Source organism: Malaclemys terrapin, chromosome 1 (genome assembly GCF_027887155.1).
Source record: "Malaclemys terrapin pileata isolate rMalTer1 chromosome 1, rMalTer1.hap1, whole genome shotgun sequence".
Lineage (NCBI taxonomy): Eukaryota > Metazoa > Chordata > Testudines > Emydidae > Malaclemys > Malaclemys terrapin.
Genome location: NC_071505.1, coordinates 212,554,014 through 212,698,192, shown reverse-complemented (window position 1 = coordinate 212,698,192; position 144,179 = coordinate 212,554,014). Strand labels below are relative to the sequence as shown.

Sequence of the window (144,179 nt, the reverse complement as noted above, 5' to 3'; positions counted from 1 at the left end):
TGGCATCTGACCTAAAGGACCAATAAGGGGACAAGATACTTTCAAATCTTGGGGGGGGAAAGGCTGTTGTTTGTGTTCTTTGTTTGGGAGAGTGTTCGTTCTCAGGACTGAGAGGGACCAGACATCAATCCAGGTTCTCCACATCTTTCTAAACAAGTCTCTCCTATTTCAAACTTGTAAGTAAATAGCCAGGCAAGGTGTGTTAGTTTTCCTTTGTTTTTCTCAACTTGTAAATGTACCTTTTACTAGAGTGTCTATCTTTGTTTGCTGTACTTTGAACCTAAGACTAGAGGGGAGTCCTCTGAGCTCTTTAAGTTTGATTACCCTGTAAGGTTAATTTCCATACTGATTTTACAGAGATGATTTTTACCTTTTTCTTTAATTAAAAGCCTTCTTTTTAAGAACCTGATTGATTTTTCCTTGTTTTAAGATCCAAGGGTTTTGGATCTTGATTTACCAGGAGTTGGTGGGAGGAAGGAGGGGGAATGGTTAATTTCTCCTTGTTTTAAGATCCAAGGGGTTTGGATTTGTTTTCACCAGGGATTTGGTGAAGGTTTTTCAAGGCTTCCCAGGAAGGGAATCCATTGAAATGGTGGCAGCCGAACCAGAGCTAAGCTGGTAGTTAAGCTTAGAAGTTTTTCATGCAGGCCCCTACATTTGTACCCTAAAGTTCAAAGTGGGGATCCAGCCTTGACAGCTGGCTACAACAGTGCCACAGGAACTCCTGTTCTAACTTTCAGGTGACATTGTAAACAGGAAGCGAGCAGCATTATCACCTGCAAATTGTAACCAAACTTATTTATCTGAGCGACTGGCTGAACAAAAAGTAGGACTGAGTTGACTTGTAGGCTCTAAAGTTTTACAGTGTTTTATTTTTTAATGTAGTTTTTTTGTATAATTCTATATTTGTAAGTTCAACTTTCATGATAAAGAGATTGCACTACAGTACTTGTAATGGAGGAATTGAAAAATACTATTTCTTTTGGTTTTTTAGAGTGCAAATATTTGTAATCAAAAATAAATATAAAGTGAGCACAGTACATTTTGTATTCTGTGTTGTAATTGAAATAAATATATTTGAAAATGTAGAAAACATCCAAAATATTTAAATAAATGGTATTCTATTATTGTTTAACAGCACGATTAATCGTGATTAATTTTTTTAATCGCTTGACAGCCCTACTTTTAATATGTGTGCCATTAATATAACTACAGCTGCATCATTGCTCTGTGTCTTCAAATGAGCACACACAAGAATTGAATAGACGGTGAACAACTACAGAATAGCCATAGCCAGCCCTTGTGGAATTATTTTTGTATTGACTCCAGCACTTCTGCAACAGGCTTTCTGCAGAAATTGATGAAAAAAATGATAAAAGGGCTGAATTTTGGAATTAAACTTTTTTAGAAATATTGATAAAAAAGAAAAGTAAACACAATCGTTTTTTCCCCAAAGGGAGTCTAATAAAAAACAATATTAGTTCATGTAGGTAGAATTGTAAATCTTTCACTTCCTTGTACTTTCTAAAATCGATTCTGACCTTCCTACAAGTTCCAATAAAATTGCACTTCCTCAGCCAGATACAAAGTGGTGTATTTGTATAGTAGTGCATAGAAGACAAGAAAACTGGGGGAGGAAAGGGGAAATGTGTTAATCTTTATAACTAGAGAGTACGGAAGAGTTAATGAGGAAACACCCAAATGATTTGGATACATTATTTGTGCTGCAAATTTTTTTCTTTAATACTGTATTTTAAAAACTCAGTTGATAATGCTAGCACATTTGTAAAATTATTTATATTATTATTTATGCCAAAATACTATGCCAGCAGTGGGGGGAAATTACTCAAATAGCTTCTCTGGGTCCCTAAATCAGTCCTGGCATTATTCTAGGACTGAATTTTGCTACTACTTGATATGAAATCAGACTAAATGAAAACACTCCCACATTCTGCAACCTGATTTCTATTCTAATGCTGCAAGTAGCTTTTGGAAGTTGTGATCGTTTCTTTCAGATGGGGACCTCACCACAAGGATTTATGTTTTTGTGATCACCTCCTATATGCATGTTCTTCTCCAATCCATGGAGATGGTTAAAACAGTCAGATCCTGTCCACAATATGAGCCCCCAGTTCTGTGTTCAGATCTGCTCAGGTGGATCCCTAGAGCTGTGCAAAGCCTCAGTGATTTCTGTGGGGCTCCACACGGCCTGAGGGCTCTGCCTGTACAAATCTGCAGGCTTGAGGCCAAATCTGCAGGCGTGAGGCCAATTCTGCACACTAGCAGAATACAACTGCGATCCTGTCAACACTGGGGGTGGTGTGTGGGAAGGTGTAGCTACGTACCCTAGTGAAAGGCAAGCTGAGTCCATGCTATGGTGTGTAGCTACACATTGCAGTAAAAAGCTCTGGCAAGAGGGTGGCAAGTGGGGAAAAACTTTGGCAGCTTCCAAGTACCACAGTCTTTCACTGCGGCAGGGAAAAGCTCCCTTCCAGAGCCTTTCCTCACTGCAGTGAAAGGCTCGAGCAGCCGGAGCCTTTCCCAGATGCCAAAGTCTTTCCCTATGTACTCTACTCGCCTAAGCAGTGCATCACTGTCTACGCTGCTATTTATACACATGCTGGGGGAGTGTGTAGTGTGTATGCACTCTACACACTTCCTTAAGTGCAGGCAGGCATACCCTATGTTGTAAGTAGGGTCTCAGACATAATTGAATTTGTACTGCAGAGAGGACATCTCTCTTCCCACTCAGAAAGGCAGTATTGTAACAGTTCACAATGGAAAGCTTTTCTTTACACCAGCTAAGTATCAGAGGGGTAGCTGTGTTAGTCTGAATCTGTAAAAAGCAACAGAGGGTCCTGTGGCACCTTTAAGACTAACAGAGGTATTGGAGCACAAGCTTTCGTGGGTGAATACCCACTTCATCAGACGCAAGACGCTATCTATCACTAGCTTTACACTAGCTAGTGATAGAAACTTAATTTACTTTTAAATGAAAGGGTAAGTTGGGCAGCAAGGAGAAGGCCGAGCAGGCAGGAGCTGGGATATGACACTTGGACTCAGGCTAGCGTTTGAAATTCTGAGTCTTCAAACATGGGCCAGGTTAACTCAAGCCAGGCAGCTAAAGCAGGGCCCTGGCCATTGGGCCAAGCACCTCTGCTGCATGGCACTATTATAGTCAACTGTGGTGCTCGCTGGCCATAGACTGGGGCCGCGCCCTCCTCCTCGCTGCTGTGCAGGGCGCTGGAGGGAGGCACGTGCCTGGTTTTTCCCCCCACCACCACGCCAGAGGGGGCTGCAGGTGCCAGGCGCACAGCAGGTGAGGTCCGGAGCAAAGTCACTGTGCAGCAAGGTCATTGCAGGCTCCTCCTTCACTGAGAGCCCCCCCACCGAGCATGCGCAGCTCGAACCCCACGCACAGCCCAAGCTGAGCTATTATTACGTGAGAAGCCTGGAAAGATCACTTCACTGCGCCTGCGCACAATCGCTCCTCTCACAGCACCCTCCCTAGTACTCGCCGGGGTACCTCAGGAAGCTCAGCGCGCATGCGCAAACTCAAAGGCCCAACCCGCAGAAGGCAGTAGCAAGCGCATGCGCACCAGCAACCATTCGCTGCTATGGATTTTCATGGGGAGGGGGAGACAAGGGAGGTTAGATACATCATGACGTGATCCAATCTCCCCGCCACCGGTTGTGCCGTCTCTCCCGTGTCCCTTTCCCGGAAGTGTCCGACCAGAAAATGGGGCTGCCGCAGGAAGGTTCCGACACACGTTTAGTTCCGGGGGCATCTCTGTATGCGGGAACCAACGCTGCTGCTGCCGCCTCCTCCTCGGTGCCGCAATGATCCCGATCCCGGTGGTGGTCTGCGTGCTGGGGGGCTGGTGCGTCATTTACCTGGCGGACACGCTGCTGAGGGTGAGGTCGCCGGGGCTGCGGGCCGAAGGGACCGGGGAGCGCTGGACTCCCGGCTGCATCCCGAGGGGGAGGGGTCACTGCGGGCCGGCGGCCCCTGCAGCAGCGAGGGGGGAGGGGCGGGGCTGGCTGGGTGCGTGCGTCCCCCCCACCCAGTCTGTCGGGGGCGCCAGGCACCCCTGCCCGGGCCCGGTTTGCTGCGTCCCGAGGCAGCCCCGTGTATCTGTCTTAGTGTCTTTAATACATGATCACAGCCATAACAAGTAAAACAAAACTTCATAACCCACTTGTGAATGAAATAGTCCTAAAATAACCTTCGGGGAGTGTTACAAGGCTCCTTTTTCCCTCCAGGCGTTTGAAAATGGGAGCCTGCCTAAGGGAGCCTGCCTTAGCCCCGCGGCGCCATGGAGATGGCAATCCCACAGGCTGCAGTTTGCCCACCCCTGTCCTAGCAGATATGAAAGGTGCCTTAGATACACACAACTAAGGTTAGGCTTTAACTTCTAAGATCAAGAGGCTGAAATTCTTGACGAGTCTTGAGTGGGCTTTGTCAGTTACAAAAGGATGTTAAGGACCCTTGGGTGCTAAAAGGTATTCGTATGGCTCCCCAGTATTTAGCAGGCATTCATAATTTTGAGGGCCTGTAAAAATGATAAGGTATATCAAGTTTATAATAAAATTAATAAGGCAAGGATCAGGTAGACCTGAACCATGAGAAGTTAAAGTGAAGCTAGTGTGAAGGGTTTAGGAAACTCAAGCAATTAGAGTTAGTAAGTATCTGTTAGATTCACTATTATGTATTAAAGCTGCATGGTGTGATCTGATGTTACGGTCAGTACTAGAAAAGACATGCTATTTGGAAAAATCTGTGGGGAAAAAGGTTTGTATTAACTTTTTGATCTGTTTTTCAGTGGGATACTGTCATTTATTCTTATAGCGGATGGAGTGCCGCCCCTTTGTATTGGCCGCACCAAGCACTTCTTCCTTAGCTGGTGCCTGGAGCCGGCCCTGGCCACACATTAGACTCCTGTTATAAGGTTTTATAGTTCCTACAAAGTATGTGTTGTGCACAATTTATAATTTCATTATTTTTGGGTAGTTTACGTAAGTGTTGCTATATGCACACATATATACTCCCATATACTACTCTTCTCTTTGTTCTACTGGATGTCATTACATGAAATCTTCCTGAAAGCTGTGTGTCAGACTAACTTTCCGTTGTTTCTTATAGTCATCTAGCTCTCTGAAAGCATCTTATGAAGATTGGCTGATGTCATATGGACTGAGTATCTCTCCTTTTCATATGCGATGGCAAACTGCTCTCTTCAACCGTCTATTCTACAGTTGGGGACGATGGAAACCCAGATTTCTTTATCTATGGTATAGTTTCAGAATTCTAGTTTGGCCTTGTATTGGACAAACACTAGAAAACTTTCTTCTTATTAATCAGAGTAACAATAATTATTACCACACTGCTAGTTTTAAAATGATCAGGTTATAATACAGCCATACAAGGCTGCTGGAAGCAAGGTTCTCGCTACTAAATGACCTTCATTAATCATGGCTTGGTGATATTCTTGCTTAAGTCATCTGGCAATCTGTCAATGAATCTAGCCATATTGTCTCAAACGGAAAAAACATATCTGGCTAAGAGAGCCGGTAGTTTGCAATTCGAAAATGTAACCCTGAGGTCATATAAATTCTTCGAAGAAAAAGAAAGGTTTTTTTAATCTTTATCCTTAGGTGTGGATTTGGAGCATCCTTGACATGATTTCTCATTGACTGCAGTCATCACCAAAGAACCTTCGGTTCAGTGTGTGACTAGAAAAATTCTTGATCCTGGGATGACATTTGGTATCTCCTCTGTTCTCTTAGCAATGGGTGGAAGAGATGCTGGGGTTTTCCACAACATTTTTAGGGAACTAGCCACTCTTTTTAATAATTCTTGATATGTCTTATAATCATCCTGAATCAGGGACAATGATTAAGACACTGTTGCCTCAACGGGGGGGGGATGAAGATGTATTCAGAGGGCTGTCAGGATGTTTGCAAGGAGGCTATATCAACTGGGTCTGGGTCTGGTTTTAAAACCTGTGGTACTTGTAGTTGCAGTACCAATCTTCTTTTCTTTCTCTTTTTATAAATCTGTATTTGGCAAAATATTGGCTGAAAAAATGGGGTGCTGTAAACATTGTAAATTTGTAGGTTATATATTTATTAGGAGAGCTTTTCATGTCTTGCAGGGTGTATCCAGCCCTGTACACTAAGCTCTACCCTGGTCACTGGAATGTAGAAATTAATGGCAGTTAGGCATTTTCATAATCTAATTTCCCTGAAAATTGTCAGTGCACCATTGATACTTACAGTTTTAGGGATTATGAAATACCCAATAAAGAAATAAAAATTAATTTTTTCCTGGTCTGCTCTGCTGAAGACTTAACATACTTTTTATTGTATATATAGAAGATCCTCTTCTACTTTGTACTCTTTCAAAAACATTTATTAGAAATCAAGTTTTTGTTTATAAAGTAACTGTTTTCATTAAGGAGATAAAGAAGAAGCTGAGCTGTAATAATTCTGCAGCATTGCTTAAAATGCCTGTTGGTAGTTTGCAGCAGACAAAAGTCGTGCTATTATTACAATATTGGTATACTGCCTGCAGCTTTTTCCTGCAAGCATCTGAGTAGTCCCTTTAAAGTCAGACTGTATGCAAATAGTCCCATTTCAGAATTACACCTTTTGGTGGGGAGGGCAATCTGAGAAATCAGCGGAACCAAATTCAGTACTCTGGCTGGCCAGAGGCACATGCTTAGAAAGTTTCTTGCTTTGAGCCCTGACAGAAATCAGGCCACAAGTTTGGCTCTGTTGGCAATGCCATTTACTGGACATTCTAAAGCTATGTGAAGAGTTAGGGTGCATTGCTCACATTTTAGCCTATATCGATTCTACACTTTCCTCTGTTGGAATTTTTTATGCTCCTGGCGTGAGTGATATGCACAGTGGCTGTGTGGGTACTTTTGGGGTGGCCAGAAAATGCATGCAAAACTGCGTTTCCATCATTATTTTGCACTAACTCTGAGAATAACAGCTGAGAAGTCTTGAATTTGTCCCATTGTGTGTATTAATCTTTCTGTTCAGTACTGAACTTATTTTGCTGTTACTCTCAGTGGGATAGAAGTGAATAAAAGAGGAAAGATCTGCTGAGTTGATACTTTTCGTTACTGTTTCCTCTTATGTAAGATAACTTTGGGTTAAAATGGGTTTACATCAGTCATAAATAGCCTTTTTATAATATGTATAATATCTTATAGCAAAAGAGAACATACTGGCTTCCACTTGTTCCTTTTATTTTAATTATAAATGCAAGCAGCTTAAAATAAATGTGCTAACTGACTAACTCTTGATGAGGTTCAATTAAAGGTGATAGTGGAACAATGAAACTGTTGGGGGGGGAGAGGCTGACAGAGACTTGCAATATTTTAGCTAGAAAATAAGCTTTATCTAATGCATTAAATACTGTGCAGTACCAATTTTCCCTCCCACTGGTTAAGAAACATTAATAAAATTTTGCAAGCTATGATAATCTGAAAATAAGTATTTCCTGTTCTAGTGGCATGGAAACAATGTGAATCACTGCCTAATCCTGACCCTCAACTGGATGCAGTTTTGTATAGCATTATGACATTAATGTCTTCATTGGAGAAAAATGCAGTTCTACTCCTGTAGGCTTAAGCCTTCTACTGGATTGCTGATACTTTTGTGGTGCTATACCAGATAGACAGAATAGCACTGGGGAAGTTTTGACCCATTGTTTAGTATGTTAGGCTGCACTGATGCATTTAAGTGTCTTCATGATATGCAGTTGCTCATTTAATGTGCGCAAGACCATTTGTTTCTCTTCGTTTCAGGTTCAGTATAGGAATGGTGTTTGGCATAGTTGCCATGTTTGGTTCTGTTGTTCTCCTTGGAAAGACACTGATGCAGACACTGACACTGATGATAACTGAGGCCCCCGCAGTCCAGAATGATCGTATGTTGCAAGTCGTGGTAAGTGTTCCCTCTCTGTTTTTCAGCTTAAGAACTGTAACCTATTCTAAACAGATGTCTTCATAGAAGATGTTAGCCTTTCTAATCTTTAAATCTTCCTACGCAAGATTAGAAGTCTCACCAATTATACCCAAAATTGCCATGTTCATATTCAGTCTTTTAAAAAAGAGGTAGCAACACATGAAAGAGTTTATATAAAAAAAGCACAGAGGAATTTGGAGTAGATAGTATGCATGTTGAATACCCAGAAAGTGTGATAGTTACTAAGAATACCAATCAGCTATAAGGATTTGCCTCCACTCAACTATTTAGAATCCCTACTTTTTGCAAGTAGGGGGTGATGGGTTTGAAATTAGCAAAACAAGCCATGTCTGTAATCAGCAAAAAGATGAGTGTTTCAGTTTGTTTTGGTTCAGGATGTCGGTAGAAGAGGAAAGAAAGGATGAACAACTGTTCAGGATAGTGGGTGGCAAAGATTATATTGTGAAGCTGATTATACACGTGAATCATGCAAGGATCATTTGTCGAGTTGGTGATCTGAGACAGGGATTTTTGTTATCTCTGTTGGCAATGTCTGGTTACAGAGTTAATAACATTGTATTCGTTTGTTGCATGGGTTTCTGATACCAGACACTAAATCATACAGTGCCAGAAGAAAACTATTTTGCAAAATGGAAGAGTTTGCATTTAAAATGTCTTATCTCTTATTTTGGAATATCTGTGGCAGTGAAGAAGGAATGACATCACCTTTATAAATAATTTTAGTTTACAAGAAGGATTATCTAGCTAATTTTATTTCCTCTCGTATAATAATCTGACCAGAGTGCATTTGGCGTCCCCCGCACTCATATAAAGTCATGTAAGGTTGTTCTGCACAGTTTACATCACTTTTATTGAATGTTTCCAACTGAATATTCTTATATTCTCTTTCTGTCGATGTAACAATTCTGAAAGAAGTTAAGGTTCACTCTGTCTACACATTTATATTATATTCTTGTACAGGAACACCACCCTAGCTCCCTCATTTTGTGATCATAACATGGAATTGATCATGTCATGACTTACACAAAATGGAAGGTCTTTGTGACATACCTCTGTTAAGCGGGGGTTGGGGGTGGGGAGGGGGGAGAAGGGAAAATTAAAACTGAACCCTTGGGATATAACCTATCCATGTGAATTGGATCCATGAAAGTAGAGACTTAAGTTTAATATCCAAAATTGGAATGGACTCCCCAATGATATGAGGGCTGCTAATATCAATACATTTAAAGCAAGGATAGAGAAGTATTTAGAGACACCTAATTCAGAAATATGGGTGAAAAACAAGATTTTCCTAGGCAGGTTTGTGATTCTTTTTATATTCCCTATTCTACTCTTTTACCTTGAATTGTCACAACATACTTTTTAACCCTACCTTTCAAAGAGTTGCTGTATATTGTGCTATTGCCAGTAGTTTAGAGGGAAAATGGGATATACTTTTAAAAATAAAACAGATATAGTTTGTGACTTTTTAAAACTAGTTGTCCCATCACTTCAACATTCCAAAAGAGAGGAGGTGCTATATGTCTGCCGTTTTGTTTTTGCACCCCTCTTCATTGCCTACTTTTTCCCTCAAAGACCATCATGATCTTAGAGCTTTATATGAAGCAGAAGTCTTCAGAGTGGAGTGCCATTGACTTACTCACATAAATCCAATTAGCGGTAATAAAGCGATTCAATACCTGGTGGCAGAAGCGTAGTCCCAGTGACAGGAACAGTTGTGTAGGACCGTCTCCAACTATAGCTGTAGATCAGCCATCTGTCTGTTGCATACCAATTTGATTATCTTTTTATAATTATTATAAGGTAAGTAAAGGAGAGGTGCATAGACACTGTACAAAAGAATAGCTGCTGAGCTCCAAAACCACAAAACTAGTTAGTCCCCGTACTGTAGCTGTTGGCTTAATAAACTTTATATAATATTTTCTGCTTCTGTTCTCTGCCTCTACTCTTATGAGTATTTGCATGAAAATAGAATGTTTGTCTCTTTAGTGGTCTTCCTCTTCTGCTGATTATTCTCTACCAGTGGCTTACTCTGGGAATTACAGCAACTGTCAGAGGTGTGAAAGAAGCATCATAACAAAGAGTCCTCTTCTCATACAAATGCCTTTAGTAGAATTTAGAAAATCAAGACCTCTAGAGATGACATTGTTTCCTAACAGAATGCTATTTTCAATTTCAGTATATTTCATGAAGGATTAGATTCCTTTTAAATACCATCCTTCCCTGGCCCTCCCCAGATAAGATGGGAAGGGATGGGATGGCGAGGGGGGGGTCCCGGGCTAGGGGTGGGGTCATGTGGGGGTGGTCACAGAGGTTACTCCCCTGACCCCCAGCTTTCCCCCCCCCCCCCCCCAAAAAAAATTTCCCCACCAGTTGCTGTCCCGGCCCGCCAGGGTAAGCAGCTGGCACGCCGGGACGCTTTGTTTACTTAGGTTTACCTCCGTGTCTGCGGACGCGAGGTAAACAAACCATCTCGGCCCGCCAGCTGCTTATCCTGATGGCCCGGGAGCCAAAGTTTGCTGACCCCTGAATTATAGGGTCGGCTTATGAATGGGTCATAAAAATTTTCCATTTTTACTTATCCATTTGGGGGGGGGGGGAGGAGGTCGGCTTATAAACGAACCAGCTTATGATCGAGTGGTATATCTTAAAATAGGTTTTCAGACATTGAGTCTAAAAACCGTTCGATTCCGGGAAGCATCCTATATTCATGGTAGACTCATGATGCCAGCTTTCAGTGCTAATAGCACTTTGTCCTTGTATGTGTCTGAGACATCTCTGCTCTTCTCCACAGCTCTAACTTTAAATTAACACCACCAGTTGATGCAGAAAATACAGAAGGTGCTTAATGTGGGGGAGCATGGCTGGCTTCAAATTGGTAGGGTGCTATAGTCAAAATTCTAACTCTGCTTCCCTCAGGAGTTCTCTCTCAGGTGTGGACACTATAGGACTGTGGTGCCTATTGCTGAGATTGGCATCATGGTCCTACTCTGCTGATAGTGACAGGCCTAGTCATAAATATTCTCTCTCTATTCTACTCTGTTTTCCTTCACCCTTCTTTTAAAAAGGATTTTTAGTTTTATTTTAGTTGCTTAATTTTTTATAACTTTAGGTTAAGTTAGCGGTTCTGTGGGTCAGGACCCCAAAGTGGGTCTCGGGACCCCATTTTAATGGGGTCGCCAGAGCTGGTGTTAGACTTGCTGGGCCCGAAGCCCAAGCCTCACCGCCCGGGCCAAAGACCGGGGGTTTCAGCCCTGGGTGGCGGAGCTCGGATCAGGGGCTGGAAGCCCTTGGGCTTGGGCTTTGGCCCACCTGCATGGGATGGTGGGACTTGGGCTTTGGCTTAGTCGTGTGTCTCTTCCCCCCACCATCCCCTGGCTGGGGTGGCGGGGCTCAGGCAGGCTCAGGCTTCGGTCCCCCCTCCTGGGGTCATGTAGCAATTTTTGTTGTCAGAAGGGGGTTGTGGTGCAATGAAGTTTGAGGAACCCTGGGTTAAGTGAAGTACGCCTCTCTTATTGATTCCCACCTCCGGAACCAGTTTTTTCAGAGGCAAGTCTTTCTTTTTTTGTCACTTCCTTTTTCTGTACAACTCCTCTTTTTCTTTTATTCAGTTTTCTCCCTATCTGTTCTTTCCCACTCTCTTTACTGCATTGTCCTGCAGTCTGTCTGTACTAATATGGTTGATTTCTGCCTCTCCCCATCCTTATGTCTATCTTCATTTTTTGCTTCCTTTGTCTCCTGTCTTCTGTCTCTTTGTCTGGCTTTTCCCTGTAGCTTGTTCTTGTGTTGTTGATTTCCTCCTTGGATTCTTCAAGGTAGGAGCTTCTCTAAAATGAGAGAATATGCTTGGAATTCTCTGATTGCATCAAAATATTGCTGGTGGTGTTTTGGTAGTTTAGTATATCTTACACTGCAGCTTAAAAGCTAAGGAAAACCACAAAATGGCTGTCTTACTAATTGCTAACATCAGCTTATTGCAGTGTTGCCAACACGCATGATATTATTGTGTGTCACAATTTCAGGCCAATTTTGGAAGGCTCTGGTGATAAAACACAGGCAGTTCAGTCATCTTGCCTGCACTGTTTGCAGTTCTCCCTTTTTAATATTAGAGGTCACTATTTCAGTTTGTGCTGCTGGTGGTAGCCAGAGCAGCTGCCTCAGCTGCCTTCATTACTGGGGTGCAACCTCTGTGCTCTGAGGGGTCAGAGCCCAGGTGCAGGTGCTGCAGAACTGGGCATTCTCCAAGCTCAGCAGCAGCAGTGACCTCATGCTTCCACTGCAGTGCGGACAGCAGGGGGTTAATAAAGGTAGGAACTCAGGGCCGCCTTTTCCCCTGCTGGCTTGGAACTGGGAGCAGCTCTTGGAGCCAGCCGAGGGACTAGGGAAGTCAGTTTCAGCATGTGTAGGACAGCAGCCTGTCAGTGGTAATGGGGAGCAGAGGGAGTCTGAGGCAGTGGGATCTGTCAGGAGAGGAGTCAGGGAGGGCTCAGAGCGGTGGGGAGAGGGGGGCCTGCATTGTTTGTGTGCACACGTTTTGTTTGCATTTAAGGTTGAATTTTCAACCTGTATTTGTCACAGTCACAGTGGGAGTGATCAGAAGGAGTCCACAAACAAGAGGAGAGACCAAAAACCATGATTTAAAAAAAAAAAAAAATCTCATGATTTTTAGGCCAATCTCATTTTTAGGCATAGTGACTTATGATTTTTGGACTGTTACTGTTGTTCCAATACAAAAGCGGTTGTGATGGATGAGCAGCGATTCCTACAAGAGTTGCTGCAGAAAGTTGTAAACTGATGTTTGCAATTTCCATGACTGATTTATTTGTATACCATTTCTGTGTAAATCTGTATACACTTCAGAAGCTTAATTAGAGTTAGGGCAGTTTCTCCCATGATTTGTCATGTGTATTTAGTTTGTTTTTGTTTCGTTTTTTTTTAATTGGAGTGTTTTTAATCTTCAATAAAAGGTAATGAAAGGCTTAAACAATTTTTTAAAATATATACAGTAGAAAGGGCAGAAGGGTCATTTGATAGTTCTGTTCGTAAAGGGCCCTTGTCTTGCTTCTGGTCTTTTAACATCTATGTTGCAGTAGCATGTTTAAAGGCAAAATGATCTGTCTTTGTATCTCTTAGTATCCGAGTTTGTTTTGTTTTGTTGTCATGCCTACATGAACAGGTGCCTGGTGTAAATCTGCCCATCAGCCAACTGACGTATTTCTTCACTGCAATCCTCATCAGTGGTGTTATACATGAAGTCGGCCATGGGGTGGCAGCTATTCGGTAATGCAAACTATTTTTCTCTTACTACGTGCCAACAAAGCTTTATATTCCTGAGTATTTAATTACAGATGAATATGATTAGAGTTTATATATACAATTCATTTGTTCTCTTTTTTTAATTGTATTTCATGGTTTGTGTAGATTGTAAGTTTTCGAAGTGCCTAGAGTCATGGCTGGGTGCATAGAGTTTTAAATAAATGTCTACTGCACAGATCATCAGTATGGACTTTCACTTCTTTAATGTAGTGCATTGTTTCAGATTTAAGGTTAGCCTTCCATTAATTTACTTTACTGTTAACAAAGGACCTACATTTTGTGTGATTCTGTAGCTGTGGAATTTGCAAAGACGCTGTGCATTGTTACAGAATGGTGTTCCAGAATCTAATATTTTATTCTCAAAAAAGTTTCCAGCTCTTTATGGGTGTTATGGAAACCTTCATGATTGTGACTTAAATGTAAAGTGATGAAGGGCTGTAGCAAGAGGCTGAAACTGTAGTTCTGAGAGATGTGACTTTCTGCAGTTAATCTCAGTGGATGCATAATGATATTTTAAATGTCAATGTTAACTCTTTTACTGGTGATCATTTCAGCAGAAACCGTTCTCTGATGTGCTTAGCCATTAGTGCTAAATGCTGTGGAAGATATCAGGGCAGGGTTCCTAGGTGGTTTGGAGGTCACCTCTGCCTTTGCCCACAATGGGCGGGGAAGGAGAAGAATCTCCCGAACCTCAAAATCAGCAGCTTCCCCCAGGGTGCCAAAATCCTAAACAGCTTCCCTCATTTTCGTGCGTCAGAATCCCCAGCTTTGTCTTGTCCAGCTGCCAAAACCAGCTGTGCATTTCAGTAGAAAGGTTGGTGGCATGTTAATAGTTTGACAGAAATATAAAGTGAACCAAATGCATATTGAAAGATATTTTTTACATGACTATGAAAACAAACAATATAACCAGTACGATATTTCTTGTGTAACACAAGAAATATCGTACTGGTTTTATTGTTTGTTTTCATAGTCATGTAAAAAATCCTCAAAGTTGAGATTTACCTGCCAAATTTCTGGTTTGCCATACAGGAATACTACAGAAACCAGAGACCCATAGAGCAGTGGCTTGCAAACTTTCCCAATTGCATCCCCCTTACCAGTCAAAGAATTTGTTGCGCCCTGCCTCCATTACTTGAAATCTGAAACTGGTTTTCATGCTTGAAGGTGACGGGGAAACACAGAGATGAGACTGTTCATTCATTCGCTTCAGTATTAGTGTGTCTGAGTCACTCAAGAAGTCCCAGGCTCTCAACTATTATTATATATGTTGCCAGTTTATGTCTAAATTTTATTAAAGTGAATGTTTAAAATTAAATATACACAAGTTAAGAGGGAAGGTACTGTGCATCTGGGGTCAGGCTTGAGTTATGAGGGATTACAGGCATCGGTTGCAAGGGTGAAGAGATACATACATATCACATATGTATAGACCCAGATTGGGGTGCAAGGGTTTTTAAAGTGTCAGTGGATAAGTGGGCTCGGGCACACCAAGTCAATATTGGTGTAGCCAATGAGTACGTGGCTGGGGGTGGGTCCCTTGGCTCGTCAGGGAAGGAAGTGGGTTGTTTCCCTGCTCAGCGGTCTCGAGTACTCAATGTGGTTTTGACAGTGTCCTGTGATGTGGTCCGTATAAATATTAAAAATCTTATTAAGATTATGTTAAAAGGGAAAAAAAAGTGAACAGAGTTTGAGCATAGAAGTTTCTGGTTATCAGGGAATAACATACAGATTATTGAGGGTGCAAAGTTTGGTTTAAGATCAGGTGGCATAAGGAATACATAATCTTCAATATCCCCAATTGGGGGTAAAAGGTTGGATCAAAGTACAGGCATTGAGATATGAGGGTATGAAGTTCATACAGTGGCTATGTTCGGGTGTGGAGTATAATGAGTGGATATGATGATGAGGATGGATTGAAAAGCTAACTGGTTCTGTAGTATGTTACTCGAAAGATACTATTTTGTGTTGTCTTTAGCCCAATGTTATGTAGAGAACTGTTTCTTTTAGACAATAATTGTGACTGACAAAACTTCAAAATTAAGGATCTTTACATTCCTTGAGCCTTTATTTTTTTGAGCTGCACAGGAAAGAATAGAGAGATGCCAGCCTTGAGTTAGGTACAGAAACCATCCTGTTGGCTCAGCACAGAATAATTCAGGATGGCCATGGGGGAATATGCTGTGGGTTTCACTTCGGTATGTGAGTTCCAAAAGGGGCCATTGTGTGGCTATGCCTAGCTTATGTGCAGGGGTCTAACCTCATACCTGTGAACCACTAGCAGGTATAGTAGCAGAGCCTCCTGCCTCATGTTCTCTAGATAAGAATCCTCTCCTGTTGGTGTGCTGAATGATGGAGAGAAGTGATGTTCTGTGCTTTCTTCCAGTACGTTTAGTCTTTAATTTCTACATGCATTAATCAAGTTCTTTTATTAGAATCTGTTTCTTTGGCTATCTGTTGTTGTTGTCTGTAGGTCTTATGCCTGTAACCATATTTCCTTGAGAGCTGCTGAGATCACAATTCACAAACTAAGAATGGCAATGGTTTGGTCAATATTTGAAAGGGAGATATCAAAAGAAAACCACTCTTTTCAGTTGATACCTTTTAGGCTTTCCCCTTCAGCATAAATTTGTTGTAATACAACACTGTGATGCTTGTGTCACAACATATCACTTTATTAAATCAACCCCAAAGACATTTTTGTCCAATTAATGCAAGATGTGGGATAGCCGTGTCATAATCAGGACTGTTCCTTGTAAATGGGAACATGTGGCATTCCTTCCTTTATGTACTGAACTAGAAAGCCCCACCATTCTTTTAAGAACATATGACCGGTCATACTGGTCAGACCAGTGGTCTATCTAGCCCAGTATCCTGTCTTCTGAGAGTGGCCAATGCCAGGTGATTCAGAGGGAATGAACAGAACAGGTAATCATCAAGTGATCCATCCCCTGTTGTCCATTCCCAGCTTCTGGCAAACAGGCTAGGGACACTTCAGAGCTTGGTTTTGCATCCCTGCCCATCCTGGCTAATAGCTATTGATGGACATATCCTCCATGAACTTATCCAGTTCTTTTTTGAACCCTGTTATAGTCTTGGCCTTCACAACACCCTCTGGCAAAGAGTTCCACAGGTTGACTGTGCTTTGTGTGAGGAAATACTTTCTCTTGTTTGTTTTAAACCTGCTGCCTATTAATTTCATTTGGTGCCCCCTAGCTCTTGTGTTATTAGAAGGAGTAAATAACACTTCCTTATTTACTTCCACCACACCTGTCATGATTTTATAGACCTGTATTATGTCCCCCATTAGTCGTCTCCTTTTTCAAGTTGAAAAGTCCCAGTCTTATTAAGGGGCTTATTGTATTGTAAGAGACGTCGGAAGTATGTGAATGGGTGCTCCTTGCTATATGTCTTCTAATCATCCTGAATCAGGGACAACAATCCTGACACCAACGTGTCTTCAGGAGCAAGTCTAGGGGTAGGGATGGGGTACTTACAGCTGGGGTCTGACGCTTTATGAATGGGTGTTCTAGAACCCCTGAGGCATGCTTCACGGGCTTCTCTGGTACCTCGCCCATCTAAGTCACCCTCAAGGCAGTGACACATTTCCATTACTATTCTCAGTACCGATCAAGTACCACAGGTTTTAAAACCAGACCCAGACCCAGTTGATATAGCCTCCTTGCAAACATCCTGACAGCCCTCTGAATACATCTTCATCCCCTCCCGTTGAGGCAACAGTGTCTTAATCATTGTCCCTGATTCAGGATGATTATAAGACATATCAAGAATTATTAAAAAGAGTGGCTAGTTCCCTAAAAATGTTGTGGAAAACCCCAGCATCTCTTCCACCCACTGCTAAGAGAACAGAGAGGAGATACCAAATGTCATCCCAGGATCAAGAATTTTTCTAATCACACACTGAACCGAAGGTTCTTTGGTGATGACTGCAGTCAATGAGAAATCATGTCAAGGATGCTCCAAATCCACACCTAAGGATAAAGATTAAAAAAACCTTTCTTTTTCTTCGAAGAATTTATATGACCTCAGGGTTACAGTTTCGAATTGCAAACTACCCGGCTCTCTTAGCCAGATATGTTTTTTCCGTTTGAGACAATATGGCTAGATTCATTGACAGATTGCCAGATGACTTAAGCAAGAATATCATCAAGCCATGATTAATGAAGGTCATTTAGTAGCGAGAACCTTGCTTCCAGCAGCCTTGTATGGTGCAGACTCTGGCTAGTGTCATGGCACGAAGCAACACTCCACTAGGTTGCAATCATCTGGGATTCCAGCATTGGTCCGCTGGACAATCAAGGATCTCCAGTTTGAGGATCCTAATTTGTTTTCATGGAGAATAGACAAAGCACTGTATTTCCTAAAAGATTCTAGGGCAACTTTTAGGTATCTGGGGACTTACACTCCAGTCCCTAAGGGGAAGTAGTTTCATCCTCAGACTTTCCAAAAGTATCCATTGTACCCTCTAAAGCAACCTGAACAATTGAAGAGATGGAGATCCCAGAGTTGGAGATCATCAACTCCTCCTTGTGCTTCAACTTAATCGAGGCAATCTACAACATCTGAACAGTCTACTTAACTTCTTAGTTGAGATCAGCATACCACTGTGTGAAGATCTAATCTCTCCCGTCCCTCCCTTTGGCAACAAATTATCCACCTCCTAGGTGCTCGGACCCATATTACAACCAGTCACTGGATGTGAAACACTGTGAAACTGAAGTTTACCTCTGAAGTTTATCTCTCTCCCTCCTCTACATCCGTCTTCCCTGTCCCTTTTCATCTCACAGGACTGCTCTCGTTCAAAAAGTCCAGCCTCTTTTACAATTGGGTACTATAGAATATAATCTTCCTCACCATTGAGAAGGGGATTCTATTCCCGATAGTCCTGGTCTGGATCTGCGAAACCTAAATGTTTCACATGGTTATCCTACCCTCTGTTATTATCCTGTCCCTAGATCCAGGCGATTGGTACACTGTCCTCAACGTGAAGGACACTTACTTTCTGGCCGTTCAGCAGAGCCACAGGCGGTTTTTAAGTTTTGTCATGGTGAATGTACATTATCAGTTCACAGTTCTCCAATTTGGTCTCTCTTCAGTTCCTTGAGTCTTTACAAAGTGCATGTAGCAGTATACCTCAGAAAGACAGGTGTTCACGTATTCCCTTGTCTGGATAACTAGCTGATTTGGGGTTGATCCAAATGTCAGGTGGAGGTCAGCATTGATAAGATCCAGTTCTTCTTTCGTTCCTTGGACCTGTTGATGAACAAGGATAAGTCAATGCTGTTTCTTGTACAAGGATAGATTTTTATAGGAATAGTTCTTGACTCCAATTCAGTGAGAGCATACTTGCCTCTGGCCAGATTTTGGGCAGCATTGAACTGTGCAAACACTTTAAGGCCCATCCTTGTACAAGAGTAAGGAATTGTCTGACACTTCTAGAACACATGGCAGTTTGCATGTTTGTGACTCAACATGCCCAATTTCATCTCCAGGGCGTGCAGGAGAGATTGAAGTTCATCTACCGTCCATCCCACCTTTTGCTGGGCATGCTGACTCATGTGCCTGCAAATGTCTTGTCATCCCTGGATTGGATGGACCGTGCCAGTATATGCAAAGGGGTTCTTTTTCCTCCAGCCCTATCTTCCAGGACTGGTCATGGATTCCTCCTCCCTGGGAAGTGGGGAGCTCATGTGGGGACCTCCGATTCGAATACTTTGGTCAGATCAAGATATCACTCTCCACATAAATGTTTGAGAACTACAAAGGATTCACCTGGTATGTCAGGAATTCCTTCCGCACTTCGAGGAATGCACTATACAGGCTCTCATGGACAACACTGCTGCTGTGTTCTGTTAGTACAGGGGGAAAGGTGGCAGTTCAAATAGCCTTTGCTAGGAGGCTATAAATCTTAGGGGGCTTTGTATCAACAGTGCTATTGCACTCAAAGCTTTGGACCTACCAGATGTTCACAGCTATCTGATGGATCATCTCAGCAGAACGTTCAGCAAGAGTCATGAATGGTCCCTCACAATGGACATAGCAGGATCCATTTTTCACATGTGGAGAATGCCAGAGATAGATCTCTTTGCTACTTGATCGAACAGGAATTGTCACCTTTCTTGTTCTAGAGCAGGTCACAACTTGGGAACTGTCAGATGCTTTCTGTGGTTAGTTCCTTAGAGGTTCAGAACAATCTCTTGATGCCAGATACACTTACTTGATGAAATGGAAATGTTTTTCCATATGGTTCCAACAGGGAGGTATTCCTCCCATGTGGTCTTCCCTATAGCTTATTCTGGAATATTTACTCCACCTAAAGGGAAAAGGGCTCTCTATCAGTTCCATGAGAGTTCACTTGGCAGTTGTTTACACGTTTTATCTTCCTATAGGAGGAAGGTCTGTTTTTTTCCAACCCAATGACTGTGATTTTTGAAAGGACTGGACAAACTCTTTCCAACTATGACGGACCCCATGTATCCATGGGATCTAAATCTAGTTTTGTTGACTCTAATGGATCCACCTTTGGAGCCTATGGCTGTGTGTTCCTTTTTACATCTCTCCATGAAAGTAGCATTCTTGGAGATTATTACCTTAGGTAGGAGCATAGCAGAACTACATGCTTTAGTTGCTGGCTCCCCATCCCTCCCATACAAGCTTTATATAAAGACAAAGTCTATTTGCAACCTCATCTTACATTTCTGAGTAAGGTAGTGTGGACTTCCATCTTAATCAGAGGGTCCCATCACAAGAAGGGCCAAGACATATTCTTCCTTTCCCTCACCTTTACTGTGACTGTGCATGCGGCTAGCCAGTAGGTATGTGCAGCTGCAGAGATTCTGGCAGTAGAGATTTTTTTAGCCAGATTATATCACATAATTACTTAACTATTTGTTATACTGTTGCACTTTATTTTAACTCATGTTCTGTGACAAAGGTTCTGAGCATTTGAGTTTGGATTGGATTTTAAGATGCATCTTTGGAAGAAATGAGGCTTTCTCTTTCCTCCCACTTTCACCCCTTCCTTCTCCTTGTCTCAATTTTTCTCTTCTAGTTCAAGTCTTGTACTGTAATGTCACATACAGACAGACGCTTCCCTGCATTTAGATTTTATTGAAGAGATGTGCTGGGAGCAGTTTGTCAAAGTAGTGCTGCATGGGAGCCCATCATACCTGTGCTCTGAGACCTCCAATTCATTTCCAGGACCATTTCAAGATGATGATGGTTTTGACTGATGAAGTCCTGAATGGTTTGAGTCCTAGTGTCTTTGCAAATATGGCATCTGTCCTCATGTGGTACTGCAGCAGTTGAGATCAGTGCTTTAATTAACTGTCACTTGCTGTAAACTGGAGGCAGCTGGTGGCAAGATGATTTCAGTGTGGGACCTTTGGTTCTGGAACTCTTTATTGCCCAGGGTTTGATACATGAATCTGTTGGCCATCAGGACATGTTGCGAAGCCTATTTCCTCCCACTTTCTTTCCCACTTCCCCGAGCTTATGAGTATAAGTGGAGGGAGTGTATATGAGCATTGGGGTCATTGTTGATCATCCTGTTTTATAGATAGATGTGATGGGTTAACTGCTTTGGAAGGATTTATCATTGTTTATTGATTCATTCAATAAGCTTTGTACCAGCTTTTATTGTACATGTACCTCAGTCATATGATAAGAAACATTTGAAATATGAGTAAATAAATAAATAAAATGTTAAGCCATGTATAGCATGACAGCGTGGATACAGGACTGGTCCATAATATTCACATCGGAACAGACAGGAGCTATAAAGCCTGTATCAAACCCTGTGAAAATCCTAAGGTTCACTTTAACTTTATCTAATCTTTCCAAAAATATAACTCCCATTTTAAAAAATACTAATTCGAAACTCTGATGTGGATATAAACCCCACGCATCCTGTCAGTTACTAATGCCCTTTAACTTCATTCATCCTCTTTTTTTTTTTTTCTTCTCTGTGTTATGTGAATATTTGAAACTTATTTTTCTCTTTTCAAGTGGCACTGCCCTTCTTTTAGCTTGCAAATTGCTTTTAAGTGCATTTAGGGAAAAGAGTGATAAATTCAGGAAAATACAGGTGTTGCGAGAAAAGCATTTCTGTTGTTATTTCTAAGTCGTTCTTGAGCAAGATCAGTTCTGGTCCATTTCATAATTGACTCCTAACTGTAATTATTTTTTACTTAACCCCCTCCCCCCCAAAAAAATTTAAACATAAAAATCTTTTTAAAAGATGGTTTTTAAAATAATCATTTATTTTCCGTCTTTCGTTTACAAATTTTGGTTATCCTTTCCTTCTGTTTAGAATTGGGTACTTACACGAGAAACAAAGTTTAGCTTAATTAGCTTTTAAGCTAGTATTTTGTGCTAAACTGAATTTCATACAGATACTCTAAGATTCTATTATGCTCTAAAATGTAAGAATCATTATTTTATATTATAGAGTCATTGGTTTTTGGTTTGCAGTAACATTTTTCTTTTTTCTTTAGAGAACAAGTACGGTTTAATGGATTTGGGATTTTTATCTTTATTGTATATCCTGGAGCATTTGTCGATCTTTTTACCACCCACTTGCAACTTATATCTCCAGTTCAGCAGTTGAGAATATTTTGTGCAGGTAACAGAGTCTGTGTTATGTTAAATATTAATCTGTCCAACAAGTTGTTGTTTTGCATATGTTAGTATTGGTTAACACTGAAAACACCTTTCATGTTTTTTTTCAATTCTTGATGGTTTTAGTCGAGTTACTGGTTGGTAAATGTCCTTATACAGAATAACATCTCTAAAATTGATATCACGTGGCACCCTATTTGGCAATCTTGATGGAGAGTCCAGGAAATGAATGGGCAAGCAGACTAAAATCTTCTCTTCCCCCTAAAGGTGGTCCCTCTGTTTTGAGACTGAGATACATTGTTGGGTGATGGGGAGAAAATTTATAGTACCACTGCCCATACTGATCTAGTTTGGGTTTTTGGGTGTTGTTGTTTTTTTTAAAACAAGACTTTAGTCTCCAGGAAGTGGAACAAGCTTAAAAAAAAGAAAGTTGCTGTATGCTAGATTCAATTTGGGAATAAAAGGTGTGGCAGAATATCTGTAGGAAACATTTTGGAAGTACATCTTGAGTTTCCTGGGAGGTCATTTTAAAAATGAATAATTATAAATAATAAAAGTTAGGGTATCCGTTCCTACTGTCTTTATAAATATATAAATAAGTACAGCATAGCTTACAATAAAGGCAACAAGACCTGGTAAGTTCCAGCAAAGGGGCTGTGATTCTCCCCAACCTGAGAAATCTTACTGGCTTTCTTTCAGGGGGAGGAGAGGTATGGGAGGGGAGAATGGAATAAAATCAGGTAAAAAATGGGTGTTTACATGAAATAAACTACAAAATACATACTGTGTGACCCACTATTTCTGGCACCCTTATCCACATTGAATAATACTTAATTCCACAAGTACTCCTACTGAATTAAATGGAAGCACTCTTGCAGGTGTCTCTTAAATTCCCTTTTCCCTTTTAAAAAATGATACTGTATGCTTTGGAATGGTCAGCAGCACCAAACTTTCTAACTTCAACTTCAGTGCATTGATCTAGAGCAATAGAAAGCATCTTTTAAGTGGACATGGCCTATAGTCTTTATTTTGTATATTTCTAAATACTAATAGTAAAGCCTTGAAGCACACTAGCTGCATAATGAATAGCCAGTACAGTACGGTTGAGAACTGCTGATCTATTCTATGATTTTAAGGTTGCCCTCGGGAAGGAAAGGAGGCTGAAACACACACAAAAGGAAACACAAAATTCTTTATTCAGCTTGTAGTTCAAAATGATCCTGGAGTTATAAACTCTATCACCTGTCTGGTGCTTCTTGGATCAGAGAGACCTGCAGCCACCACACAGTGGAGCTCCTCCACCAATGCTGTAGGAATTTGGAGACAACAGGGGTTCTATTACTACTCTTGAAAGTGGTATGTTGGTCTGCCTAGTGTACTGCTGCTTTATAAAGACTCTGGAAATCTGTTGTTTCACTGAGTACTGTAGCTGTAATTTGTTGCAAAAGAGCTTTTAAGAAGAGCACACCAAAGCAAATCAAATAATTCTATATCCCAAACATATCAATAAACCAAAAACTTTCAGTGTAGATATGACCTTTTTTTTTTTTTCTTTTTCTTTTAAGCTGACCATTTCTTTAAAAATCAAACACAGTCCAGGTCAAACCCAGCTAGCCTAGACAGAATTGAAAAAGAGGAAGCTAGTGTGCTTCATTGCAACTGCTCCCCACCATTGCATTCTGTATGGGAGCAAATAACATTTGTAAGCTATGATTAAAAATGAATTCTGTTTTTTGTTGACTAATAAATGCCAAGAACATAGGGTTACCATATTGGAGCCCCTGAAAAAGAGGACACTCCGAGGGGCCCAGGCCCCGGCCCAACTCCGCCCCTTCCCCGCCCCCGGCCCTGCCCCAACTGCGCCCTTCCCCAAAGTCTCCGCCTCCTTCCCTGAACGCTCCGCCCCCCGCTCCTCCCTCTCCCCTGCTTCCCGCGAATCAAATGTTTTTGGGAAGCCTGAAACAGGCAGGCAGCAGGTAAGCTGGGGTTGGGGTGGGGAGGGGCACGCGGCGAGGCGGCCCAGTCTGGCCCCCGCGGCCGAGCGGCTCCTGCCGGCGGCCGGCCAAGAGGCTCTGGCCCCGGCGGCTCCAGCCCGGCACGGGCTCTAGGGCACCGGCCGAGCACCCCCAGCCCCTGTCGCTCCGGCTCGGCTTGGGCCCTGGTTCCGGCCAGCGGCCGAGCACCCTCAGCCCCGGTCGCTCCGGCTCGGGCCCCGGTTCTGGCCGCCGGCCAGCGGCCGAGCATCCCCGGCCCTGGCCGAGCGGCGCTGGCCAGCGGCCGAGCACCCCCAGTCCCGGTCGCTCCGGCTCGGCTCGGGCCCCGGTTCCGGCCACTGGTCAAGCACTCCTGGCCCCACCAGCCCCGGCCGAGCAGCTCTGGCCCGGCCCCGGCCCCGGCCCTGGCCGAGCGGCGCCGGTCAAGCGGCGCCAGCCCTGGTCGCTCCAGCCCAGCTTGGCTCGGGCCCCGGTTCCAGCCAGCGGCCGAGCCGCTCTGGCCCCACCGGCCCGGCCGAACAGCTCCGGCCCAGCCCTGGCCGAGCGGCGCTGGCCGAGCAGCCCCGGCCCCAGCGGCTCCAGCTCGGCTCAGGCCCCGATTCCGGCCAAGCACCCCCGGCCCCACCGGCCCCGGCCAAGCGGCTCCGGCCTGGCCGAGTGGCGCCGGCCAGCGGCATCCCAGCTCGCAGCCGCCTCCTTCCAGGCTCCGGCTGCTGCTGTGCTGGGGAGAGCGGCGGGAGCCGGGAAAGTTGAACCCCGGGGAGGAGGCGATCCCCTTACCATGCCTTTTGGAAATTCCTCCCGGACGGGGATTTGAGGACCAGAAAGCCGGACATGCCCGGGAAAATCCGGACGTGTGGTAACCCTAAAGAACAACTCTTGCCAAACTTGAAACAGGAAAATGAAATGTATGTAGTGATGACGGGTAACAGTAGAGGCAGATTGCCATGGCCATACTTGAGTAAACAGTTATCAGTTAATTGTATCAAATAAGTGCATTTTGATACAGCTAATAATGCATTTTAAAAGATGATTGGAGTATTTAATGAGGATTAAGCATATTGTGCATTAAATTTTACTAAAAGCTTCATTGTTTGGCATTGTTTATTTGAGGAACTGAATGAGCTTACTCCAATTTTTGAAGACCTAAAATCTAAGTTTAAATAACAGAAATCAGATTTTATTATGATTGCTGAAGAAGTAGGGAATATACATTGAAAGTTTCTTTTGTAGGCCTTTCAAACTTTTGAGATTAAAAAGTATATTTGTTGTGCAACAGATGGCATCATAAATTCAATAATATTGAATGAGTGTTAAAATAAAGGTTGAGATTTAGATAAAAGCAAAGGAATTCCATGTTATCCATTTATTTCCCCAAGTAAAAAAATATTTTCTCAGAGGCGGGTACATATCTTGTAGCATCTTTGAAACGTCACTGGAATGTATGTACTTTTAAATGAGAATTAAGTAGATTTTAAGAAATTGTTTGAGTGCTCAGGTTGGTTTTGTTTTTTGTTGTTGCTTTCTGAAGTCTTTGTCTTTTTAAACATATCAAAGACATCATCAAGTGATAAAAATTAAACCACCCCAGTTCCTCTCTCTTCCATTTGAATTATGTGGCGATGTGAATTCTATGTGGCAGATATCAGCATGATGCTTGCTATGGGTTTTTTTTTTAAAGAAACTCTGAAGCTGCACAACCAAAAGAGTACTTGCTTTGGCTCTAATACTATAAAGACTTAAGCACTTGAATAACTTTATGAATGTGAATAGTCTCATTGACATCAAGGGGGCTACTCATGTTTGTAAAGTAATTCATGTGCTCAAGTCTTTGTAGGATCGGGGCCTTTATCCATTAATCAGTAGGCTACTCGTGTTCATAGCTACTTGCAGTCATTTCAGGAAAGTTAGTTGGAAAGACACTGATATTTTACAGTTCAGAAACACTTTTTTGTTAGTTACGTGTGCCAGTGTTTCCTTAAAAGGTTAATATTTTTTATTCTCTTTGTAGGTGTCTGGCATAATTTTGTTCTTGGTGTTGCGAGTCTCATAGTTCTGTTCCTGCTGCCAGCAATTCTTTTCCCATTTTACTACACAGGTGTTGGGGCACTTGTCACTGAGGTCACAGAGGTATGAACAGGTCTTGAATAATTTATTATATGCTAAGTGACCTGAAACATTTCATTGGCTAAAATTTGATCACTGCATGAACAGTGTAAAAATCCTTCTTCCAGCATTTGAAAAGAATGTTGCTTCAGTTAAGGTTGCATAGAGAAATTATATAGACAAACATACTTCATTAAATCACAGAACTAGCATTTATAAAAAATTTCAGTATTGGACCATAAAATATTTTGGATAGGGTATCCAAAGTGAGTTAGAAACACAAATCCCAGTGACTGTCAACTGGACTTAGAAGCATAAGTCCCTTTGGCACTTTTGGAAATCCTACCCTCCTTCTGATAACTCAAACAACAAAAAGAAATGGTCTATAAAGACTATTCTTTAACTACCAAGTTAATATAATTTACTATGTGTATTTTATTAACATTTCAAATTATTAGTGTTTTTACTTAAAACAACACAAAGTACACATGAATAAGAAGTATTATACGTCAATTAATTAAAAATTGTAGTGGTGAATTTTACAGGTTGATTTGCCTGTTTTTCATTTGTTTTATTTTAATCTTAAACTTATTTTATTTAATGAATAAAGATGTATTTTTATCTATTTACCTTAACTGAATATTTCCTTTCTTTCTGATGTTAGATTAGTAGACTTTTGGATTATTCAGCCTTAACACTTAGTTAATGAAGTTTTTCCATTTGTTTAATTTTCTGTGTAGATAGATAATTTTATATTATATTTCACTGTCACAGGACAATCTTGCATATAATACAGTCTGATTATGGTGGTTAACATGCTAGAAAAAAGTACAGTTTTTAAAAAATGATGGAGAATTTTGTGCATTCTCACATGACCTTGACTGGGTTTATTTACACTTGAAGTAGAACAGGCAGTTGAGTTTGTTCCTCTCCCTTGCTCCCGTATGTAGTCCAAGCTTGGGCCCCAATCCTGCAAACACATACACTAGAGTGAACTTCAGTTAAGTTTTGTGATGATTCCAGGATCTATTTGTATGGATCCAGTGGCAGAATTGGGGCTTTTGTGTAGTATAGGCTGCCACTAGGTGAACTGAAAAACATTTTTAAAAAATCCTGCAGTACTCCACAGGATCCAGTATACTCTGTTCTTTGAGAAACACACACTGTTTAGATGACAATGCCCTGATTTTCAATGATAGTAAAAATCTATAATGAACTTGCAGCCTTAGTTTTGTTAAATTAAACTGAAGTCAATCCCAGCTAATGAGAGAGAATAACGACCACACTGGTTCAGTGACCCAGTGTCAGTGTAACGTGAGAGATCAGAGTTAAGACTGTGAGGTTGATCCTTCGCTCTCTGGGTCAGTAGGACCTGGGAGCACAATGGAGGCAGCTTGCTGAGCTTCATATCTCTTGAATAATCAGCTACTCAGAGCATGATTGATAGACTTGATGCCTGTCACTTTTACCTTTCTGGGATAAAAAAGGAGCCGACATAACTGAGGACCTATGTGGGAAGAGAAAGGGAAGATTCCCTGGTGTTCTCCAACATTATGGCTTCACTCCCCCAGAAGTATAGGTGAGCCCTGCTTGTCCGAAACTCCGAGGCGTCAGCTTCTGTTTCTTGAATCTGAAATGAGTTTTTTAAAAAACAAACAAAACATTCATTTGAATGAAACTGATTGCTTGAGGATTTCAGATGTCCCTTGAGAGATTTGGATAATTGAGGTTTACTTGTATATGAAATGAGAGGCTCTTTGTGGAGGAGTTTGTTTTCCTAATGCCCTGCCTAAGATTAAAATAATCAGGTCTAATAAATTCTGAGGTTTTCTCTTTCTTCAAAAAATAGTTTATTTGCTTAAGTGTCAGTTGGACATTCAGAAGAACTATAAACTAATCCCAGCATTATTAAGAATGGTAGTGTGTCTGACTTCCTTTTTCCTTCGCAGGATTCTCCGGCCAATGGACCCAGAGGTCTTTTTGTAGGGGACCTTGTAACTAATCTGCAAGACTGCTCAGTTCGTGGTGTGGAAGACTGGAATTCCTGCCTAGGAGAGATCTCGCGGAAGACACAAATTGGGTACTGCATAAATGCAGCAACCCTACAGCAGTTAAGCTTCCCAGCCAGGGGTATGATTATTTGTATACTCCTTATAAATGCACCTTATAAGTACTGTCTATTATAATTTCATCATCTCTTAAAGATTAAGTTTGATTTAGGATTTGTTAATGGGTCAGACTTTTGGTTCATCAAGTCTGTTATCCTGTCTTTGGCATTGACCAATATGCAATTCCTTTTTGAGGAGGTGGAAGAAGAATTAATTTATCTTATCTTCTGGTCATTTTAGTTTGTGGAATGACAAATGAGCTTTGATTACCTCTTTGTAAGATTGCATATACAGTTGTTGCCAGTAATAATCCAGCTACAGTGTTCATCTCGGGGACCTTCTGCAGTAGTGAATTCCTAGGTTGGCTTATGGCTTTGACTGATTTGGTAGGAAAACATGAATGCTGTGAAGGTGTGTATGGTATAAGGTAACAGTGCTCTGTATTATGATTGCTATTGCAGATCATCCCACTATGATAAGGGCTGTTTTTTTTTTTTTTTTTTTTTTACAAAATCTTTGTGAATTGGGAATTCTTTCTATTTCTTGATTCTGGGTGTTCCATCTAGAGCAGTGGTCTCCAACCGTTTTACGCACAAGATCACTTTTTGAATTTATGTGCAACCCAGGATCCACTCCGCCCCACTCACTCTGTTCTCCCCTCCCCCCTCACTCTACCCCACGATCACTCTCTTTCACCAAGCTGGGGTAGGGTGTTGGGGTTCAGGAGGGGGTGTGGGCTCTGGGCTGGGGCCAAGGGGTTCAGAGTGTGGGAGGGGGCTCCGGGCTGAGACTGGGGCAGGAGCTTGGGGTGCAGGAGTGGGTTCAGGGTCCAAGCTCTGGGAGGGAGTTTGGGTGCAGGAGGGGACTCCAGGCTGGGGCAGAGTGTTGGGGTGCAGGAGGGAGTATGGGGTGCTGGCTCTGGAAGGGGGCTCAGCGCTGGGGCAGGGACTTGGGGTGCAGTAGGGGGTTCATAGTGCAGGAGGGGGTTTGGGATGCAGGCTCCTGGAGGGGGCTCAGGGCTGAGGGTTGGCCTCAAGCAGCTCTCGGTCGGCAGCGCAGCAAAGCTAAGTGCCCCAGCCTCGCGCCGCTCCTGGAAGGGGCCAACGTGCCCTGCGGGGCAGCACGTGGCTCTGCGCACTGCCCCTCTCTGCAGGCACCGCCCCTGCAGTTCCATTGGCCATAGTTCCCCATTCCCAGCCAATGGAAGCTGCGGGGGCGGTGCTTGTAGGCAGGAGCAGTGTGTGGATACTCCTGCCACTCCCCAGCCGCGGGGTCATGCTGGCCGCTTCCGGGAGCGGCATGGGGCCAGGGCAGGCAGGGATCTTGCCTTAGCAGCCACCCTGCTACACCACCATCAGCCAGAGATCACAATCAACTGGGAGAGTCATCAGGATGACCAGTTGATCGCGATTGACTGGTTGGTGACCACTGATCTAGAGATTAGTCTTCTATCCCTTTCTGGTTTTGTTCATACATTACAGTGCCTTTTACTATAAGAGCTTGGCCCTTAATGAAGAATATAGATTAAGTAAAACTAGGACAACAAGCAAAATCTAAGTAAAACAAAATATTAAAAATCAAGCTAAACTAAACTAAACACAGACTAAGCCATGTCTTGCATGATGCCCAGGAACTTTTTAGGGTTTGGTTCAAGCAAACTGTGATGGGGACTGAATTCCAGAGAGTGTCCTCAGCTGAACAAATCCTCCCACACTAACCTTGGGAAGTTTGTTGTAACTTTGACTGGACAGCAGTCACTTTGCAGTCATTCTTAACTGCCCTAACTCAGTAGAGAGAGGTTGGCAGTCTGTCGGATAACCAGGTTCTAGACCATTTGAGCTTCAAAGATTGTTCCCAACCTTTTGCATTATACTTGGAAGTAAACAGGACGCCAGGCCAGCTCAAATGTTTGTGCACATGTGTTTTTGATGTGTACTGCTCTTCATGTGACATTCAGAGTGCTAATTCTGGTCCCAGTGGTCCCTTCTGTCTTTATAATCTATTAATCTCTTTTCCTATTATGTAAATCTGAAACTGATATCTCCAAATGATGCCAGGGGTCAGATCCCAAGCATTTAGACAAACTAATCGTTTGAGTCAGGGCAGCTTTGCCACATGCCCTTAGTTGGATTGGGAGGGTAAGGGAGAAGCAATGCTGCGGTGTTTCCAGATCCCAGCCTACCAAATGTAAATACAAGAAGATCCCTGCTGTCCACAGGAGTGTAATTTCAGAGGCAAAGGTAATAAAACTGCATATTTTGTAACCCTCGTATTCTCATTTGGACTGAAGTCCTAGAGTTGATTCTAAACCCAGTGGTGTATTGTGTTAACCGCCCACGGTCCTTGCCACCACCCCATCAGACGAGTCTGTCTGCATTTCTTAGTGGTGAGCCTCCAGCAGTGATAGTCATTCCTTTGAAATGAAATGAACTCAGTTATTCAAACTGCAGTAGCTGTCGTTCGTCAAAATCTCAACAGTTCACATCTCAGCATCCTTTCTGTTAATATGTTGCATTTATAGTGAGCCTATATTGCAAATGGACGCTAGGCACTTTACAATAAGACAAATACAGAATAAACAACTAAAACAGGTATAAAAACATAAAGAAATCAGTGTGCCAAAGGCCTTCTGAAATAAAAACAATGTAAAATGTATTTTGTAAAGGAGCTAATTCTACGATCATCCACACATCAAAAGTATGTCATTGCCTAGTCCTAAGGCTACAGTGAAGAAAAACACTTCTGCACCTGCAAGCCCCAAGCTCCAAAACTCTGTGCTGTTGGACCTCAGAGGGTACAATCGTATATAGGATGCAGGCAGCTCAAGCCTTGTCTGCATATAGAAGTTGCACTGGTTTAAAAACCTAATTTAGTTAAACTGGTGCAACTCTTTACATGGGCACTGTTGCGTTGGTTAAAACTGGCTGGTATCCATTTAGGGCATGTCTTCATTACCCGCCGGATCGGTGGGTAGCAATCGATCTATTGGGGATCGACTTATTGTGTCTAGTGAAGACGCGATAAAATCAATCCCCGATGGCTCTGCCGTCGACTCCGGAAATCTACCGCGGCAAGAGGCGGAAGTGGAGTCGACGGCGGCGCGGCAGCGGTCGACTCGCCGCCGTCCTCACAGCCAGGTAAGTCGACCTAAAATACGCAACTTCAGCTACGCTATTCATGTAGCAGAAGTTGTGTATCTTAGGTCGACCCCCCTTCTCTTCCCCGTAGTGTAGACCTAGCCTTAGTTTGCATCACTAAGTCCATTTGAAATCAAATTACGATTGTCCACACAGGATTTGCACTAGTTTAACTAAATCAGTTTAAAAACACACTTTTAGCTGAACAGGGGCCTCAGAGAGCTGTCAGGGCCCCAGTCCATTAAAAGCTTTTAATGTTTTAAAAACTATACTTCGAAGTTGGGTCATTCCCACAGCCAGTGAAGGGAATGCAACAGCAGGCAGCAGAATCCCTCTGCCCACCGTTGGTGCCAGCTGCAGGCAACAAATCAAACTATTTTGTAACAGTGTTCAAAAAATTGCAGTAGTCTCTGTATTCAGGTGATGAGATCAGCCTGTTGGGGAGATGGCTGCAGTCTGGTGATGTTCTTAGGATGAAGAAACTAATTTACAACTATCGCTGACATCCAAATCAGGATCTCTGAATTAAACTAATTCATTATAATTCAGCAGGCGACAGAAAGGATTGTTTGATTTTGTTCAGAGATGTATGTATTTTTGTGATTTATTATGAATCTGTCATTCTGTGCTTGTCTAAAATTTAGTTGGTTGTTTTCCTCTGTAGTCTACAGAAGACTTGATGGCACTGTTGAATGTTGTAGTAACAGCAGCCTCACCGATGTTTGCTTTTCATACAGCAATAACTTGGACAGCCACCTGGTAAGTTACTTTAGCTGATATTCAGATAGGTATCACAAATGTGCACATAATTATACAGTGCAGTGTGTAGCACCTTCTATCTGAGCATCTCAAAGCACTTGACAAATATTAATTAGCTAAGTTTCACAACATCCCTAGGAGGTAGGCAAACATTCATATCCCTATTTTCCAGCTGAGGAAACTGAGAGACTGTATGGTTGTGTGATTTGCCTAAGGCAGTGGTTCTCAGCCTAATTGCCATTGTGGGTCACATAAGCAGCTCTCTGTGTGTTATGTGGGCCACATCCACACAATATATATGCTTACCTGTATGACCCTCAGGATATCACATGGGCTGCAGCTGTGTGCTGATTGGGCTGCAAGCGGGCTGTGGGTTGAGAACCACTTGTCTAAGGTCACACAAGGAATGTGTGGTAGAGATAGAATCAGATCCCAATCCTCCTGGTCACATGTCTTTAGCCAGGAGACCATTCTTTCTTACTTCGCTTATACACATCCACATTTTATACTTTGAAGGCACAACAGTTGTGAGTAAATACATGTGAACAAGAGACCAACAGCAGCTCTCGAGAGCAAGGGGGAATTGTTCAACGTGAGCTCGATGCTGCCAGGTCTGAGCACTTTAGGCCCTGAAGCAGCAAAGCATTGGAATACATGCTCAGCATTAAACAGCTGAAGTCAGCGGTCTGCACACATGCCTAAAGTTAAGCAAGGGCTGTACTGGATCAAAACCCAGAGTGTTCAGCACCTGGCACCCTGTACTGCTAGTGGCAGTTGGCTGAAACCCCCGTTTTCCTCCTCCTCCTCTGACTTAATCATCTTGTAGAATATGGGAAAATGTTAAGTGCCGCTGGGGGATTTTACACGTCTCTCTATTAAAATATAGGAGCCCTGTTGAAAAAGTAAGTGTTTTGAAAGTTGCCACATTGAGAGTGGTGGAGCAAATTCAGCAGTTCATTCAGGATCCACAGGAAAGCGCAGGTAACAACAGTGCTCTGCCAGTGTTCCCCAGACCTGACCTGGAGTCACCACCTCAAGAAACAGAGAGGAGCTCATTCCCCAGATCCATTTGATCCCCGTGACGTGAAGCTTCCAGTTCCAGTGATATTTTTTGTGCGGATACCTGTCCACTACGAATTGGACATAACCCATCAGTTCATTTCGTCTTGGACACCAAATAGCCATCCGCTGTAACAGCCCCGACCTGCACTGGGTTCAGATAAGTCCTTCACTTCTAGCACTTGGAGGTTCTTGGCTGCTGTTAAGGGGGACACTTTTTCAGGCTTTTGATGTGCAAGGGGTCTAAGATGGCTGCTCAGCTGCCTGAGCAGTTTTTTAAACTGCTACTTGCAGAACTACACAGCAGCAGCAGGGGACTTCTGAATGCTTTTTCCCATCCAGCATGATAGAGACTGGCATGGGGAGGAGCCTAGATTCCCAGTTAATGGGGAGAGACAGACACTGCCATGTGTGCAGGCCCTCTACTGGCAGTGTGGCTGTTGGCTGAAACCCTCTGACAGCCTCCCTTCCTTGAGCAGGGACAGAGAGGATGAACTGTTCCCCAGCCTGCCCTGAGGAACAAGAAGCAAACCACCGTAAGCCTCTAGGAGGGGGTGAGGAGAAAAGATTCCATTTCCTCCTGGGTTCCACTGCCCTCTCCCTGTCCTGTGGCGAGTGGGAGAGAAGATCGTGGTCTCTCAAACTGCAGAAGGAGTGTGTATGGTAGGCAGACTCAGGAACACACCATTGCATTGGCTGCTTCAGTTCAGAATGATCTAAAACTTTAGCCATCAAAAGTGCCCGGTATATTAGATTTTAGGATTTTTCTTTTAACAAAAGCTTTAATTTGCAGATCCCATGGCTATAAAAACCCAAACCCCATAGACAGACTTTAGCTCAATGCTGTAGTAGGGTGATGTGTTTTTCCTGTGGACCTGCTTGAACCATCCTGTCCCTCCTATATTTAAATTTTCAGCTAATGTACACGTTTATACTAATCCTGCTTTTAATATGCACACACAAATGCCCCTATGCCTTAATGGTAGAATGCCAGTCTGAATATGTTCGCACCTCTACGTTAGTGTATAGGAGATCTGCAGGGCATGCGAGGATATACAAAAGGATCAGAACAATATTCTTCATATCCTGGCTTCAAATCGATGAAATCGAATCAACTGCTTCTGTTTTAAAAAGAAACCTGCAGAACAGTATGTTTATGATCTATTGTAAAATACCCTAAATTTGATAATTATTTAAAATGTCCTTTGCAGTATGCCTGTCTGCCAGCACGAAAAGCTATTGAGGCCAGCCAAGTCTGTCGAACCAACATGGACTGCCAGAAGGATTTTGTTCCAAGTTTGTGTGTGACACCTTCTTTAGAAAATCAGACGAGACTAATCCGAGTGAAACATCCACCCAACGTTGACATGTTGTTTGTAGGACACCCAATGCATCTTCAGTATACAGGTTTGTATTATTTATGAGAGCATTTAAATGAAGAGGGTTATGGCATGGTTAGCTTTGGCAGACTGCTTGAATAAGGTATTGGAGGGCTTGCCAGTTTGCTTCATTTGTGCAGAATCCATTCCTAGCTCCATTCTATTGTTTCTTTCCTAGTTACAGCCAGTGGAGATGCTGGAGTAATTAGGAATAAAAGTGAAAGGTGCACCATGCAAAGAGGTATAATTGTAATCGAAACAATCTATTAGGTGACTGCTTATTCAAAAAAAGCGTGAAAGGGACACTTCAACAGATCTCACATGTCCTAGGAGGTCCAATTTGTGCATTGTCCAATGTGTGACCTGCTCAAGGCTCTAGCACTCTTCAAAAGCCTTTAGGGAACCCCTGGATTGGAACATACACAATTGTCCCTTTAAACCCTGCCCAGTACCCAAATGTTGCTACAAGTCCACATGACGTCTTCCTTGTAAATATATCAGGGCTTGGTTTTGCTACCCTTACTCATGTTGAGTAGTTTTTTACTTAACAAGAAGTCCTATTAAAGTAAATGAGACAACTAATAGATTAAGTTACTATTCATCACGAGTAAACAGTATCCAAACCTAGCCCTATGTTATCAAACCTAATCAGTCTGTAAACAACAGGGGCCAAATTCTGCACCTTTACTCATGTTAGGTACTTCCTTACTCTGGGCTAGATTCTGACTCACTCCTATGCAGGCTATTCAGGTCGTGGGTCCAGGCACATGGGAGCAAGTTTATTACCTGTTACGAGCAGGTGAGTGGAGAATGGGCAGACCCTTTGCTCCAGAGCCCACTCACTGGCCAGAATAGCCGAGCCAGCATGGGGTAGGTAGTGATTTGAGGCTGGTTTAGACAAGTAGTAAGTTATGCCCCCTCTCCAGGAACAAGGAGAAAGCCGGGGAGGAATTGTGCCTCCAAGGTTTGTGTCAGATTCGCAGTGCCTTACAGGACTACTCTTGGGTGGTACAGTGTGCACTGCCCCTTGGCAGGGCTGTGCCTGAAGTCACCATCTAGCCCTCTCTGAGAGGTCCCATTGAAACAGCGGGTTTCCTTATGAAGACCCCTTTTAGAAGAGTGTTCTTATTTGTAAGGAATTGAAGCATGTGTTAAAGTGGTTTCCTAACTAAGGGTAGTCTAAAGCATGAGCTCAAGTGCTCTCCTGAATCAGGGCTGGAGTTATGTACTGCTGAGTTTGAGTAACAAATGGTAAAATCAGGCCCTGTGTAAACAATGATTCTTTCATAAAGATGGCAGCCTTTATCTTTTTCAGCTGGAATTTGGCTGGGAGGAGAGGTTGTTTGGTGCAGATATTTTTGAGTACTTTTAAAATTTGATTTTTATTGTATTCTACTTTTTACTGTTTATTGTTTGCAGTATATCCTGAAAGTCCGGAATATAATGTCTTTTTGTGTTATTTTTTGTCTTTTTTCCACCTGGGAAGCATTGACATTTAATTTTATGTTTGCTGATATTTTGTTCAGTGTGCACCAGAGCTCTAAGAATAGTGTGCGATAATTATTTTAAGCCCCCTTTCTTGGCTTTCTAACTGAAAAACACGCAACACTGTAGGTATTCTTCAAGCAGCTGGTATTGTTCTGTTCTATTTTGCAATACCTTACTGATGGAGTAATGGAATTTTAGTGGACATTTCCCACTAGACTAGGATTTCCACCAAAAAACTGCTTTTTATTGTCAAGCACTCAAGAAAGAAATGATCAGGAAATTACTAAATTGCTGCTGCACTTGTGACCTTAAAGTGTAGTTCTGCTGAACTGAGCTGAAAAGTTACTTTATGAAAACAGAATTGAGGTTGAATGGTTTACTGTGTCTCAATGATTCCCTTCTCAAATGAGCTCAGTTTGCAAGTAAAAAGATGCTTTTTTCTTTAATAGCCATTACTGCAAACTCAGCTTAGAGTCTGAATCAAATAGGGTTCTTTCCCTCTACCATATCAGCACCAGTATCAAGATAATGTAAACTAGGGTTACCATACGTCCTCTTTTTCCTGGACATGTCCGGCTTTTCGGCACTCAAACCCCCGTCCGGGGGGAATTGCCAAAAAGCCGAACATGTCTGGGAAAATGCCAGCCAGGCACTTCCCCTCCCGCGGCGGCTCTGCTCCTCCCCTGACTCTTCGGCTCTGTTTAAGAGCCGAGCGCTACGGGATTTGGGCAGCCCCCATGCGTCCGGACCCTGCGCCGCCGGAGCCCGGGAGGGGAAGTGCCCGGCTGGGGGCACAGGGTCCGGAGGCAAGGGTGCTGCCCGAAGCCCAAGCGCTACCGGCTTCACAGTTTGCCGGGCAGCCTCCAGACCCTGCACCCCCGGCTGGGCGCTTCCCCTCCCGGGCTCCAGCTGCGCTGGGGAAGCGCCGGCCGGGGGCACAGGGTCTGGGGGCTGCCCGGCAAACCGTGAAGCCGGTAGCGCTCGGGCAGCCCTTTCTGCGTGGCTGGGAGTGGGAGGGAGGAGGGAGCGGAGTAAGGGCGGGGAAGGGGCGGAGTTGAGGCGGGGCTGGGGTGGGGAAATGGGCGGGGCCAGGGCCCGTGGAGGGTCCTCTTTTTTTATTTGTTAGATATGGTAACCCTAATGTAAACCAGTGCCCAAATCCTGCATTGTGCAGCATGCAGATGCCCTATTGCCTTCAGTGGGGCTGTGCATAAGTGCAGCTGTCTGCCCAAAGCACTGTACAGTGCAGGTTCAGGGCCCAAAGCAAGCCATTTTTTTCTATGGATTGCATGGGTGTAACTGATTGGAACTTGGTAAACAATTTTGTGATGATGCAGGAGAAGGGTCCCACTCTCACTCTTGGCTGTATACATTTTAAAATAAGCATTAAAAGTTTTTAAAAACATCCCTCATTTGTCAATAAAATAAGCCAATGTGGCTCTTAATATTCACAGGGAGCAGATGTGCTAAATAAGAAGGTGACACTTTTACATAGTCATTTTTCAAAGTAGCCTTGTATTTAATCCTTCCACCTTTTGTGTCTGCATTACACTAATCTGTGAATAAACAATCTTTCTTATTCTCCAATAACATTGTTTAAATTTCTACCGTTTATTTTTATACAGCTCTAGATAAACATCTTGTGATTTTTTTCATTGTTTTCTACTTGCATTAATGTTGTTGTCATGATAGTCTTGAAGTACAGAACAGCAGTACTTACTCCATAGCTGAGGTTGAAACTAGCTTCCAGTTATAACCTGGATTTTCCCTTTGAATGGGAGGCTAGTTTCTTCTTATAAACTACTATAATCAGGGCCTGCTCCAGGCACCAGTGGAGGAATCACGTGCCTGGGGCAGCACATGCTAGGGGGTGGCATTCCGTCCATTCTTGGGGCGGCACAGTCCGGGCAGCTTTTTTTTTTTGGTTTTTTTTTTGCTTAGGGTGGCAAAAATGGTAGAGTCGGCTTTGACTATAATGTCCTTAAAAGTACCAATTCCCTCTTAAATCTCACATATCCCATCTCAGCCCTGGTTGGACTTTTTCAGGGATATTTGATAAAGTCGGAAAAGAAGTTTTTAAGTGATGGTATTTTAGATACATTCATTGTTTGCTTTTTGAGCATTTGTCTTTTTTGGCTCATGTGTTTGAAGTGATTTTGCCTGCAAACCCCAAACTTATTTTGTTGGTCTCACTAAGAAGAAGGGCATTTTAATGTCGTGAAGGGTGTTATGGGAGGATTAAAAATATAAGGAGTTATTTCATATGTAAGGAGTAATTTTGCATATAAACGTTACCATTTATAATATATGGTGCTTTTGCTAACTCTAGGACAGGGATAGTTAATTATTGTTTTTGTCAAGGTCCAAATTTCTTGGTCAAGGTATAATCAGGGTCCAGACTCCAGATAAGATAATAAAAAATAATAATGATGATGATAAGTAAATAAAAAGATTTTGGAGTCCATTCAAAAGGGTCCTGTGGTCCAGATTTGACCAGCGGTCTGCCTGTTGACTACCCCTGCTCTAGGATATACTGAAGCAGCTGTTGGGTGGACCTGGAGGTAGATCATCATGAATTGCGGGCTAGGCAACTGAGGGGAAATGTGTGGGGTGGGAGTCTGGAAGGGTGGGGCAGGGTCTGGTGCTTGAGGATTGTGGGGCATATTGAGTGGGTGCATGGAGTTATGCTTTCCAGTCTCAGAATGTGGGAGGAGTTTCTCGGAGGGGGCAAGACAGTGATTGGCTATAAAGGGGTACAGAGAACCGTGGGGGCATGGAAGGAAGGACATGGAAGAGGTTTAAGGAGCCAGGGGGGCATGGAATGGAGAGATGGCATGGATGATAAAGTGCAGGCGATCAGGGTCAAGCATGGGTGGGGAGTATACAAGGAGAGAGAGGGCGGAGTGCATGCACAAGGCAAGGAGGTGGGAAGACATGGAAGAGGGTGAAGAACTATGAAAAGCAGAGGACATACAGGGGACTACAGGAGGTGTGAATTCAGGAAACAGGCATCTTTTCTCCATGTTAGTGTAAAATTGTTTAGATACAAAACTCCAAATTTTGCAATAGATAAAACTTCCCCATCTCCCTCTACCACCTGCTATCTCTATAGCCTGCCTATGTATAACACCTCAGACCTCACACACCTCTCTCCTGTGGGCTTGCTTTTGCTATTGGAGCATGGCATCTTTGCTTATACACAAGTTCAGTTCAAAATTTTGGTGTGTGCACTCACAGAAAAATCTTTTCAACTATGCTAAAATAGAGTTAAGGTTCAAAGTGAGTTTCAGTGGAATCCAGCTAATACTAAATCAATCAATCATGTTTTCTTTACAAAACTTCCACAATTTCAAAGAAACCCAAATGTTGAAGGCAATGTAGACAACCATCAAGAGACACTTGCCTAATGACTGAGAACTCCTCATCGCTCCTTAGCACCCCAGGTGACTTACATTGCCTGCCCAGAATGAAAAGTGAAAGTTTGAGAAAGGTATAAATGATGGAGGTCAAGTCTGCACAAGAAAAAGTTTGCTGGAATATCTAGCGTTTGTTGGCAACACCGCTCCTAGTTGAGAGGCATCTTAAAGAGTTCTTTTGCCAGTATAGTTTATGCCAATTTCCCAAATAAACTAAGCAAAACTGACTACGGGACATTTTTGGCTGATAAAAGTACATGTACACTAGAGATTTTTGCTAAAAGTTACATAAAGAACAGCACCCCTTACCGATATGATTCTAGCAAAAATTTCTAATGCAGACCTGACCTAAAAACAAGGGGCGTGGTTAGAATGGAAATTTTAACACAACTTTAACTTCCATTCTTGCTGTAATAGTCATTATAAGGTTACTCAAATCAGGGCTTAAACTACACAACATGTTCTTTAGGTGTACAAATGTTCAGTTGTGATGTGTCTGAAAGCATATAATGTGCTTTAGATTTGATGTTACATGCATAGTATAAAGTACTAATTGTGTAAAGTGGCGTGTTGATTTTTTCCTACCATCACGATGACTGCATCTGACTAAGAGATAATTAAGTGATTGTGCCAGTGCGGTTTTGAAAAAAAAAAAATCTGTATTTGGGATAGTTCTTCATCCTGTAAGAAGTGTGGAAAACAAATAAAAATCAGATCTGCCATTATACACTGCTAATCTGAAACTAATTATGCTGTGTCCCTTGAATTGCCGTTTGGTTTCATTTGCAGTTTTATTGCTTTTTCATTTTGTTTTTGTTTCAGTGAGCCTCAGCAGTTTTGTACCACGACATAACTTTCTAAGCATAGATCTGCCTGTGGTGATAGAGACAATGTGCAAGTATCCTTTGAAATGCTCTCATAGAACAACAAACAAATTGTTTGCGGTTTGCTGATCCAGCAAAATTTCAGGTGGATATCATTACTAGTTTTAAACAGGGCTGCTTCTACTTTGGTGTGCTGGACAGCAGTTCTGAAGCATATCTTTAGGACATGAGCTCTGACCCATTCCCAAACTGATTATTTGCCCACATGCCTAACTCAGAATGAAACTCCTTGCTTCCTGATGTTTATAAGAATAATTTTGGTTACTCTTTTTTTTTTTTGAACTCTTGAGGGTAAGTTTTTAGAGCTCTGATGAGAATAATAATTGCCTTGTTCTGTTCATTCCATCTGAAGCACCTGGCATCGGCCACGGTTGGAAAACAGGATACTGGGCTAGATGGACCATTGGTCGGACCCATGTGGCCATTCTTACAGTCCTATATTCTTCTGTTTTGTTCCTTAGCTAATCTCAACCAGATATCTAATTTCACTGTCAGGAGCCTTGGCAGTTATCAATGCAGTACCCTGCTTTGCACTGGATGGTCAATGGATATTAAACTCTTTCCTGGAAGCCACTCTTGCTTCACTGATTGTAGAGAAACAAAACAGAGAGCTTGTTGGCTTTTTAATCTTGCTTGCTGGCAGTGCACTTTTGGCTGCCAATGTGGCACTGGGACTTTGGATGGTGACAGCCCGATAGTACATTGGATACATTTCTGCATCTGATTACTTCCATGAATTCTCCAAGTACACACAAAGTAATGAAATCCATTGCCTTGTAAAACTTGCTCTGTCTGAGATAGAAATAACTTCCTTAAAATTCCATTGGAAGAAAGATTGGTGATTGGAGTTGTATGTTAATTTAACTCTGCAAAATCTTGTGCAGATAATTAATGGAAAAGTTGAAAGAATAAGAACTCTTCTCTTTTAATATTGTTTTCAAAGCACTGTGATCATTCTGGAGAAATTACACTGAAACAATTTTACAAGAAAAAGACTCAGGCTTGGTGAATTTAGATTCCAAAATGAAGGAATATATGTGACATTGAAGTCTTGTATACTGTGGGGGGAAAATCCTACTTGAGCTCTGTTTTATAATTTGAATAAATATGAGATGCTCTGCATTGGCTCTGCTTAAGCAGTGCAGATTTGGGTTGTTGGCTTTTTTTAAATTTGGTGGTGTACCAATTTGGAACCTGAAAAACTGAAGTCTGGGCTCTTTTTTTTTTTATATTGGTGCGAGGCCAAGTAAATTATTGCCATGTGTTCGTGAGGAGCGAGTCATCCTATGCTTTAGTACCCTTCTCTTCCAGCTGGCTGATCAGACTGGAAGCATGTTGTCCTCCCAAAGTAGATGAAATGTCAATTTCAATGATGCCAATGTCAGTTGAGAAATGGGTATGTGGAAGAATGACAAAACCCACCCATATGTTGTCTGTGTTCCTTAAAACATTAAGTGTGTAATATTGTGCACCACTGAGAATATTTTTGAAGATACTATTTTGTGCATCAGCACTAGCTTGAAAATAATTTGAAGTTCTGGTCTCCCAATAAGAATCGTGATTCCTGGAATAATACTATGCAGATTTATTCAGAAGTGAGTGGTAAGGTTAAGTGTGTGTGTGTGATTCAGAAAGTTAAATGTTATACCTGTTTGTATTTAACAACCAAACTTGTTTCTGAATGTACATCCTCTGTAGCCATGTATGCAGTAGCATTGATATACAGTACCTCATTGGTGTTTGTCTCTTCCTAAAAGAGTTACTTTCCTTTATCAGTATTCATTTTAATCAAAGATGTTTAGTTGATCTTGGTCTTGGGTCATAACTGAGCAGAAAAAAGAATATGGTGAACTATGTTGGCATGTAGCTTTGTCTTCCAAAATGTACAAGGGCCAAGTGATAGAAGCCTCTGTAATTTTAATTGAAGATTGAGTCCTATTCCCAGTGCTGCATGCATGCCCTGATAACTGTGGTATCCTGTATTTGACCATTGATATGTTACTCTATTTTCTCAGTGTAGAAATGTGGAACACAAATGGATTGCTATGAAAAATATATTCTCCTTAGATAATGTGAGCAATAATGCACAGGTTGAAAGAACATGTTCATTTACTTGGCTTTTTGTTAGTTTGCTTGACATGTCTTAGGCACATATATTTTGAATTTACCTCTTGCATTTTTCTCTGGTCTGTCTTCTGACGCATATTGTTTTGGCATTGACCCTACCTAACTCAGTAGAACTGATCAAATTTCTTATTTAATGGAACCATCTTCAGTAGTTTAAAATCAGATGATCACTTTGTATGTATTCGAGTTGCAGTACTGTTTTCTTCTCACATATAATCATTAATGCCATTATGGCAGCTTCAAAAATATTCTTTGGGTAAAGTTTTAAATATAATATTTTGTACATTAATATTTATCCTCACTGCAGATATTTGTGTGACAATCTGTGCAGGCACAGTACTCGTCTGAATGTGTGGAAAAAGGAGAGAGAGAAAAAAAGTGCTCTCCAGTAACCAGCTGCAAGTCTACTCTAACTGTTCTGCTAATATGCTGATGAATTGAGTCCTACTGCTCTAAAATTAATTGGTCACTTAATGTGTCACCTTTACATTTACTTTAAAAGAAAATACATTCAATTAATTTTGCTGTGGTTAGTGTTTATGAAAGAATCAATTCTGCCACCCTTTAGGCTTGTCTGTGTACAGCGTGGCAAAGGGTGTGATTTGTGAAGTGCTCTATTTAGCATCACTAAATAAGTGATGTTGCAATCTTATTGTCCCGGATAGACCCTACTGGTGCTCTCCAAAAGATACCTAGTTCACGTTAACTTAGTCTTCTTGAGACCTTTTAGAGTGCGCCGGCAGGGTTTACATGGGGCAGGGGGAGTGCAACCTGTTAGTGCGCTTTACAAATCACAGCCCTCTGGCGTGCTTTGCCATGCCGAGTAGACAAGCCCTAACTCACATGGAGTAACACGTTATTCTGTAAAAAGCCCCATTACTTTCAGTGGGCCAGATTGTGCCATCATCTTTTAAATCCCCAGTTCATCAAAGCACTTAAGTACATGCTCAAGCCCATCTCTGTTTAGGAAAGGACTTAAACATTTACTTAACTTTGCACCTACCTAATTTCACTGAAGTCTAAGTTTTGCTGAATATGGATAGATTTAAGTATGAGTTTATGTGCCTTGAAGTAGGGCCTACAGCCATTGATACTGAAATCAATGGGGAGCTTTGCTTAAAAGCTAAGCTAGAGTGGGACTATTTGTGCACTATGGTAGTATCCAGCATGAACTGGCCCCTAAACAAATAGCTACTCAGACTGGTTCAGCCTCATTGTCATATAATTCTCTCCTGGCAAGTAAATTACTATAAAGGAAAAGTGCTATTTTGACTGTACATGTTGCTCTCATTGGATTTTTGTTTTTTGTGTTTTGTTTGTTTCCTGGGAAAGAATGCAGTTCAAAGAAAATGGACTGGGATAACTTTTTTTTTTTTTTTTTAATTTTTTAATTAATGGCGATATCCCATCTCCTAGAACTGGAAGGGACCTTGAAAGGTCATCAAGTCCAGCCCCCTGCCTTCACTAGCAGGACCAAGTACTGATTTTGCCCCAAATCCCCAAGTGGCCCCCTCAAGATTTGAACTCATAACCCTGGGTTTAACAGGCCAATGCGCAAACCACTGAGCTATCCCTCCCCCATGACAGCTGGGTGGGTTTTTTTAAAACTTTTAGGTAATTTGTATTGCATAAAGGAATTTCTCATTGATTCTTCCTTTAATGTTTCACTGACATGAAAAGCTAAAATGAAAATGAAATCTTCTATTTGTGTTTTCTCTATATTTCAGTGCACTGATTAAAAGGCAGTTGCTCCTCTAAAATAGATTGCAGCAATATATTTACAGGATACATTGAACCGAGGAGTGTAAAGGAAAAAATAAGTTGGATTTTGGCTGGGTACCACTATTAACTTATATTCTTCTGTTTAAAAATCTGTTTCAGATGGAAGAAGTACTGTCTAATGTTCAGAAACGTTGTAGGTAGCTCTTAATTGAAAACCGGCATTACTGTATACTTGTTACTGATCATTACTGCAATTTGAGTTTAGTGTATTTGTTTTTTTTTAATATGGAGTATCACATTTTTATATCAATTAATCATATCTGTAGTATATTCTGATATAATTCTTTGGTATTTCATCTCTACTGGTAATTTCTTAATTGCAAAGTCTTAAATGCTTTACAGCATGTTAGAAAATAAAACTGGCACACTTCCTTTTGAGTTAATGGAGATGGGTTTCTCTAGGAAAGTTGTATATCAGTCTTGCAAAAAGGTCATTAAAATTTACCAGCTCAGGCACAAAATCTACTTGCTCACCCTTTTAAATAATAATGAAACAACTGATTATGTTTCACTCACTGACCAAAAAAAAAAAAAAAATTCACCCAAGCAATAGTATTTTGCAATGCTAATGTTTATTCTGTGTTTGGGTGTACGTGAGCACATGCACACACTCGCTTGTTTACAGGTAACTTAAATCTGTAATCTCACATGTGTATGAAATGACTGGCTTTCTTTGGAATTCTAAAATTATAACTTTTAAAATTCTAAATGTATAAGTTGGTATATAAATCAAATACAGAATAAATATGTGTAAAGTTTTATTTATGTGAATTCAAACTAATTGCCTCAGCTTTTTTCTGCCCCTTGTGAGTAATACAGTTGGGTTTCACTCAGGTAGATCTAATACTGGCAGTTATTTTACATTCTGTGTTCTATACTTCCCGTATGATGATACATAAACTCACATTACTTAAACAAAATCATTTGGACCACGTTGTGGCATATACCATATGCTAATAAAGACTAGAAAAAATATAAAACTAAGACAGTATGGGAATCATTACTCCTGTCAGGAATTACCAGTGCACTGGCCACACCCATAACATTGGATAGAGAATGGGTGGCATAGACTTGGCTATTCCCAGGATTTCCCTTCACTGCCTAGTTAGTGGGAGTTTTTTGGGCCTTTTACAGTGCTGGGACAATTGCCAGGATCTGGATATACAGTTCCACCCATGTCGTTTACGCTGGCATGGAATTTAAAAACAGTTTTGTAACTAACACTTCAGAGAATGCTCTGTTTTCTGTCCTTTGTCAAATCAGACACTTTTTAAACATTGTTTCCTTGATATATTGTCATAGATCAAATACTAAAAAATGATTTGGGAAGCCACAATTTATTTGGTGGGATTCATTTGGATATTGCCTAGTTCTAGATGTTCACTATTTTTTCCCCCCCAGCGATATACTATGACTAACTTTCACGAACACTTGGAGAAATTTTGGGCAGCAGTTTGGTGACGGTATAGAAGAGATTTCCAAATAATCACATCAGAAATCCAATGGTTTATTTACAAAGCTGTTGTTTTATTCCCCTCTGATTTTTGTATGGCTTCTGTTAAGGTTTCAAGATGCACAAAATGTCCTTACCTGAAGCCCATAAGTAGAATTTGTACTGTTTTTAAAATGTTAGTTTTCTCTTTACATATTCTGGTTTTTTTTATACTGACAGTAGTGGAATGTCAGATTTCTAGATCAGTTGTTCCCACCATCATCGTGTTTAGGAAAATGATACACTCTGAAGATGTTCAAATCAAGCAGACTAACAAATGTATGGCGTATTTTTGTATTTGAATTATGTATTGTGTATGTTTTTCCCCACTACTTCATCAACCAAACAATAAGTACTGTTTTCTACTTGTGATAAATGAATGTTAATTGCAAATAAATGTGTTGTTTAATGGTTAACACATTTTTATATTTGAAAGCAGACTGAAAGTGTGTAATGCCTTATTTGTCGCAAATGTGTTATGGGTATATGTTTTCTAAAGTTAGAAAAATTTAATGTATTAACTGTTCAAATCAGATTAAAAGTAGTTTTCCATATTCTTAAAGTGATTTGCTATTAGCTATCTAGGCATTTACATGGCTCCCACCATCAACATAGTATTCGAGCATCTCCTAATAGTTGTCACAGTTCCAGGGTAAACTACCTTTTGCCCCCTCTGTGGTCGCCCCTTTAGGTCTCAGGTCTTCATCCCTCATCTTTTTATGAATTTGTACCTCTCTCTTTAGACCAGGAATTTAGGCTTGCAGTCTCCCTGAAGTTCACTGTGTTTATCCCATCAGATGTGACCTTAGTCCAGTGTTTGCTGTTCTGTCTCCCAGGGGCTCTGACAGAGTTACCAGTGACCAGCCAGCTTTTACAAAACACATTACATTTATTTAGGACAAAAGTATTATACGTGCATGCTAAATTTATTGGGTGCCACCCATCTTCCACACAGAGACCCTGGCAGATTTCCAGTCCTTCAAACCTTTCCAGCAAGGTTTGCCCTCTTGATCACAGTCTCATGTCAATTTGAGGATCCAGTGAGGGTCCCGGAGACAGTTCAGCCTCCCCATTTTATAAAAAAGGCCATTCTTTGTCTGTGTGTTTCTTGACCCCAGTGTGAACCAGTATATGCAATTTCCCCAGGGGATAGTACTTTTCCAGAGCTGTTTACTAATCCTGGGATTTGCAGTAATTACCCACTACTGATTTTAGTTCCTGCAGGAAGGCCTGTAACTCTCATCCATGGAGGCAGAATACAATCCCTAACTCACAAAGATACATGTAACATACATACCTGGCACATCTCAGTATAAAAGTCTTTTTGAGTTTCCATACTTCCAAGGACTCACATCTATCATAACAACAATCCCCCCCTCTCTCATCTTTAGCAGAAGTACCTTGATTCATGGTGCAAGCAGGATGTTGTATGTCTGCGCATAGGAGAGTGTGTGTGTGTGTGTGTGTGTGTGTGAGAGAGAGAGAGAGAGAGAGAGAGGAATTTACTGGGGGAAAGCTAAATTGCAAATGATTTTTGCATTTATTTCTGAAAGTGATGAGTCCTGTGGTTATTCTCATCTCTTGTAGGAGTCCGTTCCATAGTCTGGGTTCAGTTCCTATGAAAGTTCTTGTCTCCTGGACTCATGAGCGTCTCTAAATTGGTTGACCATTCTCTTGCTCTAATGGAGTGAACCTGACGTGGGATATATAGTCATGGAGGGAGAGGTGAACTTGCTTAGTTTGAGCCAATTATGTGAAGGGCTTTGAACACTAGAACATTGAACTGTACTCTGAGGACTGGGTGATGTGCTGACCGCAACCTTTGTTGCTAAGCAGACAGGCTGCTCCTTTTTATACCAGTCAGATTTTTCAGGGGGTGTGACTTCATTCCCACATACAAGTTGTAGAAATCCAGCCTAGAGCCCATGAATGTACAGATCGTCCTGGATTGTGCGTGATAGGATGGGGGCACAATCTTCTGTCCAGTAGCATATGGAGATGGCATCTGTGGTATTCCTGTGTAACACTCAAGATCGTAGATAAGCACCTAAAAGACTTAGGCTCTGAATGCCATTTTCAAAAGTGACAGGTGCTTAGTGATGGTATTGTGTGCAAATGGCTACCTATACTCTTACAATATAGCATTTACAAATGTAACTATTTTAAAATTAATAGCTAGTCCTTTGCGAAAGTGTTGATATTTTCCTCTGGGGAGGATGATTATTTTCCTTAGTTCTTGTGCCTTCTTTTGCACACTTGCTAAGTATTGAAGATCAACCATGGGCCTGATCTGCACTGGGATCCTCTAGTGCCAGTGTGACTCTGGTACCAGTGCAGAGTATCACTAAAGTCACTGGGGGTCTCCTCAGGTACAGGAATCCATGCAGAATCCTAGCCAAAACTTTTTCCCCCCAATCTGTGTTCACTCCCTAGTTGTTAATGAAGTGAAGTCATCATGCTGAGTTTGTGACATAATATATAATTACATGTCACACACACACACACACACAATTCAGAAAACAAGTGGCCAGGACATTTCTTTATTGTAGAAATATTATTTTCAACATTAATATTTAATTGTGTCAAATTTTATTAAATATATCCGGTTATTAGAAAAATGTTCTCATTTAAGTTTACTCCATTATGAAAGTTCCCATTCTAGATCAAAAACATATTTAGAAGTCCAAATAAAACACAGGAAGTATATATTACACTTGAATTCACTGTGCATTTGATTAGCTACCATCAAATATGACCTATTTTATGCAGTTGGTTATAATGACCCCTTGTAGCCTTAAAAAAAACCTTCTGTGTCTGCCGTAAGAGATGTTGACATGGCACCATAGGGTTATACTGGTACAGCTATGAGTTATCAGAGGAAGGATGGTCTGGCGGGAACTAACCTAGAACTTGGGAGACCTGGGTTCAATTCACTGCTCTGCCATAGACTTCTTGGGTGACCTTTGGCAAGTCCCTTAGCCTCACTGGGCCTCATTCTTCATCTGTAAAAACAGGAATAACAGCTCTTCCCCTATCTCACAGAGATTTTGTGAGGATCAATGCATTTAATATTTTGAGGCACATTCAGTTACTGAAGGGGTCACATAGGTACTTGGGTGGATAAATCAGTATATTTTTTGCATTTCCACTATCAGTTTACCCTAAAGACTGATACTGTAATAGTAGTGATGGGGAAATGCCTTTTGGAAATAATCCAGGGGAATGGGTGTCCAGATTGCTTAGGCAATATTCTAAGTGAAATTGAAGTCTTAGAATGTGCAGTAGTCTCCAGGTCAGATTAGAGGCATACTGTTAGGGACCCTTAAACTTGTATTCTCATCTCTGCTGTGTCTGTTTTGGAATATAGAGAGCTTCAGTCTCCAGGGCTCTCAATCCAATAATATTCACAAGCGTGTGTGCATGCGCTCTCTCTCTCTCTCTCTCTCTCTCTCTCTGTGCATATATTACAAAATAAGAATATGGTATTTCTTGTTTGTGAAATGTGTTTTAAGAGACTTAAGTTTGAAATCTAATCAGCTTTTTTTAAGATCTAAAATCTTAATTTAAAAATAGTACTTTAATTTTTTATGAGTGTTTTCTTCATCTGTAACAATTGATGGAAATCACCACCTTCTTCCCACAAAACAATTAACTCAGCTTCATGATTTGCACATGGCTCTTTTTGGAGATAAGAGCTTACAAACAAAGGAACTTTGAAATTCTCTTCCCAACTCCTACAGTACTCCAGATGTTTGACCTTGTTGTATCTCACAAAAGAAACTGTGCCTAGCCGGCTGCTGATAAAAGATAGCTATTCTCCTGCCCTAGAGCAGTCAACTATTTCTACCAAGAACTTCTATAATTAACCAGTTGAATTAGGCATTTGAATAATAGGTTTTTATTTCTGCACATTAGTAACCTATATTTCAGGCATTAGAACACAGTGTTCTTAAATCTACCATTAAACATGGTATTTTTGTGTTAATACTGAGGTAACTATACCAGCTATCAGAAAATCATAGGTCAACCATAAATTAAGCTGATGAAATAAACAGGAAAATGTCCAAACTGAAGACCTACCATTCCTAATATTCGTGCATGTTTTTGGCTATTAATCTGTGAACAGAGGGGGCCCGATTCTGCCACCCTTATTTATTACAGGTTGAATCCTGCACCATTGAAGACAATGTGTGTTATGCCATTGATGCCAATGAGTATGGGATCAAGCCTTTAGTTCCTTAGCCTACAAGTAGTCCAACTGTACTCATTGAGACTGCTCTTGGAGTGAAGTAACAGCAGAAGTAAAAGTGGCAGAACTGGGCCTGCAGTGTAGGTCTGAACCAGTGTGTGTGTCTCTCATCCTTTTCAAATTGATAATGTACCTCTCGAAGTTAAATATTTTTACAATTTTCTGTGTGTTTCAAGACAGAGACTTGACAGAGAGTACTTGACCTGAAAAAGTAAAGGTATGTGGGGAAGCAAGTTTTTCTTTTCTTTTGATTGTAATCATTTTTTCAAGACCTTGCCATCCCTCTGATTACCTTTTGTGACACATCCACCTCCAGAAGTCATGAGCAACAGTTTGAAAACACTCATCTAGTGGTTAGGACAGCAGGAGACCTGCATTTAATTCCTGGTATGATCTTGGGCAATTCATCTAACCTACCATGTGCTATCTGTAAAATGGGAATAATACTTCCCTACTTCCAAGGGATGTTGTGAGGATAAAATCCATTAGTGATTTGAGGTGCTCATAGCACCTCAATAAATAGCTATTTTATAGCTGATAAATGAAACCAAAGGAAGGAATTAAAAGCACAACATATAAATATTAAATTGAACAGTTTGTGACTGAGAATTAAAATATAATAATTTTAAAGTTTTAGACTGCCTTATTCCTTCTTTCTGTACATATCACACGTGAATAAATACATAGTTTGGCTTACCATAGGGCTATTTCAATGTTGGATTCTAACTGATTGCCTTACTCAAAAGGTAGACTTATATCTGATGGAGGGTTCACATTGATTGCATTTCTATAAGGAGTACTGTCTCTAGTTATAAAGATTGTTGAGTGAACCTGAACCATTCTTGTATTGAAAATATTTTAGTCTAATGACATCAAAACAGAAGATCACTTTTTTGTGCGATAATGTTCATTGAAACATTATCAAGGAATGGTATAATAAATGGAGTCTATGCCAATGAGATGGAATGGTGATCGCTGGCACTATTAACCTATACATGTTTGTAATCAATTTCACTCAAAAGTTAAATGTTTATTACTAATATAATGTTTAAAAATACTCATGAGTAATTTGGTCTTCAATTAGCTGCAGAATGCAAATCTCTCTGTAAATCAGTCTCACGAATGCAAACCATAAAAAGCAAGGAAATAAGCAGGTAAGTCATTCAACATCCCAATTACCTTCCTTCTGCCTCCCTTAAAACCGTCTTATCTTAACTGTCAGTTAACAAAACTTTTTAGGAGGAATTTCCCAATTTTTGGGGGGGAAGGGAGACAGTAAATGGTGGCTGCGTGGATGGAGAGGTGAGAGAAGTCAGGGGCATCTGTGACCGAATGCACCCCAGGCATTCGCACCCTACACGCTACTGTAATAATCGTTGTATAAGATGTGCCTTGTGAGGTATCACTTGAAAACTACTAACTCACTGGTCAATAATACCATGATGAAATGTGTATAGCAACATTATATGTTAAGTTATAAGCTGAAATTAGGTTTTAAATGTGTTTACCAAACCAGTCTGGGTAAGCCAGTTTCTCAAAGAGAAAGGACAAGCTGACACCTCTACCCAGGTGTCATCAAAGTTGATGGGCAATCTCTGTCAAGTGGTCATGCTTGGGCAAGGAAGGGGGGCAGAAACAAACAATTCTGCATCTTAGCAAACAACAGCATAGAACTTCTTTCACCACCAGACTCCTTGTCTCTCTCCTCACAGTGAGAATGAATTTTATCTAGAGGTAACCTTCCGGAAAATGCATTTCAAAGGGTGACTGAACTGCGAAAGTGAAGGGCAAAAGCACGCCAACTTCTCTATCCCTATTCATCTCTCTTTCACCTAAGAAGACAATAGGAACAGCCTTTGGGAGAAAATCTTGGCCTGAGAATTTGGTCAGCAGTGTTACTGGGAACATGTGGTAGGGGATTTCAACTTGAACCAAGTCTAGTCTGTTAAATTTTAGTATTAGGAAGCGTTTTATTTTTATTTCTCTTGTAACCATTTCTGACTATAATGCCTTATATTTGTTCTCACTAAAAATCTCTTCTTGTAGTTAAGTAAATTTGTTTTATTCTTTAATCAGAACTAATCCAGTGTTGTGTTTAAACTGAATTGTGTGGGTAACTCCAGTTAAAGTAGCAAACTCTTGGACATTGATCCCCTTAAAGGACAACAAACCTAAAATATCTGAATGTCCAGGAGAGGGCTGGACAGTGCAGAACACAAGTTTTGGGGGAAAATTTGGGACTTGGAGTGTGTTGGGTCACCCTGCAAGTGGTAACAAGACTGGTGGAAACCAGTGTGAGACTAGAGTGTTCTGGCAGGCTGCAGCTATACACAGAAACTCAGGGTGTGGCCTGCGTGCTGTTTGTGAGGGGCCCAGGTTGGGAGCTACATCAGCAAAGCATTGTTACACAGCACTTCACTGGTTAGGAGACCCCAGAAAGACATAGCACCAAAGACAGAGGTCTTGAGTTGGAGGAGATGGTAAATGAAGGTCCTGTGGAGGAAGAGAGGAAAGATGAACTGCAATGTGTGGAGCTCAGAGAAGTGGGAGGGAAGAGGGATGACAAGGGCTAGACGCTGTAGAAGGGAGATAAATAAGAACCATGCTGCTAGTAAACATATACACCTCTACCCCGCTATAACGTTGTCCTCGGGAGCCAAAAAATCTTACCACGTTATAGGTGAAACCACATTATATCGAACTTGCTTTGATCTGCCGGAGTGCGCAGCCCCCCTTCCCTCCCCCGGAGCACTGCTTTACCACGTTATATCCGAATTCGTGTTCTATCGGGTCGTGTTATATCGGGGCAGAGGTGTACTAAAGGAGTTATAACTAACCACTACTTTCCTTTCATTTTCGTGCATCTTTGTTTTTTTCTCTCAGTTCTATGAGGTAAACGTAGCATTTCTGAATTTACACCAACGTTGTACAATCTGCTTTTAACGTGCCATGTTACTTCTGCAACCTCAAATGTAGCCCATGGAAAGGACTGGTTTTACAGCAACCTTTCACCGTTCCTGCCACAAAATTCCAACTCTGCTTGGATGCCTCCCTAACACAGGCTTTCCAGCTCATTTCTCTCATGACTGAAATGCTGAGTGATACCATCTTTATACGTCCTACAGGAGCAAGCCAGAGCACAAACCAAATATGTACGTTTTTAGATTCTTCCCGTCACATTTTAAAAGTCAGTTTAAGCCTACAATGTTAGTTTTGTGAAACAGGTTTTGCATAATTAAATATCAATGGGAATTTCCCCATGATATTTGTAAAGTGCCTATGGCAACAGATTTTTGTTTGTAGTTAAATATTTCCTGCAGTGTTTGCAAACAAACACTCCACCCTTGTGTTCCTGCATGAGAGTCAAAAGGAAAGGGATGATGGTCCTGATCCAAAGCCCACTGAAATTGATGGAAGTCTTTCTTTCATTGATTTAATTGTGCTTTAGATCAGGTCATATTAGAGCTGGTAAAATAGTATAGAAAGTGATTTCTGAATAAATGTGGAGATTTCACTTTACGGTTACTTTTGAGGGGCTCGTGAGCATTCTGCTGACAGGAGACATTTCTGAGGATATTTGTGACTCTTGTACATGTTATGAAATTTTAGCCTGATGATTTTTCTAGAAATGTATTTGCTAATCACCATTCATATGTTTAAACAGATTGGCAATCAGAGAACAGAAGAAAATACCATATGACTCAGGTGACCCAGTGCATATAAATACCAACAAGCAGAAGTGAAGGTCAAAGAGAATTAGTTTTCAAATAACTTATAAATTGACACTTGTTGCCGCAAACTATTCAGTGGATACTTTGGAAACCAGAATATCCAAATTATTAAAGTATCAGAAATCTGATTCAGTTCATGAATGATTCATAAACTTAAAAGGGCTAAAATTACAACTACTATTAGTTGCAACAGATAATTTGATTAGCTTTGCTGTCTATAAGCAATGAAATGAAACTGGCTAATCTATTTTCACTGTCAATAAATAAATGTATATTTTAACAGTTCTTTGTTTTAACAATCTATATAAGAACATGTAGAAACATAGTTAAAAAAATCTAACATTTTCCCTTGAATTACAAAAACACACCAACATACATAAACCACACTCTCACTGGCAAATTCCCTTAGCTTTCAGAGTTGCCACCAGTCTTCTGAACGCTTAATCACTCTATTATTAAGAAAAATTGAGAGTGAGGGGGAAAAAGTCTGTCTGGAAAAATTATATTCATATGGTCTCACTACATGAAGTAAGGACCCAAGTGTAGGAATCCTGTCAGCATGACATTTTTAGAGACGCAGAATTACAAGAGTAATGTTGTCTTCTTGCGTTCCCTTTAATGCCCTCTTGGCTCACACCCTCTGAGGGTGGTTTTATGCAGCTTGTTGCTGTGAAATTACAAATTGTTCCCGTAAATAATGTTTCTATACATCTGATAAATACTGGCCTGGCACAAGCTCTGCACAAGATTGTATGCGGGGAGGCAAAGTTTTAAGAGATTCGGCAGTCCCATCCCGTGTGCAAGTTAGGCTATTCCTGGCTGTCCACGACTCAAGGGCAATTTGGGCCTTTTCCCCTGGGAACACTCTGCCCTGGAGTTAGGAATATCAATGGCAAAGAATCAGAGGGGTAGCCATGTTAGTCTGAATCTGTAAAAAGCAACAGAGGGTCCTGTGGCACCTTTAAGATTAAAAGAAGTATTGGGAGCATAAGCTTTCGTGGGTAAGAACCTCACTTCTTCAGATGCAAGTCTGAAGAAGTGAGGTTCTTACCCACGAAAGCTTATGCTCCCAATACTTCTGTTAGTCTTAAAGGTGCCACAGGACCCTCGATGGCAAAGAAGTTGCTACAGTGGCTTTGTGCCACCCAAAGCTTCCACAGAGAAGGGAGAATCCACAGGGGTCTGAATCCACTGGCTGTTTTGTGCCACTGAAAAGAAGCAACCATAGCAGGGCTGAAACTCTAGACACTAGTATTTTTGCACTTTTTAAACACTTAGAAGTAGGAGCCACAACTAATTAATTTGTTGGCTTTTATTATGACTCCCACTTTAACATTTATTTTTATTTTTGAGTGCTATGAAAGTTTAGTTTGAGGCATCAGGAATAATCTAGTCTGGACTTAGAAGTCTGTGAAAATGTTTGCTGCAATTTGATGCTTGTTCCTGTCACTCAAGTAGACCCAAGCAGAAATACTGGGTGTAAATCAGCTGGTGTAAATCAGCATCGTTCCCCTGGCTATGATACAGCTACAGTGCTTTATAGCAGCTGAAATTCTGCCCCCTTCCCCAGGTAAAAATTCTGCATTTCTGCAACAAACAGCATTGTGGTTTATGTTGCTGGTCTTTTTGAAGGGGCAGCAGGTGAGGGATGCATCTGGGAGCCATTTGCCTTCCCCCATCCTTCCAGAAGGGCTGCATGCAATTCACTTTGGCTCCAGTGAGCGCCATTCTTGTAGTTGGCTAGAATGGGCCACCTGAAAGCAATAGGAAGCACTTCCTCGGTACACAGACACTGTTGAAAACTTTGCTTTTGCAATACTCCCTTCCCTTACCAGCTTTGGGAGCTTGTGGCCTGAACTTGTTTTCCCCACACTTTAACACTTTATGATTCCTTCATAGTAAAGTTTCAAAGCTGTATTAAGTCAATGTTCAGTTGTAAATTTAGAAAAGAACCACCACAATGTTACCAACAGAGTTACCAACATTTCAGAGTTATGAACAACCTACATTTCCAAGGTGTTTGGGATGATTTAGAGCATATGCATACAGCATAATAAAAGGACGGGTTACAGGCTGGTTGTGTCCCAGAATAAAAAATCTAGGGAAAAGGTAGTTTAGAATATATGAAGTCATGCTAGTGCATAATCTTGCTACTCAAAATCTATAACATGACATTGATGGGGTCCAGGTATATGGCACTATTTGGCACAATGTTGTTCAATACATAATTTACCATACCTTCCTCTGCCCTCACCCCATTTTTCAGCCCCCAAATCTGTAATTCTCCATACATGTGGTTTAAAAAAATACATATTGCTTTTTCAATTCGCAAGCAAAAACAGTAAAAGTTGAAGGCCAGTGGTCCAGTACATAAGTTTATTACTGTAGGGTTGCTTTTATGTATGCCTATGACATAGGAAAATACAATAAAATGTGCGGAGAAATCTGAGTTTTAATCTCTCAATGTTTTATTCTGCATAGTGAATTCTTAAAAATAAGCATAAGAAAAAACAGACTGTCACTTTAATGCTTTCAGGTGTCTATTCTAATCCATGGCACTTGGTGCTTCATGGATTCAGTGAGCTGTTCCACTCTTGGTCTTTTGGCATGCTGTGCATCACAACAGTGTGGTCTGTGATACAGATGGGCCTACAATAAGCAAAACAGAATATAAAGTAATTAAACATTCTGCACTTACAGCCTTAGAGTTATGTCCATAGGCATGCCCCTGCATGATGCCTTGCTGAGTCATAAGGTGTATCCCTGGCCTTCTCTCAATGGGTCAGTTGTATAGCTGATGCCCCTTGATGGGCCATCAAGCAGGCTAGCCAGTGCTGATGCCAAATTGTCTGACGATAATCACCCAGATGCACAGCACAAGTTTGGAACTACAGACATACCATACATATAATTTACAATACAAACACATAAATGAAATTATTACACCTGGAAAATTATAACATTTTTGCAAAAAGAACAGGAGTACTTGTAGCACCTTAGAGACTAACAAATTTATTAGAGCATAAGCTTTCGTGGACTACAGCCCACTTCTTCGGATGCATATAGAATGGAACATATATTGAGGAGATATATATACACACATACAGAGAGCATGAACAGGTGGGAGTTGTCTTACCAACTCTGAGAGGCCCATTAAGTAAGAGAAAAAAAACTTTTGAAGTGATAATCAAGATATCAAACTGTCTGTACTGGGCTAAGAAGTGTGAGAATAGTTACAAGGGGAGATAGATTCAATGATTGTAATGGCTCAGCCATTCCCAGTCCCTATTCAATCCTAAATTGATTGTATCTAGTTTGCATATCAATTCCAGCTCAGCAATCTCTCCTTGGAGTTTGTTTTTGAAGCTTAATAAACCCTGTGGAGTGTCCTCTTTTTTTAATGTTTAACTATGGTAACCCTATGATAACCAGTGTGGGGGAATCAGAAGCACAGTTTGTGACTGGATGGAGAGTTTAACCTCAGTGTTACCCACCAGTCTTGGGAGTATCTGCTCTCCCTTTTGCAGCCTGCCCTGACCTTGGCATTTCCAGTGAGGGCTGCTCTAGGCACACAGGGTCACAGCGTCTTCCTCAGTATTTTGAGACTACTCGTTTAATGTCTAATTGTCTTGCTTCTCAAACCTCCACTGAACTGCTGTTAATGCACTATTCTTGCAATTTCTATCAGGAATCCTGTATACTACTTGAAAAATCTTGCTTGCTTCTCCCTTCTTTGGAGGAAAACCTTCCAGATCCTGGGTGCTATCAGAAAGTAAAGCATGTTGCACACTGGGTTTTGTATATCTTAAACATTTCTCTTTGGTGTGGCTCTTGATATTACCTAGAATCCATAAAACATAACAATAACCTCTGATAGATTTTTTGAATGTTTTGTCAACCTCCTATTCAGTAGATATTCCATACATTTTGCATTTATAGCCTTGAAGAAACCTTGTCTTTGTCAGTGGGTAAAGACAGCTTTTGAACCAAAGCTTAAACATTAAGGATAGCTATGTACACAAAAATATGTCACTTTGCATTTAGCAGCAGTACCTCCAGTTTGCATTTGCCTGTCGAAGTTAGGAGGAAAGACTAAAAATATGAAATATTTGTCTATTGGCTAAGTGACAATTCAGAAGGTATAACAATTTACAAGTATTTGAAAGATGATGGAGGGGGAGAGAAGAATTATTTGGGATATACAAGGGATGGAATTCAGAATAAGGAGATGGCATTAAGGAAAATTCGGGCTGAATATAAATCACCTATTAGAGAGATGCACTGAACTGTTGAATTCCCTTCGGAAGGAAGTGGAAGACTTGCTATTGTCATTATTTATACTACAGTAGTGTCTAGAGGCCCCAACAAGCTTTGAGACCCATTGTTCGAGAACTGTCCTGAAGAACTTATAATCAGAGTAGACAAGACAGCAGTGAGAGAAAGGAGGTGAGGTTACCATCGTTTTCCAAATGGGACATTGAGACACAGACTGTGGTTTGTCCAAGGAGAGACAGAAAATCTGTGGCAGAGCCAGGAATTAAACACAGATCTCCTAACTCCCAGGCAAGCGCTCTAACCGCATGACCACCCGTCCTCTTTAAGGGACACTGACCCATGTTAAAGACTGAACAAAGCAGTAGCGCATTGGCTGGGGAATGGACTGGATGACCAAACAGGTGTTTTTGCCCTGGCTCCTTTGATGCTATCACTGATGTGGCTTCTGAATTTTGAAATAACTGAAATTTTACTTTGTTGACTGCTAAAGCCTCATGCCAAAATCATTTCACCTTTGATAAAAAAAACATCATTAGAAGAAAACCACTGCTTTCTCAATGACTGGCACAGTTTTGATACCTGACTACGAAAGCTTTTTTGCTCATTTATTGCCCCTCAGATTGCAAAAGACTTTCTTATAAAAGCTCAGTGGCCATTTCTTTGCTCCTATCTATTTCTGAAAATTTGCTCTAGTTACGGTTGCACTAACGGTGAAGTTGAAGAATTGAGAAGGTGAGTCACTCAGGTTGCATGTATGTATGTATAGCCCATTAACCATTCTGCTCAGCTACTCTTTATCCTATCACTTAATCACTTTGAAACCAAAGTGAAACCAAAGTGTATATTATTTCTTGTTCCATCAATTGCTAAGACAAACAAGTTTGTGTACATTTACAGGAGATAATCCTGCCCTATTCTTATTTACAATGTCACCAGAAAGTGAGAACAGGCATTTGCATGGCACTTTTGTAGCTGGCATTGCAAGGTATTTACGTGCCAGATATGCTAAACATACATATACCACTTCATGCTTCGACCACCATTCCAGAGGATATACTTCCATGCTGATGAGGCTCATAAAAAAAGTTAGTTAAACTTGTGACTGAACTCCCTGGGGCGGAATTGTATGCCCGCTGCTCTGTTTTACCCAAATTCTGCCATATATTTCATGTTCATAGCAGTCTTGGATGATGACTAAGCACATGTTGTTCCTTTTAAGAACACTTTTACTCCAGATTTCACAAAATGCAAAGTCTTAAAAGAGCAATGCTCCAATGTGAAAACTAGAGAACCCGAACCACCAAAAAAGAAAATCAACCTTCTGCTGGTATCATCTGACTCAGATAAGGAAAATTAATATGCGTCGGTCTGCACTGCTTTGGATTGTTATCGAGCAGAACCTGTATGTGCAGGGATGCATGTCCCCTGGAAAAGTGGTTGAAGCACGAAGGGACATGTGAATCTTTAGCGCATCTGGCACATAAATATCTTGCGATGCCAGCTACAACAGTGCCATGCGAACGCCTGTTCTGACTTTCAGGTGACCTTGTAAATAAGAAGCAGGCAGCATTATCTCCTGCAAATGTAAACAAACTTGTTTGTCTGAGCGATTGGCTGAACAAAAAGTAGGACTGAGTGGACCTGCAGACTCTAAATTTTTACATTGTTTTATTTTTTAATGCAGTTTTTTTGTCCATAATTCTACATTTATAAGTTCAACTTTAATGATAAAGAGATTGCACTACTGTACTTGTATTGAGTGAACTGAAAAATACTGTTTCTTTTGTTTTATTACAGTGCAAATACTTGTAATAAAAAATAAATATAAAGTGAATACTGTACACTTTGTATTCTGTGTTGTAATTGAAATCAATATATTTGAAAATGTAGAAAACATCAACAAATATTTAAATAAATGGTATTCTATTATTAACAGTGCGATTAAATCAAGATTTTTTTTTAATCGCTTGACAGCCCTAGTGATTATTAAATGCCCAGATCATAGCAGCATCTTCTTCTTCAGCAGTTAGGCATCTACCCTGCTACTTTGGATTGCGAATATTGTCAAGAAAATAAGGTGGAATAAGTGCTTGATGCATCCACTTCTTTACTGCCTGCAATTTAACTTTGTTGTGGGACATTTCTTTCTTCAATGTCTCTTGAAATTCTTTCCAAATTTCAGCAGCATCAGCAGTACAGCAGCAATCTTTCTGCAGTTTGTCCAAGGCTATGGAAACTGGTTTCAGTATATTCAGCATGTCTTCTACATTTCTCTTTAGTCCAGCGTTGATTACTTTGGCTGTGATAATTCCATCTATTTTGTCATTATTTTTTTCACAAATTGTCATCAGAATAGGCCAGTTCTTTATAAGTAGCTCAAAATAGTCAACTACTAAATTCCATTGTACATTCTGTGGGAGAATTAGTTTGGATTCTCCTCCTCTTTTCAGCAAAGCTGAAGCAAAGTGGTTATTACAGAAGTATTTTTTCAATTTCAGGGACATTGTCCTTTATTCCTGGAGTTGTACTTAAGATTTCTTCTCATCGTGGCTGCATTTGCATTGTCTGTGCCAAAGCTATGCACTTGACACTTGAATGTTTGTTCAGTTTGTTATAGCTTTTACTTTAAATAACAAAATAAAAATCCAATTTAGAAACAAACATTTGATTTTATATCTACATCTATCTATCTATTATTTTTAAATCAATTTGTATCCACCCCACCAGGAATTCCTGGGTGAATGGTTACTATCTCACTAAACAATGCAAAAATGTCCCAAGAGGCATCATGCCGCATGGAAACGTGTGGCACTCTGGGTTACCGGCCCATAGTGCACTGCACTTTACACTGATGCAAGCACTCCTGGTGAGTATGTGCTTTGCTGACACATGCAGCCAGCTCTTTATGAGCAATATACAAACTTCAGTGGTTGTACACCGATGTAAGTTGCATCAACCAAAGTTTGTAGTGTAGACGTGGTCTGAGTCTGTAATCCGCTGGAAAAAACAGGGCAAGTGTGCCTCCTCAGTACCAATTGCTCATCATAGTGCATTATTGTGCAATGATTCATTAAAAACAATTACATATAAAAAATAATATGTTTAAAGAAACATAGTGTAAGTACATCCCAGAAAGGAAGCCATGGTGTTGACACTAATAAATGACACAATTACTAAAAAAGAAGAATAGTTTCCTACAGAAATTATGACTCTACATCTTTTATATATGGACGATCACATTCATGGAACCTGGGAAGGTTCCAGTGTGCCCCTTCTGGAGAAGTCCTACGAGTGCATGAAGCCATCAGAACTGCAACAGCATTTAGGCTGGGCTTTTTCAAAGGAGCCCAAATGAGTTAGATAGATAACACCTATTGATTTCAGTGAGAGTTGGGCACTTAATTCCCTTAGTCTTCCTTTGAAAGTTCCCCCTATCCCCCAAAATAATCACATGAGGATGAGCAGAAGCCAGCCAAATAATTTCAGAGGAAAAACAATCTGCTATATAAAGAAATAAACCAAGTTTTTACATAATCCATTTCTGTTTTGGGAATGTCAAGTGTTATTTCACTATACCACATGTTGTATCGTAGCATACATATCACAGCTATTTTGTGAATATTCAGACTATGTACCAGAACAGTTTGCCATATGATGGTCATGTAATGGTGATATTTCTGATAGCTGGATCACAGGACTGAAAAGCTGGGAAATACTGTCATAATCTGTATTATGCAGTGGATTTTGTACCCCTTTGGTGAAAATACTGACCCATTGAAGTCTATGGCAAGACTCCTATAGACTTCAGTGGAATCAATATTTTGCCCCTTATTTGCAGTGCTAGTGGTGATGGTGTATAATTAGAATTTTATTCTATCTGTCCATTATACATTCACCTGGTTTGCTGGGCAGATGTGCATAGGCTTACATACAAGTTCACTAAAATTATACCAGCTAGAATTAAGCCATGTGCAGTATAATAACCTTACAAAAGGGCGTGATTTCCAGGTCACGGAGGTTAGTTTTAAATATAGTCATGTTACTTAGTATTTGTATCATCATAGCACCTAGGACCCCTAGTCATGGACCTGGATCCCATTGTGCTAGGTGCTGTCAAAATACAGGATGAGAGAGTCCTTGACCCAAAGAATTTACAATCTAAGTGCAAGACAAGAGACAACAGATGGATACAGACAACTAGATGGGGGAGTACAAGGAAACAATAAGACAATATTGGTCAGCATGACAGGAAGTAGTTTCAGCACACCAATGGCTTAACAGTTGTCAAGAGTTTTGTAGACATCATGGAAAAGGAGGGTTTTATGAAGGGGGATAATGCATTAGTTTTGTGAATGTTTATGGGGAGATCCTCTGAAATGTGAGGGGCAGCATGGGAGGAAGCACAAAGGCGGTTGTTTGATAATTTAACAATTAGGAGATGGAGGCTGGTATCATGGGTTGACTGCAAGCAGGAGTCAACATCTCAATAGCAAACGAAAGACAATAGCTCAAGTAGGGATAGACCATGAAAGGCCTTAGCAGTGAAGATAAATAGCTTGATGCTAAAGAAAATGGGGAGCTAGTGGAGGGATGAAAAGCAAGGGACTAGCATAATGAGCAGCTGCATGGATATGAGCAAGGCAAGATTGCATTTGTCAAGGTGAGAGAAAAGGAAATGACAGTTATTGAGATGTGAGCTGATAATTCTGGATGAGAGTTTTTAGCTGTGTGGCTGGATAGGAAACCATGTATTTCAGACATGTTAAGCAGAAAGAATAGGCAAGCTTAGACATACCCTATGTGAGGACCTGGAGATTGGTCTGAGTCACAGATGATACCTGGGGTACAGGCCTGAGTGTTGGTGTGGTGGTTGTGGCAGGATGATGATGGGATGGAGACGCCAACATTTCAGGACTGAATGTGAACCACTCAAGCAGTACCTGTTTACTTATGATGTTTTAAAGAGAGTCACACCACTGTGTTAATTAGTTCACTTTTTTGTTGTTCTGTTTGGCATTCTTTATGAACCCTTACCTTTGATTGGGTAAACCCCAGGATAGTTCTGCACAGCAAAAAGAAAACATTGGGAAAACCTAAAAAGGCAGGAAAGGTCACCTCACCTTGGAGGTAGAAATCTGCCCAGAAACACAAGGGCTCAGCACAGCATACTGGTTGCTGCCCACCCCAGTGGCAGTCTGTGCCTGCTCTTGGTATCATCAGAGAAGACAGAAGCTAGAAGACACCTGCAAGACATCTACCTATTCCTGACACCTACCTTTTCCTGAGATCTCCGCTGTGGCATGTCATCCTGTGGTTCCTGGTTCCCTGTAGTTCCTGGTTCGAGTTCCCGAGGCTCCGGATCCAGATTCGTTTGGCTCCATTCCTCCACAAGACTGAGTAAAGTAAATGACTTACTTGTGGTCTTTTATAACCCATGTATGCTTTTAGTTTGGGTCTGGGCTTAAAGCCTATTTGGGTATTAAACCACCAAGTGTTTATAATTAAGGCTGTGAGTTTGTCACGGAAGTCAAGATTTAGTTAGGGGTATATAGTACAAGTCATGGACAGGTCACGGACCGTGAATTTTTATTTCCTCCACATGACCTGTCCGTTACTTTTACTAAAAATACCTGTGACTAAAATGTAGCCTTATTTATAATAAACCTTATTTGTTTTTGACCCTTAACACTGATTAATGTGATTTTTGGGGATTGCCATAGTTTATAGAAGCTAATTTAAGGGGGAGAACCTGTACAGGAGGGGGACGTAATAAAGAATTATCCTAATCATTGGTAACAACTGAACTGGGGGAAGTCACTAGCTAAGCACCTAGAACCAGAATTTGTTGAAGGGCTAAATCAGTTTTTGACAGCAGTAGCCTCTTCTGCAGGCATGGAGAGACTATTTTCTTATTTGGACTAATTCATTCAATGTTGAAAAATCAATTGGGAGTTGAAAAAGCAGGAGAACTTGTCTTTTTCTTCTAGCATATGAATAAAAACAAGAAGGGAGTAAAAGAGATCTAGTAGCTGTAAAAGTTTGAAGGACAGCCTAAGTAACTGAAGAAACTCTGTCTTATTTTCAAGACACTTAGGGAGTAAGAACTTAAGGGATCGTCATTTTGTTAGGCATATTTGAAAATTTTCCCAGGCTGACCTGAAATAATCAGTTTAATTCACTGACTACAATAAATCCCTCTGTTCCTTTAATAAATCATTTAGCTGTAAATGTGAAACATAAGACAAGTTTATGTATCCAAAATATTTGATTGTTTTATTCAATAAAAATAAATTATATATGATATTTTTGTTTGTTGAAATTCCAGTTATCATTCTAATGCAGCTTGACACAAACCCATGAGCAAAAAGTGAATTATCTAGTAAACAAGAAATATATCATTCACCATTTTCTAACATACTAAAAGTGTACATTTAATAGGACTGAAAATATAAAAAGATATATAATTGCTTAAATAAATGTATATAGGAATAGTGTACCCTCCAAGGTAGCAAAAAGATGTATCAATTCCATCAAGGCTCTATTTAGTTATAAATCCACATATTTTAATGGTTATATCAACCTCTGAGAATTGGACCTTTCTTTAGAAAATAAGTGAAGTACAAAAGTTGATTAAAACTCATGATTTAAATCCTGGCTTTCTATTTGGTGATTTAAATCACTTTGATTTAAATTAATCCACCCTGATTTCTGGGAGACAGGGATCAAGTTCCCAGCATGCAACTTTCTCTGTTCCATAATACCTTCCACATCCCATAATTTTCAATGTTTGGGTCTCCGCCATCTCTGAGAGAAGCATGGAGCCCACAGAGTTCAGCACTAGTCTCATTAATGTTTCAAATACAGGACACACAATTCCCCAGCATTTGCAAGCCTTCGGGGAATACTACAACAACTGGGATCACATCGAGGAGAGTTTGTTGATGGACATAGTGAAAAAAATTCCAGATTATTTGTGGCATTCATGGAGCAGCTGCAGATGACAGAAGGCCACTTCTGGGTCTGAGAAGCATTGACTGGTGGGATTGCAGATTTGGGACGATGAGAAGTGGCTACAGAATTTTTGGATGTGAAAGGCCACATTCCTGGATCTATATACTGAGTGCACTCCAGCCTTCCAATGCAGGGACACCAGAATGAGAGCTGCATTGACAGTGGAGAAGTGAGTGGTGATCATGCTCTGGAAGCTTGTAACACTAGATTGCTACCAGTCAGTGGGAAATCATTTTGGATGTGAAGAATCTACAGTGGGAGCCATTGTCTTGTAAGTGTGTAGGGCCATTAATTATCTCCTGCTAAGGAGGACTGTGACTCTTGGCAGTGTGGAAGAAACAGTAGATGGGTTTCCGAACAGTGCTGGGACATTAGACGGCGTACACATCCCTATTTTAGCACGAGCCCACTGTGCTACTGACTACATCAACAGAAAGGAGTATTTTCCCATGGTTATGCAAGCACTAGTGGATCACCAGAGGTGCTTTGCTAAAAGTTGCATAACACTTGCACCTTTAAGAACACAGGACTCTGCAGAAAGTTGCATGCAGGAATATTCTTTCTTGATTGACGGATTTACCACTGGCAATGTGAAAATGTCAACCGTAATTCTGGAGCCTTGGTCCCCTGGCTCACAAAGCCATACACTGGCCACCTGGAGAGCCCCAAGGAAAGATTCAACTAATGGCTCAGTAGGTGCAGAATGACAGTTGAATGTGCTTTTAGTAGACTGATGGGTCACTAGCATTGTTTACTCATTAGATTAGATCTCAGTGAGTAAAACATCCCAATGGTTATAGCTGTATGTTGTGTACTGCATAATATATGGGAAGCAAAGGGGGAAGAGCTACTGCCAGGGTAGAGGGGAGTGGTGGAGCAGATGCCTGCTGAAGTTGAGAAGCCAGATGGCAGGATTATTAGAAGATCCCCACATGGAGCTATGTGTTTGAGGGAGGCTTTTTCACAGTCAGCCACCGTAGTGTACTCTTGTGCTATCTTGAGATACTGTCTGTCTCGTGTACTTCAAATTATGTATATTTTGCTTTGTGCCTGCTGGTATCTATTCGTTGCGCCTGCTGCAAATTATAAATACTGCTGGGCTGGGGGCTTTGCCTGCCGCTGTGAACGGTGTGGTACTTGCTGTATAAATATGGCTGGGTGTTCTCCTGATGATACAAATTCTGTGGTGGCTTTTAAACATCCTCCATATAAGGGGGAGTAGAAAAATAAAACAATTAAGAAGAAAAGAGCCATCTTACTGAGCAATAGTATTGCATAATTAATAACTTAGCAGTACTGGTTTCTGAACTGTGTTCTTTCCCTATCTTCTCTATTACGTTCCTTTCCCTCTGTGGACTCTGTATAGTCACTCTGCCTCCCTTGCTGTCTGAATGATTTTTATTTTTATTTCCTTTCTATTTCCCACCAGCCCCTCCCCACATGGTGCCTCCTTCTGCATGAACATTTTGATGAGTAGTACTATTATTTTCTTCACATAATTCTAAGCGAGATTCACTGATTAAGTAGATATTCTTTTTTCTGGTATACAAAATTTGTAAAAGGCTGAGCCGGCATGCAACCCAGCTAGAACTAGAGGGCAACCAAGAAAATAAATGGGGCAAGACCCACTGGTTGAGAACCACTTTTTTAATAACAGCATAGGCTTCATTCCACTTTCACACCACTACAATCCCAGTATGAACCTTAACTGAGTCACTCCTGATTTAAACAAGTGCACCATGTGTACAGAACTAGGGTACCAGATAATTGGTTGTAATTTATAATATTATTTATTTAAGCAATTAACTTTTTTCTCAGTTTGCCAAAATTTTCCAGAATTGTCATGTTGTTTAAGAACCCTTAGAATCTAAGATATAATTTGACTTTCTAGGTCTCTTGTTACAAGTAAAGACAGGTCAAACTTTGTTGTACTTTCCTAGAATTGTAAGGATGTATTTAATGATTCAACCCAACACCCAGATTTTTAAAGGTATTTAGGTGTTTCCCAAAATGAGACTTGGGGTCCTAAGTGCCTAAATCACTTTTGAAGATGGGACTTGGCTGGCGAAGTTACTTGGGCCCAGATCCTCACTTCCTTTGAAATCACAGGGGTTAGACGCCTAAATACCTTTGAGGATCTGGATCTTAGACTTTTCTAATTGAGTGGACCAATGTCTAAATACTGTTCAAAGTCTGTGTCTAAGTCCCTACGTGAGGGGCGGGCAAGGGAGAGATCTTGTGTTTGCTTTAACAAATTGTAATATACTCAGATATACCAGGGGGGTTGGTATCAGAACCTAGATAGATAATTAATAAATTAAAGGCCCAGTTTTGTCAGAGTAGTGAATTCCATTCTTCTTTGACAAGCGTGAGCTAAACAGATGACACATTTAGAAAATACATTCTACTTAAATTCTCTCTCGCATTACAAGACATAATATATGTAAATACTTATAAATTCTCTGTAAGCTTTACCTTCAATTCCCCACAAAATACCTTCTGAGATCCTGCCTTTTCCACATCCTTCTCTTCCAAAACAGGACCTGAAAAATTTAGCAGACTTCTATGAACCAGAAGCAAATACTAAAGACTTGGAAAGCCAGAGGCATATCACTGGTGAAAAGCCAAGCCCATGTCTGCAGCTGAAGGGAAGTGTAAAGGGGATGGGATTTCTATCAGAGCATTGCACCACAATTTTGTCATATTTGTTTCCAAGCCTAGGTATGACTACTTTTCTATTACTAACCAGTACTCATTTTAGGGTGATCTTAAAGGTTGGCACACTTCACAGTGCATATTCACAGTGTGGTTCGCCATCCCAGGCCAATGGGGGCTGCGGGAAGCGGCACGGGACGAGGGATTTGCTGGCTGCCACTTCCCGCAGCCCCCATTGGCCTGGGACGAACTGCGGCCAGTGGGAGCCATGAGTGGCCAAACCTGCGGACGCAGCAGGTAAACAAATCGGCCCGGCCCGCCAGGGTGCTTACCCTGGTGGGCCACGGGCCAAAGGTTGCCGATCCCTGGTCTAAAGTCAGGCACGAGAACATGAGGAATACACAACATGTGAAAATTTTGTGATTTGACTAGCATCACATCAGAATTCTGTGGCATAGGCAGGAATAGAATCCAGCTCTCTAGGGCAGCACTGAACTACTTCAACCATCCCTTCTCTTTCTGCAGTCCCCTACCTCATTCACTACACCAGGGATCGGCAACCTTTTGTCTGGAATGGCGAACCACTGCCAGTGGGAGTTGCGATCGGCCGAACCTGCGGACGCTGCAGGTAAACAAGCTGTCCCGGCCCACCAGTGGATTTCCCTGACGGGCCGCGTACCAAAGGTTGCCGATCCCTGCACTACACACTTAATTTCTGCAACAAATGGAGCAGGAGTAGTGTCCTTAACTTACACAGCCCTGATTCATCCCCAAAGCAGGTCCAGTCTGAGCACTGAAAGAGGCAGGAAACCTTAATTCTGGCATTTGCTAGCTTTCAAGTGCATGACTTTACAACCTTAATAATGTCTTTTAATGTATGTAGTATTGTGTGTGTAATATAACGAGAGAAATTGAGAAGCTTGCAGCATTCTGAATGCATACACAGCCTTCAAACTTCAGAGTGGAATATAGTTTATGTATATTGCATAACCCTCTCTCCCCCTCTAAAAATACAAAACCAAACCCAAAACACTGTTAAAACACCTGGCATGGAAAATTTCAGCCCACTCACTTAAAGTCTGGCTAAATTACAATGAACAACAGGATTTATAATGGGAAGTGTCAAACAGCCTTCATAGTAGGCGGTGCTACTAGCCCCACCTATAATTAAATTCAAAATGTTTTTAATTGTATCATATAAAAATTGTCCTAGGAAGGCAATAAATGTATACTTCATGCATATATATATAAATGCCAAATGAGAAAGAGTTGTTTTGGAAAATCCTATATATTTCAAGTCACAATTAGGAAAGCACTTCTTACAATTTAGATGCCATCTTCATGTCTTCTTCTTGGGCAAACTCTAGCCAGAGGTAACTTTATACTTTGGATTCCAGTGCTGGGGTGAGGGTTCCCTTACCTTTTGCCCAATTACCTTCTGGAATCTGGAAACAGTTACGGTGTTCCAGTCACACCCTCATTCCCCAGCCTATTCCTAGGACTCTTTGGGATGGTGGTTACGCCAGCTCCGTGCCACAGGCACTCCTGTGCCACAGCGGTTCCACGGGGGCTGTCACCTAAAAAGAATGTCTCAGGTGTGGGAATCTCCCTCACATCCTCACATTCTCTGCACTGAAGATTGATACAAAGACTTCATTTAGCTTTTTTGGAATGACCTTATTTTCCTTGAGTGCTCATTTAGTACCTTGATTGTCCAGTGGCCACACTCACTGTTTGGCAGGCTTCCTGCTTCTGATTTACTTATTTAATTTTGCTGTTAGTTTGTGTCTTTTGCTAGTTGCTCTTCAAATTATTTTTAGCCTGCCTAATTATACTTAACTTGTCAGAATTTATTCTCCTTTCTATTTTCCTCAGTAAGATTTTACTTTCAGTTTTAAAAGGATGCCTTTTTGCCTCCAACCACCTCTTTTACCCTATTGTTAAGCCATGGTGGCATTTTTGTTTGTTTGTTTTATTTATTTATTTGGGGTATACATTTAGTTTGAGCTTCTGTTATGGTTTTTTAAAATAGTTTCCAAGCAGCTTAAAGGCATTTCACTCTTGTGACTATTCTTTTTAATTTCTGTTTAACTAGCTTCCTCGTTTTTGTGTAATTCCCCTTTTGGAAGTTAAATACTACTGTGGTGGGTTTCTTTTGTATTTTCCCTATAAGAATGTTTAAATTTAGTTTCTTTATGGTCACTAGTATCAAGCAGTTCAACTACATTTTCTTGGGCCAGGTCCTGTGTTCCACTTAAGCCTTAGGCCTTGGCTACACTCAGGACTTCCCAGCACTGCCGTGGCAGCGCTGTGAAGCACAAGTGTAGTCGCGCTGCCAGCGCTGCGAGAGCTCTCTCGCAGCACTGTAAGTACTCCACCTCTCCCACGGGAATGGCTTGCAGCGCTGCGAGTGAGCGTGCAGCACTGCAGGCTCTGATTACACTCACACTTTACAGCGCTGTACTCGCAGCGCTCGGGGGGGGGGGGGGGGAATGGAATGTTTTCACATCCCTGAGCGCAGCAAGTTGCAGCGCTGTACAATGCCAGTGTAGCCAAGGCCTAAATCAGGAATTGCCTCTCCCCTTGTGGGTTTAAACTGCTCCAAGTGGTCATTAATGGTGTCTAGAAATTTTCTCTGCATCCCATCCTGAGGTGACATGAACCCAATCAATATGGAGATAGTTGAAATCCCCCAATATTACTGGGCTTTCTGATTTTGTAGCCTCTCCAATCTCCCTGAGCATTTCACAATCACCATCCTGATCAGTAGTATATTCCTACTGCTATATTCTTATTGTTCAAGCATGGAATTTCTATTCAGAGATTCCATGGTACTGTTTGATTCATTTCAGTTTTTTACTATATTTGACTGTTCATTCCATCACATATCATGCCACTCCTCCACCAGCACAACCTACACAACCTACTTTGTCATTCCTATATATTTAATACTCTAGTATTACTGTGTCCCATTGATTAACATCATTCCACCAAGTTTCTGTGATGCCTATTATATCAATATCCTCATTTAATACCAGGCACTCAAGTTCATCCATCTTAGCATTTAGACTTCTAGTATTTGTAAATAAATAAGCACTTACAAAATTTGTCAACATTTAATTGTCTGCTTTCATGAGATATAATTGAATGGGACTCTTTTTATTTGACTGTTTCTCTCCAGTTCCTATCTGTACTTTATCTACTTCTATCTTCTCCTTTTTTACTAGGATAGAGTATCCCTTTTATTAAATCCTCCCCTAAAGAATGTCTGTGTCTGAACTGTGTGTTCCTCTGCACCTGTCAGCTTTCCTCCAGCCATTAGTTTAAGAACTCCTCTACAACCTTTTTAATTTTACATGCCAGCAATCTGGTTCCATTTTGGTTTAGGTAGAGCCCATCTCTGCTGCAAAGGCTCCTTCTTTCCCAAAAGGTTCCCAGTAAGCCTTAATCCCTCCTCCTAACACCATTATCTCATCCAGTGAGACCCTGCAGAGCCAGTTAGACAGGCAGAACCTCATGTGGAATTGAAAGCATTTCAGAGAATGCTATCATGGAGGTCCTGGACTTTAATCTCTTACCTAGTAACCTACATTTGACCTCCAGGACCTCTCTTCTACCTTTCCCTCTGTCACTGGTACCTACATGTAGTACGACCACCACTCTTCTATGGCTCAGCTCTCCGGCCAAGTCATGTAATAATTCACTCTCCTTCTAGAGTAACTAAAGGTCCAATTTAAAGTTCAAAGTGTCCAAACTTCTGCTCATCTCAAATGCTCATGAAATCTTTTGCTTCTTGGCCCCTGTAGAGACACTCTTGAACAGCTTCTTCCCCAGCAGGGTTACCCCCGTTTCCCTTTGCTAGGGACTCTTAAGGTATGTCTACACTACGAAATGAGGTCGAATTTATAGAAGCCGGTTTTATAGAAATCGGTTGTATACAGTCGATTGTGTGTGTCCCCACATAAAATGCTCTAAGCGCATGAAGTCGGCGGACCGCGTCCACAGTACCGAGGCTAGCGTCGACTTCCGGAGCATTGCACTATGGGTAGCTATCCCACAGTTCCCGCAGTCTCCGCCGCCCATTGGAATTCTGGGTTGAGATCCCAATGCTTGAATGATGCAAAACAGTGTCGCGGGGGGTTCTGGGTACGTCATCAGGCACCTCCCCCTCCATCAGAGCAACGGCAGACAATCGATTCGCGCCTTTTTACCTGGGTTACCTGTGCAGACAACATACCACGCCAAGAATGGAGCCCGCTCAGCTCAGCTCAGCTCACCGTCACCATATGTCCTCTGGGTGCTGGTAGACGTGGTACTGCATTGCTACACAGCAGCAGCTAATTGCCTTTTGGCAGTAGACGGTGCAGTATGACTGGTAGCCTTCATCGGCAATCTGGATGCTGGCAGATGTGGGGCTGGCAGATGTGGGGCTGCATTGCATACAACAGCAGCCCCTTGCCTTTTGGTAGAAGATGGTATATTACGACTGGTATCCGTCGTCATCGTACTGCAGTGGCTGTCAATCATGGGCACCTGGGCAGTCTCGACGATGATGGCTATCAGTCGTAGTATGCTATTTTCTGCCAAGTGCCCAGTATTTTCTGCCAAGCACCCAGAAGATGACGAGGGCTATCAGTCATGCTGCACCGTCGTCTGCCAGCTTAAGATGTAAAAAATAGATTTGTTCTGTATTCATTTGCTTCCCCCTCCCTCCGTGAAATCAATGGCCTGCTAAACCCAGGGTTTTGAGTTTAATCTTTGGGTGGGGGGGGCCATTCTGTGTGACAGTTGTTTGTGTTTCTCCCTGATGCACAGCCACCGTTGTTGATTTTAATTCCCTGTACCTGTACGCCATGTCGTCACTCGTCCCTCCCTCTCTCCCTCCGTCCGTCAGATACTAGTTTCGCGCCTTTTTTCAGACCAGACGCCATAGCACTGGGATCATAGAGCCCGCTCAGATAACCGCGGCAATTATGAGCACTATGAACACCACGCGCATTGTCCTGGAGTATATGCAGAGCCAGGACACACCAAAGCAAAACCAGGACCAGCCGAGGAGGCGATTGCAGCCAGGCGACGAGAGTGATGAGGAAATTGACATGGACATAGACCTCTCACAAAGTACAGGCCCCAGCAATGTGCAAATCATGGTGTTACTGGGGCAGGTTCATGCCGTGAAATGCCAATTCTGGGCCCGGGAAACAAGCACAGACTGGTGGGATTGCATCGTGCTGCAGGTGTGGGACGATTCCCAGTGGCTGCGAAACTTTCGCATGCGTAAGGGCACTTCCATGGAACTTTGTGACTTGCTTTCCCCTGCCCTGAAGCGCCAGAATACCAGGATGAGAGCAGCCCTCACAGTTGAGAAGCGAGTGGCGATAGCCCTGTGAAAGCTTGCAATGCCAGACAGCTACCGGTCAGTCGGGAATCAATTTGGAGTGGGCAAATCTCCTGTGGGGGCTGCTGTGATCCAAGTTGCCAGGGCAATGAAAGACCTGGTGATATCAAGGGTAGTGACTCTGGGAAATGTGCAGGCCATAGTGGATGGTTTTGCTGAAATGAGATTCCCAAACTGGTGGGGCAATAGACGGAACCCATATCCCTATCTTGGCACCGGAGCACCAAGCCACCGAGTACATAAACCGCAAGGGGTACTTTTCAATGCTGCTGCAAGCCCTGGTGGATCACAAGGGACGTTTCACCAACATCAACGTGAGATGGCCGGGAAAGGTACATGATGCTCGCGTCTTCAGGAACTCTGCTCTGTTTCGAAAGCTGGAGGAAGGGACTTTCTTCCTGGACCAGAAAATAACTGTTGGGATGTTGAAATGCCTATAGTTATCCTTGGGGACCCAGCCTACCCCTTAATGCCATGGCTCATGAAGCCATACACAGGCAGCCTGGACAGTAGTCAGAACCTGTTCAACTATAGGCTGAGCAAGTGCAGAATGGTGGTGGAATGTGCATTTGGACGTTTAAAAGCGCGCTGGCGCAGCTTACTGACTCGCTCAGACCTCAGCGAAAAGAATATCCCCATTGTTATTGCTGCTTGCTGTGCGCTCCACAGTATCTGTGAGAGTAAGGGGGAGACATTTATGGCGGGGTGGGAGGTTGAGGCACATCGCCTGGCCGCTGATATGCGCAGCCAGACACCAGGGCGGTTAGAAGAGCACAGCAGGGCGCGGTGCGCATCAGAGAAGCTTTGAAAACGAGTTTTGTGACTGGCCAGGCTATAGTGTGAGACTTCTGTTTGTTTCTCCTTGATGAACCCTCCGCCCCACCCGGTTCACGATTTTATTGCTAATCCCTTCGTCGGAGGTGGAGTAAAGAAACCGGTTTAAAGGGCCCCTTAAGTCGATAGAAAGGGCTTCGTCGTGTGAACGTGTCCAGGCTTAATTCGATTTAACGCTGCTAAAGTCGACCTAAACTCGTAGTGTAGACCAGGCCTTAGCAGTTTACCTCTGAGGAACTCCCTGCTACTTTTAGGCCCTAACTCATTGCTCTTCCCCTCCTCCCCTAAGCCTATCCTATCTTCTCCTCTCCAGGTGATTCAGCTTGACTGCCTCAGACTCTTCCTGGAGGGGAACTCCCCTTGTTTCTTTCTCTAGGGTCCACCTTTCTTCGGAGTTCCCAGCTCTGTTTCAATAGTACTCACCCTGCTTCACCGGCACAGCTGGGGTCAGTCTTTCTAATTAAGCCCCATTACACCCAGTGGGGTCATTAATGAACTAATGGCAGCTCCTCAGTAACGCTAGGGATAGCTGCTAGATGATGGGCAGAGCTTGCCTCAAAGGGCCAGCTAGTCCATGACACATGTCTTATTGGCTGCTATGGTCTGGTTGCATGTTTCAGTCGAGTTTTTGGTAACCATGCCACAAAATGATACATTTCTAGATGTCAAATCAGCCACAGCTGCTTGACCTAAAATTTTTACTACCACCCATTGTTTACATGTTGCCTCTTTCATCTGCTGTTTGTGGTATGCATCATCTCATCTTGCAATTCTAATTTTATTCAAAGATTTTAAAAGTTTCCTTACAGCAGCCTTTCTTAAATGTTTTGAAGGAGAGTGACAGCAGCCTTCCTACTAGGCAATGAAGTTAGGACTGGGAGAACACAGGGAACACTGTGGTATTTCTGTGAAACAAGTCCCTGGGAGAACTCAGGGGGTGGGAGTGTATTTTTGTTGTGGCAGCACAGGTGGCATCTGTCTGCTCCAAAAACAACTGAAGGTTTGGGAAGGGTCCAACTCTAGAATCCATCATGTTCCAAAGAGAGGCGCAGGGCAGCAAAGGAAGCATATAAAACTAATACACTCATTTTTTTTTGCAGTGCTGTTGTACATAGGAGCCCCAGCCATGGGCTGGGCACTGAACAAGCACAACAAAAAGATGGTTATAGGTTCTTACTGTGTCCCTAAACCTCTGCCTGCCTGATGCTGGGACAGGGACTGGCTCACTTGCTGATTACCTGTTCTGTTCATTCCCTCTGGGGCGCCTGGCATTGGCCAGTCGGAAGACAGGATACTGGGCTAGAGGGACCTTTGCTCTGACCCAATATGGCTGTTCTTTCCTTCCTTGCTGGGCTTACAACCCAAGGAACCAAAGTATTGCGCTCACTCTCCCCCTCTCCTGGTGCTGGTACAGCGTGGGCGTGCCAGGGAGGGAGAGGGGATATTGTCTGGGCTGGGAGCGCAGCAGGGCGCCAGGGTTTGTTTGCTGTTTAATTACTGCCCAGTGTCTCCCAGACCTATGGGCGGCAGTGAAGGGGGAAGGTTGGGACCCCCCCCCTCCCCCAGGTTTGGACTCCGCGGCCCGCCTGCAGCACAGCCTCGCCGCCGCGGTTGCGCTCCCCTCAGTGTGGGCTGGGCGGCGCTGGCGGGTCCCTCCCCCTGCGCTCCCCCAGCCCGCCGCACACGCGGCAACGCAGCAGCCCCACGCCGCACACAGGCTCTGGCAGTGGCACTCGCAGCGCAGCAGCAGCGGCCGCCGCCACCAGGCATGGCACAGGGCTCCGCCTCGCCATGGCAGCAGCAGCAGCGCGACACAGCACCCTGGACTTCCTGCTCAGCGCCCCAGGTCAGCGCCCCCGCCCGCCCCGTTTCCCACTTGCTAGCGCCCCCCGCTTGCACCTCCCCGCCCCGAGCGGCGGCTGGTGCTCCGCCTCTGGCCAGACAGCGGGCCAGGGGGAGCCGGCCCCGGCCCGCTCCTTGCGGCAGGCCCTCCTGCTGCTCCAGCCGCCGCCGCGCTCTGCCCATCAGCCAGCGGCCACATGCGAGCGCTTCCCTCCCCAAATCCTTGCGCTCCTTCCTTCCAGATCTCCCCCCCACCCCACCCCACTCCTTCCAGGCACGCAGCTGATTCCCTCGTGCAGGCATCCGGCTGCCCCTCCCCCCGGTGTGTAGGTTGCTCCCCCACCCCCGCCTGCACGTCTCCTGTGGTCTCCCCTCCCCCATGTTGTAGGGCCCCCTGTGGTAACCCCCCTCAGGCATGCAGAGCTCCCTGTCCTTTATATATGCAATTGCCCTCGCCCTTCAGGCGTGCAGGTTCCCCTTGCCCCGTGTCTCCCCGTACATGCGGAGCTCCCCCGCCTCTCCCCAGGCATGCAGATACGTCCGCCTCTCCGGGCGCGCAGCTCCCCTCGTGCCTCGCCATGCAACCCCTTTCCTGTCCGTCTCTGCACAATTCATCTCCCCGACCCGTAGGGAAAAAAATACAAAGTCCGCTCGGCATCGGCAGCCAGCCTCGCAACGCACCTAGTGCAACTCTGCTTCGCCAGCCTAGAGTGTTAATGCAAGTGTTAGTGCAAATAAGTGGATTGTCACTTAAAATTGTGTGCGTCTGGGGGAAGGATGTTGCTTCTATTAAGCATTTTCTTTGCCGCGTGCGTGACCTTTTTCTGTCCCTTGGCTGGGTGACTTTCTCTTGGCGAGATTATTTTTATTTTTCTGCGTTTATCCTGGTGGGAAATGGGATCTGGCCAAGGTAATGCTTGGCCTAGTGTGGAAGTAAAGCGAGGCAAAATGAAGTATTTGTGTTTGGGAGGGTTGGAGGGAAATACAACAATATGATATAGAGAGAGGAAACAAGGAAGTGCCCGGATTGGATTTTCGGAGACCTGGTTTGGAAATGTACATTGTCGGCCTCTTGCAAATGACAGGGGTAGCTAAGCTAGAAAAGACTCAAGTTTTGTTTTTAATTGTTTATCCCTTTGTTATGGTGCTATAGGAAGGGAGTTGGTGGGGGTGTGCATTCATGGCTTACATGCTGTGATTTAGCATGATGACTTCGGTCTGTGGGGTTGACTTATGTATGTACTTGTCTGTTGGACCATATGAACTGGAACCATAAACTCACTGAACATTATAGCTCACCAAATGAGGGTCAATCCATCCTCATCATTGTATCCATTGATGATACTACCTGAATGTAGCCATTATATGAACAACATACTCTCTTATCTCAATATCTGTACTTTGACCCGTTAACCTTTGATCCCTCAATCGGGGATACTGCCGATTATGTATTCCTCCTTAGCCATCAAATCTTAAATTCGCACCCCTTGATAATCTGTATGTTATTCCCTGATAACCAGAAACTTCTACACTTAAACTCTGTACCGTTCACTTTTTAAAAAACATCTTAATAAAATGTTTAAATCTGTTCTTATTAAAAACTAGATATTTTTGATAAAAACCTCCTATCCATATTAGGCTTTCTGAGGTTGCCTGGGGAGGAGACATTACTGTAAAATGGGATGTTCTGAAAATTTGACCTGTGGCATTTCATTATGTAGTCTGTTATGACTTGTCAGTGAAATGCTAAAAGTAGCATTTTTCTCTTATTTAAAATGGGGTAACAGGAAATGACCTGCTGATTTTTTTCTGGGTCAAAACAAAGTAGAGGGCCACATATCCAACATAATTTATTATAATTTTGTAAGCTATTCCTGAATTTCTTATCAGATGATGGTGTGCAGAATTCCTGGCAGTAAGTAGTGATAAAAGTGAGCCTGGGATCAGATTTTAACTACTGACTACAGCCACAGACTGGTCAGTTTCAGGATGGGGAGGCAGGTTCCAGCCAAAACTCAATAAAAGTATTAACTTCATTTGGTAAACTAGGTGGGTGATATATTTCACTTATGGAGAGCGTTGTAGTAAACTTTGAGTGCCAATCAAAGTCTGTAGATTGAAATTGATAGCTTTGTAAGGAGGCAAGTAAACACTTGATTACCTTGCTAGTTATTAATTACTCTGACAATATTTATTTTAAATAATTTTTTTTTAGTTGTTGAATGCACCCTTTTTTACTCCTGGGGGAATTCTGTGCTACTGCGCATGCGCATAATTTATGTCCCTTGCAGTTTTCTTTGCTTCCCTGCAGAAAAATGACTTTCTGACGGGAAAGCAAATGGAAGCCACAAGTGCGGTCATGTGACGCTCCCCAGAAGTATGTTGCGGGGCAGCCGCCAGAGAGGTAGGGGTAGGGGGTGGGGCTGGGGAAGACCTGGCTGGTGGCTTCTATCCTGCGCTGGACTCAGCTGCTAATCCCAGCTGGGCTGGGGAGGATAGGACTCCCTCTTCCCCTGCACTGCATCCAGGGCTGGGTAAGACCCACCCCCAGATTTCTCCCCCAGCTACAGGAAGCTCTGCACACTTACCCTCACCCCCCACTTCCTGCATCCATTGCTAGGGGAGGAGGTATCCATGTACAGGGAGCTGCTCCCCCGTCCACCCAACCCCCATGCATCCAGATCCCCTTGTACCCAGACCCTCTCGCTGAGCCTCACTCCCTGACTTGGAACCCCCCTGATGAGTCCACTCCCCCTGCACCTGGACCACCCCAACGAGCCACCCGCACCCAGATCCCCACATCACTGAGCCCCAGCCAGTTGCACCTGAATCTCCACTCCAATGAGCCCCACTCCCCCAGCATCTGGACCCCTCACTTAGCCCCCCACATCCAGACGCCCCTGTCAAGCTCTATATCACCCCACACCCAGACCCCCAACCACATTCAGCTGGACCCCCCTGCAGAGTCCCATTACCTTTGCCCCCACAACCCCCTCCACCCACCAACAAGCCCCTGTGCGTCCAGATCCCCCACACACCCGGATCCCTGAGCTGCCTGCACTCAGATTGCCCCACACAGAACCCCCTCAACCCACACTTGGATCCCCCCACACTAAGCCTCTCCATGCTTGGATCCTGCCTGCCCACACCTAGTGCACCTGGCATGGAGGGGCAGGGTCCTGGGGTGTTTCTGGGGCAGGCCCAGTCCTTGAGCTGTGTGTGGATTGAGTGCAGCCTCACTGCTGAGTCTGTGTGTGTGTGGGGGGGGGGGGGGGGGGAAGGCTGCACAGTGATCTCTGTGCGGTCAATGGCCTGTGCTCCCCAATGCCACGCTGAAGTCGCTACATTTATTTGACAGATATAATTTGCAGAATTTTGCACTGAGTTTTTATTTTTTTGGTGCAGAATGCCCCCAGGAGTACTTTTTCCAGGCTGTTTGGGTTGGGGACAGTGTTAAACAAATCCTCTTTGGGAATTCTGTTTCAGTGAAGATATCATAGATTCTAGAAGCTTCATTGCAATCCATAGCATTTTTGACAGTGCAGGATAATACATTTTTAGTGAACCATCAAGATATCACAGAAGGGAAAATAATTGTAAAAGTTTGTGTACTTAACAACATAGTCTGTCCTTAATACTTTTCTATGCCTGCCCCCTCCCCCGTCTATGCCTGCCCCCCCCCCCCATTAACGGGGGCAATGTTTTCAGGTGTTACATCTGCCTTATTGTGTCTTTAAAATCCTACTTTCCTATTGTTTTTACAACACTTTTCTCTTTTTAGTTAGTGTGTGTGAAGTACACACCTTAACAACAAAAGGGGAAGTTGACTAAACAGGGAAGAGTTGTCCAATACATAAGTGAATGAAGAAAACTACTTTTACTCTTGTGTGTTTCTGCAACAACAGTAGGTTAATAGTCTTTGGAGAAAGAACAGGAGTACTTGTTATGCATCCGAAGAAGTGGACTGTAGTCCACGAAAGCTTATGCTCTAATAAATTTGTTAGTCTCTAAGGTGCCACAAGTACTCCTGTTCTTTTTGCGGATACAGACTAACACAGCTGCTACTCTGAAACCAGTCTTTGGAGAGGAGTGAGTCTCTTTTCCCCAGATGACAGTGTCCTCAACTCAAGTTGTGTTTTTTTTTTTTTTTTTATATTGAATTTCACCTCTAATATAGTTGTGGCCCAAAACAAAATATTGGTATGATTTCTGTAATGAAACTAGTACATATAATCTATAGAAATAAGTTGGATATAAAGGCTGAATCAAAGGTTATTAACTAGCTTGTTTTTTATCTCCTATATGGGCAATACAATTTTTGAACAGAAAAATAACAGCTGCAGCTAGCAGTGTTGCAGGGTGATGGTAATGTGCTCTGGAATGTCATGAAACTACTAACAAACTGTTGATGTATCTTTAAACTGTTTTTGTTTGTTAGAGTAATGTGCGTTATCTGTACGCCTTACATTGCTCTGCTATCGGACAGCAACTGGAGAGTCTTGTTTTTAGTATATAACTTTTCAAGTGTCTCCTACTCCCAAATATATCATTCCAGGCTATTGAATGATATTGTGGTTTAGGAAATGTTAATGTATAGTAATATATTCAGTCTTTAAAATCATGACTCTCTCTGAATGGACAGTTTATATAAAAGTAAGAAGACGGTGTGATACCTAATTATATCTAGTAACCGCGTGATACCTAATTATATCTAGTACTTGCAGTAGCTGAAATCTACCTAGACAATATAAAGCAGATGATTAAAAAGTATACTTAGGCTTCTTTCCTCTGGATACAAGCTAGACTGGGCTTTTTTATAGCAGCCTGTGAGGGATTTAGGCATTGCAGCACCTACTGGAATTCCTAATCCTGAGTTAGGTAGCCAGGCCCGCTATACAATGTATGGGGAGAGAGAACCTAAGAAAGGGATTAACAAAAGCCAACATGTTCAGTGGGGAGCCACCTAAACTCAGCGTTTCCCATTTGGCTAGGGGAGGGGTATTATTGTGTAAGCTCCTCCCCTCAAAGTGTGTTAGGCAACTAACTCCAGGCCAGAGGGAGACATCTTCCTCCACTCAAGGTTCACATTTGTGAATCCTCTCATAGAATTAGGTGCCTGAACAGGGTCAGCCCTCTCTGCTTGGTGATCTCAGAACTTGGGTGACTGTGCATGTGCCTAGCTGCTGAAATGTAGGTGCCTCAGGGACTCTTAACTATGGAAACTTTGGTGCCTAAAGTGCCTGGGTGCCTACAGGATTAAGCAGTGGCCAAGAGGATTTTTATGAATTCCAATGGTATCTAAATGTTGGTATGTAAAAGATGGCATTTACAAAACTCCTGGCAGGTACTGCTTAATCCTGTAGGCACCTAAATTTCCCCCCTGTTAATTCCACCCTTAATATTTGGGAACCTAACTCCCTAAGGCATTTATGAAAATCTGATTGTGTAAGCATATGCATAACTTTACAAACTATGATTAAGCACATGTATAGATCTCCATAGGATTGGAGTCATAGAGATTTAAACAATATAAAGTACTAGCTACCTGTTGGACCAGCAGTTCACAAACTCTCTGTTGAATGAACACTTGCATTTATTTGACAGACCAGTGCTTCCTCCATCTAGCTTCTCCTGTACTTCACGGCATTGCAGAAAGACGAATCTGATCTCCATCTTTCCCACCCTTAATTTGAAATGGGAGAGGATATGATTTTGTATTTAAAACTCTTAAGTGGGAGGGGAGGGATGGAACGTTCAGTTGAAATACCTGTCAACAAGAACATGCAAAGTCTCCATCCTTCTCCCACCAACTTGCGGGATCATGACATAACAATTAGCTAGTCCTCCAGAGCCTCATCTAGGAAAAACAAGGAATTCAAGACTTTATGGTTATCTAGGCTGACTTCCTGTATAATATAAGTCTGGTAAGTCCTGGACCAGAAAAATATTCAGGCTCCCAAGTGACAGAAAACAAACCACATCCCTTGCTAAAGAGATGGCAAGAGCTATACTGTACTTGAGAGCTTTGATAGAGAACTTGGCTGTAGACCAGGTTAACTAATACAAGAACTGTGACGTTAAATATGGTGGTGTTTGAAGCTTGTTAGGGTGAGGGCCAGATGAAGTATTTTCATTTTCTTCTTGTCCCTCTATTCGGCACATCTTGGATTCTTTTCTGTACACAAATCTGTGTTTCTTGAGTGCTTTTTATGGACTTGTTCTCTGCCACACTGTCCTGTATTAGTTATTTTAAACAATTTTTTTTGTTGGGGGGGGGGAGGGAAGAGGTACTGTATTAGCATCTTAATTTCCTTTGGGGTTTTATAATTTCCTCTTCCTGTTCTTTTAATGGGTTTTTCTTTTCCTTCTTGCTGGATGAAAGACCCACAGAAACAGGAGTAAGTGTCTGTGTGGGAGGAAGAGTGAAACTAACTCTGCATAAAAAGAACAGGAGGAGTACTTGTGGCACCTTAGAGACTAACAAATTTATTAGAGCATAAGCTTTCGTGGACTACAGCCCACTTCTTCGGATGCATATCAACTCCACATAGTCATTATCACAGTAAACAAAAGGGACTTTGCCCTCTACTCTTTTGGTTATTGTAATAATGGTAGTGGTTTTTAATTAGATGTGTTGTGTGGATTTTTAAGTTGATATCCCTTTAATGCTTCCTCTTGTTAGATAATTTCAATTACATATTGTAGAAATAGATAACATTTCTTGCATCTAAAGAAACCATGATAAACTGCTCAGGGTGGTTGTGACAGGGTGCTGAGTGATAAGCACTTGATCAGCCCCTGCCACTCCAGCCTCAATCGAGGGGAATGGATTGGGGCTGGTTGCTTGTCTGCCTGGTAACGAGCAGCACCTGCCAGCCTCATTAGCCAGGGCTATAAAGGCAGGGAGGGAGGCCAGGCACAGAGGGAGGTGGGAGCCGGGAGCCTTCTGGTTTGTTGCTGGTCAGGCCTACACTTGGCAAAGCTGGCTGCGAAACCTCTATGTAGGTGGAAAGTGGTGGTGGGAAAACAACTGTAAATAAAGAACACTGGTTTTGCATCAAGCTGAGGCGTTCCTGACTGATTGAAGAGGGCAACAGGGGCCAAAACCAGAGGGGTCTAGCATGCACCCCGCTACAGTGGTAAACTGTTTCATCAGTCCAGATTTTCTGCAGTTAGCAACGGAGCTCAGCCCCAACTGCTGTGAAGAACTATGTTCCTACCTAGCCCATCTTCCTTGCCCCCAGTTGCTCTCATTCAGGAAATCTAGTCAGGTGTCATTGGTCCATTCCTCCTCTGCAGTCCAACAAACAGCCTGCCTTCATTCCAGGGTTCAGCAGCCCATTTACAACACTGAAAGTACTAGACATGACAAATACTAATCATGTTGCTTAGGCCGTGGCTACACTCGAAACTTCAAAGCGCTGCTGCAGGTACTCCACCTCCACGAGAGGATTAGCTTACAGCGCCCAGCGCTGGGGCACTTTTTACATTGGTGCTTTACAGCGCTGTAACTTGCTGCGCTCGGGGGTGTTTTTTCACTCCCCTGAGCGAGAAAGTTGCAGCGCTGTAAAGCGCCAGTGTAGCCAAGCCCTTAATGTACTTCTGGAAGGCTCTTGGATACTGTGGTTTAAGAATCTGACAAGAATACACCTCTACCCCTATATAATGCGACCTGATATAACACGAATTTGGATATAACACGGTAAAGCAGTGCTCGGGGGGGGGCTGTGCATTCCGGTGGATCAAAGCAAGTTCGATATAACGCAGTACGATTTTTTGGCTTCCGAGGACAGCGTTATATTGGGATAGAGGTGTAGTAATAGAGCTGGTGTTGTATGAACAGACATATCAAAGTCCTGAATCAAACAGCTTTGTCTGCTAGTTCTATTTAATATTTTTGGATGAAAGGGCCAGGTGACATTATGTAAAATGTGAACAATTTTGGTGTGCTAATTGCTATAACAAAATAGTGGGCCGGATCCTCAGCTGCTGCGAATAGACATGGATCTAAAGAACTCAGTGGAGGGGAGCTATTCTATCTACCAATAGAGTTGAGTTTGGAAAAACATTTTGCTTCTTAGGAAAACCTGTGTTAAACATTGATTCTTTTTTATCAGCTCTAGTTACAAGTGGCAGTCAAGAAGAAGCAAATATCTTCTATTAAATCTGTTAAGCTTGTGGAGTGGGGTGGAGCTTCATTCAAGCACACTACTACCAGGAAACTGTTTCTTGGGGCAACCAGGTGCAGAGTTTACCATGCACACAATTATTTTATAAATTTGTACTAATTAATTTACAAGTATACTGAGAGAATATTTTTTTTTTGGTCTTTGGTCAATCAGTGAATTTCAGGCACTTAGATGCATTCTCTTCCTCATGCATTGGGATTTGTAAGTAACATCCCAGGCATGTTTACATCAGTACGTTCTCCAATGTTGGTATTGGAGAACTTGAAATACTAAGTGGACTTGAAATGTTCAGTTTGTAGGCTTTCCCTTGCCATCTGCTGTTTGATCTCTTGCAGTAGGAGTTCATTAAATATCTCCCTTCTTCCCACAGCAAGATGTTAATTGGACCAAACACGAACACCATCCATATGGTCCTAAATGGGGATATGCCCATTATAAGGCTAGATGTGTAAAGCATAAAAGGATAATGCATCCGAAGAAGTGGGCTGTAGTCTACGAAAGCTTATGCTCTAATAAATTTGTTAGTCTCTAAGGTGCCACAAGTACTCCTGATCTTTTTGCGGATACAGACTAACACGGCTGCTTCTCTGAAAAAAGGATAATGTCACTCACTGGGTTAGCCCAAAATGGGACCTATCTTTTCCTTAACTGTTTGCAAAGTCTATACAAAGTTCTCTCTGTAGTTAAAAAGGCCGCCAAGTAAGAATTGGGACCCCTATAATAATGAGTGTGTGCGCGCACATGACTTTTGGGGTGGGGGAGAAATGATAAAAACATTCATACTTCAGTTTTAAAGTGTTAGTGGGCTTATTAATGCTAAGCAAATAGAGAAGGGGAAATGATTTTAAAATACCTACTATTATGATTGGAAGCCCATCAGCAGTACTTGCTACTCTGTTGGTTCTGCAACATCCGTTAGCTGCTATTTCACAGAGCATTGCTGGCATTATGAAGCTGTTGTACAAACAATAATGCTTAGCTGTAATAGGATGCTATGTAAATTGAAGTCCATTTTTTAAATGGTATACTTCAGCCTCACTCAAATTGTAGGAGAAACAATTTTTTTTCTTTTACAAGCCATGCTCTTTTTTTTATACTTTTTAGACTGTTAGTCTAAGACTAATTTAAATAAAATAAAAAATTAAATAAAATAAAAACCAAACTTGCCCAATAGTCTACTGTATTGTCTACTGTAAAAAAATTGATGACAATAATAATCTCTTGTGTTTGTATGTAAAGAGCCTATTTCCCCTATTATGATAATGATGTACTACTTGGTGATTACTCCCTGCATAGCCACGCTAATGATTCGAATGTATCTGATGGCAGAAAAGCAGACTTCTTTGAGGAAGAAACTTGATCTGAAAGGTTCTGAGACTGGTTATTTCCTTAAACTACTAGCACTAATTAGAACAGTAATTGAAAGAAATTAAAATATAATCTCCAGTCTTAAAACTCAGGATGACTTGTGTTTATTCCCCCCACCAGGGTGTGTTTGTCTCCTCCTCTTCCCCACCCCAAGACTACATTTGCAGAGCACCGGTGATGGGACTGCTAGTGTAGACAGTTGGTCATTGGCATTTTAACCACCGTGTTGCGTATTCCTGCTCTGTGGAGTTTTGGATGACACAGTGGACAAAGGGCTAGTGGGTGCCTAGGTCTAAGTATGCTCCTGCTAGGAGTGGCAGAGCTGAACCACTGGCAGAACTTTGCCAAAACAGCCTAGCGTAGATACTGCTGATGTTTTTCCATGGCATCTGCAGTCTGTGTCAGGACTGTGGAGAAGATGTTACAATCTACAGTCACTTGCATGGAGTGCTTGACTCATAAGTACTGCTTGCTTACAAAAGGTTGGCTAATGCTGGTGGGGTGGGGGGAAGGGAGGATGGGAAGGGTGCACTACTGTTGCAGTCATCCCAGTGTGAACTACAGTAGTGCAATTCTCCGGCATAGATGCAGCTAGAAAGAAACTGAGTTGTATTCAGTTTCACTCATTGCAGGGATAACTTCCTGTGGTGCAATAGAGCAGGAGTGAATTCTCCTACAGGCTTGAGAGCCAGTGTTTTAGTCTGCTGTTTCTATACTCTCCTCCAGGATTGGCCTTCCAAGGAGTTGCTGAAAGTATGTGTGAAACTTGATTTCAGATTACAGGCACTCTGTTTTTGTCTTGACTTGTTTTTGTTTGCTAACTATGAGTATGTTTACACTGCAACTCCCCTCTGCCCCTCAAGTAGCGAGTCTCAGGCCTGGTCTACACTAGGAGGTTGTGTCGAATTTAGCAGTGTTATTTCGAATTAACCCTGCACCCGTCCACACAACGAAGCTATTTAGTTCGACATAGAGGTCTCTTTAAATCGATTTCTGTACTCCTCCCCGATGAGGGGAGTAGTGCTAAATTTGACATGGCCATGTCGAATTAGGGTTAGTGTGGATGGAATTCGACGCTAATAGCTCCAGGAGCTATCCCACAGTGCACCACTCTGTTGACGCTCTGGACAGCAGTCTGAGCTCGGATGCTCTGACCAGCCACACAGGAAAAGCCCCGGGAAAATTTGAATTCCTTTTCCTGTCTGGCCAGTTTGAATCTCATTTCCTGTTTGGACATCGTGGCGAGCTCAGCAGCACTGGCAACGATGCAGAGCTCTCCAGCAGAAGTGACCATGCAATCGCTGAATAGAAAGAGGGCCCCAGCATGGACTGATCGGAAAGTCTTGGATCTGATCGCTGTGTGGGGTGATGAGTCCGTGCTTTCAGAGCTGCGATTGAAAAGACAGAATGCAAAGATCCCAAAGCCATGACAGAGAGAGAATACGGCCAGGATGCAATGCAGTGCCGCGTGAAAATTAAGGAGCTGAGACAAGCGTACCAGAAGACCAAAGAGTCAAACGGACGCTCCGGATCCCAGTCCCAGACATGCCGTTTCTACGAGGCATTGCATTCCATTTTAGGTGCGGCCGCCACCACTACCCCACCACTGTCCGTGGACTCTGACGATGGGGTATTGTCGACGGCCGCTTCCTCGGAGCTGTTCGCGGACGGGGAAGATGAGGAAGGAGATGAGGAGGACAAGGCAGTCGACAGTGCTTTCAACGCTGATTTCCCCGACAGCCAGGATCTCTTCATCACCCTCACGGAGATCCCCTACCAACCCTCCCAAGGCGGTAACCCGGACCGTGAATCAGGGGAAACATCAGTAGGTAAGTGTTTTAAACATTTATTTTGAATAGAATAGGCATGGTATGTTAGCGATGGGTTTTTAATGATTAGTTTGCCCTGGGCGCTTAACTTTTTAGTCCTTGCCACTGCAGCTATTGGAAAAGACTATTAACATGTCTGGGGATAGAGTAGAAATCCTCCTGGGACATCTCCACGAAGCTCTCCTGGAGGTAGGGTGAAAGCCTTTGCATCAGGTTCCTGGGGAGAGCGGCCTCATTGCCTCCTCCATGGTAGGAAACTTTTCCATGCCAGGCTAGCAGCAGGTACTCCGGTATCATTGCCTGGCAAAGCATGGCGGCATACGGCCCTGGTGTTTGCTGGCATTCACGCAACATGCGGTCTTTCTCTGCCTCCGTAATCCTCATCAGAGTGATATCACTCATGGTGACCTGCTTTGAATTAGGGGAATTTTAATATGGGTACTGATTGCCTGTTCCTTTAAATAACTGTAACCAGCGGTTTACAGCCACACGATAGGGGCGGGGAGGCGAACCGTTCCTGCTGAGCGGTTTGCGTGCAGCGTGCAGGGATCTTTCCCGGGGACAGCCGCGACGGGGGTGGGACAGGGGTAGAGTTCATGCCGGCCGGATCGCCGGCAGCAGGAACTGGCCAACGCTAGGAGCATTGCTTGGAACATGAAAGGAGGGCACTGCTGTAAATTAAGCTTTAAGCAGCCAAAAGTCTATGGCTTACCATGGCCGGCTGCTAGCAGAATTCCGTTGTCCGGCCCCGCTTGTGTGATCTGTACAGCAAGACTCCAGGTGAAAACAGAAAATTCGACCTTGTACTGAGTGCATATGTGATAGGTACTGTGCATGGTCTTGTTCACAGATAGAGACTATATTCATTGTTTGCAAAAATGTATCTTTTTGAGGAATTCACTCCCTTTTTCCCATCCCACAGCTGCGAGTGTCTCCCGAGCTACCCCAGCATCCCCCTCCCAGAGGCTGGCGCAGATCAAGCACCGAAAGAAAAGGACACGGGACGAGATGTTCTCAGACTTACGGTCTGTTCCGAGCTGAGGCGGCACAGCAGACCCAGGGGAGGAAGAACATGTCGCAATACCAGCGATCACACAGCGAATGGGAGGACAGGTGGCGGCAGGAAGACCAGCAGGCGACTCAAACGCTGCTTGGACTAATGAGGGAGCAAACGGACACGCTCCGGCGCCTTGTAGATGTTCTTCAGGACCGGAGGCAGGAGGACAGAGCCCCTCTGCAGTCTATCTCTAACCACCCTCCCCTGCCACAAAGTCCCATCCCCCCCTCACCCAAAGTCCCAAGAAGGAGGGGCGGCAGGGGCTGTGAAAACAGTCACTCTACCCCTGCTGACTGCTCAAATTGCAGAAGGCTCTCATTCCCAAAGATTTGATATGTCCTTTCCTTCCCTCCAAATGCACCTCACCCAAGCCCCCGTCCCAGTTTCATCCCCTAACTGTGTAGTTATTAATAAAAAATACGTTTCTGTTAATTACTGTTTCCGTCATGTTCTTTTAGAGGACAGTGTGTTTGAAGGGGGGGGAAGGGGGCTGGTAATTGGAGAGGACAGTCACCTTTACCAGGGTACAGACATGGGGGCAGGTTCAGCAGAAGGTCACACACACATTGCAGTCACTAGGCACACTGGTCAGTCTGGGAGGTGGTTTTCATGTTCTGTGTGGGGGGGCTATGTGAGTTTGTGGCGGGGGAGGGCGGTTACAGATCTTGTGCAGCGGTCCTTAGCCTGATTTCCTTTTTTTTTTTTTTTTTTTTTTTTTTAAGCACACATTTCTTTGCTCAACCTGCCTCTTCTGCTGCTTTCTTCTTCTTCTTTATCCTTTCTTTTATTTCCTTTACCCTAAATAAACAGGAACAAATGAAAACTCTGACCTTGAATCTGTTATGGTCTGCTTAGCAAGTGTTTGGCGTGTGAACCTCAGCTTGCTGATATCGGCGTGCAACTCCTGACTATGCCGGAATGTTTTCTCGAGGCATCCAGAACTGTAGGTTGCAGCGTAACCCCTCTGCCTCAGTGTGAAACAGAGATGCTGGTGCTAAACTCAGTAGGCCATGCTATGCTCCTTATTTATATCTGTATAACCCTCTTGTGTACAATGGGGTTGTACCAAGGTAGCTGGGTGGCACACAGAATGACAATCATTCTATTCAAAGTACAAAAAGGATTAGAATCCAGCTCCCCTTTTTGCTGTGTTGGCATTGCAATACAAAGAATACTAGAAATCAATAAAAACTTGAGTAGACACGTAGTAGATATGCTGAATGAGGTGCCTTTTCACATGTTACATTCTGAAAAGTGACGACTGCTTTAAGCAGAGTGGATACAAATCAGTTAACAGATTTTGTATTTAAATACATTTTTCTTTTTAAAAATAAACCTGTCAAATTAAACTTGAAATTATGACAACTTACATTAATGCCTACGTTTAATTTAATCTTTTAACCATTTAAATAAATATGCGTTAGATGCTAAGGAGGGGAAAAGTACTTTCAATTTCTGTTGGACAGAAAATCTTTTGCCTCTGGCTGCAAAAGCACCACCTTCCAGGCTTCCGCAGTCCTCGTTCTCTCTGTACAGGTAGTGATAGGCACACACCAACACCCGAATCCTTGGAGCGATCTCTGCCGTGTTCAGTCCCGTATCCACTGGACACTCTACACAGTTACCAGATCTGCCAATCACAAAGGAACAGCACTTGCCAGGTTGTTAGTTTCAGCTCAGGATCAGCATTTTGCTTAACATCACAGTTAGATAGATGTATATTGAAAACCAGAATAAATTTATTATCGAAGATTCAAGTAATAGTAAGAATAGTGGAAAGAAATGCCTTCATCTTAAACAAAATCATTAGATTCTTTCTAGAAACTAAATTCAACTAAAAGGTTAACCTCCTGTCAAAGGACGCTTATCTCACCCAAAGTCTTGTGCAGCCAAGATTGGCTGAGACCCCCTACTCTCATGAATGCAAACATGCTGACTGTTTATTTCATAGGTGCAGAATACCAGGTTATCTTCTTTGCCATCTAGAAATACCCCCCCAAAGTTTCATTGTCTTTACTCCTAGACAGGATAACTCTCCAATGTTTTTTTTTTCCTGCAGGCTCCTTTCCTGTTGACATTCTTTGTTAACATTTGACTTTGTATGTAAATTGGCAACCATTGTGTTAGCTAACAATGCTTAATTTATATCCCGACAGAGAGATGCACATTTCTTACCTCCTGTCTGGAGGAACTTGTCTGAGGCATGTCACCTTTTGATGACCTATTTTTTACCTTATGTGCTTAAGAACATAATTTTCTGGTACAGATACATAAGTCTTTGCATAATACATGTACATACATTTCACAATGACATTTATGACCAGTGTGATACTGGCTTTCATTTGAAACCTCACATGACATGCTTTGGCGAACTAGAATGTGCACACCAGATTTGAGATTTGTGTAACCCCTCTCTACACCCATTTCAGTTGACTTTAAGAGGTTCTTGGGTCACATGCATATTCCAACAGTAATAAAAAAATCTGAATAAATGTATACTTAAACTATATAACTACTTAAATGTGTATAGATAGTGCCTCCTCTTAGTTAACAACAACAAAAAAAAAAGTACCGAATTTTGGTACTTGGTTGCATATCAATGAGTTTTAATTGTTATATCAGCCAATGAGAATGAACCAGTACTTATTTCCCTAAACAAAATACGATTGCAGAGTGAGATTAAAATCGAAGTGCCTTAAATCATTATTAAAATCAGCAAGCAGGAAACCTTGTTTTCATCACTGATGTTAATCAATTCATCCTGGCTTTAAGTAATTATATAATAGTACAGTAAAGTCCTTGGTCTTGCCCTTAGGTACCCTGTATCTTGGAAATGGAATTAAGTAGTTAATCTTGCAGTATTTTATTTTCCAAGACACACAGGTTGACAGTACAGTGGCGTGACTTGAATACTCAATTACCAGTGCTTGAAAAAGTTATTGGATGCCTACTAGCAGAAGGCCTGAATCTGATAGTCAAAGGTAGATATGAAAGATGAGGGAAGCTCAACAGGCGTATATGGGGGATCAATAACATTCGAACAAGGCCAGAACCCCTGCTACCTTGGATTCTGGGTAGGGGGAGGTGCTTGAGGCTTCATCTCTCAGCGTCTGGGTAATAGGTGTTTGAAACTCAATCCTTCCCTAGCTGCTGGAGGAAAGCAGCTTTTTGTCTTGCATTGCCTCATAGCTGCTGAAAGAATGGATGGAGGGTTTCTGTTATTGAATCCCTCTCTCACAACTGTTAGTTGCAAGGGAGAGATCGTGGGTCTCTGCTAGTGTATTATTTCCCCCTCCCTCCCTTGTGAAGAGATAAGTCTGCACCAGGCTATTCTTTCTTCCCCTGCCTCTCTTTTACTGGGACATATCCAGTGTCTGCCTATGATGCTGCTGGGTTGCTTTCCCAAGGATCAGTAGCTTGAAACTGATGTGATTCTTGATAATGTCACAGGTGTCAGTAGGGTTCTGAATAGCAGCAGGGAAACTGGTCAGTCTCATTTAATTTCACTCTGCTGCTACTTGGCAAACTTAAGGATGGCAAAAGGGACTGGAGCCTATCTGTGAGCCCAGAAAACACATTGCTTTGTCTTACATTTGGATAGTTTATCATTTTAGCCAGAAGGACTAGTAAACTTTTTTTAATGAAAGATTAGATTCTGTAGAAATGGCTGGCTTAAGACCTCACGCTTGCCGGGAAAAGCTTTCCATTTACCATTGCTGAGTAGTTTTTGCATAGTGGTGTGGTGTGTTCAACCCAGGCCTTGCTTGAAGAACAGGTCTACATGCAAACTGTTGCTGAAAAAAACAATCAGTTGTTCTAATTACAGCTGGTTGGGTGGCAAAACAGCCCTTTCTTTATTTCTGTCAATATCAAACTTTTGGAAAATCTCTATTTTTATTTGCACCCTTTTGTTTTGGTGCAAGTCTCTGTGAGCATTGTCTATGAAAGAAGTGGTATGTCACTGTGCCAGTGCGCATGCTATCTTGCAAGAAGTATATCTTTCATGGAATCAGCATGCCAAATTCTGACAGGCATGATTAGTGTCTTTTCCCTCTTGGCTAAACTAAGCAAAACCATAAAATACACCTCTACCCCGATATAGCGTTATATCTGAATTCGTGTTCTATCGGGTCATGTTATATCGGGGTAGAGGGGTACTTAAGACAATAAGAAACAACTTGTGTGTGTATGTGTGTGTGTGTGTGTGTTTTAATTGCATTAGGGCAACTGTTAAGTAGGAGGAGTCAAAAATAGAAAAGGGATGGAGCGGGGGTCATTGAATTCCAATGAGCAAGGAATATTATTTGTACTGTACACAAGCCAGGAAAAGTACTTCTCATATTGAGGAAATGTAGTTAGGTTCTGTGAGTCAAGCAACTGTTTTGGAGATCAATTTATCATCTCTGACAAGTGAGGCTAAAGCATGTTTATGCAACTAAAAATCAAAGCAGATACTGAAGGTGTGACCTTTGTTTGTGTTTCAAACTTTGAAACAAATGGCCCTCCCTTCCCAAATAGCTTAAATCTCAACCACCCTGAAAGTATTTTAAATCTGGCTTTGCTAGATCCTGAACTGGCTGTAGGATAGGCAGACTTTTATTGGGATGAAGATTTTTCTAGTGATGACCAGTTACAAAAAACATCCTGTGGGCTGGTGACTCTTGGGTCTGATTTGATTTGTCTGTCTATGCTGGCCCTGATCCTTCAAGGAGCACTGTAATGGTGAACTCTAATGCCCACTCAGAGCGGCCTTGCGGGATCATGGCTTAAGATGGTTAAACTCCTCAAGGCAGGGAGCATGTCTTCCTTGTGTCCTCATGAGCTCCCAGTGCTTAGCAAATAAAAACATGGGTGGGACTTCAGATGAGCAGGAGTCCAGAGGCCAATAAATACACCCCATACAAAAGGAAAAGGTGTTTTTTTTTTTTTTTTTTTTTTTTTTAAGTATTTAATGCCAAAATTGAGACATTTTGTAGCCAAATAGACCAACTCAAAGCAAGGTTTAGGCAGATTATGTCTAAGCCACATAGTAAAAACACCAGCACCTTGTCTAAGCGAGTGTTCCCACTGTTAGAGTTGCACCAGTGGTCTCAAGCATAGGTCCCTACCCCCACCTCCCGTAGACAAAATGCCTAGATTTAAGTACATTATTTGGGCACTGCAGTACTATTTCCCATGTTTTAAATAACACCAATAGTACACTAGATGGTTTGACTTGGTATTCCGTCGACCTAGCACTGTCTACATGGGGATTTAGGTCAGCATAGCAACACCGCTCATGGGCATGCATTTTTCACACCCCTGAGCGACCTAGGTTATGCCGACCTAATTTTCTAGTGTAGATCATGCCTAAGTCTCCTCATGTTTATTTGCAACTCTGGCTTTCTCTGTCGTACGTTATCCAGTTTAGCTTCTAAACTTGTTGGGGCAGTGACCATATCTCTCATCTGTAAAGAGCCATGCAAACTATGGTACTATATAACCAATGCTTATACAGCTATGCGATTGTTAAGAATGGGAAGTAAAAAATGGGCTATCCAATTGAAACTTTAGATAGGCAGAATGGAATTTCCTCAGGATACTGGGATTATGGTTTCTAACAGACTTCACATTCTGCTTTTACTGTGTTTAATTATAGGCTATGATGTGGGGGGCTGGCTACCAGTTTCTCAGTACACAGTCATGACTTGTATAGGTTTGAAACATTTTAATCCATGATAACTGTTCTTGTGGCAAAAGTTTGCCATTCATCTTGTTTAAAATGAAGTTTTTGTCTTTGAAGCCAGACAGAAATATGTCCTTTAGTGTCCTTTTTAAAGACTGAGTAAATACATCCTGCCATGTCACTTTATCAATTCTCTCAGAGCCGAAGTCATTAGATGCAGTTGGTGCAGAACTTCAAGCGATTAGATGTCTCACAAAACTAATGCCACTGTGAACATACACATTTTTAATTATTATCAAGACTTTCACCCATGTTTTAGAGCAGTGTCCTCTAACTTTTGTATCTAGCACAATGGGACTCTGATACTGATTGGGATTCCTGGATGCTACTCTAATACCAGTAATTATTAACAGTTTTTTAATTCTATAATCTGAGAATTGGGACTATAAATGTGCTTTAAAGGGACATCAATTTATACATCACATTGGATTTTTTTAACTGACCCTTTACAGTTTACTTCATGCATCTGACAACCCCTTAAGGTATTTGCAATGTGAGCAAAGGCAGAGTGTAGCAACTAAACAGTCATGCTTTGTTTTGTTTTACATTTACTGATTTCTAAATTTTCACAACTGTCCACTCATTTGTATATCTTGGAGGGGAGGGAAAGGGAGGGAGAGACTTTTTTTTTTATTTTAAATGTTATTTCAGTTGACAAAAATTATCAGGGAATTCAGGCACACAGTTGCTCCAGATCTCCTCCTAACAGCATGGCTTGCAGCCACATTTTTAAAAAGAGACAAGGTTTCTCTTATACTCGCCTTCCTGTGTGAATACAAAGAGAAAAGTGAACATCTTCCTTACTAGGATTCAAGAAAAAAAGACAACTACTTGAGTATCTGTAATATAATGGAATGCAAATAGACTAGATCCGTAACTATGGTGAATCTTGTCCATGTTCATTGTGTTGAATTGATGGCAGTGGTCCCAGTCCGGTAGCTCCTACTCATTTGTATCATATTGGCCTTGTAGCTGGAACTCATCAAAGCATTTTTGTTTCAATACACATGAAAGAATAAAATCGTGCTTGCATCTCATAACTATATTCAGTTTGCACTGCTTGTGAGAATTAAACTTAGCAAAAACTTTAGTCACTAAGGCCTTGTCTACACTGCCACTTTACAGCTCTGCAACTTTCTCGCACAGGGGTGTGAAAAAGCACCCCCATGAGCACTGCAAGTTACAGCTCTATAAAGTGGTAGCGTAGACAGTGCACCAACTCTGGGAGCTAGTCCCCTCGTGGGGGTGGTTTTTTTACAGCACTGGGAGAGCTCTCTCCCAGTGCTGGTGCCGCGACTACACAGCCAAGTTAAAGCACTGCCGCGGCAGCGCTTTAATGTTGCTAGTGAAGACATACCCTTAGGAAAGCTGATGTTGCTCTGAATTCCCACAAGTAGCAAAAGTTTCAGAGCTAAGGTGCAGTTTTTACACAGGCCTGGTTTGCAGTAAAAAATTAGGTTGACCAAACTACATCACTCGTGCGGAAAAAAAATAATCCATGTTTCTGAGCCGTGTAGTTAAGCCAACCTAACCCCTGGTATAGGCAGTGCTAGGTTGATGAAAGAATTATTTCATTGACCTAGCTACTGTGCCTCAGGGAGGTGGATTAACTATGCTCACAGGGAAATCCCTCCCATTGGCATAGGTAGTGTCTACACTGAAGCACTGTAGCAGCGCAGCTGTGCCGCTGTAGCATTTCAAGTGCACACAAGCCTTTAGTCACTTTTCAAAGTAGAATAGCAGTTCAACGTTAACTGGCAAAAAGTAAAAGTTCTCTCTTCTTGGCTTATGATATGTAAATAAGATCTGACCCAAATTATAATCCTCCCAACCCCCCAAAGTAATTAACTTCTTTTTCGGTGACTTGGTTGGAGATATGGATAGGTAGGACTGGAGTAGAAGATTTCTCAGTTTGAAAAGTAATCTTCTGAAAGCAGTTCTCTCACCTGCAATGGCTTTATCATTTTTTTTAAAACTCAGTTTCAAACAGTGTACATAAAAATTCCTTCCTTTCTGGGTTGCTCTTGTTTTCACTGTCTTACCACATCACTCCCTAGTGGGGTGTGGTATTTTGTTTTGGTTTTTACTTTCTCCCTCTCCAGTCCACCAAGGAGTACTTCAGCAAAAACAGTGAAGTCAAGACATGCAAACATAAAAAGCAAAGAAGAAATCCTTTTAGGTCTTCTCCATGCAAAATTTCCCTTTCTTTAGCAGTCACCTTACTTTTATTACACTATCTCCTAGAAGCTCCAAGTGGGCTAAGCATTATGAGTATTAAAGAAATTCACTTTTACTCTTGGTCTGTGTACATTGTGTAGTTTCTACATTCCTATTTTGGTAGCGTAATTTTAGAACTTCACTACTACTGTGACAATCTATTAAGGAAATGTAGCCCTCTGAACCCATCTCCCATATTCTAGACGTGAGAAACCTAATAAAACAGAGCAGGTGCACAGGAAAACCCAATGTTGATCCACTTTCCTATGTACAATTGTATAATAGGTGGGTCATTTCCACCCAGCTTCATGAATATTCTGCTTATTCAGAGATATAAATCAACTTGAAATATTGGGTGGCTGCTCACATGTGGAAATTATTAAAAATTCAGTTCCCAAATGTCTTGATAGTCTTGGTACAGAGCTGTGCTTCCTGCATTCTGTGTCTGCACTGGACCTAGTGTGCATAAAACAAAGGATTTTCCTATGGTGTTTTTCTTTCAGAGAACAGAATGCTTCTAAACTTAGTATTAGGGGAGGTGTTTGTTGCCAAGGCCAGTTGTTTTTAGTGGACATATTTTCACCAACTTGAAGCAAAAAGTAGCTCAGTTGTTTGAAAGCTCATGTTAGAATGGGGTTTGTTATGCTCTTCAGTTTCTTCTTAAAAACATCTCTTCAACAAAAGCTACAATTAAAAGCTATTAATACAAGAACGAACAGCCTCCCTACACTTTAGAAAACCTGGAAGCCTAAGACTCTACTCAAAATAAGTAAATATGAGAAACATAATTAATGAATAAATTGTATTGCTGCTCTGAGAACCATCACGTTTAGAGATGAAGTCTCTTCGGAGGTGGCTGACCTCCAAAATTGCCACCTCTTTCTAAGAGTATATAAATTCTTAGTTTTATAAGCTCCGCTCCTGTAATCTGCTCAAGTGGGTGAATTTGCCCTTCCTTCCCCCCACCACAGCACTAAATTACCTGTGGGATGGGGCCAGAAATATTGCATGCTATCAGTTAAATGAAAATGTACCTCTTAATTATATGACTAATGCACTTGATTTCTGCCATTTCTTCAGCCGTACATAATCCACAGATTTATTTGCCACTTCCTAAATCAAAAGAGTGCAGTGGGGGGCCTCTGCCCTTCCCCCTGAACCCCAATTCCTGAATGTACATGTGCTGACAAATACACATGTTGGTAATACACATAGTTAGTGTCTCTATAGATATACATATTACACATAGCTAGTGTCTCATAGGGCCACACTGTTATATCATGGGATATATACAAGGTAAGAGAAAATGATAGTGTGTGGCAAAGGATCAGACTTGCTGCTATTGGAGCCATGTAACTATGGACTACAGAGCACTGGTTTTATATATTTGCAAGTTCAAACTCATGCAGCCAATGCCTTGAACTGTCACAAGTTGTCAGGCACTCAGATTGCTTTGCCCAGGCCACTTATATATTTTCATTGTGTGGAGGGTGAATACATACTAACACCCATTGGCATAAATATGTGTGCTTATACAGTAGTATTTGCATAGGTATGATGTTTCAAACTATGCATATTCAGTGTCATATCTTACATTAGGTTTATGAATTTTGCTTTGTGACTTAGTCCATGGATTTATTTAGGAAAACAGACTTCAGAACTGGAGAGGTATTAAACAGTGGGGTCTTTGTGACACTCTATACCTTGGGGATGGGGGAGGTGCTTGAAAGCCCCATATTCATAATTTTTATGTAATTGTGATATTTCATATAAAGCATGCCAGGTAAGGACTCATGGGAAGGGCTATGATCTGCTGAAAGCCATTGTTCTATCTAAATGTGTATATAATTAGCGCATATGACGTTATGAAATTTGTGTTGTATGGTTGTCAATAAAATATGCTGTGAATTGGGAAATTGCCCAGATATTAGAACCCCAGAAACAACAACAAGTGAGCTAACCAATGCCTGTAGTCCAGCAAGGGAGTTACAGATCAGTGTTTCACCTGCACAGGGCCACACCAAGGGAATTTCTCAATCTTGCCTGGTAACTTTGCTCATCAGACATACCTGGACTTGTGTTCTCCAAACACATGGAATGAGGATATAAAATAGAGGACAGAGGCCTCATGGTTTGTCCTGCATCTTCCCCCCACTACGCTGAAGGCAACAAGAACGCTGGAGCTGAGGAGACTAGTCCCCAGACTAACAGGAAGAGCCTGCATATGTAAGATTGTAACCAACCTGCAGTATCCAGTGGGGTGAGAAAAACTGCTTAGTCCAGATTGCCTAGTCTAATAAAGTTGAGAATTTAGACTGCGTGTTTATCTTTTATTTTCCTTAGGCAAAAGTCAGAGTAGTTACCAATCACTTAACACTTAAAATCCATCTTTTGTAATCAATAAACTTATTCTAATGTTTGTCCTTATCAGTGAGTTTGACTGAAGTGCTTGGTAAATCTGCTCAGGTTACAAAGGCTTGCGTATGTCCACTTTCCTTTGATGAAGTAGTGAACCAATTAATAAACTTGCATTGCTCCAGATAGGGTCTTGAGCAGTTCAAGATGGTATATTCCCTAGGGTACAAGGCTAGGAGTGGGGGGGATTTGGCTGGTGCCTTTCTCTTGTGATTCATGAGTGGCTCTGGGAGCATTCATGCAATCTAGCTGGGTGTGGGGCTCCACATGCAATTGTACTGAGTGGTAACAGCACATGGAGGAGTTTGCTGCTTGTCACCAGTAAGTAGGGTGACCAGACAGCAAATGTGAAAAACTGGGACAGGGGGCGAGGGGGTAATAGGAGCCTATATAAGAAAAAGACCACAAAATAGGGACTGTCCCTACAAAATAGGGACATCTGGTCACCCCTACCAGGAAGACATTGTGAGAGACAACCAAAATTAGTGAGTTAAGGGGGCACAGTGGTCCCACTGTCCCTGGTTGCACCCCGTCACAGTCTTATTTAATTTGTTTTATCTGACTAGCAAGAACTAAACAGATAGAAGTTGATGTTGTATTTTTGGAACCATCACATTAATTGTGTTCATACCTTGCAATGAGTTTTAAGGAGCCTCAGTCTGTTTATCTTACTGAAAAGTTTAAGACGCAACTTAATTGTGGTGCAGGAGTACCTACAAAGAGAGAACAAACCAGAAATTTAGAGGGCTTTTTTAATTCAGAGGATAAAGACATAACAAGATCAAATGGCTCAAAATTAAAACTGGAACAACTGAAACTGGAAAAAAGATGTGTAATAAACAAGAGGGTAATAAGCTATTGGAACAGATTACTAAGGGATGTTGTTGGAAACTCTGTCTGACATGGAGACTTTAAATCAAGGTTGGATGTCTTTCTAAAAGAGTTGGTCTGGTTCAGCTGCAAATTATGGGGCTGAATGCTGGAATTAGAGTGAAATTCTATGGCTTGTATTGTGCAAGAGGTCAGATTAGCAGATCATAATGTTTTTTTTTTTTTTCTTTTTTTCCATTTTGGCCTTAAGACAGCATTTAAATTCATTGATTTTTATCAGTGAGCAGCCTTTTGGCAACTGTAACTTCAGAGGAATGTCTGTAGCTATTCCAAACTGCCTCTTCTAGAAGCATGTTGTTATGCACAGACTGGATGCTTAAAACTTATGCAGATGTGACATCATTGTACATAATAGTAATTCTTGTTTTGTATTCTTTGATATCTAATCCCTTGCAGCTCCTTTCCTTTCAATGCATAAATGCCAAATACTTAGATAATTATTAATTCTGTACTTGACATTTTAAATAAATGCAGTTTGTTAAATTTCCATGTGAACTGTAAAGAAATTTCTCTGGCCTGAACGTGCATCAAAATTTGAGCTGAATGGAAAGGCTTTCTTTCACTTGAGTTGCTGTTATGGTCAGAGGATACACTTTGCCTTGCCTGGGGTTGCTCACTATATTGATCCTCCCGCTCTGAACTGGGGTAGGGGGGCAAGTTCACTTATTTTTAAAACTGGGGTTTGGGGCGGGGGACGAGGTGGTGGGTGTCAATATTCCAAATACTTCTTGGCTACCCAGTGGTTTTGATGATGCAGCTGCTGCAGCAGCATCCAAGTGAAGGTCTGGAATTTATTTAGGGCATGTCTACACTTAGCTTCAGTGTAAACACTGCCTACTCTGACAGGAGGAGTTGCTCAGTTGGCATGAGTAATCCACTTCCCTGAGAGTGATAAATAGGTCAGCGGAAGAATTCTACCGTCAACCTTGTGCTCTCTACTCGGAACTTAGGTTGCCTTAACTATGCTTCTCAGGGGTTTGGATTTTTCACATCCCTGAGCGATGTAGTTATGCCGACCTAATTTTCAAATGTAGACCAAGCCTTTGTGGTTTTCACTCTAATCTGCTGGCCTGGAAAGTGCTGTGTGTATAATTAAATTAACTAAGCACCCTCAGTTTCATTTTCATGCTCCTGTAGCACTCTTATGATCTTGTAGGAGAAAGCAAGAAGGAAAGGAAAGAAAGTGGGAGGGAAAAGATGACGGGAGGGGGTAGTAGTGGGGAGGATGTGTGGGGGATGGGATGGACAACACAAGAGACAACACCGAGGGCAGAGTCTAAATTAAAAAATGCAGAACCAGTTTTCTTGCCAGGGAGTGGCTGTACCAGTACTAGCAGTGCAGACAACAGGCACAGGGGAGGGTGTTCAACACCCAGTCATGAAAAACTTCTTTCATGACACTGCTATAAACTCCTGAGTCTAGTCTGTGCTAGTGCTTACACCAATGGTGTATCTATACTGCTGCTGGATAGGAAGTATAACAATTGCTAGTGGATATGGAGCCAGGGAGAGGTCTAAAACTTCCTAGAAAATGTGGAGTATGAAAGAAGGCAAAAAAAAGTTGTTTTTTTTTGAGGAGAGAGGGTAGAGATTGCATTTGATTGTTTCAGTTATCATTATAATGGGAATAGTTAATTGAGCTAATTTGCCAAAGAAACTCTTAAATAAAATCTCCCCAGTAAAGTGTTTGAATTTACACCGCCGCTTAACACTGCATGCATATTGTGGAGGTTTGGAAGGAGAGTCCACTTTCACTTGTGCACATGTGAACATTACACATGAGTAAAATTAGTAGCCATGTCAGCACACACATTCTTCAGTGCTTTTCAGTAGAACTTGTTTTGTCTTAATTCTAATTAAGCATAAATTGAAACCGTGGGGAGTGCAATGAATGAGATGGAGAAGATAAAAGGTAAATGTGAACTCTTGCTTTGTTAGCTCTAACATTATTTGATCTTTATCTAAAAGGCAGTGCCTTCCCAGATTAATACATTTGGCAAGAGAGATGAATCACATCATTCTTATGACCCGGTTGACAGAGAAGAAGCAAAATATTTTTTTGTTTCTCTCTAGTGTTTCAGTTGGTTTGGTAAAATTATATGGATGATAGCCGACACGTCTGAGTACAGCTTTTACATAATGTCAATCAATAATCAGATTGGCAGTTTAGTCTAGTAGTCTTTGTGCATGGTGGAAGATAGAGGTTCCTAAATTTTAGGGCTTGTCTACCTGGGGAAACTGATCATCTAAAGCAGAGTAATTGTTGAATAAAGTCATTTTAACACTGGAATCGTGTCTGCATATAGCTATATTGGCATAGCTATAGGTATAATTATTCCACTGTAGCTAAACAATACATTTCCCTGTGTAGACTAGCTACTTGTTTTGCTATGCCTGTCTTGCTGGATGGTCTTAGGGCAACCGAGGTTTAATTGGGGCTTGGTGTCTTTTTTTTTTTTTTTTATTTGTCTCAGGTTTAATGCAATGTACATCAAAACCTGAGTTGTATGACACTTTTCTACTAGTTTTGCACTGAGTCCCATGTAATTTTACCAGAGTCACTATTTTAGCATGGAAAACTAGTTCCAAGATCAACTAACTTAAGTCACAATTTAGTTTTAGCATTTCACTCTGATGCAGCTTCTAAAATTCCGTAACGAGGAAGCAAAAGATGCAATCTCTTTATTTTATGCACACCAGACTTTTGTGCTGTAACTGATTGTTTTAGCTATAAAGGGATGATTACTGATTTACAAAAGTAGATTTATCTCTTTTTTTGGAGATAACAGAGCAAACGAGTCTCAGATGTTACTTGCATTAAACTCAATGCGATCACACTAGGGTTGACTTTGGACAAATGTTTATGTATATTGGATATGAACTCTAGCAGAATAACTGGATTATCGTTGGCAGGTTATAATGGCCTCCTCTTAAATAAGGGAATGACAATTCTGCTCCTCCATCTTTTGGGATTGTCTAATTAATATAAGTAAATAACTAAGGGAACAGGCTCTAAGTAATTTCATTTTAGTTTAGATTTGGCCTGTGAAAGTACTAAACCCTGGAACATCTTTAGTTTGATGACTAAGGTCCTGAGCCTTTATTGAGTTCTGTGCAAACAGACCTCTCTGTACCACAGACAGGGATCAGCGCATAAATCAGTATTTTCTTGATTGAAAAGTGATGACCAACAGAGAGCACCTGCAGATTGAAGTCTCAGTTGGAGGGCTTCTTGACAGTCAATTAAAAAATATAACTCACTGTTGGTATTGGTGGTGGTGGTGGTGTGAAACGTGCATTAGCACTTACTATTGCTTTGTATCCCTTAGCTACAAACTTTCACCTTAGAGCTTCCCTCTTCACCTGAGGAAAATCGTCTTATTGCTCCAAAAAGGAATCAGGAAAAGCTTGACTTGTGTTTTGAGTGGAATTGGTTGGCCCATCTTGCCCAGTCATTCATTGTTATTGGAGAGAATGTTAAAAGTCCCAACCTGGGGAGAATGTTTTCACCCCTCAGCCAAAAGGCCAAGATTGCGAGGTCTTCCAGTACAGTAGCTTTTCTATTATCAGGTCTCATCATAATTAAAATAGTACAAGTCTGGAGTCTTGCTTTCATGATGGTAGAAGTGGTTGAGTAATATTAATCCTATTAAACTACACTTTGCCCTATGATCACCCAAATCTTAAAAAAAAATATGTCTGATGGAACTTCTTTGACCAGAAAGATGTCATAAAGGAGGGGACAAGGCACCCCCATAGGGTAAGGTTGCAGACTCAAAAACCATTGCCTCAGTGGGGGAAAAAGGGCAGTCCAGAGTATAGCTGCCAGACTGCAGCCAAGAACTATAGAACCTTTTTAAAATATAAATAAAGCAGCAGGTGTGTGTAGTAAACTTAACCTTTGTCTGAGAATGTCTTAACTGACTGTATTTTCCCTCCCTTCCCTTCATCTTGCAGCTGATTGCAATGCCGTTCTTAAAGGTCTACAGCCTGTTTTTCAAGAGCAGGGAATGACAGAAACAATTCATAACTGGGAGGATCATGGTTACTTAGCAACTTACATCAACAAAAATGGCAGGTGAGTTGGATATTGGACCCTGGGTTCATATTCTGACCAGATGAGTGAAGGCATCTATGAGCATAGTTATAACTGTGTAAGAAAAGCAGCATTAACACCATCTGAGCTTCTGAAAGCAATCTATAAAAGGAACTGTATATCTGAAAACCTCTGCCCAATCCTTCATCCCTTAACAAAACCACACACATGCCCCCAAAGGAACAAAACAGTTGGGTACTGGCTGAGACATAGTTTAAATACCGTACCTAACTAAAACTTTTTTGAACATATTAAATTTAAAAGGTGTCTTGCTGTGTCCTTGTAGTTTTCATTTTACCTTCTTCCCTATCTTTATTTGTTTTTTTCCTTATTCTAGATCATGGGGTGTCTCTTCCTATTTTTCAACCTTATTTTTCTCCCCTGTCCATGCAGTACTTGCTTTACTTCCTTCACTATATATTTTTTCTCTTATTTTATTTCTCCCTTGTGGCTCCCAAAAGGATCATGGAATCTCCTCGGCTGAGCTGATCCACCGCTCCTGTGTATGTGGGTGTGAGTGGGTGTAGGGGGGTCCTCCTGTTGTAGCAGAATGAAATTAACCCAAACTTTGTCCAGTCCCATTGCTGCCCAAAACTCTGAACAGTAGCAGTGAAAACTGACCACTCTAATCAGTTTACCCTCTGTTGCAGCATAGGAAACATCTCAGAAACAGACAGCCAGAAACTATTTCTCTTCAGACTTAGGTCAACCTGCATTAAATCACTTAACATTCCCAATGTGAACTGAATTCCATCTTTGCAGTCAAAATGGCTAGTTTTTTTTTTGTAATGAGATCATAAATTCTGCAGAAATCCAAAGTTACACTCCTTCCAACTCCCTTTGAGAGAACTTCCTACTTGCCATGGATTACTGTGTTTGAAGCCCTGCCATCATTAATCACTGCTGCTTTAGCCTCAGGAGTCTCAATTTTCCAACGATAAGATTGTTATATGTTTAACCACGTTTTAGCTTTAGAAAATTACAGCATGTGAATGATACATGTACTAACTGAAGTGCATTCTCTGGAGAGAAGAAAAATGAAGTCCCCAGGGCTTCTGTTTTCCCCAGATCTGAGGAAGAGTTCTGTGTAGTTGGAGAGCTTGTCTCTCTCACCAATAGAAGTTGGTCCAATAAGGTCACACACACACACCCCCCCCCCCCCCGGTCTCTCTAGATGTATTAACTTGGTATTTTTGCCCCTTTATTGCTATCGCTTTTGGCTATTTTACAAACCCATTGTTAATCTCCCCCCCCCCCCCCCCCCCCAAAATGGTTATGGTATGAGTGGGACACACTTTCATATAAGCAGATCTAATTGAGACAAACTAATAAAACCAGGCTCAGTTTATGCCCCTTAGCTGTTTTACCATGCAGAAATAGATTTTTTTTTTTGAAGGACTGCATATTTAAGTATAATTGGCCTATTTGACGCTTCACATCACCAATTAGATTAGCTTTACTGCATTCATGCCTGACCATTTTGTAACTTTGGCTCATCCTTGAGGGCAGAAACCAAAAGCTGTGCAGCTTGACATGGGTTTTATGCTTTGTGGGTTTTGTTGACTTTTTCATTTTTGTTTGTTTGTGCTGGCATAGCAATGCTAATCTAAATGCAGTGGTGCAAGCTCAGAGTATGGAGATGTTGCAGTTTATCCTAGTTTGCAAAGTGAGAAGTGTCACCATGGCTGTATGGGGTTTTCTTGTGGGACTTCTTTTCTTTCTCTCTTTCTTACCCAATTTTGAGCTGTACCAGTGCAAAATCATGGTTTACACTATGGCAGGGAGTTTGTGATAGGAACTTGCACACACTATTTTATATCAGTTTAGCTACACCGGTACAAAAATACTCAGTGCAGAAAAGGCCTTATATCTTCCACTAAAAAAGATGCTTCTTGAATCTTCTGTTATCTAGAGGCTTGCAAGACTGCAGCTCTCTCTTTCTTTTCTTTCTTTTTTTTTTTTTTTTTTTTTTTGTAAACTGAACCCTCTTTACTAAAAATGTTAAAAGGAAACTCCAAATTTTGTAACTTTTGTTACAGCCCATTAAAACATTCGTGGACGTAGTTATACGTTTAGTCAAATGTTAGCTGGACTTAAGAAAACCCTGAGGCCTTATATATAGTAGAATGTACTGCTTTAATTATACATGTAGAATTTGTATGTTAATAAAACGATGTCTTGACGTTTACAGTTAGTAACTTCGTACATTGTTCTGTCATGCAGCTGTAGTTTGGCGTTTGTCAAAAGACCTTCATATTATTCCATAGGCAGTGGCTGGAGTTAGTTACCTAACAAAACTATTTTGGCTTTAGCAGGAAACCTTGTAACTCTGATATTAAGGCCTCAGTAGAGGGTGCTGTAATCGGACCCATCTTGCTGAACAATGTCTCTTCTTTGTGGGCCTGAACAAGGAGCTATCATACTGGATTTCTGGGTTTTGTCAGGCACAAACACTCCACGCTGAGTGGGAGGTGAAGCCCAGGAGGGAGAATAGTCAGCCTTAATATCAAAGTAATTGCTTTGGGTAGTTTCAGTACTTATCTATGCCCTGAACAGGCAAAGAAAGCTGGGCCAATGCAGGGCCACATGCAAAAGTGCTAAACCTAGAAAAACGAAAATGTTTTGAACAACTCACAAAAATATTGTTAAACACTGTGTATGCAATACAAACTGTAAAATGAGCATGCTACTCTTTAGTTGTAGTATATTAGAGATTCAGAGTATTACCGTTGCTGTCGACAAAAATTTGTCTGACAAAGACATTATCTGAACGGCCCTTTGGAAAGCTGCAGCTGTTAAATGAATCAGAGCTGATTTGTGGATTAAGCCACACTTTCCTGTTGTCATTGCCAAAATAACAGAGCCCCGTTCTTCTTTGTCTGAAGTTAAGCTAGCAAAAGTCACATTTGGCAACTCTACCTGGTCCATTTAATTCATGATTTACTCTGACAAAGAACCTAATTGAAGAAGGCTCACTTGAAAAACATTCACTAATCATTTTGTCAACACAAACGTAGGGGAAATAGCCATTCACACCCCACACAGAGGCAAGACACTGCCCACTTTAACCAATCAAATCATTGCCAGTAGTGGTGTGAATGAATATTTTCTTTGCTGTACCAGCCTCATTGACCAAACACTGAGCCGGCAAATACACCAAAGCTCTCACAAGTGCATTGTGGGACCTCAGCAATTTTTGTTTCTGATCAATACCTTTAAAGTCACTTATGTAAATTGCATTAACTTTTAAAAGGGTGCCTTGTGTTAAGCAGCACATTTCTACCTGAAATGTTACTGACTCTCATTACAGGTAGTACATCACATTGTAGGGAAAATCATTACTGCACTTTCAGTGTGTTTTTACTTTGGAAGGTGCCAGCACATATGCACATACAGCAAATGAACAAGAAAATAATGATGAAAAGAAAATGTAAAACTTCAAAAATTGGCAACGGAATTCAGGGTGAAGGGGGTACTAAAGATAGTATCTGTAACTGTTTGTTTTATTTTTTTTAATTGATGGTGCCATATAAACGAATGCTGTATCTTACTGTGTTCTAGTGGCAGCTTTGATAGTGTGTGTGGGTAAACTTGAGAGTTGCATGTGGTGCCTGGGCAGGCAGTGTATCGTCTGCCTGCACAACTGCTTTAAAAGCAAAATCCTTCTTTCTCGTAAAAAAATAAATAAATAGATGAGATACTTCTCTGAGTAACTGTGACCTTCACTGTTTTTTAAACCTCTGTTCAGCCTTGGAACAGAGTAGAGCACTATGATTTATTGGCGTTTGTGTCAACCATGCTGGTGGTTCTGTAGATTATGATTCTGTGTTGTCCTACAGCAGGAGGGTGAAGGATTTTTTTCATCTCATGTTAACATCTCTTTAAAAAAAGCTAGTCTGGACGCTCTCCAACCCTTTGTTTCAGGGCTTGTCTTCACATACAGCGCTTTAGTGGAGACGCTCCTACTCTGACGGGAGAGCTTCTCCTGTCCATGTAGTGAATCCACCTCCTTGAGAGGCAGTAGCTATGTCGTGGGAAGAAGCCCTCCCATTGACAAAGCACTGTCTACACTGGGGGTTAGGTGGGTTTAACTTTGGCCCTCAGGAGTGTGGATTTTTCACACCCCTGAGCAACTTCGTTTATACCACGATAGGTCTGTAGTGAAGACCTGGCCTCAGGCTATAAATTGTGTGGTTTACCCTCGGAATCATCCTAAGGTCAGAAGGCATAATCAGATCTGTAGTCACTTGCTAGCCCTGTCACTGTCTCTTGTAACATTGGGTATTTCTTAAATGCCTTCATTTTCCTATCTGTATAACTAAAATAACTACTATGCAGGAGTGATGTAGCAATGGCTTTCATTCATGTTTGTAGAACGCTCTGAGGTTCGGTGGGAAATGCTAATAGATGTGCAAAGTTTGATTTATTAAAATAATACCATTGAAATGTCTCAATCAGGATTGGCTTCTGTTCCCTCCCCTATTATGAGGAATACCTAAGTGACAGAAGACAACATTTTAAAAGTGACCTGTCTAGGAAAATATTTAGGCTGCTGTATGATATACAAAGAAGGCCTGAAATGGGGGTGTGATGTGTTGTCTCCCTCCTCTCTCCCCCATAGTCCTCTCTCAACCCTTAATTGAAGGGGTGAGGGTGCTGAATCCTTCGCAAGGCGGACTTCTCTTTCAGTTTTTTTTTTTTTTAATTTAACAGGACTTAACTAAACTCTTGACCCCAAATCTCTGTCCCACAGCTTCAAGCGGTATAAATAAGTCACTTCCTAGTTCACAAACGTAAAGGAAATAAAACCTGATGAACTGATGTCCTCTAAAAGATCTCCAACCACCCCTAGCAGAAGGCCTGACAAATCAACCAATGTAGGCGAGACCTGAATGTCAAATGTTAGAAACAAATAAAACAAGCAAACCCTGCTCCCATGACATATGCATGCTCTCACCCCATCTTCTCCCCCCCCCCCCCCAAAAAGCAGCTCTGTGATTCCTTCAACCTGTGTAGAGAGAAGGGTGGCTGGCAGCATCCAGGCCCACAGCTGCAGCAGCACCAAGGCCCCATGGCTGAGCCTGATTTCTGTTCAGACTCTACCTCCACTAGCACTTATAGGAGGGAAAGACTTGCTTGACTTGGGCTGCTTCTCATCTCTTTTCACTTCCCCTCTACACTGCCACCCCCCACCGCCGAAACTGAATTTTAATTACAGAAGTAAGGTGTGGGAAAGGAGAATAAAGCAGTTTTCTTCATAATCTTGTAGATGAAAAATGTGTTGCCTCTGTTAAAATATGAACCGTATAATTTGGCATTTAAACAGGCCAGACTATTTTATATATGCAGCATTCTGCCAAGTGGACTCTTCTAGCATATTAAATAGTTGAAGTACCATCTAAACAGGCCAACAATTGCTTGCATCTGGAATTACTAGAAAACAAAATCTTTGTATATATGTTCCTGTGCGCAGGGACTGTCACTTCAGGAGCCTCAACCTGATAGACCTCTAAGTGCTACCATAATAATAAATGTTTGAATATTTCTATTTTACAGACTACATTGACTATTTTCAACTAGTCTCGTCATTAATGTAAAAATTAGTCTTGTTTTAGAACTTACAACATTTAAACTCCAGTATTAATCTACTTTTCAATCTTAAAAATTGCTGATCTTAGAAGTGACACCTTGAAAATTCTCTAATGATGTAAGTAACTACAGGTCTAATGCAGTACCATTTCAAGTTGCTGAAACGTCTCCCTTTGATTTCAGTGAGCTTTAGATCTGGCTCCAAACGAGGACTGAGTTGGTGGGATGTGGTAACAAGATACTGGGTTAGATTCTGCTCTCATTTGCTTCCCGATAATTTTGTGACTTCAGTGGGGTTAAACTAGTGAGTGTGTCTTATTGAAACACACACACACACACTCTCTCTCTCTCTCTCTCTACCTACCTACCTACCTACCTACCTACAGGTGAGAGGAGACTAGCCCATTGAGCCAAGTATCCCCTTCTGGTTGTCTAACCAACTCAAAGTTAGATCTAACTTAATAATGACAAAAATTTGTTTCCTTCTCTATAGTCTTTTTTTTTATATATATATGAGAAATACTGAGGCAATTCTACCAATTCAAGAAAATTGAACAGCTTTTGATGGCAGCCACCCTATGGTTACTTACAGTGTGATCTCTCACAGTGTGACCGGTAGTAAGAGAACACTTACCTTAGGAAAGAGGATGAACTTTGAACAGAAATGCATAGTAACCGTTTTTGATTTTGCTGAATCTTATTTACTGAGGAAGCTAACAAGTCTCCTGGCCACACCCTTGGACTGTTGCTGCCCTACTGTTGTTAATGGGTGTTTTTCTAAACCCTATGATTGCAGTGATTTGACTATATCTGTTTTTAAACCTGCTTAGTTAGTGGACACGCTTAAATCAGTTTTAGCTTAACTTGGTAAACAAGTAAATCAGTAACCAGCAGGGGTTTCCATCAGTTTAGCTAAGCAGATTTAAAAAAAGAAGAACAGGAGTACTTGTGGCACCTTAGAGACTAACAAATTTATTAGAGCATAAGCTTTCGTGGACTACAGCCCACTTCTTCAGATTTAAAAACTAACTTTAGTTAAACTGGTGCAACTTGCCTTCAGAAAAAGGCTAAGGCTACATCTACACTACAGGGCGGAGTCAATTTAAGATACGCAAATTCAGCTACGTGAATAGCGTAGCTGAATTCAACGTATCGCAGCTGACTTACCCCGCTGTGAGGATGGCGGCTAAATCGACCTCTGCGTTTTCCCGTCGACGGCGCTTACTCCCACCTCCGCTGGTGGAGTAAGAGCGTCGATTCGGGGATCGATTGTCGCGTCCCGATGGGACGCGATAAATCGATCCCCGAGAGGTCGATTTCTACCCGCCGATTCAGGCGGGTAGTGTAGACCCAGCCTAAGAGTGTCTTCTGTTTAGGGGCAGGAAGTATGGGTTAGATTTACAATTTGAATTAGGGGGACCCAATGAACCACTCAGATGCCAGTTTTGGGGAAGAAAGGAGGCATGACAGCAATCTTTCACTCATGTAAAGCCTAAAAGGTCCTGTGGCAACAGTTAAAATAACAAATAGATAAAATCCATGGTGGTCTAGAAAAGCCTCTGCTTTATATTCTAATACCTGCTATAAAATAACCTTGCCTTTATATTGTGTCTTTATTTTAAATTTTTTACAAAATATGTATGTTTTGAGGAAGCACCTCCCGCAGCTCTGAAATGAGCCACATTGGAGGTGAAACATGGCAGTTGTTAAACCGTAATAGCAATGCCTCACTTTAGGACAAGAAATTGAAATTGCAGGGGGGAATTTGGGTAGAGGAGATGACTACCCAAATTAATAACTGGCCAATGGGAGGTGAAATACCTCCAGTTGTTACAGTATGGGGATAAATGTCTGAAATGGCACATTTGATAGTGCAGCATTCTGTGGCACCACGTCGGAGCATGGGTTTAGTACAGAATAGTAAGAGTGCCACCTAGCTACATGCTCTAGCACTACGGGTCGTGGTTAGGGATTGGTCTGAATCAATTGACTTAAAAAGTCAACAGGAGTACTGCCATTTAAGTATTTGACCAAAAACCATGTAGTCTCCTGGACTGAAGGCATTGTACATACCTATAGGGCTAGTCTATTGCATGCTTGGGCACAGGCGCGCTGCCAGCTTTTCTGACGCCTTAGGCGGTGGAAGGTGCTCCCTTCCCCCCCCCCACAGAGGCTCTGAAATACCGCCGCGGTCGCCGCCCCCCCCCCAAGTTGTAGCGCCCTAGGCGACCGCCTAGGTCACCTAATGGGTTGCGCCGGCCCTTCTTGGGCAAGCACACTTTATTAAAATCCTTTTCTGTAGTGGAGGGTGTCCAGCTGTTGGAAAAAGTTGTCATGCAGTCTTCTGCATCCATGCTTGACTACTTCTTTCCAGCAGCATTGTTGCCAGCCAGGGTTTCTTTTGTAATGTGCCCAGAGTGCCTTAAGAAACGGACCAAGAGAAAGGGCTAAAAATGCTTTTAGGGACACACCTGCATAAAGGCTAGAGAACAGTAATGGCAGATCTTTATAGAACTGTTTTTTGGGAAAAAGAGGAAAAGATCACAAATGTTTTCAGTCTTTTATGTTTCTCCTCTGATAGGCCTGAAATCATGAATGTCAAAATGTTTTGACCATCTCTAGGTTCTTAATTTAATAAGTTCTATATATGACTGAGGAGTTATCCTTTTCTGGTAGCCGAAGACTTGCTTATACTATAGCAAATCTTGCTTTGCTGGAGCCCATCTCCTGCTAACTTTTACCAGATCCTAGCCATCCCACTCACAAAACAAAAACTACTCCAGAGTTTCCTGGCTTTGATATTGCTTCTGTAGCATTTGTGTACACGGCAATGCTATAGTGTGAAGAATCTTGCAAAAACACCAGCTCTTACACCCAAGCATTGATACTGGTGGAGTGTTCAAGGCGGTCAAAGTAAAATTGGGGAACATTCTGATGGGCTGGCTCTGCCATATAAGAATGGATGGGGGGAAAGATGGTGAATCTGAAGACTGCAGCCCCCATGATTGCTTTAAAAATAAATGGCATAACTTGGTTGGTTTTTACTGTTGTACATATTTCTGAAAAGCTGAAGAAAGTCTCACTGTGCGTGTATTGCTATTGCTCATGTCCATCAATGCACTGAACATGCTTATAACTAAGTTGCTCTATTGAGGATTGTCACTAACTTTTTACTAGAGTGTTGATATGGAAGAAAGAACCAAACCATTATTATTAGAACAAAGTACCTGAGAGTGCTTTCTCCTGAGAGAGTGGTAATCTCACAGTGTTTCTAAAGTGATGGAGCAGCATCCTAGTGACTAAGCTGATCTTAGAATTACAGGACAAACATGAATCTATCACAGGAGTGGCCAAACTTACTGACCTTCCGCGCCGCATACAATAATCTTCAGAAGTTTCAGAGCTGCAAGACGTGCACAACCTGCCTTGTGGGACGGCACCTGCTAAGGTCTTCTGGCCCACCGCCCCCTTGTGGGGCTGAAGCCCTTAGATTCCCCAACCTGCAGGGCAGAAGCCCCCAATCCTCCCACCTTGCTGCAGGGCAGATGCTCCGAGCTCCCCTCCCTCCCCTCCCCCCATCTGGTAGGCAGAGAATGGAGAGTGCGTGCGGGGTCCATGAGCCGCACTTTAACTGTAAAAGGGCCGCATGGGGCTCACAAGCCACAGTTTGGCCACAGCTGATCTATCACATCACTGTTCGTCTACTTTCCTCCATCAAACTGAACTAGCAGGTTGCTTATTATGCAGAAGTTATTTACTAGATAGGAGGAAAAAGACTGGTCCAGTGGCTTTGGTGAACCATGGTTTTAATGGTGTTAGTTTACAGATGTCTCATAGATAGTCTTAAATATTAGTGGGAAAGGCCTTGGGTGGACTGTTTCTGATACCACCCGGTTCAGAGGGAAAACTATAAATCTACATATTTTAAAAAGTACTTTATAGACCAGGGGTCGGCAACCTTTCAGAAGTGGTGTGCTGAGTCTTCATTTATTCATTCTAATTTAAGGTTTTGCATGCCAGTAATACATTTTAACGTTTTTAGAAGGTCTCTTTCTATAAGTCTATAATATATAACTAAACTATTGATGTATGTAAAGTAAATAAGGTTTTTAAAATATTTAAGAAGCTTCCTTTAAAATTAAATTAAAATGCAAAGCCCCCCTGACCGGTGGCCAGGACCCGGGCAGTGTGAATGCCACTGAAAATCAGTTCGGGTGCCACCTTTGACACACATGCCATACGTTGCCTACACCTGTTATAGACGTTACTGTAGATTTTTAAAAAAATTACTCCAAAGAGGTTATGCTGCATATCCTTCTCCTAAGTCAGGTCCTGTAATAGAGACTTTGGTGAACTGAGACATCGTAGGCTCTCTCTTAAAGGGACTGGAGTTCCATCTTAAAGGCCTTCTCTTCTTTGCTTAAAAAACCCCAACAAACCAAACCAAACCCCACTGATATCCAAAGCAAATGGCCAATTGATGGCCACTAGAATAGAGCAAATGGTTTTGTTGTTGTTGGTTCAGTTCATGTCATCCATGACCTCTCCCTTTTTAGTTTTTAGGGTAATCGCTTTAAAGCTAAAATTACTGGAAACTTTTAATCACTTAAAAAGTTTCCAGTAATTAAACTTGTAGAAACTAGTTACCCGCTCTTTACTTAGTACTCATTTTGTCACTTAATTATATGTGGTCATCTTCTCCCCCCCCCAGTTTCCCCCAATACGCTTTTTATTTATTATGAATAGTCATTAATCTGTTAACATGAAAGCTGTCTGCATGAGGTGGCTCTAATACTTTAAGTTCTCTTGAAGTGAAAGGGAAGGGAATAGCTAATTGTTTTCTGAAACTTGTTTTTTTGTTTTTAAATATCTAACTCTCTCAACAAATTAACATATTCAAAGAATAGAGACTGATGTGCAGTGCATTTTCCTTCTTGTTATGTCTTTGTTGGTTTTTATGCACTGCTGCGGTTTTGTTTGTTTGTTTTGAGATTAGTTGTACGACCCTGTCAACTCTGTTCAGTTACTTTTTGAAAGAAACAGAGAGAGAAAATCATTTGTTGACAGTGGAGCTGGATAAATTACCAGACTTCTGAATTGCATTGTATTAAGAAACAGTTTTTCCTTTTGGTAAACCACAATGTTGTTAATAAATGAAATCCTAATCACTATAACTTTGCTTTGTAGTTTTTCCAATCTGAGAATTTACCCTCATGGATTAGTATTGGTGGATCTGCAGAGCCACAGCGATGATCTGAAAGGAAGAGATGAAATTGATCATGTAAGTATACCGTTGGCCGTCTCAAAGCACATAAAAGAAATCCTAGCAGCTTCTTTGAATATGTCAGTGTGGATCCTACTATAGGTTCATGTGTCCACAAGATCTGAGTCTTTTGAATAGCAGTGTTTGTTGGGGCTGGCCATGCGTCCTGTTACCTCCTTGTGCTCTCATGCAAGAGTAAAAGTGGCTGCCACCCTCCCCTCGCCTCTTACCACCCGTGGCAACAAAATAAAACCATGGCGTCCAACCCACTACCTCTTAATGTTGGCTAAATCTTCTGCCTAACTCTGTCTTCCTGATTTAGACTCAGGAACTAACTAACTCACTCTCTCTGTGTGTATATATACACAGACTTGCTCTAGTATATTAATAGAACAAAATCTTTCAGGATGTCTTTTTGTGGCCATATGAGGCTGCTTAGGACATTTTATCTAGATAGGTCACCAGAAGGCTGGTGTACCTCTCCCTCCAGATATGAAGGCCCACTCTACCAGGGCACAAACAGTGTCTTCTGCCAGTTTCAGGGATATCTGCAAGGCAGCAGTGTGGAATAAACCACTGACTTTTGTCAAGCTTCATGCCCTTAAGTTAGCAGCCAGGTCAGATGCGCAGTTTGGGAGAGCTGTACTGCAACTGCCGTTGAACTGAAGCACCTTATTCCCACCATCCAGAGGTGACGCTGCTTAGTGGTAGTGCAACCTTCCACATGCTGCTGTGTCTTAATGCCAAGTTGGAGAATCAACTACCTTTTTACTTAGAGAGAGAGCCTCTGTATGCCCATTTGATCCTTGGCCTGCAGGCTGATATTGTCAATAAATGTGCCAATTGTGATCATAGCTGCTGTAAAGTGGATACTGTTCACTAGGAATTGGGCTAAGACTGCTAACTTCACATTGACTTCATATTGTCATAACATTGACCAGATCTGTATTGGTAACTTACAAGTGAAAGGCTGTGTGTCATTACTTTCCTCTTGAGATACCCAGTGTAACAGGGTTTGTAAACACCGCACTGAAAGGGCCAGGGCCAGCGTGGGCTGTGTGCGCTAAGGTAGCTATGCCAGTCATGCATGGTAAAAAGGAAGCTGCCGTCAGCAAGGAGGAAGCCCTGAGAAGGAAGTGGCTGCTGAAGCATTAGGAGGAACCTCCCAATGCCAGAGATCCTTCACCTCCCTTGTTTCCTCCCCCCCCCCCCTCCCCGCACTCTGCAGGGAGTCAGGTGAAGCCCAGGAGGGAGAGACTAGCTTGGCCACCTGGCCAAGAGTCCATAAAGCTGCTACCCAGGCACTCCCAAAGTAAGGTGGTGCTACTGACCTCTTTCAAACTCAGCCTCAAGCCTAACCCCTTCCTTCCATCTAAACACAAATTGTGTTAACCCAGGGCTTGGACCCAGGCTCTCAAGACTCCACGAGCCTGAGTCAAGCCAGGATTCAGGGTTCGAGACCTGTTGCTTTACAGACATAGCCCCACTGGACTTGTCCACCAAAGGCATTCCACGCTCCCATGTGCTGACTTTCTTTGTCCTCTTGACAGTCATGTGTGGTGATCACTCAGGGTTTCCCACACTACACCATGAACCAAGGGTTAGAGGGGCCATGTGTTGGGAGGGTACTAAGAAAGTTGGGTGGCTGGACTCTGGCCCACATAATGCAGTGTAGATGCAGGTTGGGACCCAGGGTTCAACAATTCCTAACTTGGGGTTACAAATGAGTGTAGACACTCAAGCCGTAAGTTGACAAACTCATGGACTGCTAACTGGAGTTCTGCTGGCTCTGGGCTTTTACCTGTCGGATATATCTACTCAGCAATTAAACATCTGTGGCTGGCTGGGTCAGATGACTTGGACTTGTGGGGCTGTAAAATTTCTGTGCAGACGTTCAGGCCCAAGCCTGATCATCTGTACTGCAAGTTTTCAGCCCTGCAAGGCTGACTCAGGCCATCTGACTCGGGCTTATGGGGCTCGGGTTGCGGGGCTGATAAATTGTGGTGTAGGAGGTGTTCTAGCTCGGGCTGCAGCTTGAGTCCTGGGACCCTCCCACCTCACAGGGTCCTAGAGTCCCACAGCCAGCCTGAGCTGGAAGTCTGCACTACTGTTGAACAGCCCCACAGCCTGAGCCTGGCGAGCCCAAGTCAGCTCGCATGGGCCAGCCACGGGTCTAATTGCAGCGTAGACATACCCTAAAAGGCTGGGGGCTTGGCTGGGCTGACCTGACCTCGGGGTGATAATTGGGCATGGCCAGGGGCCCCAACCCAGCTGTATAGGCACCACAGGGAGACTCTTTTTACACCTTATTTAACACTATTTCAAATTACTGTATTGTGGGTGGGGAAGTGTATTTCTGACCTTTGTAAACTCAACATCTTTCATGTTTCTTACAGCTACTAAATAAGATAGAAGAAAAAATGAAAGAGTTGTTTCACAGCAGTATCAAAAGGGTAAAGCGGTATGTTATTTTTAATGTATCATCACCTTTTAACTTGATTTACATTAACATTGAAAGTGAGTCAAATCCTGCTTTGTTACACAGGTATAAATAGGGCCTAATTCTTCTGAAGCCAGGGAATCACTCTGGATTGACAGAGAATTTGGTTTTGATCCTGTAGTGTAGTGGACAGGTCTGTGGACATACCTTTTGATTTACTGTTAATTTTTGTTTCTAATCCTCAGATTTATTCAAACAGATATGTAAATATATTTTTGTATACTCATTTGAAAATTTCATATGGCAGTTAATTAATACAATAAATACCTGTTCAAAGAAACACTGTCAAGCTTGGTGGGTGCAAAATTGACTTTTTTGTATCTAGCAAATTCCACGACTTTTATTTAAATGATTTTTGGTTCCCAGACACATTCTATAGTGCTGTGTTGGAGTTTGTAAGAAAACTTAGTTTTAAGTTTCTAAGAGGCTATTAAAATCACCAATAATAAATTATTGCCTGTATAAAAAACTGTAAATAGTCAGTGTGTGTATGTAATATATATAGATATATATATATATATTAGTGGGAGCATGTCTGCTTTTTCAATTCCTATAAATGTGTTGGTTTTATTTCAGAATTGATAAATATCGCCACTAGGCTTGTTAAATTGTGTATAGCTTAAGCCATTGTGTAATACGAATCCTTTGTATACTATGTAATAATTATGGTGCATGAAGAGAGAAAGGGAATCCAAAATGAAGAAAAAGTAGTCTGAAATATTTTCATAACAATTGAGTTGAATAAATAAAAAATTGGAGAAAATAGCATTTTAATTTGTTTGATATTTTGATGTGCTCACATGGTGAGGCTATCTTGTCCATGTGTGTTAATTTTATAAAGACAGCAAAGGTCTTTCACTCTGGACACAGAACAGCCAGAAATTGCAGTTCCTGATTTTTTTTTTGCTTTCTCATATTTGTGCATGTGTATGTGTGTGTTGTTATTTTTTTACTTTCTCCCACCGTGTATTGCCATCTAGTGTGTCTCAGAAGGTATAATTTTGATTTTTGTCCTTTAGAATCACTGGAAATTCAAAAGATGAATTCATTTATTTTTTCAAAAAGCATAATTCTCCTCAATAGGAAACAAATTAAATCAGTGTTTATGCACAGAAGCATAACAAAAGCATTTTGATCTGTTGGTGTCACCTTAACATGAACATTGAATGTGAATTTGTCTTTTTAAAGCTAACTCATTTTTTAAAACTGAACTTATACTGGATTAAGAAATTGTAAAATGACTTATTAGATTCATCCAACTTTGAGGCTACATATCTGAGCCAGACTTTCAGAAATTAATGCAAATTCTGGTGAAAACATCCAAATGTGTTTCACATCTACGTTAAGAATAAAGGCAGACAGTGCTTAAACTTGTTTGGTGTCTTTTTGCCCATGTTCTGCATTTGTGTCATTAATTTCAGTTTCTAGTTTCAAATTAAGTGTCTAGTGTTACACAAATCCTCTTCCCCGCTGTAAAAGACTGATTCACACATAGGTTGCTAGAATAGTGCTAAATTAAAGTATCAACACCCAGATTCTCCTGTAGACACTAGCAATCCTTGTATATTTGACTGCTAGCTAAAATATGTAAAATAACCTTCATGACATTACACACAAATTGGAATAGCTTTGTATACAGGGCAATCTTAAGAAAAATGTAAAAATCACATTTGCAGATTTTTATTTTTTTGTATGAATACTATTTGGATAGTATTTTCTTGCAAAATCGTAGATTAAACATGTATTTGAGTAGGTGTCCACTACATTCAGTTATGTAGTACTGCGTTCCTAATGATGATAAGAAAATGTTAAGTACTATGGGGGTGGGAGAGCATCTCTCATGTACTGCATTTATGCTAAATTAAAGGAGAATGAGGAATGTTTGTTAACTTTCTGATTGAATTGTGAATAGTTTTTGTTTTTCCCTTCTTTAGATTGCCAGCAATTGTGAGAGGAGAAGCCATTGATAGATACTGGCCCACGGCTGATGGGCGTTTGGTAGAGTATGACATAGATGAGGTTGTTTATGATGAAGAGTCGCCTTATCAGAATATTAAAATTCTACATTCGAAACAGTTTGGGAATATTCTTATCCTCAGTGGGGATGTTAGTAAGTATGGTCTCTTTACAATGTGCTGTTGGTCTGAAGCTGTAGGTTATTTGGATTCTATCTTATCAGAACACACCTTTGTTAGTTTCCCATGGATGTTGTGTGGAGTTATGGGAGGGAGGGAGGGAGGGAGTGTGTGTGTGTGTGTGTGTTTTAAAGGCATTTTTTTCAAAGTATCAAACAGAAAGTTTCAGAGAATAGTGAAGAGACCTCTCTTATATTTATTTAACCCTTTCCCAGTTTATGCAACCTCTGACAGTTACTTTAAGGGACAGGAAAGCAAACTCAGTCATCCATCTTCTAAACAACTGCCCATTATTTTAAAGGACAAGTGAAATGATTTTCCCTAGTCTGCCTTAGGGTTTCATAACCCTGTTAGATGGCTTATTTTCCCCTTTAAAATATTTGGGCCTTTGGCCACTTGCTTTCTCTTTGTTAACTGATTTTCTTTGGTTGAGGTCAGCTAGGGGCAGCCAATTAGCGGTCTCAACCTCCCCATCAATACTACTACTTCTTCGAGTGCTTGTACTTGTCCATTTGGATTTAGGTGTGTGCATGCCCTGAGCACAGCTGCCAGAAATTTTCCCCTAGTTGGCTCAGCTCTGGCGCCTCCTGGTGCTGCGTGAACATAGAACCGATATAAGGGGCCCCGCTGAGCCTACGGTCTTCAGTTCCTTCTTACTGCCCGTGAGGGCTGTTGGAACTGCCCTCTTTGCCTTTGCAAAGTGCCTTTATTGGTTCTTGCTATAGTTTTCCTGTACATAGTTTCTTAGTCTAGTTTTTAGTTGATTTAGTGTAGTAGGAGTAGGGCTCCTCTCCATGCCCGGAGCGGCTGTCCGTTCCTCCCCCAGCACTGGGGCTTAAACAGTGTGCTTCCTGTGGCAAGCCTAGGCCTACCAGCGACCCTCACTTGAGTTGTCTCAAGTGTCTGGAGGAGGGCCACAGGAAAGAACACTGCCAGATCTGCCGTGATTTCAAACCCCTCTGGTGTGCTTTGCAGGCATCGTGTAGACAAATATATATCTAATAAAATGATAGTCCAGGGAACTGCTCAATTAACTGAGGTGTAAGAAAAAGTCAGTGAATTAGCAGAGGGTATGCAGTAATGCCCCCACCTGCAATTGGCTGCACGGAGTTCATTGACTCTAATAGGGGTCATCATGCAGATCTACCCATGCAGAGTAAATGATGGGATGGGGGTGGAAGTAGCCATAAAAATTCCATGCCGGGAAAGCCCTTAGTTCTGGCACGTCCTCACTTTGGAGAGCTGGATTTTATAACATTAACACTTGTAAGCATGTTGTTTTTTTTTTGTTCTGGAAGAATATAAAATCCATGCTGGTTTTCTCACAGACAATACACAGCATTGCTTTAAGATGCATCTGGTCTACTGTATTTAGTGATTAATGACTTAAAAATGCAAAGCTTCTGACCAACTTTCTCTTTGTTCCTTCTAGATCTGGCAGAGAGTGACTTGGCGTATACGCAAGCCATAATGGGCAGTGGGAAAGAAGACTACACTGGGAAAGAAGTGCTGATCCTAGGAGGTGGTGATGGGGGTATACTATATGAAATAGTCAAACTGAAACCAAAGATGGTCACCATGGTGGAGATATCCTTTCAACAAATGACCATTCATTTTAATAATACAGCATAATCTTCCTTTTGTATCTTGGGACCTCAAATTAAATGTCTCGTATATGAACTTGTGTTGGGAGACTGGCTCTCTCTAAGCCAAAAAATAGGCATGGTTTTAGATCCAATCGCTGCAGCATGCAGGCACTGACTGTGAGATCTGATCCTGGCCATGGAATATATAGTTCCAAGTTCCTAATCCAAACCGTAGCTCTGGGACAGCATTTTCTGCACTTTGAGCTGAATCCCGGTTTTCTTATTTAGGTAACTTAAAGCCATTGATGTCAGTGGGAATGTCACCTGATTAAAGACTTCAGGATTTGGTTCTTAATGATGATGGCACATGTGTCTACCGTATCCTCTTTCTCAGATATCAGTTAAAGAAAATGATCCAAAGGTGGCTTCATAAATAAGATTTCAAAGTTCCATTTTCCAGATATGATTTGCTGTTAGTCACTGTACATAGGAAATTTCATTAGCTATAAACCAAAATAATTATCATCATCATTGTACTAAAACATTACGCTTCTAAAATGTATGGTAAATTATGGTGCCAACAGTGCTGGTTGGAAAGAATTTTTTTTTAATATAAATAATATCTTAAACCTCTAATTGAGGTTGGGAATTAATTCCTAAACCTAGATGTTGCAGGAAATTATATTACTATTACTATTCCTCCATAAGTTTGACTGTATCCCTTTGATAAAAGGGAAAAAAAACCCAAAACTTTGGTTAATAAAAGGTGAACAGAATGTAATGCTCCTTAACAAACATCAAACATTGACCAAATGGTGATCGACGGGTGTAAAAAATACATGCGTAAAACATGTGGAGATGTCTTAGACAATCTTAAAGGAGAATGCTATCAGGTAATTTATCTGTTACCTTCATTGCAAGTAACATCTAGATTTAGATCTGGCATGTATTGTTTTGGGAAGTTTTTTGTATGCCATCTGGCTTAACATTTTCTTTCCTACTATTTTAGGTTTAATCCATATCTGCATTTCTGAATCATAGTATATTTTGCACGAGGGTTTAGATTAAAAACACTGATCCATTAATTTTGAAATATTTAACTCTCCATCTCCAAACCCACTCTGCTTTTTTAATATTTACAACTCACACTTGGAATAATAAAGAAACTTTTAGCATAATAATGCATATTGCCATCTCCAAACCTTGTTAGTAGCTGAGTGAAAATAGGTAATATTAATATAAAAATAGAGTATGGTATCTAATATCTCCCAGTATAAACTGTCTGAGAAGTAATGCAAATCATAAACTTAAATCAATGCTAGTGCATCATTCAGAATCTCAGGTATAGTTCACATGATTGGGGGGTTAATTTGGTTTTATCTGTGCCATTATTTGCTTGAAATCTGTTGGCAAATTCTATTCATATGAGTAAATATTCTACACCCCATCCCCATTGGAAAAAAGAAGAAACAGGGTTACTGAGAAGGGTATGTAACATATCTTGTCTGTCAGAGCAGGTAAACTAGCCCATATCTACTGGATCATAGTTCGGTATCTTAACTGCAAGGTTATTCTTCCTAATGACATATCCTTGAACATTAGCTAGTTTTATTGGAGAAAAACTAGCAAAAATTGCATGATATTTTGCGTGTGTCAAGTGCCGTTCATCCAAGGATCTCAAAACTTGCAATTATCTTGTGAGGCTATTAACTACTTCCCCATCTACAAAATTGGGAATAACAGAGGCACAAATGATCTAAGTGGTCACCCAGCAGTGGGTGACAGAACCGGGAATGGAAATTCTGGTTCGCTGCTGCATCACTCTGCTGCCCCATCCCCCCAGCATTGCCTTCTATATGGAGATATAAAAAGCTAAGATTAGAACCTTATGTTAAAGTCAGGCTTAATTCTGACCCCTTTCCCTATTTTAATTCCTATACATCATATTAGTCTAGTCAGTTTAAGAGGATTTTGATCACTTATTAAAACAATAATTTTTTAGGTTCTAATAGAAGACTGTGTTCCAGTACTGAAGAGGTATGCCAAAGAAGGAAGGATGTTTGATTATGTAATTAATGATCTGACAGCTGTTCCAATCTCCACATCTCCCGAAGAAGGTTAATTCTTTGTTTATACTAACTGTTTTTAACACTTTGCTTTCTTGACAGTTTGCAGCAAAATATTATTTTGGGGGTTAAAATGAGGGGGATTTTTTTACCTTATGTGATGCTTCTTGGGGGTACCCTGGGCTGTGAGGAACTTTGCTGCCGCTTCTGCCCCACCCCCTGCCCCTCCTGGCTTCACCTTGAGGAAACCTTGTCTGTACCTGCCATGGGTCAGCTCCCCAACTCCACAGGCAACACAAGCACACTCGTCTAGGCCTACTCAGCCCTGCTGACATTCTGCAGGTTAGTGAAAGGCACACTCCAACTCCAGAGCATCTGTCTGGATTGCCTAGCTCCGTGGGGCTCTTGGGTCACAACTAGTTCTATCAAAAGCTAAATAGCAGAGTGCAGCGATGGGGTACATCTACACTGCAAAAAAACGCCAAAACAAAACCTGTGGCAGTGAATCTCAGCCTTGGTCATTTGATGCAGGGCTAAAAATAGTGTTGATGTTCCCACTTGGGCTGGAGCTCAGGCTCTCAGACCCCCGCCCTCCCGCTGTGGGTTTCAGAGCCTGAGCTCCAGCCCAAGTGGGAACATCTGCACTGCTATTTTTACCCCTGTAGTGTGAGTCTGAGTCAGTTGATGTGGGCTCTAAGATTCTGCCATGGCTTTTTTTCCCCTGCAGTAGTGTAGACATATATCCACAAGTACGTTGTCCCCCCCCCCTCACCCCCCCCCCCTTTTCTGGATGTTGGTGGTGACAGGGACCTAGTCACTGCACAGCAGAGAAGCCAACTGTACACTTACTAAGAGTTTATTTCAGCCACGTCAGAGTCTCATTCAGGGGGGTGTGGGGTGGTATTCACAGCAGTTTCTATAAGTAACATGCTCTTTTGAGACCAGAGATGTTCTCATAATTAGGAGCACTAGGAAGGAAAGTAAGGGGTGGGGGGAAAGGAGTGCACATGCATGCAGGTGGAGAGAAGAATTGTGACGATCAGGACTTCTAAATTTTAGCATTCAGTTCCTGAATTGGGAGAAGGAGGAAGTGAGAAGTACTTTCCTTGCAAATTTTGAAGTAAATGTCATAGCAGGATCTTTATTTTCCCCCACCTCCACTTCTCGAGTTGAATTTAAACAGTGCAGCTAGTTTATAAACTATGGAAGACTTTGGAAACACAAATCTGGTTTTTACAGCTTGCCATAGATTTGTGACCTACAGAACTTGAATGTACATTTTCTTTAATTGGGTCTTGTGTCCCCCAATTTCATACTATATTTTATGTTCTCAGGAAGGGAGATATGTTTTATGTTTTTGAAAATAAATATAATAGTGTCGCACTATATTTGAGTTGCTGCTCTAGCATGTACTTTTTTGGACCTTTTTTTGCCCAGATTTCTTTTCTCTTTGGAGCATTTCTTCCCTCTCCTCCCTCCCGCCCCCCATAAATTTACTTCCTCTCTGGGTGATGGTACAATATAAACTACTGTACTCATACTGTAAGTTTTGGCAATTATTTTATACAGAACCCAGAAGTATGCTGAGCTCTGCTTGAAGATAGCCACTGCCTTAAATAGCACCAAGACTCAGACCTTGATCTTGTAATTTACCCCATCAGGCACATCCCTGAACTCATGCACAATGAACTGCATGATCGGGGCCTATATTTAGCTGTGATGCAGTGAATGATTACAGCAATGTCCTTCCTCATTCCAGTGTGAGTGCCACTGAAAATCAGCTCACGCACCGACTTCAGCACGCGTGCCATAGGTTGCCTACCCCTGCTTTGGAGTAATAATTTTTAGGCTTTTGTATATTAGAATACATTTCTAAAAGGTCAATGTTTAAGCTTCTGATTTTTATTTTTAAAATACTGCTTTTGTTTCATATCAGCCCAGATATCACTTAGAGAAAATTGTGCGAAAGAGGATTTTTATAGATTGTTTAAAAAGCATTTTTTTGAGAATGCAAACGTTTGATATGTTTAGATTCAGTGTTACTAGTACCAACTCAGGGCATTTTTTGGCTATATTTGGATTACAGTCCAGATGACTCATTACAGTGAGTAGGGGGGATACAGTATGCAGGCAGACTAGGGAAATACCCTTTTGTATTTCCCTAGTCTGTATTTTGTCAGTAATATGGAATAACTGCAAAAGACCCTGCCTTTCAGTGCATATTAGATAAAGATGGGTTGATTTCATAGCACAGCATGAAAAAACTGTCTCCAAACGTTCTATAATGGCTCCTGGTCCTAATTCTACTGGTGGTTGTTTTTTTTTTTAAACTCCCATGCTGTTGCTTATTCCTTGATTGATATTTTTGGGGGGCGGAGAAATCCAATAGCAGCCCCCCAAGCAAGACAGACAAAAAGAAAATATGGAAGGTTGCTGAGCAAGTCTGAAAGTTGAGGTCGTTTTTTCAAAACAGTTGAGGACTTCAGAATTATTATGTGCTATATCACTATTCTATTAAAATATGGATATGGAACACTTTAGGGAACATAAGATACCTTAACTATGGAGAATAGAATTTTCCTGGCAGAAGACACGGTGTGGATGGAATGGCTAGAAGAAGTTGAAGTCTTATTGTGCTGTATGTTGAAGGACAGCAAGATCTCAATATTTTCATTAGGTGGCGCTATTTTAGATTTCTCTCCAGTAATGCCTTCAAGATGACAGATAACTATTGGCTTGAGTTGCCGATTGCAGTTATGCTTGCGAAACAAGTTAAATCTTCACGAGGGTTAGTTTAATGCCTGCATCCAATGACTTAAAGAATCACCATTACATTCTTTCTCCTGCATATTTTTCTTATTTTCAGGACTCTGGAGCTTTTCATCCTGAACTGCTTACCAATATGCACCTGGCAGTGTGAAAAATTAGAGCTGAGGGGGGAATGTCACTTACGCATCTAACCTCCATAGTTTAGGATTGCATCCTTGCTTCCTCTGTGCCCTTGGCTGAGTGGAAACTGCATTACCTTATTGGTGATGAAATACTTTTCTATTTGCATTCTGGGCTTAAAAAGTCCAGTTACTGGCATTGAAGACTTGATTTTTTTTTTCCTGAAATTTTCTTTGTTTACCACTTTAGTTTGACTTTAAGCACAGTCAGCTGAATAGTGGGAACTCATGAAAATAAGTGTGGGAATTCACACTACAAGCTATGCAAAGTCTCTCAGAAATTCTAAAAAAACCTGACAAAAATCCCAGGAGCCCAAGTGCTGGTAATCAACACTTTATTTAAACTAATGATAGAGAAAAATAATCATCCCGCTGAAATACTCAGCAGCAATGCTTAAATATTAGTTATGTAATGCTTAACAAGCTACTACTACTTGAAGATTCTAATTCATTCTTTATATCCAGATTCTACATGGGAGTTTCTACGATTGATTCTTGACCTTTCAATGAAAGTCCTGAAACATGATGGAAAATATTTCACGCAGGTATGACACTGTGATTAAAAGAAATAATTCTACATTCCTTCTCTATATATAGTGACTTACATTTTCAGATCCTGAAAAAATACTGGCTGGCTTTTTCTTTAATATATTGCTAGGGATATTTGTATGAAACATGGTCTTTGCTGCTGCTGACTCATTTGTTTCTAGTGGTGCATATTCTCAGTTGAGGTCATAGTGTATTTGTTTTGACATTTATAAACACTTCTTCAGGAACTAGTTGGCTTGTCACAGAGGATTATGGCTTCAAGTGGTGTTTAAAAAAGCAAGAACTGGTGAATTGTTAAACAAAGAACCATATTCATGCCAGTGGCTCTAGTAATATAAACAAAAGATGAAAACTTATGTTGTCCATAAAGCATGAGTGAGTTGAAAACTGACTTACTGGATGCTGAACCAGCAATAAATGGAGAGTTAATAATAAAGAACACCTCCCCATAGTATGTTTAGATTGCTAGCTCCAACTTCAAGGGCCAGATTTGCAAATATAAATTTTTGCCTGCATTTTTCCATCCACAAAATTAGAGGCAACTTTTGAAAACCTGGTCTAATTTTGGCACTTGTAAAAACACTTCAGGTGAAGACAGTGGCAAAACTCTGATTTCCAAGGGCCCATTAATGTTGAAACCTCTGGCCTAATATTTATTAACTTAAAGTTTTTAAAAAATATAAAAACCCTTTAATATATTAACTGATGTAAAACCACTTCAAGTGTAATTCTAATCAAAATGTCACTGGAAGAGACTTTTTAAATATTGTGATGCTTGCTCGGGGTGCCCCAAACCATAAGCCACTGTTACCCCTCTGCCTCAGCAAGAGAGAGTTTTGCTGGAGCTTAAACTGTGTGTCAGCTCCCTGCCACACCAGTGTGTCCACCTCACCAACAAACTCCTTGAGATTCTGTCAGTTGTAACCTAGCTTTTCAGGTAACATTCAGTGAACCCCAGTTCCCGAACCCCCAGGAGAGCGTTCCTCTGCAGTATCCAGCTCTGGATAACACTGGACGTTCACAGAAATCACCAAGTTTACTGCCTCTAAAGAGACAGTGCGTGCACCAGCCTGTTAATTTAGCTGAGGATCCACACTTTAATGCACAGCACAGGGATGATTTTATGATAAAACCAAAAGTAAGTCTATTAATAAGAATAGTGATGTAAGTGAGAGTAAGCAAGGATAATAGAAACAGAAAATGGTGACAAAAATAAAACACATTTTCCAGTGTCTAAAATTTAACAGATTACAATCTTGGTCTCAGGCAATTTCACTGTTACAGTCAGATCAGTGTCTTTAACCCACGTGGCTGAGGGATCCACCTTTCACAGATTTCTGTGTCCATTAAGTGATGGCTTCTTGCTTCTCTTTATACTTCTCCAAACTCATTGTTTTGTCTCCAGAAGCAGGATGACCCCCTGCTGTTCATCCCATCCCCCTGTTGACTCATATGTAAATGGAGCTTCCATTGTTTTGGTTCCATATTGCCTAATTTACATTAGGGAGAGGGAGATAGCTACCTTCCCTCCGGTCTGAGAGAAACCCTTTGTCTGATCAGACTTGAATGCACAATATCAATAAGTATCCATGCTTCCTCACAGTGTTAATACATACATTTCATAATGATATTCATGATCAGTGTGTTGCTGGCTTTCATAAAAGACCTTACTTAATATACATTTATACAGTAACTCCTCACTTAAAGTTGTCCCGGTTAACGTTGTTTCGTTGTTACGTTGCTGATCAATTAGGGAACATGCTCGTTTAAAGTTGCACAATGTTACCGTATAACGTTGTTTGGCAGCTGCCTGCTTTGTCTACTGCTTGCAGAAAGAGCAGCCCGTTGGAGCTAGCTGGTGGGGGCTTGGAACCAGGGTGGACTGGCAGCCTTCCTATCAGCTTCCTGCTCCCTTAAGTTCCCTGTGCAGCAGCTGCCCAATAGGCTATCAATTGCCGGCAGTTCAGCTGTCTCTCCCCCCACTGCCTTGTGCTGCTCCTGCACTCTGCCTTGAAGCTGCTCCCGGGAGCCTCCTGCTTGCCGTGGCGGGATGGAAGGGGGCACTAATATCAGGGTGTCCCCCTCCCCCTGCTTATCCTATCTCCATAGAGCGGGGGGCGGAGGGACAACAAGACAGGGCTCAGGACAAGGGAGGGAGCTTGCAGGCAGCAGCTGCTGTCTCAACTTTCTGATCTAAAAAGGCAATGTGCTTAGAGTGGGGTCAGCATACATAAAGGGGCAATGCACGTCTCTCTCACAGGGTGTGTGTCTCTGTCTGCCATGCTGTCTCCCCTCCCTGCATTCGTGCTGCCTTGTAGAGTGTGAGGCTACATTAACAACAAGGTGTTAACCCCTGAGGGCTCAGCCGAGTGCTAGTTCATCATTTAGCAGTAAGGCATTCCCTGGGAAATATCCCACCGTCTTCCACCTTTTGACTTCACCACCTCAACCAAGCTTCATAATCGTTGTTGTGTACAGTATTAAATTGTTTGCTTAAAACTTATACTGTTTCTATACATATATAATACAGTCTTTGTCTGGTGAAAAAAATGTCCCTGGAACCTAGCCCCCGCGCCATTTACATTAATTCTTATGGGGAAATTGGATTTGCTTAACATCATTTTGCTTAAAGTTGCATTTTTCAGGAACATAACTACATTAAGCAAGGAGTTACTGTAGTAAAATAGTATTGTATACAGTATTCAGTTGTTTGTTTGGGAGGTTTCAGGCCCCTGTTCTTCCTCCTTGATGTCTGGACTCTGCTTATCACAAATATGTATCATGTTTTAAACATAAAATGTTTGCTGCTATTTTCTGTTCTCCAGCACATGTCTGAACTGTAACTCTTAAGGTATTTTTTCCTCCCTATGAACTCAGCATAACTTGTCTTTTAATGTATCTATCATGCAGGTGTAGTATGTTGAAATATTTGTTTTCACTTAGTACTCTACAATAATTCTTGAATGGCGAACAAGCCCTTTGTTGGTCTATCTGTGAACTTAATGTCTGTCTAAGCTAGGTGTTTGTAAAGGAAATGGCTTTTATGCTAGATTGCAGTGCATAAATGCACAAAAAAATAAGGTTGGCCTACAAAACCTCCACTCACCACCACCACCACCGCCACTTATTTTGTGTTGGTTTTCATTATTGCCCACTTTAATGTCATCAGAGTTTAACTCATTTCACTTGTATAATATAGTAAAATCAGCCTTCTATAACTGTAAACTTTAAATTGTATCCATGGTTTTAGGTATTCATGAGGAATCTGCCAATTTTAATTATTTTAGTAAAAGTTAACATTACCAACAGTAACCACGGTGGTATTGGAGCCTAGTTTAAGCATATGTTGAAAACTGCAGCGTGTTGAATGCTATGATGTGTTGATAAATGCTGACTCTTTAATTAGTCTCTGTATTGCAGTTTGCCAATCTGTGTGGTTTGATAGTGGAGGGTTGTTTAGTTTATAGATTCTGTTACATAGTGTTACTCCAATTTGCTATGTCTTAGGCTAGGTCTACACTACCCGCCTGAATCGGCGGGTAGAAATGGACCTCTCGGGGATCGATTTATCGCGTTCCGTTGGGACGCGACAATCGATCCCCGAATCGACGCTCTTACTCCACCAGCGGAGGTGGGAGTAAGCGCCGTCGACAGAAAGCCGCAGAAGTCGATTTTGCCGCCGTCCTCAGGGCGGGGTAAGTCGGCTGCGATACGTCGAATTCAGCTACGCTAGTCACGTAGCTGAATTTGCGTATCTTAAATCGACTCCCCCCTGTAGTGTAGATGTACCCTTAGACTGCTGTCTTGGTCTGTATGGTGTAGCTTGTATTTACTTAGCAAAATAACTTCATTTTCTCAAAGAAGGCATTTGTAAAAACTGAGATTGCCTTCCCCAGGGAGCTAAAAACTATGGGTAAGCCTAAAAATAATGTATTAAGTGGCACCAGAAAAAGTAATGGTTTATTTGCCCATCTATTCATTCTGGCTTGTTGGGTCTCCCTATGTTACATCTTGGCTTTTTCCGTGATGAGCAGACACTTCGCAGTAGAAACCAAGGTGTAATAATGGAGTAGACCTCCTACTTATTACTGGCCAGCTGCCTCACAGTAGCTGACTCTACAGGGCTCCAGCTGGAATCTGCTGTGCTTTGTGCTGTAGTGCTGGTGTTTGAACACTGGCTGTAGGGGTCGCCAAGCTTTCAGTACAGTCAGCCTTTCAAGTTGGAAAGTTGTCAGATGAAGGGCTGTCAGTTTAGAATATTGTTTCTTCCCAGTGTCTGAGCAAACTTTCTGCAACAACATAGCTTTATTTACAAACCCAAACCTTCCATCTGCTTTGGGGTATGACTTTCTCAATGTCTAGCTTGTGTTACAGACTAATTTTACTTGTTAGCAATGATTTGTACGTATTTCACTGTGCTAAAGTTTACCTTTTTAGTATCTTAATGCTTTTTAAAGCAAATACACTTGGGGGTGGATTGATTTTTTTTTTTAATCAGCAAGCTGGAAACCTTAATTTAAATAATCACTGGTTCTTAATTTTGTTTTGCATATGTACCTTTTTAGTTATTCTCCTAAAGAAAGGTTGATTCTCATGGGATAATAATAATTAAAACATGTTGATTTGCAAACAAATATAGTCTTTTACACTAAATTAGGAACTTCAGGCTAACCAGGTGGGTACACTATATCTGTACATGTTAATTTAAGCAATTATATAGCTTAACATGTTTTTAGGAAGATTCTGTACTCTTATATTTTTTGTGTTAGAAAATGGTGAACGATATATTTCTTATTAACTAGATTCATTTTTTACTTGTGATTTGTGTTTAAGCTGAATTTGGATGGAAATTTGCATTCAATTAAAAAGGCACAAAACCAGCATTTAACATTTTTGTTTTTATTAGTTAAATAAAAACTACCTTACATGTGATGGATATAGAAAAAAAAAGTTTATACACACTGATTATACTGTACCACAACTGTATCACTATAAGCTAACAGTACAGTTACATGTATTGCACTACTTTAGGCTCAGCAGACTGCACCTGCAGATACAGTTTTATGTAGTGCAAATGCACATGATGTAGAGCCCAAGGGTATCAATTAGATAGCTAGGGAAGTTAAAGAAATATCAGCAGTTACTAGCAGGTAAATAAATACAGAAGTGCTAGCGGGAGGGAGGTGTAATAACTGTAGGCCGCAGGATGAAAGTCTGAAAGAGTAGTAATTGAGTGTACCTTGATACTGCTTAATGATTTTTATCCTCCACATCTAGCTGTATAATATCCTCCTTTTCCAATATTCTAATTACTGTTCCCAGGTTAATTCAGTCTTTTATGAATTTGTTTATGTGCGGTACATATGTAGTGCTTTGGTTTGTTCTGAAATCAGAACTTGCTGTTTTCCCCTTATTTCTTAGGGTTTTGTGTGGGTGTTTTTTTGAGAGTATAACATGCATTAAGGGAAACTGGTCACGTGCTACTATTTCTAATTAAATAACTTAAGTTCCAAATTCATGAAAGCTTCACTGGCACACCAACATCCTTGTTTCTGCATGACTGTGTTGAGCAGATAATACATCTGTATACTTCTCATGAGCAAGAGGGCATGAAATAAATGGAACTGTAGGGGTTACTGGCTAGGGGTTTCTCCATCAGTGTTCTTCAGGAAAGTTGTGAAATATATGCAGAGGCAGTCTATTGTTTATCTCTCAGGTCTTCATTGCCAACTGGAGTTGAAAGACTCCAAAGGGAGCTACATCTGGGGCCAGATCCAAAGCCCACTGAAATCAATGGGAGGCTTTCTGTTGATTTCAGTGGGCTTTGGATTAGGTTCTTGCAGAGAAGAATTATCCAGACAAGATGTATGTCTCTTGGAGGGTGCGCGCAATGAAGGTAGTAAAATGGAGTGAGGCTTCATTTGTTTGTCTTTTTTTCCTCTCCTGCAAAATTTGCACGTTATTCTCAACAGAAATTGCATAATAGAGAGGATTGGGGGAAACATTTAGCCAGGTTCTGTGATGTAAGATTTGTTCATTATGCTTTTAAACAAGGTGGGTTTGGTATTTTTCTAGTTTGGCAGGAGGCTCTGTTGTACCAGGAATACATCATGAAAAGGGGTAGAAATTAGATTGTTTCTTACATTCTTTTTACAACTGTGATTTACATAGTTACACTGCCCTCTCAAGATTCTCAAAGTATACTTGTTCTTTCCAAATTTTTCTTCGCATGAATTCCATTCCACAGCTTGATAATTCCTTAGACATTCAGAGACTGAATACAGCAGTGGCTCTCAACCTTTCCAGACCCCTTTCAGGAGTCTGATTTGTCTTGCAAACCCCAAGTTTCACCTCACTTAAAAATTACTTGCTTACAAAATCAGACATAAAAATACAAGTATCACAGCACATTGTCACTGAAAAATTGCTTACGTTCTCATTTTTATCATATAATTATAAAATAAATTAATTGGAATGTAAATATTATACTTACATTTCAGTGTATAGAGCAGTATAAACAAGTCCTTGTCTGTATGAAATATTAGTTTGCACTGACTTCATTAGTGCTTTTTATGTATCTTGTTGTAAAACTAGGCAAATATCTAGTGACCTCTGGAAGACCTCTGAGTACCCCCAGGAGTACATGTACCCCTGGTTGAGAACCACTGACTTAGAGAATCTATGAGTATTGTGCAGTATGATCTTGTACCACTAGGTGGAGACAAAAGACTAATATTGGCTAGCAACTTCTCAGCACGCCGGAGTCCATGGAAAAGTTTTGTGTGAGAGAATTTTGAAGATTTATTTGTATTAACAAGAGTGCTACGACAGACTTGGCTAGTTGTAGGATTTGTTTTTATATTGTAGATAGTTATGGAAGACAGTTTGAAAAGAGAGGATTAGATTTTTAACATGGCTAATAGTTGTGGTAGTGTAGTAGTAACCATGTGACTTTTTATCTCCGAATATGCTTGACACATGCGTATAGCACATGAAAACTATTCAGTTTCCTCTCAGTTGTTCAGCTTGCACTCTTGGCTCTTATAACCTCACTCTTTCAGTAGTTCCTCAGGCATCATAGTTCTCCAGCCATACACAAGACCTGAATCTCCAATGCAAAAAATCAAGCCAGCAACTTCTCCCAGCATGTTGTGAGGTGAGGAGAGACCCTGTCAGTCCTTTATATATCATAAAGAAGCAAAAAGGGCCTGAAGACATACTACTGAACACAGTCCCATTGATTTGAATAGGAATGCATGCAGTATTAAGGGTTTAAAGGGTTGGCCCATGGTGTAATTACTGTTTCTTTCATCGTTTCCTCTCCCTGTGAAGCAGAGAAGTGAAGTGATTTGCCAAAGGCTACATGGTGAGGGCTTGATCCTATGAGGGGCTGAGTACCCTCCTCTCTTACTGGAGATAGTGGGAGTTGAGGGTGCTCAGGATCTTGAAGGATAGAACCCTGGGTCATTGACCAATCTTAGAACTTGGGACCTCCTGACTGAGTCCCATATGGTCATTCTTTCCAGACCTCACTAGTTACAATGCTGTTTGAGCCATGTTTCTGTTTCATGCAGGGTAAAATATCCTTTTCCTAAAGGAATAGGGTTGGATTTTCAAAATTGCCTAAGTCAGTCCGTTTTAACCTGTGATCTGTGGATCCTTGGGGGTTCACAGACTATGTGTAAGATTTCCAAAGGGGTCTGCACCTCTATTTGAAAAATTGTAGGGGTCTGCAAATAAAAAAAGGTTAAAAACCACTGGCCTAAGTGACATAGGAGCATAAGTCCCACTCCTAAATAACTTATGTGCTTTTGAAGTGCTTTTGAAAATCTCACTCAGAGTTGTCCTAACTGCCTCAAAACTACCTTTTTGCATGCTGTCCAAACCTGTTGGAAGGTTCTCTAACAGCTAATGTATGATGGTTGTTTTGTTATCAGTCATCGGCTGTTTTGTATAACCCAACCATTTTAACTGATAGCCACTATTCTTGATGCCAGATACTTGCCCTGCCAATCTAACCTTCTCAGCCAATAGCTGTCCTCTTGAGCCTGTTTATGAAATGAAAACTTCAAAAATATTTTTGTACGGGAACTGCACTTCCTTGTCTGGGTCATCTTTCCCGTCCAGATAAAAATGTTCTCGGAATGTTTATGGTGGGTTTTTGTGCATTCCACTAACTACTGTTGTGAGGATCAGATTTCTTCCCCCCGTCGCCATCTGTCATGCTGCTCCTTCCCAACCACTCTCCAATATAATAGAAGTCTGCCCTTGTAGATTCTTCAGACCTCATAGATGCTCTCCTCTGTGTGTGTGTGTGTGTGTGTGTGTGTAATTTCTTGTCAGTTCTTTCAAAATTCTTCTGACCAACACTACTACTTTTGAGGCATGGTTCCTGTGTGTGTGTGTGGTCCAAACATGGGTATGCATGTGCACCATGCACACCCACATATGGAATCTCGCACCACACATAAACATTTACTTAGCCAAAATGATTTTCTGTCTTGCTGTAGAATAAATATCTTCTGGCCCTTAGTCACGCTGAAATAAAAGGGAATATGGGCGAATTCAACTGCTTCCTTTGTCCTAGTCCCATGTAAGAAAAGAGCTATTGATATTACCCTTCCTTTTTCCTTCTAGTAGGAAAGCTGGCTGCTACCACACAAAGCATGGTGGTAGTGTGTGCAGTCATGTGGCAGAGGAAAGAAAAAATGTTGCAAGGGATAGGTTTATCTTAAAATATGAGGTGGGGAATTGTTGACACTAATATTGTGTATGTGGTGGGGATTTAACTGGAGCTGGTTGAAGGTTTTTGAGGAGCTTCCTGGAGGCGGGGTGGGGTAGAGTATGGTGCATAAAAAAGGGACAAACTTTTCATGAAAAGTTTTGACCCTCTCTGTATTCGCTATTCATATTGCAATAGTGCTTTGAGGTCAGCCTGGCTGGTTCTTCACTGTGCATATAATAAATGATAGCCTCTGTCCCAAAGAGCTTACAGTCTCTAAAAGGTGAGACAATTTACATTTGGGGAAAGGCATGGACAGTGAAAGGTGTAAGTATTCTAATCCATGTAAGACTGTATGGGGTGTTTAAATCTTACTATATAGAAATATGTAGTCTTTTTATAATGCAAGTAAGCTAACTTAAAATTCCCCATGTCTAATATGCTTGAGAGTTACAAATCCTGGTAGGTACTCTCCTGTTCAGAAAGCTGCAGAGCTATCTCATCATGGCACCTATAAAGAAAAAGCCAAAACCAAAATAAATTGGGAAAACTTCCCTCAAGACAGTTACAATACAAAATAGAAAAGACTTCTCCAACTCTGTGGTGTGCTGAAAGCTTTTGCTGAACAAAAAGGGGAAAAATTAAGGGCCTGATTCTGATCTCACATATTACTGTATAAAACAGGAGTAATTCCATTAGTCAACCTATTTAAACTGCATTAAACGCAGTATAAGTGAGATGGAATGAAGCCTCTCGCTTTGTCTAATATTGCCCATTACTGGATACAAAATGATGGAAGAAAAAGTGTATTGCTACAGCCTTAAATTGTGTTCCTTAAACCTACACTCATTTTTTAACTATTTCCCCTATCTGACTGAAGATGGTCATTTGTGTATTAGTCTTGATCGCTGTCTGAATAATTTCAGTGGTGCAGGAACGTCTCCTAAATTTGCTCTAACTTGGCATCATAACTGCAACCTAGAAGTAATCTAAGTGAAACTTTTTGCTACAATTCATTAAACTATTCTGTTTGCCTGTCAACTCTGGTTGCTTGTCAACTGTTAGCGAGGGGGGATGGTTTTGGATAATTTGTTTGATAATTGGAATAACCATATCTAAATTTTCTAGGCAGTGGTTTTTGTTTTGTTTTTGGCTTGTTAAATAAAAGTAGACAACTGCTTTGAAACAAAAGCAATATAAAACCTACATTTCTATATGTCAATTCAAACCGGGTGTTAAAAATACTGTAAAATGGAATGTGTCTGACCACTCTTAGGGCAAGTCTTGATTTGAGGAGTGGGAGTTTGTGGGTTTGACAAAATGTAGAAATTACACACTGAAGTGTTTTGTTCTTTCCTGTAATTTGTTTGCCACATTGGCTATAGTGATTCCTCTGTCGTATATGAAGACAGGAGAAGAGATCGGATACTAAGATGACAGTCTGGGAAACTAGTCTATAGCGATATATATATTTTTTGTGTGTCACTGTGTGCCTTATTGGTCTCACCATTAAACTTCCTCCGTAATGGTGGTATGTTCCATAAATTACCAAGAGCTATTTTCTATTTGTGAATCTTAAATTACACACACAAGCTGTTTTGGTACTCTCATTGAATTTGATGTCAAAACAAAATTATATGGTTGGGAAAGGACAGCTGAACCAAATAACCACTGCAGTCCTCTGGATAATAATAGGTTACTAAACGAGTACTACAGTAGTCTCTTCAGTATATTGCTTTATACAGTTGTGCTAAGTTAAAGTGCCCAACTCTTACCTTTTATAAATTTCTTCTTTTCCATTTCTTGATACCTATAGTATTCATAAACCTGTTCAGAAATAAGTATGAAATATTGCAATGTGATGTGTGCAGTCTTGGGCCATGTAATCAAGAGTGTGTTTGTAAATGAAATATCATATCAGTTTTAATGATCACTGTTTTACCCAACTCTCTTTGGCATTCCAGCAAACTGAAAGTGAGCACCTTAAGGGTAAAAGATGACGTTTAAGAAAATACTTTGTAAGACAGAACGCTTTCTTTATTTCATCCATGGAACTTACAGTATAATGCAAAAAGTCAAGGTACAATAAAATAAAAGTGGGATGGCATCTCTCCCTATCTCCCTTCCAAACTTCTCTGAACACTTTCAGATTTGTTTCAAATACACCATAGTGGAGAGGATCCCTATAATAGTAGGAAGCAAAGAAACTGTTTCATACCTTTTCATTCCCAAAGTCAAAACAGACAGGTTGAGCTTACTTTCTAGTTATTATCTGGGTCTGCCACATAGAAGAAACAGTTTTGAAAGAAACTGCTCAGCTATACTAGATTAAATATAAGATTTGCTTGGTTCAGTCTGTTCTCATTATGTATGTCTGTTTCGAGCTGACTTTTTTGTGTCTGTGTCCAAAAATAAGCTTATATTAAGTTAGGGCTATTTTTTAACAAATTAGAAGTCGTCTTGGAAGAAGAAACACAATAGTAAAATTCTCATTGGTGTCTTAAGTAAAGTCTATTCTCAAAAAACAAAACTCTGTAATGCTTTAGCAAAACATATGAATATTGTATGTGAAAGATCATTTGAAAGTGCTGTGTTAATTAATTCTGTGTTTTTATCATCAAAGTCATTAAAAGAGCTTGATCCGCTTCAGATGAGAGGACTTTGAGAATACCCAATAAAGGGTGACATTTAAGTCTTTAGAATGAGAACCAGATATATAGCAGTGGTAGTATTTCATGTCTTTCCAGTCAGGTACAAATCATGCAAGTAGTCTGGAAGGAAAAAAAGAAGATACCTTAATTTTTTTTAAATCTCGGACTACTCCAAAAGTTTCTCAAAACAGGTGAAAAAAATTGCTTTTGCTTAGGCAGAGTTTGTTACTTTAGGCTTTTCTGCCTTTGTCTCTTTTCCATGCAAATTTAAGATTTAAAGGTCTTCTAAGGTTATGATGGGTAGGTTTTGGGGCATGTAAGGAGAAGATCATTCTAGAAACTGTGAAGCTGGTGCTGATGGTTGAATTATCCAATTCTTAAAAATTTGAAAGATTAGAATCTTTGAAAGATTAGAATACAGCTTAGTGTCTGTTTAATTAAGACTAATGGTCTATTATTATGAGCTCCACAGTAAATAGTGACAATGTTGAGGTTTAGTTCTTCTCAGGAACATGTTTTTAGGGACTTTTGCTCAGACCATATGTCAGTAAGATTTGATTATACTGTTACATATAAGTTCCTTTTTTTTTTTTTTGTCTTCTATGATAAATGTGACATATCCATTGGAAATTATAAAAGGGTTAAAAAGCTATTGTTGCTACTGAATGTAGACTTGAAGATCTGTTAGTTCGTGCTTCTAGTGACTGGAGGTCTGCAAAATATAATCTCTTTTCCTGCCACTAAGTTAGGCAGCATTGCCTTATGTTTAAGTGACAGAGGTAAGTAGCTTTTCTCTCTTAGATGGAAGGTTTTCTGTTCCAGTCCTCATCTAGATAGCTGATAACCATATCTACTTACCTGTGTGGTCCTGGGCTCCCTGTGCCGCACTGCAGAGTCGGCAGAATCCAGACGAGGAGCAAATAAGGGAGTCTGCAACTGTATAGATCACCTGCCATTATGATGGGGGGGGGAAGGGGAAGGAATGCAGTAGTGATTCCTTGTGCAGGTCTGCAAATCTGGAGAAAGGATCCATTCCCTTCTTCCGACCCTTCTTGGAGATCTCCAGTACAGGCTCAGAGTGTGTGTGTGTGTGATGTTATTGATTTATATATATTTATTTATATTATATGTTATTTAATTATATATAAATAACATCACACACTCTCTCTCTCTCTCTCCCCCCCTCTACTGGAGATTTCCAAAAAGGATCAGAAGAAGGGGATGGATCCTTTCTCCAGAGTTTCAGACCTGCACCGGAATCACTACTGCATCCTCAGCCACACCACTCCTCCCCCCTCCCATAGTGTGCGTGTGTATATGTATACATATATATAATGCCAGCTCAGGTTTTATTGTTCATTTTTTTTCTCACTTGGACCATCTGGATTTTTTTATTTCATACAAGTCTAAGTCCGATGTAGCTATGTTTGTTCCTTGAAGAAGAAACACCTTTTCAAGTGCCCTCCCATGTTCCCCTTCCCTACACACACACACACACACACACACACACACACACACACACACACACACACACACACACACACACACACACACACACACACACACCGTGCCCATATTTGTTTTACAGGGTTAGTTTATTGCAGCAGGGGTAAAATCTTACTAAGCTGACCCCAAAGATTAGAGATCTCAAATTTACCTTTAGCAAGAATGTGCCAATAAAGATTTCTTGTATTAATCTATTGAGGAGAAAACTGAATAAAACCTTGCATTTACTCTCTATGTAGCTCATAACAAAAGGGAATTTCCTTAAGCAAGGGCTGTAATGCTGAGAGACCTCAGCAGACCAGCCAAGGCTAACTTCATTTTTTTTTTTTTTTGGTTTAGTATTCTTAGCATATCAACAGATGACATCTAAAGCAATGTTTAGTGTCTTCCAATTAAGAGTATTTTTGAAGTATAAGATGCACTCAGATACTCTGCTGAATGCTAACATAAGAGTCCAGACGTAAGATTGATTTGAGAAATAAAGGGAGTGTTTTCTAGTGTGGAATAACTAAACATTCTACTTGTAAAGAACCAATAGAACTCTTTGTTATAGACCATTTTCTTAGATGTTCCCTTAAAATAGAACATATGCATGTTGTGAAGGAAATTGTTGATTGTTTGAGACAGTAGAGATCCTGAATTAGTTCCCCAGTTGACTTTTCTCTAACAGGGATGTGCTGAGTGGGAATCCTGGAAACCTTTTGGTAAATCTCTGGCACAACCAAATTTAAATGAAGACTTTCTTGTTTCTGATGGAGTCTTGGGGGCTGCTGAACTATCCCTGTCAGATGACTTATTTCTGGGAGTCATAAAAATACTTCTGAAGAACCCTTTAAAAATAAATAAAAGGAAAAAACCCTAGAACTTTAGAATGAGCAGATTGCACCAAATGTATGGTGTGTTTGTATCTGTCTCTTGAAGGAGGAAATGCCTCTGCTGAATCTTCATCCCACGTCCCTTCAATGGGTACAAGCCTGGGTTGGACTGTCAATATATGCTCAATATATCTTTCAGGAATAAAATATAAACATTTCCAGCAAATGTCACTGAATAAATTTGTTTATCTAGCAACATTACAGCTTTTCCTAGTTAACGTGATGAGAGAGCATGTTTTTGTTTAGCTGGGAAAACAAATGAACTGCAAGTACGTGCTTAAATGGGGAATTGTTATTGGAGCACTTGGTTAAAATATTGGCAGAGCATCTACTGCTTCAAAATTGGTTGTATTGCCTGCAGTTCTAGAATTGGTACCAAAATCCACAAGTGGGATGGCTACCATGGAACAAATGACAAACATTTTTGATATGGAACTCTTTCTTAAGACTTTCAGTTACTACCTAAAATAATAGCCTACACTATGGACTTACCTTCTTTTCCTGAGATGTTCAGAAGGGATTGAACATTAAATGGAAATTATCCCTAATTTTTTTCCAAACCAGGTACAGAGAAGTGGCTACATGCCTTCCACTTACCACCCTCTTTACATGGCGACCTCATATCTCACTTTCTCAATTGCCTGTTGAAGAGTATGATTCTTAAACCATGGCTTTTCAGTTTTTCAAGTTAGTCTCATAAAAGGGTGTATACCCCAAGAACTGCCTGGGTGGTTGTTGTGGAGTATGTTACTTGGAATGGAAGAATACGATTTTTAGTTTGTCCTTCTGTGGAGGTGGTGGTGTCTTGGCAATAGTCTTACGAGGGGAAATAATAGCAGGTCATTTAGATTTTACTTTCTTTTGATAAGCAAATAATTGCTAATATCTTTGGAGGGGAGAAAACCACTGTTGGTTGCTTAGATACCAAAAAAAGTATTCTTTGGGAAGCACCTGCATTTCAGTAGCATGACACAAAGGAACTGAAGGTAAGGCAGAAATCCCTCTGCTGAATCTCTGTTGTTTCAACATTGTTTTATGGATGAGTAGATTAAATTGTTAAACGTAGATTGACTCATACAACATAGTCTGGTTAAGATTTTAATTAAGAAAAACCTGACTTATAATGCTTTTTACTAATGTATGGAAGCAATCATAAAGAAAATGATTATGGAGTAGATGCTGTTCATATAAATATCATTAATGTCTGCTGTAATTGGAAGCACTGATGCAGTGAATGCTCCTGCTAATGAGAAGGGAGTCAGACAATCCTCTAGTACTTACAAATTGTGATTGGATAGGTGTCTTTACATGAAAGGGTAAGTGAGATGGAAAAACAAGTTATTCAGACTTCATCTTGCATTTAACGTTGGAAGCACTGTGTATTAAGAAGAGCTCAAACATATCTCGGTAGTGCAGAGCAGCCTAGAATTAATTTATACATGTGTTTGTGCCTATGCACCTATAATTTTTCTTTACTTCATTGTAACTAGGACTTGATATATATTTTTTTTGTTTTTGTCCTCCTCTCAGGGAAACTGTATCAATCTGACTGAAGCCTTGACCCTCTATGAAGAACAGCTCGGCAGGCTTTATTGCCCTGTGGAGTTCTCAAAGGAAACTGTATGTGTACCCTCATACATGGAATTGTATCCTTGACAAATATAAAAGGTTGAGCCTGTATGATTAATAAATCAAACAACCCCAGTTTGTCGGGTTGGAGTGAACTAAATAGTTCTTTTCTTTAAATGAACAAGACAACACTTTTAAATGCCCTAACCTAATCACATTTTGTAATTACTAAACAGGAAGTGAACTACTGTAGTAGTGGTTGGGGGGAGGGAGGGAACAGCTTAAAAGTGCCATGAAACCACAGCTCCCATTTGATGTCCTTATGAGAGGGGCCCGGTACCTTTCAAAATTGGGCCACTTGTTCCTTAACTCTCCTATAAAGTTGTCAGCTGTGGGGTATACCTCCACAGGATAAACTCATAAACCTGGGGGAATGAAAAATCAAGGAGTCAGGGACTCAGCCAGGATTTTCAAGGCCCAGGACAAGCTGCTCCTCCCTCCCCTCAAGTCTCATCCCTTCAACTTGTCTTTGTCTCTGTCCCTTCACCTTGATGATTATTTCCCCTCCTTGGTCTAAATAGCCACTTCCAGTGGAGAAACAGAGGAAGGAGGGTCAGGAAATGTTTCCTCTGAGCTTCTTGTATGGTTTTTTTCCCCCTCTCTCCCATCAAGGGAAGAGGTTTGAGGCATGAAAAGGCTGCCCAAGTTTTCAGCTTGCCAACTATGCATCAATATTCAGATAGCATCTTAAAGCATCTTTAAGACAAATAGAAAAGGCATAAATGCCATCTTTTTTGGCTTTACCCTTATGATTAACAGCTTTAATGTATTCAGTAGACAATATTTTTCACTGTCTATTATATAGGCCATGCCTTGCTTAATTTAACTCTGTAAATGGTTTGGGTGCATTTTGTATTAAAGACTTTTAAGTGTTTGTTGTGTTGTTTGTGCAGTAGTATTGCAAAATGCATCTACATGAACTATGGCAAGAAGTGCTACTGCATTCCTCTGGAGAGTATATTTAAATGTTTCCAGTGAGGTAATTGGCATGAAATGCCACTAAAGCTAATTCTGTTAATTCTGGCTACTAAATAGGCATAATCAGGCTTCAAAGTGAACAGCTCTTATAAAGGTCAAGTTTTCATTCATTCTGTCTGTCAACATGACAAGATAACACCATATATTCAGAAATGCTAATAAGGGCGGCATGAGTCATGCTGCCTTCAGACTAGCCTCCAGCATGTTTGCAGGATATTACTTTTGTTTGTTTAACTTAGACTTCTGGTATGCATTAATGTTAATAGCATACATTTTATTCTAAAAAAAGGAAAAATAGATATTAAAACTAATAAGTATTCCAGATAAGTTGACATAAGAATGGGAAGGAAATTCCATCTGTACTCTGTTTAAGTCACTGTCATCTGTTAGTGCTGCAGAGCAATGCACACTACTCTCATCCTAAAATTTGCCCTAGTCTTCACCTTACCTCCCTCCTTCCCATGCCACAAGGGGGCAAGTAGATTTACACAGAAGTGGATCTAATCTTCCTCATACCCCATGAATATCAGAAAACAGGGAGCTCAAGCAGATCACTTCTCCTTGCCATTCAGAAGGTACGCTGCCTCTTCATATCTTCAGCACAGTAGAAGTGTGTTGGTTTTGCTGTATCTGGATCCTTCTGCACTCATGGAGAAGGGACTAGAATCTGCTCCCAGCAGAACAAAATGTTGTGCTAACTGCTTCCAGGCCAATGTACAACAAGAAGAGGGAAACATTATGGGGAATACCCAAGATCAAAACCAAGGAAGTGTGATGGCAGTCAAAATAAGAAAGGGACAGAAATGACAGAAACTATAAGTAGAAGTCATGGCAGTTGTGGAACAAATCTTCTCATATAAATACAGGAAAAATCCATGTCACTAAATTAAAAACATGAGTGTGAGGCAAAAAAGTACTTCACAAAAATGGCATCTAGCCCTAAGTGTCAAAGGGGTCCTACTTCCTGGGATCAAGAAGGAATGGTGGGGATATTACCCATCCTATCTTTCTGAGCTGTAATAAACAGGGCTTATTTGGAGATTTATTTCACTTTAGTTCTAAAAGTGCTTCTTTGACAATATACTACACAGTTTGCTTTGTTCCTTGACTTTTTTTTCTTCAGATGGGTTTTCTATGCTATTTGGAAGACAAGAACTGAAGTGTGAAGATCAAGATATTCTAATTGTGTGCTGCATGGAGCATATAGGCTTGCCGCGTGCTGCATATTGGCATCTTGAGCCTTTAAATTATATGCTGTAGATGATCCTGAAAATTAGTCATGCTATTGATTGTGAATTCTTTAAATGTTTTTTATTATTATTTTAATTTAAAAGCAAATGGAAAATGTATATTTTGATGAGGTAGGGTGTTATTTTTGAAAGTCAACATAAAGATGAATTAGCAGCAAAACTATAGCTGCTGAATGCACTGAACCTTTAGAATGTGATCCTTTTTATTTTTTTGTAGATCTTCACAAACTGATTAAAAAAAGACATCTTTAGCATTTCATTCCTGAGGGTGGTCCATGTATTTTTTTTCTCCAGATATTAACTCCCTTATAGATTATGGTGCTTTTAAAGGATGGCGGGTTTCTCTTAAGTGAATACCACAATGCTTCCATTACAGAAAATGTGAAGGGCATAACATTTTTAAAGAATACCCGATGCCCTTAGTTATAAAGGGAAGGAGCTAATTTGAGGTTTCATTTGTTT

General features: G+C 41.4%; 2 protein-coding genes across 2 annotated transcripts; both read left to right on the top strand.

Annotated features, from left to right (window-relative positions):
• The first annotated feature begins 3,684 nt into the window (after nucleotides 1-3,684).
• MBTPS2 (membrane bound transcription factor peptidase, site 2) lies at nucleotides 3,685-41,429 on the top strand. Its single transcript, XM_054006135.1, has 11 exons — nucleotides 3,685-3,915; nucleotides 5,144-5,292; nucleotides 7,821-7,959; nucleotides 13,178-13,281; nucleotides 21,834-21,961; nucleotides 25,963-26,081; nucleotides 28,007-28,187; nucleotides 31,967-32,061; nucleotides 34,332-34,527; nucleotides 40,226-40,301; nucleotides 40,763-41,429. Exons 1-11 carry the CDS (start codon nucleotides 3,841-3,843, stop codon nucleotides 40,983-40,985), a joined length of 1,485 nt encoding a protein of 494 aa, XP_053862110.1. The 5' UTR covers nucleotides 3,685-3,840; the 3' UTR covers nucleotides 40,986-41,429.
• A 34,064-nt stretch (nucleotides 41,430-75,493) lies between these two features.
• SMS (spermine synthase) lies at nucleotides 75,494-143,976 on the top strand. Its single transcript, XM_054006141.1, has 11 exons — nucleotides 75,494-75,687; nucleotides 103,332-103,452; nucleotides 114,247-114,340; nucleotides 116,719-116,783; nucleotides 118,757-118,932; nucleotides 120,390-120,546; nucleotides 121,349-121,436; nucleotides 122,546-122,660; nucleotides 126,023-126,102; nucleotides 141,391-141,506; nucleotides 143,591-143,976. Exons 1-11 carry the CDS (start codon nucleotides 75,633-75,635, stop codon nucleotides 143,631-143,633), a joined length of 1,110 nt encoding a protein of 369 aa, XP_053862116.1. The 5' UTR covers nucleotides 75,494-75,632; the 3' UTR covers nucleotides 143,634-143,976.
• Nucleotides 143,977-144,179: the final 203 nt, after the last annotated feature.

Coding starts and splice junctions, on each gene's coding strand:
- MBTPS2 (XM_054006135.1), top strand. CDS start 3,841: ATGATCCCGATCCCGGTGGTGGTCTGCGTGCTGGGGGGCTGGTGCGTC. Junction 3,916..5,143: donor TGGCGGACACGCTGCTGAGG/GTGAGGTCGCCG, acceptor TGTTTCTTATAG/TCATCTAGCTCTCTGAAAGC. Junction 32,062..34,331: donor ATAACTTGGACAGCCACCTG/GTAAGTTACTTT, acceptor TGTCCTTTGCAG/TATGCCTGTCTGCCAGCACG.
- SMS (XM_054006141.1), top strand. CDS start 75,633: ATGGCAGCAGCAGCAGCGCGACACAGCACCCTGGACTTCCTGCTCAGC. Junction 116,784..118,756: donor AGTATCAAAAGGGTAAAGCG/GTATGTTATTTT, acceptor TCCCTTCTTTAG/ATTGCCAGCAATTGTGAGAG. Junction 120,547..121,348: donor ATGGTCACCATGGTGGAGAT/ATCCTTTCAACA, acceptor AACATCAAACAT/TGACCAAATGGTGATCGACG.